This window comes from Mauremys reevesii, linkage group 13, assembly GCF_016161935.1.
Source record: "Mauremys reevesii isolate NIE-2019 linkage group 13, ASM1616193v1, whole genome shotgun sequence".
Taxonomy (NCBI): domain Eukaryota; kingdom Metazoa; phylum Chordata; order Testudines; family Geoemydidae; genus Mauremys; species Mauremys reevesii.
Genome location: NC_052635.1, coordinates 47,110,484 through 47,231,630, shown reverse-complemented (window position 1 = coordinate 47,231,630; position 121,147 = coordinate 47,110,484). Strand labels below are relative to the sequence as shown.

The 121,147-nt window shown below is 52.9% G+C and overlaps 5 protein-coding genes across 17 annotated transcripts; 1 reads left to right on the top strand and 4 right to left on the bottom strand.

Moving 5' to 3' along the window:
* Positions 1 to 6,271: 6,271 nt before the first annotated feature.
* TPX2 (TPX2 microtubule nucleation factor) lies at positions 6,272 to 34,423 on the bottom strand. 6 transcript variants are annotated; one of them, XM_039498536.1, is made up of 18 exons: positions 34,296 to 34,423; positions 25,625 to 25,794; positions 25,198 to 25,320; positions 23,574 to 23,709; positions 22,808 to 22,942; positions 22,149 to 22,202; positions 21,857 to 21,979; positions 20,183 to 20,316; positions 14,065 to 14,222; positions 12,994 to 13,165; positions 12,669 to 12,807; positions 11,847 to 12,063; positions 11,502 to 11,600; positions 10,459 to 10,635; positions 9,429 to 9,575; positions 8,782 to 8,893; positions 7,470 to 7,657; positions 6,272 to 6,685 (listed from the first exon to the last, which is right to left on the bottom strand). In XM_039498536.1, the coding sequence occupies exons 2-18, from the start codon at positions 25,725 to 25,727 to the stop codon at positions 6,575 to 6,577; spliced, it is 2,328 nt and encodes a 775-aa protein (XP_039354470.1). In that variant the 5' UTR covers positions 25,728 to 25,794; positions 34,296 to 34,423; the 3' UTR covers positions 6,272 to 6,574. The 6 variants fall into 6 exon arrangements, with proteins under 6 accessions (XP_039354470.1, XP_039354472.1, XP_039354469.1 ...); XM_039498538.1 differs by having other exon boundaries at positions 7,470 to 7,636; positions 34,201 to 34,355; XM_039498535.1 differs by having other exon boundaries at positions 34,201 to 34,354.
* A 3,653-nt stretch (positions 34,424 to 38,076) lies between these two features.
* Positions 38,077 to 69,417, top strand: BCL2L1 (BCL2 like 1). Of its 5 annotated transcripts, XM_039498543.1 has the most exons (5): positions 38,077 to 38,113; positions 38,930 to 39,196; positions 40,197 to 40,265; positions 41,939 to 42,615; positions 66,567 to 69,417. In XM_039498543.1, exons 4-5 carry the CDS (start codon positions 42,064 to 42,066, stop codon positions 66,702 to 66,704), a joined length of 690 nt encoding a protein of 229 aa, XP_039354477.1. In that variant the 5' UTR covers positions 38,077 to 38,113; positions 38,930 to 39,196; positions 40,197 to 40,265; positions 41,939 to 42,063; the 3' UTR covers positions 66,705 to 69,417. The 5 variants fall into 5 exon arrangements, with proteins under 5 accessions (XP_039354477.1, XP_039354479.1, XP_039354478.1 ...); XM_039498545.1 differs by lacking the exon at positions 38,930 to 39,196 and having other exon boundaries at positions 38,095 to 38,113; XM_039498544.1 differs by lacking the exon at positions 38,077 to 38,113 and having other exon boundaries at positions 38,540 to 39,196.
* A 1,039-nt stretch (positions 69,418 to 70,456) lies between these two features.
* On the bottom strand, positions 70,457 to 80,517 carry LOC120380636. Of its 3 annotated transcripts, none has more exons than XM_039498548.1 (5): positions 80,325 to 80,517; positions 78,239 to 78,335; positions 74,535 to 74,696; positions 71,892 to 72,023; positions 70,457 to 70,939 (listed from the first exon to the last, which is right to left on the bottom strand). In XM_039498548.1, the coding sequence occupies exons 2-5, from the start codon at positions 78,333 to 78,335 to the stop codon at positions 70,803 to 70,805; spliced, it is 528 nt and encodes a 175-aa protein (XP_039354482.1). In that variant the 5' UTR covers positions 80,325 to 80,517; the 3' UTR covers positions 70,457 to 70,802. The 3 variants fall into 3 exon arrangements, with proteins under 3 accessions (XP_039354482.1, XP_039354483.1, XP_039354485.1); XM_039498549.1 differs by lacking the exon at positions 80,325 to 80,517 and adding an exon at positions 80,168 to 80,318; XM_039498551.1 differs by lacking the exon at positions 80,325 to 80,517 and adding an exon at positions 79,530 to 79,710.
* Positions 80,518 to 81,440: 923 nt separating this feature from the next.
* LOC120380634 (bactericidal permeability-increasing protein-like) lies at positions 81,441 to 96,198 on the bottom strand. Its single transcript, XM_039498542.1, has 16 exons — positions 96,047 to 96,198; positions 95,648 to 95,784; positions 94,810 to 94,924; positions 92,184 to 92,312; positions 90,827 to 90,982; positions 89,773 to 89,836; positions 88,927 to 88,987; positions 88,463 to 88,554; positions 87,603 to 87,779; positions 86,892 to 86,951; positions 86,296 to 86,463; positions 85,992 to 86,059; positions 85,574 to 85,616; positions 84,200 to 84,263; positions 84,006 to 84,082; positions 81,441 to 81,665 (listed from the first exon to the last, which is right to left on the bottom strand). The coding sequence occupies exons 2-16, from the start codon at positions 95,748 to 95,750 to the stop codon at positions 81,624 to 81,626; spliced, it is 1,419 nt and encodes a 472-aa protein (XP_039354476.1). The 5' UTR covers positions 95,751 to 95,784; positions 96,047 to 96,198; the 3' UTR covers positions 81,441 to 81,623.
* Positions 96,199 to 112,916: 16,718 nt separating this feature from the next.
* On the bottom strand, positions 112,917 to 114,801 carry ID1 (inhibitor of DNA binding 1, HLH protein). 2 transcript variants are annotated; one of them, XM_039497374.1, is made up of 2 exons: positions 114,051 to 114,801; positions 112,917 to 113,417 (listed from the first exon to the last, which is right to left on the bottom strand). In XM_039497374.1, the coding sequence occupies exons 1-2, from the start codon at positions 114,447 to 114,449 to the stop codon at positions 113,373 to 113,375; spliced, it is 444 nt and encodes a 147-aa protein (XP_039353308.1). In that variant the 5' UTR covers positions 114,450 to 114,801; the 3' UTR covers positions 112,917 to 113,372. The 2 variants fall into 2 exon arrangements, with proteins under 2 accessions (XP_039353308.1, XP_039353309.1); XM_039497375.1 differs by having other exon boundaries at positions 112,917 to 113,414; positions 114,051 to 114,799.
* Positions 114,802 to 121,147: the final 6,346 nt, after the last annotated feature.

The window sequence follows — 121,147 nt, the reverse complement described above, 5'->3', positions numbered from 1 at the left end:
TTCCCTGCTTAGCCATCTAGTCCCAGTGTGATCTAGGGCCAGTCAGTTAGGGGGAACTGAGGCCCAGGCTACGTACCATGGCGCCCTACCTCCTGGGGAGCGGCGTACAAATAGCACCCAGGGCTGAATGAAGCATCATAACAGCTCCAGCAGCCTGGGCCGCTTCAGCCCCTCAGCCTCCAGCAGGCAAGCGGTTAAAGCCTGCTGAGGAAGACACTCATTTGCACAGTCACTCCTGATCCTGGCATGAAGCTCAACTGCCAGAATGGGCCTGGAAACATCCCCAGCCCTGGGAGGTGGTGACGCCAAGCAGGGTCTTTAAAAGGAACTGGTTAGGAGAGGGGTTGCCCTGGCTTGCCCTCTTCCCTGATCAGCTGCACTGGAAAAATGGAGGCAGTGGAACTTAAAGAATGACCTTTTCGGTTACAACACAACTAGCCCATGCCCCAGTGCTTAATATGGGAGAGGCAGGGTTTGCAGCCAGCCCTCCGCACAGCGCCAAGAGCCTCTCTCCCCAATGCTATAGGGGGCTCAACCCAGCAAAGAGCTTCATGGCTTCCGCTGCCAGGAGACAGGGCTCGCGTTCAGTGCCCGGCTCCCTGCGCCCTCGCATTCCCAAAGCCCACAATGCGGAGCCCAAGTGACGATGCTGCGGCCTTCTAAGTAGGCAGCAGGTCCCCATATTCTTGTGCTGGGAGTCAGTTTTAACTAACAGATGAGCCAGGATTCAGGTCAGACTGTACTGAACGACAAGAGCATTGTTTATGGAGGGCAGTTTACATTCTTCCTGCTCCACTTGTGCGCCATCCTTTCCCTTTAGGTTAGGGATCCAGTAGATCTGGGGGCCTCTGCTCTGCCTCAATGTTAGGATTTTGAGGCGGGGAAGGGAGCGGGAATTGCAGCAGAGTGCAAAGTCTCAGGAGGATTGTGCAAGGAAAGCCTGCCTGGGTTTGGCTAAGTATCCAACAGGCTGCTGCAGTTGCCCTGCTTCTAGCCAGAGAGCAGAGGTAGTTTGTTGGGCCACTGGGCAAGGGAAGTCAGCCCTGCTCAATTCAGAAAGCTGGGATGGAAGGGAGCCAGGGTTGGGGTCGCTGGTAGCAGATTCTGCACAGCTTCGTCTGATAAGTGAGGCGTACTCAGCTCAGGAGGACTCTTCCCTTCAAATGGGACCAGGCGAGTGATTGCAGGATCAAGCCCGAAGGCTGTAGCCCAGACCTGCCCCAGTTTAGTTAAACCAGGTCAGTTAGGCCTTGGCCAAGTCTGGGCTGGGACACGTATTTCAGACCAAATGTGACTCAAGTGACTTTGCTGAAGTCAAACCATTTTGATGGGTTTTATTCTAAACTAATGGCATTTATCCAGACTGGCACCAAAATAGGTAAGTCAGCTTCAGTTCACACCATGTTAGTTTGATGCCCTGTGCATCTACGAATCTTAAGGCAAGTCAAGAAATATGCCACAATCCCTCACTTTGTTCTCTCAATCCTAATTCCCCGTTCCTGTTGCTGTCCTTAGGCTTCTGCTCCCAGCCAGCATGGGACATGGCCCCATAACAACTGGGTTTTCAGTAAGGCCCATCATGAGAGCTGCTGGGAACAGAACATCTTTGACAGCAATTTATCATCTCTGTAACCTGTCAGTGAATAAAATATCAGGTTTTAAAAGGAACCGCCCAGCGCAGGCAGACACCAAGAGCACATTTCGGTATCCAGGTGACAGGCAGGGCTGGTCCATATCTGAGAGATGCAGTTACAATCACACCAAACATACACACTGCACTTGACCACTAAAGCCACTTAAATCCATGGTGGTCCTTGACTGCCTCAAGGCAACAGTCCAGCGATAGTACTTGGAACAGCTCTGGCAGGAAGAAAGCAAAAGACGTATTTTCCAAAAATGGCTGGCCAACTCGCATGAGCACACGGCATCATAGGAACCGAAGACTATGAACTGTTCTGTACCAGCATGTTCCTGTATTGGCCACTATTGTGATGCACTGATTCCTTTCAGTGGAAGGGGAGGTGGAAGTAATCTTATGTCCTCAGTCATGCTGTTAGTTCCCAGCTGGACTCAGCTTCCTAACCTGATTGCTGGTTCTCTGGCCCCTCCCTTGGTAACTCACTTGCAGCCCAGCAGCACATGTAGAAGGGGGTGGAAAGTTTGGGCTAACAGCAGAAGATGGGAATGAGAAAACATTTGCTGGTGGGGAGGGAGAGACAGACTCATCAACTGAGGTAGTGGTCACTCGATCGGTGAGGTCATTTTAAAAATGAATCTGGAGAATTGCCTGCAAGTACAATCCTGCAATGGTAAGGAAGGAGGCAATGACTCAGCTTTGACATCAATGGTGGGTGGATAAGGAGACTCGGTGAACGTCTCTGCCAAAGTGATTGGAACAACAATAATAGTGGTTCCAAGTTGATGCATCATTAGGCTTAAAAGCTAACACGACACAGTAGTTTGTGCAGTTAGTTCACATCTTCATTATTGTTTCAGCATCACTGGCTGCATTTCCAAGCAGGCAGAGTGCACCGGGTTCTCCTAGAATGGTTAAGGACTATGGCACACATCCTTAAAGGTATTTATGCTCCTAACTTATTCTGAAATAAGTGGAAATTAGCTATCTCGATTTGAGGATCTGGACCTAAATCCTTTATTGCAGAAGCAAGGGTATTGCAGAAGAGAACAGAAGTTATAGGAGACAGTCAGCTCTGTTCCTGTGTAGCAGCTTGGTTTAAAGCTCCTGAATGGACAGCTCTTGCCACTTGTAGAAGGTTACTCAAGGTGGTAACTCAATTATACATGAGGCAGAAGCTAAGCTTTCATCAATGGATTCCATTGCACACATGGACTACAGAGTTAAGTTTGTATGAGACTAGGAATGATAGCGATGCTGTCAATTGACCAGAAGACCAGTTAACTCATAGCTCAGAGTACACACCCTAGGCAAGCAGAGAGGCACTACGTTATTGACTTTGGGCAAGCAAGCAGGAAAACTTGTCCAGGGGACTGGATGGTTATAGGGGACATCTAAGCCAACTATAGCCTCTTACCAATATGCAGCTAGAAATTCTCTCCTTTCCTTAGGGCAGCAGCCAAGATACCTAGAAGCCACCTCTCAAGACTCATGCCAGCCACGTATTGCTGCATCTTTTCCCAGTTGTCTGCTCTGCCCCTGCACCAAAGCCCCACTGGAAGAGTGAGGCACTTTGCTTTTCACGGCCTAGCACACCCCACTCCAAGGCTATTCCATTCAACTCTTCCTCTCCATTTTGAGCTTGTCTATTTAACAGCCAGTGCCAGAGTTGTGAGATTGTCTAACGAGGCTCCGGGAAAACAAACATCATGAGAGCCAGGAGTACAGGCAACAAGCAATGCAGTTGTAATGTTCATCTTTCAGTACCAGTCAAAGATGTGCAGGCAGGCAGGATTAGCGTTACAGGATGGAGCCTTTGAACTGTGCTAGAAAGTACCAATGGGTAGCATGGGTCTGTAGATGGTTTCCATGGATAAGAAGTGAAAGGGGCTATCTTTAGGATGGCCCAGGCTTTTGGCACAGTTAGAGGAACACCCCCTCCCTGCTTAGACTTCTTTATATAATGTAGTTACTGGAGTGGGAGGAGAGGGAGTAAGGCAAAGTTGGGGGCGGGGTGTTTTTACTCTCCCTACCCCAGCGCTCATTAGCGAGTGCAGCAATACCTACAAAGGGGAATGCTTGCTGGATTCTGTTCTAGACACACATTCCTCAGGCACTTGGGCCAGTTGTCACTCAGAGGCCAAGTTTAAGAACGAAAAGCCACACCCCAAAATGACTTTTTAATTACAGTGCTCCAGGTTGCTCTTGAGAGCAGGAAACGGACAAGAAAATGCCAAGTGTTTTTCCACTTAGGAACTTGAGCCAGCATCCACATTGGCTCTGGTTGGAAAACAGAGTGTCCTGGGATACTTGGCAAGGCATCAAGCACGCCAGTTCCCTAGCTACACAAGCGTCACAGCTCTAAGCACCACACACTTTAACCTTTATGCTCTTTTCATAGGCTTGAGAAACTCCACACAGCCAGACCTTGTCTGTTCCCCAGGAAACTTTATACCTGGTCTAAATTGAGTGTCGCAGCAGGCTGCGAGGCAGATGGTGTCAATTCAGAATGAGAACAGCGTCCCTACCTGAATCCTAGCCGCTGCACTGAAGCTTAAGATAGCCTGCCTGACTTGGCTGAGAAAAACCCAGCTATGTAGTCAACAGCTTCTTAACTGCTTCTATCAGCACTAAGGATTTCCCCAGCCAAGCTATGAACATATTGTGACATACCATTAAGGGAATGGGGAAAGAAGGAAAAAATCCAGATATTGTAGAAATGATCACCCAGAGTTGCGCAATGCTACTAGGCCCTACCCAGTGTTGATCTGAAGTTATTAGGAAGATGGAAGTATGAGGAAATGTATTCTAAATGCTCTGAACATTCAATAGCCAAGATTTAAACTGACTGCCAGCAGGAGAGGTACCAAGACTTCTCCCACAGAGTAACTCATGTCTGACTTCAGCCCAAGTTAGTGCCACAGCATTAGCTAGTCAATATGCACAGCATTAGGAAAGGCTGGAGGGAAGCAAACAGACACGAACCAGCCCAATTATCTGCCAGCAGACAGTCTAGCTCTTTTAGCAACAGGAAGGAGAGGTTCCTACCAAGTTTTAAAACTAAGTAGTTCCCAGCTCCTCAGTCACAATATGGACTTGGTCTGTCACTGAAGTAAAAGTAATAGCAAGGTTAAGAGGCTGCAAACCAGAAGGAAGATACCTACCTTTTAATTCTACATCTCTGAAGATGCTGTCGTGCAGGCTTCACTCTGGCCTTTACTGCCGAGCGTGACACTGCCACGACTCTGGTATTCCAGCCCTCTATTTATTCTCCCCTTGCACAGGGAGATGTCTGTTGGGGATTTGTCCAGAGCATCTTTTGCTCCTTTGAAGATCACCCAAAACCTGCTGAAATTCTAAAGGAGTTAGGCTCCTCTGAAAAGGTCCCGTTATTGTGTTAGTGATTTTACACGTAGACAGAGGACAAAACCTTCCCCATACACATTGTTGGCTGCTTATTGCTACACGCTGAAGCTGTGCTCTTTTGACATCCCTTGAGCTTCTTGCTTTCCAGGAGTGAGAATTCCGTATAGCTGGTATCTCCAGAGAAGGGAGAGTTACTTACCTTGGGATTTGGCTCTGAAGTCATCCTGCAGGGATCCCCTTCCTTTAGCCACCTCCTGAGATTAGCCTCTCAGAAAAAGATCAATTTTCAGTCTCTTGTGCCTTTTCGTTTTTAATGCATTTATTTTCTGTTGATGGAACTGGCTTCTCTGAGAACTTTGCCTTCCACTAAGTGGAAGGAACTGTCTAGTATGTTTGGAGGGCAGCATTTATGCTTTGCTGGAGTAGGGAGACAGTATGGGGCCTGGCTCATGTTTTGTCCCACTACCACGGCCCTACTGGGTGAGCTGCCCCGCCCCTACCAAGAGCTAACTCCCACTCCCAGAGCTAGGAGACTTCAGTCAGTCTCCTGCTAGAGAGCTAAGACCCAGGACGGAGAATTCTGCACTGATGGAATCATTGGAAATGGTTGTTTCCTTCTTGCCACTACCTCAAGATAAGGTTAGAGAGTTTGCTCTTGCTGCAAAAGTTTGCATGGCTCAGCCCCACAACATTACAGCCTTATCACAGCCAACAGCCCACCTAGGAGACTCAGCCCACAGAAATAAATGCATCTCCTACAAGTGGAGAGGGCCAGGGCCCAGTGACCTGAAGCCCTTACATCCTTGAGAAGGCAGCTGAAGCAGAAGTCAAATTGGGGGGGGAAGAGAGGTGGCCATAATCATACACAGCGCTCTGAAATACTCCCAAGCCCACTCGCAGGGCTACAGCAGGCAGTCTCTCATAGTAGATTGTGTGGATAAGTGGGAATATCATATGGTTATTACTTTGCTAACTGTTTTACTGATCAGTGTTGACTATTAAGAGAGTCTTGTCCGTCGGCATCTGACTGAGCACCCACTGAAACGAATGGGGCAGTTCATACCTCAGCTATGGTTTCAGAATCTGCAGACCAAGGTATTACTGAATGACACTGTTCAGATTGAGGGTCACAGCTGGAGATTTGTTTTAAAAAACAATCTTAGATTCTGGAAAACAAGGCGGCAGCTTGAAGAGGTGGCCAACACCTGATTGGTGTGCACCAACTGAATCCAAGACACATCCGAACCCTTCCACAAAAAGGGAATTGAGCCCGGCAGAACACCTTTTACTTTATTAAAGTATGCAAAGTAGTTAATTCGTGTACACTATTAAAACCTGGCTCAGTCTTTAAGATGAACATTTCTACATGTTGGGTGAAGCCACATGACTGGTGATCTCCATCCAGGCACAGCACATTTCAGCCACTTGCCTCTGTGAAAGTGTTAAAGCTATTCAGTATCAAATAAAATAATGGAGGCAGGCATCCATTTAAGAGGAGTCCCAAGTTAGATGCAAGTGTTTTCTCTACACCCAAGAGGCTGGGAAAGAAGGGCTCCTACACATTGGTGCAGATCAACACCGAAATCGGTCGGAAAAGTTCGGAGACTTTGGCACGGTCAGAGGCTGGTCACTTGGCTTCACCTCCAGACTGCGGTACTTGCGAACTGGGTTTGCTTTGTGTACCTACAAAAACAAAAAGGACAGCTAAGGGTCAGTTACCCTCATCCCAATTTACCATAGTACAGATCAGCAGCCACCAGGAGGATGCAGTCAGGGAGCTGTGTTTAGGCACTGAAGAGTAATGACTGTTTCCAGTGGCCCGGGTACTACACCCTAAGCAGGAGTTCTCAACCAGAGGTCCGGGGCCCCCTGAGGGGCCTCCAAGCCGGGCCAGCATTAGACTCAGTGGGGCCCAGGGCAGAAAGCTGAAGCCCCACTGCATGGGGCTGAAGCCTGGGTCCCTGAACCCTGCCACCTGGGGCTGAGGCTGAAGCCTGAACAATGTAGCTTTGTGGGGGGCCCTGTGGCCCCAGGCAGTTGCCCTGTTTGCTACGCCATAACACCAGCCCTGGCTTTTATATGCAGTGGCACAGGTGGGCTGTGGAGTTTTTATAGAATGTTGGGGGGGCCTCAAAGAAAAAGATTGAGACCCCCTGCCTTAAGCAACCTGATGTGCATTTGTAGGAGCCTGCTTTGGTGTTTTTACTGTTCAGTTCAAGCTGTGTACATGTACCCTGAGGCCCTGAAGTACTGATGTGCCAGGTTAAGAAAGCAATCTGGCACAAGTATCAATAATACCCCCAGAGGGACTGGTTTTTAGACCAGTTTAGGAGACAGGGGCCTTGGCAGATCACTACAGCACTAGACTCAGGACTGCATTTGGCTGCCGCACGTCCAAGACAGACAAGTTAATAAGCCCAGTCAGTCTGTGTTCCAGCCCCTGACCAGGAACAGCCTGCTCGTTTACCAGTTCCTGTCTCAGCCTGGAGAGTTCTTCTTTCTCCCGCTCAGCCTCCTGCTGTCTTGCCTCTTCTTGAAGCTTCTCTTTTTCAGTTTCCAACTCAGCTAGTCGCTTTTCGAACTCTTGACGCTCTTTTGCTCTCTTTTCTGTCGCCAGCTCAAAGCTTTCAGCAACTACGGAACCAGAAAGGTTCTCTAAGTTTAGAAAGAGGGAACAACATTGGCACAACAGTCACGCAGAGCATAGCTATGTTAGGGTTAGACAGAAGTCTCCTCCTCTAGAGGTCCATGCTTCAAGTGTATTAGTGGAGGCTGTTAGGATTTTGGGAGAAGGAAGAGCTTTATGCATCTGGGCTGCTTTGATACAGTGTCAGTTCTCCAATAATGGGCCAATAAATGTAGGCACTGGTCAGTCTAGGGCAGAGGTTCCCAAACTTTTCTTATTGTGTACCTCCTTCTAGAGCTACCAGCTGCCCATGTACCCGTACCTTTCTCATCACTGATACTGTATGTGTTCTGCTTAACACACCTGTCTTTAGCCACCTGTCCATATTTCACTGTTACGTGCACATACAGTTATATTGCAATGTATACAACTGAAGCGCACTTTATGGTGATTGGAGGTGACGGCTCTGTGTGTCAGCGTCTGTTTTCATTGGCACATCTTGAAGTAAATTAACTACTGTATTTTATATAACAAATTCCCATAGAGATTTAAAACTTTGGCTGAGTTGCCTAATAAGAAAATGCAGTAAATAAATAAAATCCAGCCTTACACAATTTCTCCCGCGTACCCCCCAGAGAGGTCTCGCATACCCCCTGGGGTATGCACACACCAGTTTGGGAACCCCTGGTCTGGGGCACTTCTTGGAAGAGTTCTTTACAGACAGGCTTTTAAGGAGAAGGTTGTTGTAAGATAGAGAACAGACAAAAGCTCCCAGTTCCCACAAACCAAGCTCTGCCCCTCTTCATAAAGGGGAAGGGAGGGAAAGACTGGCAGCTGCTACAGAAGTGTCAGCTGTCTCTGCAGGGAGCTCCTTGCATGTGCTGTACCTTATCCCAAGCTAGTAACCATTATCTGCCAACTGCAAAGCTGTTAAAGCAGCTGCCATGTTAGAACAGAAGATGGAGCAGTGAAGAGGAGCCCCCCCTTGGCACTCAGGCTGTTAGAGAATTTGTTGATTAAGTATTGCACAAGCACCACTAGCTATGTGGATACTAAAAAGGTATCAGCAGATTTTCCCAGTGCAGTTCAACAGCACTTATCCGTCAGCCCTGGACTGCCAGCAAGCCAGTGCAGTGAGTGCATGTAACTCCACCTGATATTGGCTTGCTATCCTTCTTTGGCACAAAAGGCTCCTGGTGCACAATGGTGTTTGGATTAGCTTTGAAACATGCTGCCTCTTTCTGCCGTTTCAGGTCTTCTTTGATCTGCAGGGGAAGAAGGGTCCTGTCAGGAGCGGAGTAACTGAAATGCACCCCACTCTCTGCTTCAGAGAACAAAAGTTTAGACTTCAGAAAATTCCATAAGTGAAAATGGAGAGAATTTAAACCCAAAAGAAACGTAGCCAAGCAGCACTTGTCTGCTTGGTATTTGTGCAGTGAGCTGCCTGGAGAGCAGCTTCAAAAGCCAATGGTCAGTTTTATTGCAGCACTTGGAATTCCAACATCAGACTACAGGAGAGCTCCAGCTGTGCACAGCTGCCCTGGGAAATAGCAGGTAACAGCTGTTCAGGGGTGCTTTTCACAATACCAAAGGTCTGATGAGACTTGAACCCAAGGCAGGATAATCCGCTGCGTGAACCATTGCCAATATACCGCTGTGACGAATGAACTGGTTTTAGATGCCATCAAGTCCCATTTCTGCTTAATTGATACTTGATATAGAAGCCAGACTCTTCAGGCCCAGCTTTGAAGAGTTGCTGTGGTCCAAAGTGCCACAGAATTGCTGTCCCATTAGTCCTACCTGTTGCTGCCAATTCTGCAACTTGGTAGCTCCCCGTTCATCTGTCTGCAGATGGAAGGGCTCTGGTTGAGTTGTGTTCTTCACTTTTTTTTGTGGCAAGTTGATGTGGTCAAACTGAGGCAGGGGTAGTGCTTTGAACTTTGGTACCTACAAGAAATAAATTCAAACCTAAATAATGGTAAGAGATGTGCTGCTTGGATTAAGATCACCCTTACTTTTCAGGTGGCAAATTTGAAACTGATTAAGGGAAACACTATACTCCCCCATCCTCTGGCGCTTACTGGTACAAGAGATGCCAAGGGCAGGGTTTTCAAAGGAAACTAAGGGAGTTAAGTGTCCAACTCCTATTGAATTTCCAATGGGATTTGGGCTCCTAAGTCCCTTAGATACTTTTGAAAACCCTAAGGAATTTAGCTGACTCAAGAGGAATGAACATTTACATGGGTAAGATTATCCAGCAATGCATTAGTGATTAAAAAGATAACCAATGGTTTAAGAAGGGAAAAGGTCTTTCTGCTTCAGGAAATAAGTCAGACTAATGGGGGTTAGGAAGAAGCTTGCTTTGCAGCCTGCCTTTCCGTAACTGCCTTTTGAAGGATTTCTTGCACCTTCCTCAGAAGCATCTGTTACTGGCCCCTAGACCACACAGCCCAATGCATCGATCCAGAATGGGAGTTCCCACGCTTCCTCTGAATATTGGGCCAACAAGAACAGAGGAAAAGAAAAACAGGAATTCCATTATTTTCCTCCAGGGATTTAAGGACAGTGAGCTGGACAGTTGGAATATCTTCCCAGGTGAAGATATTCCCTAGAGATCCATTTACTCTTATCGGGGGAACTGAACCCCCTCCCCCAATGATTTTGTAGCACTCTTGAGATCTCGCAAAATAGGTTTGCAGAAAGCTGTACATCTGGTCAGTCTACATGAGCAGTTCTGCTTGAACATGAAACCCCACAAGCATTTCTGCCAGTAGCAAAGATGGGATTTTTTTTTTGGAAACAGTAATCCAAGACATTGCCCAGCACGCACCTCCTCTTTCTGCAGCTCTTCTATTTTTTTCTCCTTTTGCATCCACCTCTCTCTGTCACGAGAGTCAAAAGAGAAGGGGCACACTTCCACATGTCTCTGCTCGAGGGCTTTAGGTTTGAAGGGCACTCCATAGTGTGGCATGGGGTTAGCTTTGATCACTGGGTCCACCTCCTCTCCCTAAAGAAACATCAGCATTAAGGAGACAGGCTGAGAAACACAAGAGACACACTGATCCCCTGACCAGTGTTGTTCTTCGATGACAGGTTTAGGACTTTTGGTGATGGGAGATTCCTAGTGTTGCTAAAAATGAAGGGCTTAAGACTGGCACATTGTCCTCTCCTACTAAGAGGCACAGTGCAGTGTAACAGACTGCCACAGGAATAACAACGCAGGTATCAGTCTTGAGGCTTCTTGGGGAATAAACTGAACAATGCAAAATCTTGCTTGTTCTACTACTCACAAAGGTTGGATTGTAGTTTCTCCACCCACCCTCAAGGGCCCTGGGTCTCCCCAGATGGACCATGGTGTTTGAGCCAGAAAGGCCTTCATCCTGCTTATGAAGAAGCTCCCCTTGCACCTAGAATAACTATAGTGAATAATACAAATCCTGAACATCCACTTCCCTCCCCAGCAGATTAGCATCAGGGCCAGAGCCCTCACTCCTCAAGGAGGCTATAAGCCACGTAGTTTTCCCCGGGAAGACAAAGTTAGTGACAGCAGCAAAGGGCATACTTTCAGTACCGCAGGAGCCCAAACAATGTCGCTTAAAATAAAAGGTCTACTCAGATAAATGTATTTTCTTAAGAGGATTTGATTTCTCTGAAGGACAGATAAAAGTGATTCCCTTTGGGAGGTAATGGCCGTTGGAAAGAGGGCTAACTGGAGGTCTCTCCACTGAGTCATTTTTCCCAAGTTTGAAGGCAAGAAGTGCTTAACCAGAAGACCCATTACTGCTTGTGAAGTCGCTGCTGGTTGGCTATGGGAAGGGTAGGGTCCCAGCTGCCACATGCTACGGAGACCAGAAACCATCCCAAATTAGTCACCTTTTCTTCCTCTCTATCAGTCATTCGGATTCTGTTCTTCAGTGCAAAAGCTGGGGATTTAGGAACTGTAACAGGAAGGGGCTTCTTTTCTGGAACACCCTGTCAGGAGGAGATAGTAAAGTGAGAATTTAGCCCTGACTAGGCAATACTTTACAGGAGCACCCTGGCATAAATTAACCCCTCTAGCTCTTCCCTGATGTGAAGTGATATTCAGAGCTCTTTGGTAGACACAAACTGCAGTACAGTATCATAAAGAAATAGGGAAGCATGCTCTGAAATGGAAGCTTACTGCTGCTTCAGATGTTCTCGTTTCTTGAGCAGAGCTTGTGTTGCAAGAGTTCTTACCACAACATCCTCCAAGATTTTAGCTGGACATGGCCTGGAATGGAATTCATAATGCTCCTCCTCCTGCTGCTTCTTGCTCTCTCGCTCCTGAATCCTTTTTTCAATTTCCAAGTCAAATCCAATAGGCTGTGTGGGCTCTTTCACAGGGGGTTTCTTGGGCAGGATTGGCCCACCCTCTATGATCCTTGGATTAAGCTCCTGAGCTTTGAATTTGTATCTGTATGAAGAATGAGGGGACAATCATCTACACACAGAACAAGGCAGAGAACAGTCATAAGTAGTTTTTCCCTTGTCACAACAGCAGAAATCAGCAACAGTGACCAGTTGAGCCGTGCATACTTCACCTTAAGCATAGCTCCACTTCCTTACTAGGAGTCAGCAAGGATCAACTAAGCCACTCACCACATTTTGAACATGGAGTTCCCTAGGCGCAACCTTACCCATTGGATTACGTGACTACGTGTTTTTATTTTAGAACTCAACTAGAAAAAAACAACGAGTCTGGTTGTAGGAGAGTTTATACTGCACGTGGTGATTGTACTTGCTTATTAGGGGAGTGTTACTAACTACAACTCTTAGCCAAGAGTTAGAGTCCTTTCCTTTTATGAACTGGATCATTTTCCAAATCTACATTAAATTATCAATCCTATATCCTTTTGCTTTAAATCTAGATCCATTAAGCCCATTTACACTATTGTTTATAGCTTTATACAAGACTGTTCCTCAGAAGCAGTAGTTTAGCACCTGGAGACTTATGAGTTGGTTGAAGGTTGCTCTGTGGACGCTAGGATATTTCAGTGTCCAAACAATGCTTCTACTTACTGTCGGAGCTTCTCTATTTCCTCGGCCTCCAACTCAGCTGCACTCTTGCAAGTTACAGGTCTGAAGCGCTGTTTTGTTTGAAGCAGGGGAGTTTTGGGCTGCGTAAGCCTGGCCTTCAGTGGCTTTACTGGAATGGGACCTACAAATCCAAATCACAAAAACTAGTAATTAATAGCCTGAGCTGAAACAGAATTTTAATTAGAGCAGATGGCCAGGCTCAGAGACACTCACACAAACTAGGCAGAACTTTAACAAGTTACTGCTTCCTGCTCCCCTTTTACCTTGGTGCACAAATTACCAGTTAGCCCACTTAGCTAAGGCTTACTTTCATCGGTCCTCCTGCTCCTCAAATGGTAACGAGAGGGAGTACGTTTCTGGAAGTTTTCAATCTGCTGAGCAAGGGGGACATACTCTGATGTAGTTTCTTCAAACTTCCTTTTGTTGCCACAGGAGAGATTGAAAGGCTTGGGGACGGTGGGCCCCTTCACCACTCGTGCCTGGAAAGAGAAGTTGCTGGTCATTATAGCAATCTAAACAAGGAACCCCATCAAAGCGTCATTCCTACATCTCCCCGCTAGTAAGGGAAAGTGTCAATGCTTAGCATGTGACAGAACAGGAGGGAGGCACTGTACAATCGTTCATTTAATCCTCTATGCCAACTGATTAAAGCATTCTAATCTCCTCCTTGTGTTCTAGTCCGCCACCTCAGATACTATAGTCATATCTTCAGCTTATATTAAATGGACCCCCGAAGTTCTCTTCTCCCAAAACTACTTTAACAGCAAGAAGAGAATCCATGCAGAGATGAGAGCACAGCTCCCACTGATTTGAACAGATGTGCATGCTCAGCACTGCTGAGGGAGACCCTACTACACTGATACTCAGATGTAGCTAAATAAGCAGACTCCAGCTTGGAAATAGAATCCTTGGTATGTTACTGGGGCTGAGGACTTGTAATAGCCTTGCTGATAAGGAATCACCTGTAAGGAAAGAATACTTAGCTCCCATCTCAGAGATCTGAAGCGCAGGAGTACTGGGGAAGGCATACTCCTCTATTTTCAGAGGATCCTCTTTTTGGAGCCTCATGTGAACTCAACTTGTTGGAGTAGTAGAGGGGATTCCAGATTCCACTTACACCACTTGTCATCTGACTGGACATATGACAAGCTCTGGGATGGGCCAGACTGGAAACTCTGCAGAGATACTGACAGCCAGCATGGCGATGCTCAGTAAGACCACAGCACCTCTATTAGTCGGTCACATCCCACATGACCTCTTACATTCACACCCAGTTAATTACTACCAGAAAATCCCACATTAGCAAACAGTAGAACAGGAAGAGCCACCAATAGATTTAGAACGATCAGGTAGCACCCTTGCTGCCCTATCCTCTCACCGGAGATGCAGGGTGCTTTCTCAGGGCTGCTATGAAATCCAGCTTCTTGTATTCATTCCCAGGTTGGCTTTCTGTGTGTTGTTTAATCCTCTCATCTGTGCAGAAATGGAAGTCAACTGGCTTTGTTACCTGGACAGTTGTTTTCTTCACAGGTTGTCCTAAAAAGGAGAAAACCCCATAAGGCTGATACCGAAGAGGAACAGTTTATGCTTATCCAAAACCTGTGTTCTCTATGCAGCTATGTGCATTACATCAGGCCTGCAAACTCATCCTCAGCCCTTTATATTTCACAAGATAATTAAGCTTTGTGGCCCAATATACTTTGGACATGCCATTTGATATGGTTCCAGAAATATGCTGTTAAGAATGTGGAAAATCTGTTTTTTGTGGATATGTCTACCTCTGTCTATTCAATTATAGTCATGCTGTCTGCTACATGATGCAGAGATCTGACTCAGACTGAAATAGAGTTACATGTGCAAGAAATCAGATGATGGTTGTAGCCAGCCCATCCCCAACACTTAATACTAAAGAACTTGGAAATGGTTAAAAGCCTCAGTCCTGAAACTATGGGGAAGAAGAGAGTCTGGAGACTAAGGCCTACACTGAAATTAATGCAGATTAAGGTAGGGTGTGAATTTAAAGCAGAGTAGCTATTCCTCACTAACTCCCTGTGTGAGTACTCTTATCCTGGATCAACCCAATCCACTTCCAAAGTGGATTACACTAATACAGAACAAAACCCTTATTCCAGAAATCAGAGTATCCACACAGGGAGTCATAGTTAAGGCTGCGAATCATTCACGGAGGTCGCAGTGTCCATGACTTTCTGTGACCTCTGATGTTTGCTGCACTGGTGAGGCTGAACCCAGGACCACCCCAGCAGCTGGGGATGCCCCGGGGAAAGCTGCCCTGGCCACTGCTCTGGCAGCCCCAGGCAGCTGGTCCTGAAGCGGCAGGGGCGGGGGGCAGCACCTGGCCATCTCCCTACTGGAGCAGCAGCAGGGCCATGGGCCTGCCTGGACTGTTGGTGGGTGGCGCCATGCGCTGCCCCCTCCTCCAATAGCAGCAGTTTCAACCAGTTTGTCTGGTACTAAAGTTAGGCTCACTGGCCTATAATTGCCAGGACTGCACCTAGAGCCTTTTTAAAAAATGGGTGTCACATTAGCTATCCTCCAGTCATCTCGTACATAAGCAGATTTAAATGATAGGTTACATACCACAATTAGTAGTGCTGCAATGTCATATCTGAGCTCCTTCAGAACCTACAGAACCTACCATCTGGTCCTGGTGATTTATTACTGTTTAATTCACCAATTTGTTCCAAAACCTCCTCTAATGACATCTCAATCTGGGACAGTTCCTCAGACTTGTCACCTAAAAAGAATGGCTCAGGTTTGGGAATCTCCCTCACATCCTCAGCTCTGAAGATTGATGCAAATAATTAATTTAGTTTCTCCACAATGGACTTATCTTCCTTGAGTGCTCCTTTAGCATCTCGATTGTCCAGTGGCCCCACTAGTTGTTTAAAAGGCTTCCTGCTTCTGATGTACTTAACCTTTTTGCTATTACTTTTTGAGTCTTTGGCTAGCTGTTCTCCAAATTCTTTTTTGGCCTAATTATATTTTTATATTTCATCTGCCAGAATTTATGCTCCTTTCTAGTTTTCTCAATAGGGTTTAACTTCCACTTTTTAATGGATACCTTTTTGCCTCTGTTTCTTTTACTTTGTTTAGCCACAGTAGCACTTTTTTGGTCCTCTATGTTTTTAGTTTGTGTAGAGCCCCCGCACAGGGACTTACAGTGCAGTACTCTGGTGCATGCGGCTACTCACACCGCTGAATTGTGGTACAGTGCAGACAAGCCAAGAGTCCTCCGAAAGCAGGGATACCAGGGTTAAGTCAGGACCATCTAACAGTTTGTCTACAGACAGACACTCAGGAAAATTAATCCAAATTAATTAAAGGTGTGAATTTTAAAAACGGGTTTGTGAAATTGCATTGGATGGAGTATCCCCTCTCTACTGTGCGGAGCACCCACCGGTCCAAAGTGATACAGGGCCATGCATGGTAGAAAGGGGATAGTCGGGACAAAAAGATAAGGTGGGGTGGATCCAGTTCTTGCTCTGGTGAGCTGTCCTCAACCGCCCCTTCAAAAGGCTTGTCTCTGGCCAGAAGGAGGCTTGGGTTGGCCAGAGCCCTGGTTTGAGGATGGGTGCGGCCTTTTCCTGCTGCTCCTATTCCTTCTCCAGGAACCATCCTGACAATTCTGTTGGTAGAACCTCGGAGGAGGTTGTGGCCTGAAGTGCTTCTGCTGAGTGGAGGGAGCGTGTAGGCCCAAAGATTTGAGGGTGGTTCTAGAAATCTTTCAGGCTATGTAGCCTTTTATCTGTCTTCTTGGCAAACAGTCACACCCTCAAAGGAGAGGTCCTGTATGGTCTGCTGGACCTCGTACGGGATCCAGGAGCCCCTTCTCATGGCCACCCCTGTAGCCATGACTCATGGCAGCATCAGCACCGTCCAGCACAGCCTGGAGGGAAGCTTGTGAGATTAGCTTGCCCTCTTCAACCAAGGCCGAAAACTCGGCACAGGAGTCAAGGGGGAGCAGCTCCATAACTTTTGCCATTGCCACACAGGTATTAGAAGAATACCAGCTAACAATGCCCTGTTGGTTGGAAATATGGAGTTGCAATCCACCCATATAATAGACCTCTCTCTCGAAAAGGTAGAATTTTTTTAGTCTCCCTGTTTTTGGGAGAGGGCCCTTGGAAGCCTTGCCCCTTGCACTGATTGGCAGCGTCCACAACAAGGGAATCAGGTTGTGAGTGGGAATATAGGTGTTATTAGTCCTTAGAGGGCACAAAGTATCGCCATTTGCCACCCACGGCCAAGTGCAACAACGAGGCTGGGGTCTGCCACAGAGTCTTGGTGCTGTCTGCAATGTTTTTTTTTTGTTTTTTTTTATGAGCGGCAGGGCAATATGGGAAGGTCCAGAGGGTGCGAGGATATCCACCATGGGATTAGAATACTCTACTATCTCCTCTGCCTTGATGGCCAGACCCTGGGCCACCTGACGCAATACCCTATTGTCTTCAAGTGCTGGTGCTATGGCAGTGCCCGCCAGGGCTTCGTCTGGCGTCGACGAGGAGGAGGCTCCCTGCTATCAGCGCCCAAGGGGTCCCAGGTAGGTGCCGACCTGGACAGCGTCATGCCCCTCAGCGCTTGGACTGTGGATGACTGTATTAGTGCCGCTGTCAGTGCAGGAGCCAAAGTCTAAGCCAGTGTCGATAGCGTTGACGCAGGTGGTGGCTGGTCGATTGACCGGATGTGGAATAAAGGTAGCCGAAACTACTGACATCACCGAGTGGGACCCCTGGTTCCTTCCCTGGCTCTGGTGGAAGGCCCAGGGAGTCCAGACGGGCCACTGTGATAAGTTCTACCACTGCGGTGGCAATCGTGCCAGATAAACCCATCTGTCCCACCGCAACCGGGACCTCCTGCTCTTGTCAGAGCAGTAGGAATCTGACTCCGAGGTCTCAGAAAAGGAAGACCATGGAGAAGATGTACTTTGGGGAACCAATTGTTGGGAGCTCAGGGACCGACTGGGCTCTCTCCCCGGAGGAGCAAGTGCCAGAGGGTGCCGTGGAGAAGGAGAACGCTGGAACATCATCGCTGGCTTCCCTCTTGATTGCACCTGGGGCCAGGGTGGTGCTGATGGTGCTCTCTGGCTTCTTTTTCTTCTGAGGCACTGGCAACTGAGATTGGTGTCTGCCTGCCAGCTGGCTGCAAAAAGAGCCATGCCAGTGCTGAGCATCTCAGGAAGAGTCCTTTCTTGGCACCGGTTCCTGGGATGATGGTGCTGGGGTGCTCTTCATCTACGATTACATGCTGGGTGAGAGGTCCTCTGACCCCAGGTCCAAATGGGATCAGAGAGCTGCCTCCATAAGGAGAATTTTGAGCCGCCGTTCCCTTTCTTTAATAGTTCTGGGATGGAACTCGTGGCAAATCTTACAACGGTCCTTTTGGTGACCTCCCCCTAGGCACCTTAAACTAAAGGCATGAGGGTCACTCTTTGGCATGCACTTAAATGCAGACCTCACAGGTTTTAAACCCTGGGGACTGCAGCATACCATGGCTCCAGGGAGTCGGGGGGGTGGTAAAAACCCCAACTAACTAAAGATGAACTATGGCACTTGACAGGGAGTGCTGTGTACCAGTGATGGTGAGGCCAGGCTGGAGCTATCAATATCACCGAAGCTTGTTTCCCTCTGTATCTTGAGGAGCACTTTGTGTATGAGCGGTATAGGCGGAAAAGCATATAGGAAATAGCCTCCCCCTCGGAAAGTCTGGCACGCGAGGCATACCGCTCTCTGTTCTCTGACATTGATGTGGAGAGCAAGTTCTGCCTGAGACCAGAGGCCTTGAGTCACCTGATTGGAATTGACATGAATAAGCACTCGAAGAAGAAAGCAGGGATACCAGGGTTAAGTCAGGACTATCTAACAGTTTTTCTACAGATAGACACCTTAACTCTGAACAAGAGCATTCACACAGGATTTTAATGCCATTTAAAGGCATAAATTTAAAATGGGTTAGTTAATTTGGATTAATTTTCTTAAGTATCCCTATGTAGATGTAAGCAGAGTCAGGATGAGCTCTACCCTGATATCTGGTGGTGAACTGTGGTGAGTTGTGGAAAAGAACTTCAGGGGCTGATCTTGTTTGCATAGGCACACCCACCCCGCCTCGCATGAGCCCACAGCTGCCCAAATGGTCATTTTGGCTGCAGTGGGACCCCCAGTTTCTCTGTTATTGGGGCAGGAAGAATAAAGTGTTGTTACCCTGATTATGTGAATCAAGGACAGAGGAACTGTTTTATGACAGAGAGGCTCGACATCAACTAAGTAGCACTCGCTAGACAAGGGACATGTGTTCCAAAACCCAGTGAATTGAGAGAGGCTGGGGACAGGTATTTGTACCTGATGGTGTTTCAGGTCCTCAAAAGCAGCCCATATCAAGTGTACCTCCTCCTCCTCGCGGTGAAGGCTGCAGCAGAACCCCACAGAGAGGCAGGGCAGTTGGCCTCGGACCACATAAGGTGCCCCTTAACACCCCCACGTGCCCCCCTCCCCCCATTTCCACCCAGGCTGGGAAGTAAAACTCTGCAGATAAACTTTTGAACTCTGGGGCTGCACTGACCAGGGACAGAGACTTTTGGGTGATTTTTTGGGTTGCTGGACTCAAGACCCTGAGGCGAAAAGGACACTGCCAAACTTACTTGGGGGTGGGTCTTTTGCTCATGGTTTGTGTTATGAATTCTGTTTGTGGTGTTTCCCCAACATAATGCCGCATTCTTTCCCTCCTTTATTAAAAGGATTTTGCTACACTCAGACTTGGTGCTTGCGAGAGGGGAAGTACTGCCTCTTAGAGGCACCCGGGGGGTGGTATGTAATTGTCCCAGGTCACTGGGTGGGGGCTTGAGCCGGTTTTGCATTGTGTTATTGAAATGGAACCCCTAGATACTGAACCCAGCCCTTGTTGCTGCCAACTAAGAAGGGCAGAAGGGTTACACACACAAGCCCCAAGTCTTCAGGGAAGTGATAAGCATAAGTAAGAAGATATGTATGTAGACCTTTTGTTATTTTTACCCTTCTGTTTCGGAGAAGCTGTCTACATTCACTGCATTTTCATACTGAGGACATGCCCAAAGGGAAGCATCTGGCAGGTGCTAAACCCTGTTGGGACCTGCTGCCTGCCAAGGAACCAGTCTAAAACTGGGGTGAATCATGGGATTCTACTCTGAGAAGTGGAAGTGTTGCTCTGTCCCTGGAACCATGACATGCATCAACCCAAACCCTCCAGACTAGAATTCATACAAGACGCAAGATAATCTGTGGATGGGTTAGTGAAATCAGGATATATCAGATGCCCATGTCAGGATCAGGGCATTTTATCTAGAGTGAGAAGCAAACAGCTAAGGGGGCTCAGACTGCATTCCATGTTCTTAGAAATGGCCATATGTTGACATTTCTCTCCAGAAGGCACTATCCATAGTCACACCCACACAGGGCACTAGGAGGGCATGGGATGCTAAGCCTCCGTGTTTAGCTAGAGCCTACCTGAGCCAGCAATAGCAGCTATCAGGGACTCTTCATTCTTTTTGCGCAGATCCATTGTCTCCTGCTGCAATTGCTTCATCTTTTCCAGCTCCTGCTCCTCTGTGCTCTTTAGCTTGCCAGAAAGATACTTCCTCCTGAAAGAGTTAAGTATGTCAGAAAGGTAGAGAGAGAGGAGTTGTGATGCATGGCCAGAAAGGGTTAAACATCCTGCAAAATAAATAACCCTCAAAAAACATGTGGAGGGATAATGTTTGTGTATTCACATATGTATGAGTAGGGTGAATGATATAACAAACAGTCCCTGTCTATGCTATATTCTGATACTTCAGAGATCAAAAGAACATCCTAGCATTTAAATGAATTGTAAACAGAGACATCTCTGTATTCATCTCTCTTTGAAGTGTACTCTGAATTTTGGAGGAACAAGCAAATGGCCTAATGTTAATTTGTATAGCTAAGTACTAGTGATGGACCTCCTTCAAAGTCATCCTAATTACCTTTTGTTCCCCAAGGAAATACCAAACTTGTCAAAAAAGGACGTTAAATTGTATAAAAGATCCTTGGGTCCTGATTCTATCATCTCAGATCTGCTTGGGCTTCATCGGGGAAGTCTGAGTCGCAAAACAGGTCCCAATTATGCTGGTACGCCCTGAATATGATATTTGGATATCGGACTATAACCTATGAACTATTTCTAAAAGAGCTCTTTGCAGCTACAAAGCTCACCATCTCTGCTATGAATCTGAATCTTAAGAATTGAACTCATGTCCGTATGTATATTGATTTTTTAACTATACTCTCCCTTTTGTTTTTTAATAAATTTTAGTTTAGTTAATAAGAACTAGCTGAAGCGTGTTTTGGGTAAGATCTGGAATATTCAATAACCAGGGAGGTAATGTGTCCAATCCTTTGGGACTGGTAGAACCTTTTCTTTTATATGATGAAATAAGATTTTCAGAAATCATCATATTTGACTTAGATGCCTGGATGAAGGCCTGAGGCTGGATCCCTTAAGGGAACTGCGTTGTTTGGATGTCTGAGTAACCAGTAAGGGAATAAAGAAGCTGTTTTATGCTGTATTGGAAAATCTAATTATTGGAATATCCACCAGCTTTTGGGGGATTGTCTGCTCCATTCTTTGCAGTTCACCCTAATTGAATGACTACAGCTGGCCCCCACTAGGACCCTAGTCACAGGAGTGAACAACTTCCACAAGTTTACAGGTTTACCTGCTCCTCTTCAACAGCCTGAGGAGATACTACCCCCATGCCAAACCTCTATGATCTCAACAAGAATAACTTCCCATTTCTATCTGATATTGCATTCCCACCTCATAGACACATCAAGTGAAAATCTGCAGAGCAGAGTTGTGACTTCAGTGCAGAAGTCTAACTCAAGTTCCAGAGACACTGTTCAACAGTTGGCTAACTACAGTCTTTGATTTTGTATCTCGAGGAGTACACATACAGCTAGTTGGGCACCTAAAGGCTACCTCCTCATTTGTACTTGAGGATTACTGCATGCATGCTCAGAACACTTGCGGGCACACTGTCTCTCCCACCCACCATATAATAGTAAGACTTGAGACCACAAGCTTTCCTTAAACGGTCATATTTTAAAATTACAGCTACTAGCACAAAAGAGATTGTTCCCATTCACAGGAAAGCTACATACTTCAGCATTGTTGGCGTGGTAGGCATAGTCAGCTTGCCCTTGGGTCTGGCTGGGGAGAGTTCAGTGCTCTGGGAGCGATCTGTGTTCATCGATACTTCAGTCATTCTCTCTCTACTGCTAGAGCTACAGTGACAAAATAGATAAAGATCAACACAAAACTGAGCAAGCCATTCCCTGGATGCCAGTGTTTTCAGTGCAACACTGGTTCTAGCTCTCACTAACATGCCCTGGACATCCCAAACACCTAGTGAATTCACCAGTCATCTGAAGATAACCCAAGGAAGAGCCTTACCTGGCCATATAGCATGGCACTGGTGGTCTAGTTTTCCCTGGTACTCTGTTAAAGCTGCAAAAGGGAAGACTAATTACTGAAGTTTCAGAATGTAGCTTCTCCTTCCAGAATGGGCTTTGATGTATGTACTGTCCTCTGGTAGGTGGAGAGAGTAACTGCTGAGTCATACATCCCATCCTGTGACAACTGCACTAGTGTATTGTTTTCTTGATCCAAAGTTTCCTAGCATATAGTAGAGTCATATTTAAATTGAATTTGAGAAATATTATCTTCTCATAGTCTAGAATTGTTCGACTCCATCCTCACTAGTAGCATGAATCAAGCTTAAAGACAGTTCACAGAAGCAGTGGGCCCAGAGTGTTAGGGATTAAGAAACTCACAAAGCTGTATCACTCGCTATCTCTCCCCCTCCCACCCAGAATTCATCCTTAAATTTGAGGTGGGGGGGAGAAGAGAGGGGAAATAAAACACAAACAAATCAATGGATTCATTTGTTACGGAATTACTATCATGAACCAGGCCACCATCACCTCTACCTAAGCCTACAAGTCCACCTCATCTAGGCTGAAGCCTTATGAGAAGAATGGTCTCCAAGTAATTTGAGAGATAAAAAGCAGCACTCCCACCACCCAGCCCCAAGCAGGACTCTGGTGATGTACATTTTCTGTTTCTTGGTGGGTGGAACATCTTCCTTTTTGATGGAGGTGACAGTGCATCTCTCTGCTTTGACTTTGGCCTGACGTTTGCGTTGCTGGGCATTCTTCTGTTGTGCTGACAGTCTTCTGGATACCCTCCTGCAGGAAAGAACAATGTCAAGTCTCCCATGTGGTCTTTGGGAAAGACAGTCAGTTCCACATAGTGTATTTCAATATCTGCTGGAAAGAGTCACTGAAATCCAGACACGCTTCAGAGGAGACTAACAGCAGCTAATCGTTACATTGCTTATTGAAAACCTAAATCATTTCTGTTATTTGTACTATGGTAACAAAGCCCCCTTGTGCATCTAGGTTGCAAGTCTGAACTCAGCCTCACTCAGTAGAAACTTCTGAGTATCACCAACAGCAAAGGGACTCTTAGAGCCTCAGTCCAGTTCCAGATACCTACACATCCTGGAAATCACCAGCACAACTGGCTATCTCATCCAACAGGTATGAAACTGAACTACCTTCTTATCCCTACAGATAGGGCCCGGGTTAGGAAATAGTCACATTGACAGAACAGCACAGACAAGCTCACACGGTGCTGTATGTGGTGGGTTAAGCCAATATCAGTCTCCAGTTCTATCTATATGGAACCATTCATGAAGAGTTGAGACTGCTATGCAATCATTGCTCACCTAGCCCAGGACACAGCTTGGGCATGCTGCTGATGAGGATCACCACTAGGCCTCACATAGAACTTGGTTAAGCTGACAAGCATTCTTACCTTCGAGAAGCTCCTGAAGGAGCAGGAGGTGAAGCATCATTTGAGGGGACTCTCCAGGCTGCTAGAGAACCAACAACATTCTGTGGTCTCAACATTGCCTGCGCCATTTCTCTCTCCTCCATCTCATGGTTTGCACCTAATTGGGTGAAACAGGGAAGTTCGTCTCTGCTTTTGAACAGGTTAAGGCTATGGCTACACTAGACAGTGGCACAGCTGCACCTGCACCACTATAAGCTCTCTAATGTAGCTGCTGTAAGCTGACGGGAGAGCTCTCCTGTCGACTTAATTAATCCACCCCCAACGACCAGCAGGAGCTATATTAGCAGGAGGAGCTCTCCTGCTCACACAGTGCTGCTCACACCAGCGCTTAGGTCAGTGTAATTTACATCACTCAGAGGTGGCTTATTCACACCCAAGTGACAAAAGTTATATCGACATAAGTGGTAATGTAGATATAGCCTAAAGAGGGTAGTAGAAAATAGCATATAAAAGCTTGCTAAATGGTAGTAGACTAAGAAGGTCCTGTACAGAACAGGCTGAAAGGCTGCCTCTTCCCCCACCCACACACATTTTTATAGACTGAGCCTCAGGAGATGTTAGTATGCAACTATGGAGATGGTTTAGAAAGCCAAGGGCTTATGTTTCTAGATCTTGTAGCAGACCATAGGGAAATGTAGAGACACCTCCCGTGCCCTAGGAAAAAATAGGACGCAGGGATTCTAATGAAAAAAATCAGACCTGTGAGTTTGCTCTCTGAAATATGTAAGTTTTTAGTTCTCTTTTCTGCAACTTAAGACAAAAATGCTTTATCTAGTTTAACTTTTGCCAACTGTAAGTCTAGTTATGATAAGAACTTATTGTTTCATATCCTTCCCTCTACATTTTAATAAGTCTTGTTTTACAAAGAATTCTGCTGTTGAGTGGGATTTTCACATAGTTCTCTCTCTGAGAAAAGCATACCAGGATAAAGAGTTCTGAAATCAGGATACTCCATGCTTGTCTTGGTCAAAAGAGCATGGTGGTCCCAATAAAATGTGCTGCAAGTGGCTCAGGCAGGTAACTCTTAAAGAGGAAATGTAGAGATCTTGGAACTGGATACAGAGATGGAGGTGGGTCTACTGGTGGCATTTCCTGATCAGCAGGGGAGTAACATTAATCTTAGAAAGTGTGTTTATAAGGTGACAGATGGGTATGGTGTCTTGGGCAGATGTAAGATTCTTTAAGTTCACCAGGTTTAGAGTTGACACCATCTCTAGTATTAGAGCCCAAGTGACGACTGTGTAAACAAAAGGAAAAAGTTAAACACTGAACCCCAGAAGCAAAAGAGTTTGAGAGACCTCTCTAAACTGGACAGTAGAGAGGCATGACCAAATACAAAGTCTGGTCAGAAGACAAACTTAAGAAGGCAGGAAAAAATGTCATATGTCTCCAGAGTGCATTTCTAAACTTTGCTTGTGAACTAGCAAGTCTGCAAGGGTACTAAGATATGTCTGTCATATCTTTCCAAGACGACCGTAACAAGCTCACAGAACCATGCTGGACTAAGCCATTATGCCACTTAGCACCAATGCCTCTCAACTTCTAGTGGATGGAGGTTAATTTTTTCAGAATTGTGCCAACTTACTGGATTTCACCATTGGTGAAACAATAGCTTGAGGAAGATTAGCCTTTGAAGAGGCAGGCTTGTGCTGCAAAACAGTTGCCACATTCTCTGCAGGAAGGACATTCTCTGAACTGGCTTTCAGATCTGTGAAAGAGTAAACACTGTCAACACATTCTATAGTAAGCATTTGTAACAATACCACATGGTATACAAGTAATTATGATGTTAGTTAAGCCTGTCATCAACTCACTAGTTCTGACCAGGGATAGCATTTTACTGTACTTGGGTTTTAGACATGTCATTTACTGCATAATTCAACATAACCTACTTGCTATAGAAGTCAAGCTTAACATAAGACAGTTTCCCAGAGCAGGGACATTTTCCTTTCCCAAAGCCTCACTTCAGCAGAAAGGAGACACCATAGTCTCCCAAACGCTAAGATACTTACCAAACCATGAATCTACACTCTGCATGTCATCATCGTTCAGAGTCCTGAAGTTGATGTAGGTAGTTTCTGCATCATAGGAATAGGAAGACTGTGGATGAGACATTTTCAGCGCAGTCTTGTCCCCAGAAGTCTGTCACATGTACAACCACAAATCAGTTTCAGATTAATCACTGGGGAAAAAAAGTTTTAAATTTAGGTTATTTACTCTAAATCACAATAGGACTTGTTACTGCTCCACAAAATGGTGGAAATGTTAGACCCTGAAAGTCACCAGTATCAAGCATCTCTAGAGATGGAGGACAGAATGCATCAGACAAGACTCCTACTTGGGCTCAGAAGCACTAGGTATTATTGCAACTGCACAGAGCATCTGTATCTACTTTTCAAATGATAACAGTAGTTTATCTAAAGTTTCTTACTCTCTTATTAGAAAGCTTTAGATTCACATGAAAGAATCATGCCACACCCCTGAATATCGGAATTGCCCCTGAACATTGCTGAATGGTTAACACTGTGCGGACAAGCCCAGCCACTGTGCCATCCACAGAAGATGCTGAGTATTCTACCAGTGTTGACCCTAGCTCCTGCAGAGGGTGCTCCATTTGTTGGATCAATGCTAGTAGGTGTCTAAAGCTTAGTTTTTAAGATGCCACACCGAGTCCTCCAACTGGAAGAGAGGAGCAGCTCTGTCCTCTTTCATCTGCATAGCCTCCTTAAAGATGAAAATAGGTCTCTGCCACTCTATTCCCTCTCCCAGTTAGTTCGGGAGGAATGGACAGTTTCACCAATGTCCTCTGTGGAATTGTGAAACACTATAGTCTTGTTAATTTAAATCTACTGCTGCTGCTGGGCAAAACCAAGAGCAAGCAGCTTTAGAACTGTAGTTGTTTAGAGAGTCAAATAAAAAACATGGCATCAGGTCACACTGAAAGTTTTGCAGCCATAATGGTTAGAAGCTTATTTCAAATGGAAAGTTTAAGTTCTGCAAAAAGTGATAGCTTTGCTGTGCACCCGCCTACCCCACCAACCAGACTTGGTAGGGAGATGTTCCCATTCATTGCTGGCAAACACATTTTTCAAGTTGTGGTCCTTAGTCTAATAAACAGAAACCTTCTACACGTTAGTGTGGTCTTCAGAAGCAACTTGGAGTTTTGCTACCATCTTGTTACATTAAACACCTCCATAAAAAAGGATTCTCAGCAACATTAGTCATTCAGTACAACCACGCCTTTGTACAATGAATGTTTAATTGCAGTACTACAGAAACAGACGTTTTCCATACAAGAATGCTGCAATGTCTCTTTATTTAAGCATACATACAGGATGGCAATGTAAACCCATGGAGAATGCCACATCACTGCCTGCTCGGTTTGCAGAGCTAGTATTGCCTGGAGTGTGTCTGCTTGGCACTCCATAACCTTTAAGAGCTGCTCTGTGGCTTCATTCTGGCTTGCTGCGTTCTCCTTTTGGTCCCTCTTCTCGCTGTCCTGCCACTCCTTCAAATTTCTCTTCCTTGGCTGTTGAGTGCATCATAATATCACACAGAAAGTCCCCCTTAGTTCTTCTTGGCCACTTTCTAATTCTGTGCAGCTGTTCAGCCACCGATAAAGTGGGAGTCTGGGCTCCCAAGGTCATAGAATGTCAGGGTTGGAAGGGACCTCAGGAGGTCATCTAGTCCAACCCCCTGCTCAAAGCAGGGCCAATCCCCAGACAGATTTTTGCCCCAAATCCCTAAATGGCCCCTCAAGGATTGAACTGACAATCCTGGGTTTAGCCGGCCAATGCTCAAACCACCGAGCTATCTGTCCCCCTCTGGTCATCTCTCTGAAGTTTAAATGCAACATTTTACAGAAGCAGTATTGTTTGTAACACACAGAATAGGGATTTAAAACACAGCTAGTACTCACACACCGGTCACTAACTGGCTAACCCCAAGCAAGTCCACATGAGCCACAAGACCACCCCCAAATGGTGAGTAGCCACAGGGGCAGGGTAAATCAGTCTTCCTGGACCCTGCTGTACACTGGGTACATGGCTCGTGGGGAGAGCTAGCACTGTTGGGGGGGCCTGATAATCATTCCTATTCCCACACTTTCCACAGTGGTGCAGGAAAGTTATCATTAATGGGGCAAGAAACAAAAGCAGGTCTGCCAAAGAACCTGTGGCAGCAGATTGCCTAGTATCGCCACGAAAGTTTCCTGGAGATCTCAGGCAGATTCCTGTGAAGTGAGGGAGTCAACCAACAGCCTGTTCCGCCGCTCAGACTAAGCATGTCGTAGGAGACAAACCTGCTTTCTGCAACCCTTCTGCCCCCAACAACTCACTTCAGTGATTCCCAAAATCAAATCCACTTATCAGGAGCCTCCTTTCCTGTTTGCACTTCGCCAACATCCAACAGCTGAGATTGGCTAGCCTCCTCCGGGGTAGAAAAGAGCTCCTGGCTGCATGCATCTCTGCCTCTGAGTCCCCATCCCCCTTCAAGATTTCCTCCTCCTGGCTCGGTCCACTCTTGACTGGCATGTGAGCCACCAAAGTATCCACAGTGGTCTTCGCAGTGGAGGTAGGGTCACCACCAAGTATCGTGCCCAGTTCTTTGCAGAACTGGCAGCTCATGGGCCCAGCACTGGAGCGGCAGTTTGCTTCCCATGCCTTGTGGTAGGCATTCTGCACCTCCTTCCCTTTGACCCTGCACAATGTGTCCTGGTCATGGCCCCTTTCTGTTATGTATTGTGAAATCTGTCTGTAGGTATCATAATCCTTACGGCTGGAGCGCAGCTGGGACTGGACAAGCCTCTCCCCAAATGCTGCTTAGGTCCACCAGCTCAGCATTGCTCCAAGCAGGGGATCGCCTGGTGCGTGGAGCAGGCACGGCCACTTGGAAAGATGTGCTGAGACCACTGCATGCATCACCAAGAAAACAGGAAGGGGACTTTCAAAATTCCAAAGGAATTTACAGGGTGGGCATGACAGTTGGTTACCTGAGGGCAGGGCAGTAGAGTTCAAAGAGATGACCAGAGAGGCAAGAACAGGCATGGTGGGACAACTCCCGGAGGCCAATTGCAGTGCTGTAATCGACCATGGTGTCTACACTGGCACCACAGCGCTGTAGCCCTGGTGCAGAAAGCTGTACGCCTCTTGTTCGGGGAGTTTCTGTGCACTAAATGGCTTGGTAGTGTGTACACCTTGCATGTTACAGCGCAGAAAGTTGCTTTACTGCGCAGAAACTTGCTAGCGTAGATAGAGTTTTGACTCTCAGATACAAGAGCAATCCATGAATTAAGTTACAATTCCTTACATTGCAACCATTTAACATTTTGCACACAAGATCAGAGCTCACATAGTAAGGAGTAATGCAAATGGAGACAATATGTATGCTGCAAGAGAGATATTGGGGTGGGGGGTGGACGGAAGCCTTATGCAGCCGTTTGCTGTATATGAACACAACCGCTTCGGAGGCGGGCGATATTCTTTATCACCAGAAGCTGAACAGAATAGTTCACTGCTTAAACAAGCCAGGCATGTTTCAGTCCAGAGCAGTTTATATATGCCTAAAAAAGGTTGGCTCCCTTCAGCAGGAAGGTTTGTCTGGGTATAAATCAGAGCACTATTAGCAGGTGCCATTGTAATTTACAACTCATGGACCCTCCTTTCCAAAATTTGCTGCATACTTGAGAAACCACCAGTCCCCCTAACATAGAAGTGCTGTAGCTAGGGAGAAAGTTGTCATTAGAGAAGAGTCATCTACATGATTGTGGAAATGTCAGGGCAAGAGCTTAAAAAACTGATAAGAGGCAAGCAGAAAAGAAAGCCATGGCCAAAACCAACTGTAACTGAGCTCAAGACATGACTGGAATCGGATGCCTTCCTGTCCCTCTTAATCAGGATTGGGTTTCTGTCAACACTACTAACTTTTTTTTTAAATCAAGTGCGTCATCTGCATTCTTCCCCCTCCCCCTCCAAACAAGCCAATCTGCCAAGTTGGAGCACCAGGCATCAAATTTCACAAATATTTGTATCCACTGCAAGATTCCAGTGCCAGACTGCTGTAAAGTTAACAGCTCACTGAGAAGCCAAGTTACTTCTGTTCTTACTGTGAGATATCTAGAGAATGTTGCCTGATAATGGGAAGGCAGTTATTGAGTTAGAAGTACGCTTATGTTCTGCACATTTACCGTATGTGGCTAAGAGAAGTCAGACAAGCATTAATAAAGTGGGAATGTTTTCCCAGTTGTACACAGTGCACCTCATATTTCTTAGAAAGCCAGCAGGGAGCTGGTAATCAGACTCCAATGAGACTGAGATACGCCATTTCCTTATCTATTTGCTCAGATTGACATGTATAGGTCTTTCCCATTCCCCACACTCTGCATCCATTCTCCAACCAAGTCAGATTTATAGCAGAATAGTAGTTTACTAGAATGGCATCTCAGAGTTGTGCACATCAGTTTGAGCTCTGGACTCTGCCATTTGAATCTAGGTAGATTATGGAGTTTAAGATGACTTGACAACTCCTTAGAAATGTTCATTCTAGTATTTATAACCAAGATGAGTTTAATCAGTTTGTGGTTTATGTATACTGTGCACCCCTCAAAGACAAGGTGCTGATATGCATTTTGAAATCCCAGGTACACTGATTAACCAAAACATCTGACCAGAGGCTAGGAGTAAAGGCTGGCATCCCACCTCAATTCTTCCTGTAGGACATTGTTAAATAGTAGAATAGGACAATCTCTCCTTCCATATGATCTGCCCTGGGAAAGTGCCTGCAGACACCATTTTTATCAAAGGACAGTTTTTCTATGGTGGCAGGCATGGGGCACATCTACTTTGCCAAGTTCTCACTCTGGCTCTGCTCAGCTAGTTGACCAACATATGCTGCATTTGTGAAGGATGAACATGGTTAGTTACAGAACTGCACTTCATAGAGTACATAAAGGACAAGAGTTTAAGTGGTCAGTTTCTGTTCAGACTAAGGGCTTTTCTATGCACGGAGTTACTCCTGAATAATTATGTGTTGACACTCTTATTCCAGAATAAGGGTGCTTTGGAGTAAGATAAACTGGAACGAGGCACTCTTACTCTGGAATAAGAGGCCACAATTATTCAGGAGTAACTCTTGGGCTTTAAAATTTACAACCAAACCTAATCCAAAATCGTTTTCAAGCATAGACAAGCCCTAAAAATCAACCAGAGATCGACCCAACTTTCCAAAGAACTAATGAATTCCATAACACGAGCATGTAAGTACAAAATTAGAAAGGCCAAGGCACAAAACAAGATCAAATAAGAAAATATTCTACAAATACATTAGAAGCAAAAGGAAGACCAAGGACAGAGTAGGCCCATTACTCAGTGAGGAGGGGGGAGAAAGAACAACAGAAAATGTGGAAATAGCAGAGGTGCTTAATGACTTCTTTGTTTTGGTTTTCACCAAGAAGCTTGATGGTGATTGGACGTCTAACATAGTGAATGCCAGTGAAAATGAGGTAGGATCAGAGGCTAAAAATAGGGAAAAAACAAGTTAAAAGTTACTTAGACAAGTTAGATGTCTTCAAGTCACCTAGAATACTCAAGGACCTGACTGAGGAGATACCTGAGCCATTAGCAATTATCTTTGAAAAGTCATGGAAGATGGGAGACATTCCAGAAGACTGGAAAAGGGCAAATATAGTGCCCATTTATAAAAAGGGAAATAAGGACAACCCAGGGAATTATAGACCAGTCAGCTTAACTTCTATACCCGGAAAGATAATGGAGCAAATAATTAAGCAAGCAATAAAACTCATGGATTTCCTGAGGAAACTACAATGCATTGGTGACCTTCCAGAAAACACCATCCTAGCCACCATGGATGTAGAGGCTCTCTACACAAACATCCCACACACAGATGGAATACAAGCTGTCAGGAACAGTATCCCTGATGATGCCACAGCACAACTGGTTGCTGAGCCCTGTGCCTTTTTCCTCACACACAACTATTTCAAATTTGATGACAATATACATCTCCAGATCAGTGGCACCGCTATGGGCACCCGCATGGCCCCACAATATGCCAATTTTATGGCCGACCTAGAACAACGCTTCCTCAGCTCCCATCCACTCACACCCCTTCTCTACCTACACTACATTGAGGACATCTTTATCATCTGGACCCATGGGAAGGAGACTCTGGAAAAATTCCACCACGATTTCAACAGCTTCCACCCCACCATCAACCTCAGCCTGGACCAATCTACACGGGAGGTCCACTTCCTAGACACCACGATGCAAATAAGTGATGGTCACATTAACACCACCCTATACCGAAAACCTACCGACCGCTATGCCTACCTTCATGCCTCCAGCTTCCATCCCGGGCACACCACAAGATCCATTGTCTACAGCCAAGCACTGAGGTACAACCGCATCTGCTCTAACCCCTCAGACAGAGACCAACACCTACAAAATCTCCACCAAGCATTCTCAAAACTACAGTACCCGCACGAGGAAAAAAGGAAACAGATCAACTGAGCCAGACGTGTACCCAGAAGCCTTCTACTGCAAGACAAACCCAAGAAAGAAACCAACAGGACTCCACTGGCCATCACATACAGTTGTAGGGATATTAAAAAAGGTTTATATTAAACATGGTTTATATGAGAAATAATTTATTGATTTATTAATTAATACTTTATAACTTAAGGTTTATGTTAGAAGTAAATTTGTGATTCCCAACATTTAGCCTCTAACCTGCAAGCCACCAGCTGTGTCTGCGTAAAGCCTGCTCAAAGAGATACTTGGTATAAAACTTGTTAAGATTAAAGAAATACTTTGTATAAAACTTGTTAAACATTAATTATCTCTAAGTAAGCCAAAACAATAGCTGTTATAGTGTATAGATAGAGACCCCCACCCTCTGTAAATGTTCATCTCACTTTATCTTTGCTTGTTAAAAGACAGGGAGTCTCACATAAATTGGTAACACCCCAAAAAGTAAAGAGACAGTGAAATAGATGTGATTAAGATAGAGAATGTATGTGAATGAATGGTTAGGGAGTCACCAGCCTGAAGAATTCAGTGTCGGCTGAAGAAGGTGTCAAGTGGGATCAACCAGATGACCCGCCCCCCCCCAGGAGGGCAAACTGGAATCCACCCACCACACCTCAAAGGAAGGAAAAACAAAACATCTAATAACATGGAGCCAGCCACCTGCTGATTGATTTAGCAACAGCAAAATGAAGCAACTCTCATGAACTGACATAGGAATAAATTCCTATAAAACTGGACTCTAAAGACTGAGGACTTTGAGTCTATGGTTCTGCTGCCAGCCTCCAGGAGCATCAGATGCATCTGACACAGACTCGGCTCCATCCTCATGACCAAGATACCTGGCCAGTAACTTGGCATGAGCAACATCTAGGCTGGTAACTATAACATCTATACAGAACCTGAATGAATGATTGTGTGAATAAATATGTCTGTGTGTGTGTGTATAAGGAATAAGTAGTGATAGAAATAAGTAGGAAAACAACGTTGTTTGCTTTTGTCTTTTACTGTCTTTAGTTTTGTTATGGTATTTACAATAAATGTGGCACCTTTGCCTTATCCCTCTTAATAAGATCCTGCTGGTTTTTATTATATTGGTATAACACAGTCCCCAGCTAAAACCCCTCCAACGCATCATCAGGGATCTACAACCCATCCTGGACAATGATCCCTCACTTTCACAGGCCTTGGGTGGCAGGCCAGTCCTTGCCCACAGACAACCTGCCAACCTGAAGCATATTCTAACCAGTAACTGCACACCACACCATAGTAACTCTAGCTCAGGAACCAGTCACCAGCGACACCATCACAGGACCTAACCAGATCAGCCACACCATCACCGGTTCATTCACCTGCACGTCCACCAATGTAATATACCATCTTATGCCAGCAATGCCCCTCTGCTATGTACAAGAATATGGTCTGGGATATACACGGTAATACGCTTAAAACTGCCTTCTCCAAACAAGGATATCCCACCAAATAAGTAGATAGCCTCATAAAATAGGCTACCATGACTCCCTGAAAGAACCTGCTTCAATACAGCAAAAACTTCCCCAAACCCTTGCTCTGGCCTTCAAAGCACCCCACCCCCAAACCTCATCAGAAGCCAGCACCCCACCGACCAGGCCACACCAGAGCCTGCCAGAACAGATGCAAAAGCTGCAGCCACATCTCCGTTCCTATGGCTATTAACCTCCCCTCCCCCAACACACGTCCCCCATTTTGAGTTGGTCAAAACTTCAGCAAACGTGGCAGCTGAGTCGGGTCAGAGGGACGGGCCTGGAGCAACCCGCCCCTCCGAGCAACAGGCCCCGAGCTCCGAGCCGGGCACGAAGCTCGGCGGCTGCTCGCCCCAGGCACCAGCGGGGGGAGGGGCCCGCTCCCGGGAACGGGGGACTCCCACCCCTCCGGCTACAGCCGGGCCCCATGACAGACACCGCCGGGGACCCACTAACGCCCCCCCGCCGGGACGGGCGGGAGAGACCCCAGCCCGCGGGGGGCCAAGGGGCCCCGTTGCTCAGCAGCCAGCCAGGCCCAACCCCACTTACCGCCAACCCCAGCCTCCTTCTGCGCGACAGTCTCCGCTGCACCGCTTCGCTCCGCCGTTAACAATTTTGAACAACGGTCCCTAGTCCAAACTCACCAATCACCGCGGGCTGTCGTCCCCATCGAACGTGCCGATTGGACAAGCCGCGGGACGGAGCCGAGTGCCCGGATGAAAACAAAGCCCGCCCTGCTCTCCCATGAAACCAACTGCCGTCACGGAGACTTCTGGGACATGTAGTCTCTAGCCTGAGGGCGGCTTGCACGGCAGGTGAGCGTTGAAACCACAACTCCCAGAAGGCCCCAGGAGCCGGAGTGCGTAGCCAATCCGAGAAGGAACTTTCAACGTTAGAGATGTAGTGGCCAATCAGCTTTCAGTAAGTAAGGCGCGGTTTGACTACGTTCCAGGGCGGGGGCAATTGGTGTCCTTGGTGGCTGGACTAGTCCATTGTGAATCTGATATAACTATGGAGGTAGGGCACGTAGACTACAGGTGACACTGGCACTTGGCTTATCCCCATACCAAACCCTTCCCCCAACTCAGTGGGGTGCCACGTCTCCCATCCCCTCCAGCCCCATTGCCTCGACTCAGTGGGTCGAGCCATGTGATCTTCCCCAGCCTAGAGCTAGGGGGTTGTGCCCTTTTCCCTCATCACCTTCCATGCCAAGGAGTCTCCCTAGTCGGGCACCTCCCAGGATCAGGCCCAACACACCTAGCCAGCTTTACACCAACACGCTTCTCAGCAGGTTTATTTGCATTGTGCAGATGTCTAAATAACCCCCATTTTGATTTCTGGTTTGTTCACAAATAGTTTGGGGTTGGCCGAAACTGCATTTATCAGCAAATGGTTTATTTGCTGAAATATTTCCCCTATCGCTAGCAGTAAAATATGGTATTGCATGCTCCCTGATGACCCTGGTCCCGCACCGCTCCCGTAAATGGCCAGCATGTCCCTGGGGGAGGGACAAGGGACTCTGCGCATTGCCCCAGCCTGCAGGCATGCTCCCACAGCTCCCATTGGCTTCAATTCCTGGCCAATCGGAGCTGCGGAGTTGGTGCTCGGGCTGCGGGCAGTGCGCAGAGACCCCTGCCCCTCCTCCAGGGGCTGCAGGGATGTGCTGGCCACTTCCGTGGGCAACGCGGGGCCAGGGCAGGCAGAGCCTGCTTTAGCCCTGCTGCACCGCTGGACTTTTAGCACCTAAAATCTCCCAGTTTGGCTTCAGTAGCCTCCAGAAGATAAATCCCGATTCCAGGAGACTCCTGGCGAAACCAGGAGGTTGGCAACCCTAAGCGTGAGATCAAAACAGCTTGAGCAACCCAGACTTCTTTATTCCATTACCTTAGTTTGCATGCAACCAGACTATTTGACTTTAAAACCTCACCCTGCCGAGAATACGTTACCCTTTAGTCGACTGCTCTTTGCACTGGCCAGGTACAGATAGTCAGTGTGATTCAGGTTTCCTCAGTTCAGGGGGTGTGGGTCAGATGGTCAAAAAGAACAACATCCTAGACCAAGACACGCACACATACCCTCCTGAGGTTCTACACATTTAATCTCATCTGCCTGCCGTGTTTTGAAGCAGGTCAACCAATCAGGTTAGGCCAAATTTAGTGTTATCGCTTTGGCTGTATAATTCATGCTTATTTTCTTGTAGCCAATTATTGTTTTAGTTTATAAGTTATGCTCAATGAGATAGCTTACTTCTATATAGCCCACTGTCTCAACTGTGGTTTTCTTTAGTTTTCTAGGTAACTTACCTCTAAATGGGTTATTGGCTTGATTGTGGATGAGGTTATCTTGATGACCTGTGCCTAAAGGCCTAGCCCATCAAACCCACATAGGAATCTGTTTTTTGGCTGCAGCATCTCTTAACCACAAGTTCCAAAGGTGGTTTCAATAAGCCGTACCCAGGGGCATGACCTATTATACCATATAGGAGTCAACATAAAATGTTGTCTGGCTGTAGGCCAGTTGCAGCTTAATTTTGCAAAGCTTGCTTTTTAAAGATAATTTTGCGAAGCTCATTTTATAAAGCTTCCGGAAGTTTTAGGCCTAACACTGGCAATACTGTTGTTCATCTTAAGCTTGACAACACTCTTGCCCAAATTAATCACAACTGCCTATCATTACAGGGGCCAATATGAACATATGTAAGGAACTCACCCAGGAATAAGCACCACTGCAAACCACCCCATCTTTTGCAGCAAACTCCAGGCAGGGGTGCTGGAACTATTTGTACAGTGGGAGTGCTGAGAGCCATTGATCCAAACTATAAGCCCTGTATATGATGGAAACCACTTGGAGCCAGAGAGTGTGGCAGCACCCTAGTTCCAGCACCTGTGACTCCAGGGTGCCAGGCCCTCTCTTGGTCAATACACTGGGGATTAAACTGGAGAGCTCCAGAGCTAAAAACATCAGCTGTTACAGCTTGAGCTACTGTAGCTGGGGACTGTAACAACTCATATCCGCTGCAGACAGGCACAAAGGGGAACCTGAAACACACACACTCACCAAGGGGTTACACCATGCACACTTTGACCTGCTTCTGCCAACAGATGCAGAGTAGCATGTACAAAATTTAAAAACCCCTGCAAGACATGAGAAGTAATTCTTCTACTCTATTCCATGCTGATAAGGTCTCAGCTGGAGTAACATGTTGAGTTTTGGGTACCACATTTCAGGAAAGATGTGGACAAATTGGAGAAAGCCCAGAGGAGACTAGATTAAATGATTAAAGGTCTAGAAAACATGACCTATGAAGAAAGAATGAAAAAATTGATTTGTTTAATCTGAAGAAAAGAAGATGGATGAGGGACATAAGTTTTCAAGTATGTAAAGGGTTGTTACAAAGAGGAGAGTGAAAAATTGTTCTCCTTAACCTCTGAGACAAGAAGCAATAGTTTTAAATCGCAGCAAGCATGGCTTAGGATGGACATTAGGACAAATTGCCTACAGGGAGGTTGTGGACTCTCCAGCAGTGGAGGTTTTTAAGAACAAGTTAGATGCCTTAGGGATGGTCTAGTTATTACTCAGTCCTGATGTGAGCCCAGGGGAGAGACTAAATGACCTTGTGAGGTCCCTTCCAGGCCTACCCTTGTGATTCTATGAAAATACTCCATTGCACCCCCACTTCTTTCTGCCTGGGGAGGGAAAGAGCTGGGACAAACCATACATGTGGGATGACCAGATGTCCCTGTTTTATTGGGACAGTCCCGATAGTTGGGGCTTTGTCTTACATAGGCACCTACTACCCCCATCCGCTGTCCTGATTGTCACACTTGCTGCCTGGTCAGCCTGCATAGGTGACTGATGCAGCCCTCTGGCTTTTCAGCTGGGAGCCGCTGGCATTGCCGCACGGTGCCATCTACGCCCAGGCATGGGCATGGATGCCCCATAGGGCTCCTGGCAGGGCTGGCCCACGCAGGATACCCAGCCCCACAGGACAGAGGCGACGCTGTGGGCTGCTATAGGCGTGGCCCAGCCCGACAGCTGCATCGTGACATCACTGAGCGGACCGGGCGGCGCGGTCCCTTTAAATCTCCACTTCTCCAGGGCGGTCACGCGGGGTCGCCAAAGTCTGCGCTCTGACACGGCCGCCCGTTCTGTTGCGCATGCTCACTACTCCTGCGTGCGCGCGCAGCCGCACGCTCAGCGAAACACATCTCGCGCATGGGTATTAACGCCCAGGCCTGGCCGGATGTTCCCGTCCCAAGCGTGAGACCCATTCGCGCATGCGTACTCCCCTCTCAGCCCCGCCCAGCCCTGACAAGGAGGCCGTTGGGGGAGGAGGCCGCTGAAGCGGCTCAGGCCCCGCGGGTCCCCAGCGATCTCTGCCCCGGCGTCTTCCTCCGCGGGGAGCAGGGGGTTGGGGTCTTTGCCGGCCTCCGAGGTGAGAGCGGAGTGGGGCAGGCAAGGCGTGAGTGACAACCGGAAGCTGCCAATGGGAGGATGCCTGTTGGTCCCGCCCCTGACCCCCCCAGGGGGCGGGGCCATGGGGAGGGGCAGAGGTGGGGGAGGGGAAAGGAGGAGGGGAGGATCTCCATCTCCACAGTGTGTCTCCTCTTCTCCTGCTGTCTGTTCCCCTCCCTTGGCCGGCTCCCAGTGCTGGGGCTGTCCGCAGTAGGGCCTTTGGCTAGGGCGGATCTCAGGTCCTGGGTTACAGCCATTCTCTCATTCACCCCTAAGCCTCCGCTGTGCGTGTCCTTCCCCCCCATCGCACGCGGACAAGGGAACTGGAAGGCGGAACTCCCAAAGCCAAGGGAGTCAGTGCCTGGAAGGCAGGAGTCCTGGGCTTAGCCCATTAGCCCATCCTGCTACTCTTGGCTCAGAAATCACACTGGCTGTTCAGCAAAGAAGCCAATTCCTCTGTGGGCAACCAGCTAAGAGGGAGTTTCTGGTAGCATAGAGCCATCAGCAGCAACTAATTGGTACCTCTCCCACAGCCAGGAAAAAAGAGGGTCCCACAGGAGAGGGTTGCCAGTGTCCCAACAGCCTGCCCTGGATGGGCTTGTAGGATACTATGAATAAGCTATGATCACTGTGACAAACTTCCAGCTCTCAGCATCAGTGGGTTACATCTGTAGGGTTTTCTTCACAATAAAGGGTGCTGGAACTTTAGCCTCCCGCCTCCAAAAAGTAACAAAGGTTAAGGTAAAAAATGATGCTGATTCACATGCAAGACCTATCAGGAGTCGGTGGCATAGTACTGAGTGAGCTTCATTAATCCCAACAGATCCTACAACAATTAATCATGCCCACTCTACTTTTCAACATATACGTGAGACCCACTGGAAAGTTTATGAAATGCCATGGGTTCTAATTCTGCACCCTCTGCTGATGGCATGCATCCCTCCAAACAGCAAAGAAGTATGAACTCTTGGGTTCTCCTAGATATATGGATTGCAACACTGGCAAGAAAGACCACCTTTTGCCACCTTGCCAGAAGATTGCAGCTGTTTCTTTTGGATGAGTACTTAAAAACTAATTTCAGTTAACTACTGTAAGTCCACCTGGGTCTGAAGATGAATGCTACATAGAAATTCTAACTTGTGCAGCATGCAGCAGACTTTCTTTAAAGAAAGAAACTGCTAAGGACTCATCACATGGGGACTTAAAAGAGTCCAGGGGCTCCCAGTTCATTCTAGAATATAAGAACAACCATAATGGGAAAGACCAATAGTCCATCTAGCCCAATAGCCTATCTTCTCACAATGCCCACTGCCAGATCTTCAGAAGAAAATTAACAGCAGGGCAATTAACACGCAATCCAATTCCTGTCATCCAGTCCCAGCTTCTAGCAGTCAGAGGTTTAGGGACACCCTGACCACCTTGGCTAATAGCCATTGGTGGCCTTATCCTCCAGGAATTTATCTAAATTATTTGTTTTAACCCAACTAATAATTCAGATAGGTGAATAACAATTTTTGCTTTTAAGGAACAGTACAGACTAGATCTTGATTATCTTGGAGATCACCTTCACATCTGTGACCCTGTGAAACAGATGTGCTCCAAGCCAAGTGAATGCTCTGGCTGACATGAAATTTGCAAGACAAAGCCTTCTCAACACACAGTTCTCAACTGGAGCTCCTCAGGAGAGGATATAAGAACTAGCCCAAGCCTGTTTGCTTTCAGAGGGAGATTTTAAAAGCTTCTAGCGCTGATGAAGACAGGAGAATGAATTTAAAAACAAAACAACAATAAAAACCTAGGACCTCTGTGTAAGGTGTCTGAGCAAAATATATTTGGCATGTAGCTGTTGTGTTGAGGGGCTTACTACAAATGCCTGAGAGAGAGGGCAGCAGCGGGAGGGGACTCTTGCTATGTATAGAGTTCCAAAGATCTGGGGGCTGGAAAGGGGGTGGGGCAAGGGAAGTGTTAGAAGACTGGTGGGGGAGGGACATGAGGGATGGGGAGCAGGGCAGCTCAATGCATCTTGTTGTGGGAGGGTCAGGGAGCAGCCTACTGCGTGCTGAGTCAGTGGCTGTCTTTCTCCTCTGCAGCTGGTCTGACAGGGGCGGTGAACTGAGATTTCCCAGGCCAGAGCTTTCTCCCAGCAGCTACTCTAGAGGGTAAGTAGAAACATGCATGTGTGTTCTCTCTCCAACCCATATTCTGATAGGGAGCCTATGTATCCTGTCTATTGTTACAAATCCTTGTGGTTTAGGTGAGGCCACCCTATGCTGCTTCCCCTTGTAGGACCTAGGGCAGGGTGGAAATGGGGAAGAGAGAAGCTGCTCCTAGTAAAATCATAGAACTGAATACAGTAAAATGCTTTTAATAAAGAGTATTGAGATGAAGGTAACTTCAGTCAATGACTGAACTACCTGGTGATTTCTCTGTGGAACAATAAGGTTTCTTAATACAACTGGTTACAGAAAGCTCTGAATATTTAGAATAACAGAAAACCCTGGCCCCCTTTCCCTGGTAGATGACGACTGTATTTGTGATGGTAAGACATTGAAAAAGAATGTATCTGGGGCACATTTCTGTAGGGTTATTTCTGTCCTTATATTACTCTAGGGTTCTCTGGTAATGTTACAGGGGTTCCCTCAAAATTCAATGGTGCTAAGTGTCGCCCACTTTTATATGTGATTGTGTGCATTCCTTTTACCTGGAAAACTCCCTCTGCAATGATTAACTACATCAGAAGTAATACAGCATAGATTTAATGTGCTTCCAGTCTTTGCTTGCTTTTCATGGGCACTCTGAAACTATTATGTGACTTCCTCTCCCAACTTTTGCTAACAAAGTAGGGTTGAGGGTGTGAACCTATAACTGGGATTCCAGTAAAACACATAAGGGGTCCGTTATAGGATCTCCTAAGGATGTAGTGGCACCCAAATCCAGCAAAGAGGAACTGTGCAGCTTCAATGCACCTGGAAGCTGGTGAAACTCAACCCAGGGCTAATCCTCTCTGGAATGGAAAAAGGAAAATGATGCTGTAAAGCCTAAAACAACTCCCCTGTGCAGGCTGGCAGCTGCTATTGTTCTAGGCTGAGCCTCTCTAATTGTTGGAAAATGTTACTTGACAGGAGTGAGAGAGGGCTGCATTGTTCCTTTAGTGCACAAGCAAATATTTCAAGGGACCTCACCCAGTAGTACGGGTCCCTTTAAAAAAAAAAAACAGGAAGAGCTTTGATCTTCTCTGGGAGGCGGGGAGGAAGGGGGCGTGAGGGACGGAGGGAGGGCTCTTTGCGTTACTGCTGCAGAGCAGAGCTGCATGCACCACTCAATCAAGGTAATGGAGGAACAGGCAGAGGGTGAGCTCTCGGGGCTCCAAAGCCTCTTTCTTTGCTTTCAAATTTCCAGCCTGCAGTGTCGCATGATCACTTCTGCAAGAGCTGCTTTTTCTTCTGCGGCTAGATTTGAGACTAGCGGCAGTGGCTGGCTGGGCACTGAGCCCTTGTTGACCTTATGCAGAGGTGTAGAAACCCCTCAACCTTCTGCGCAGCTACATGACAAAAGAGCTTTCAGGCTTTCTCTCATTCATGTAGAGGTGGCTGAACTGATTGCATTTCATGTGCATGTGACTTGTGGCTGTTTCAGAAGCAAGTCCAAGGGTTTTCAGCCTAGTTCTCATAGAAATTGATGGTTTTCCAGCAGTTTTCTGAGGTTCTGCCTAACGTACAGCTGCAAAAACACTTGAGGGTTTCAGTTTAGGAAGAAGCTACTGATGTTAATGCCTCAACAGTGAGTATAATGTTGTATTAACAGTTTATTTGCCTCTCTTTTCCCTCTAAAGATTGTCTGCTCAGGGTTCAGATGTTTGCCTTGACTCCAGAGGAGAGCAGAGTCTGGACCTGGTAAGCACGTTGGTCAGCTTGTGTTCTGGACCATGGACTCCATGAGAATCCCCCTAATGTGAAAATGTCGAACACTAACAGGGAATTAGTGATTGACTTTCTCTCCTACAAGCTATCGCAGAGGGGATACAGCTGGAGTCGGTTCGAGGGGGAGGATGAGATCAGGACTGATTCTGCAGAAGAGGCTGAGATGGCAAGTGTCCCTAATGGGAGTCCATCCTGGCATCCAGGTGCCAGCCACATAGTGAACGGGGCTGCTGGGCATAGTAACAGCCTTGAAGCCCATGAAAGGGTTCCAGCAACTGGAGTGAGGCAGGCGCTGAGAGAGGCAGGAGATGAGTTTGAATTGAGGTATCGGAGGGCTTTCAGTGACCTCACTTCCCAACTCCACATCACCCCTGGCACGGCATACCAGAGCTTTGAGCAGGTAGTGAATGAACTCTTCCGGGACGGAGTGAACTGGGGGCGCATTGTGGCTTTTTTCTCCTTTGGAGGAGCCCTGTGTGTGGAGAGTGTCGACAAGGAGATGCAGGTGTTGGTTGGACGCATCGTCTCATGGATGACCACTTACCTGACTGACCACCTAGATCCCTGGATCCAAGAGAATGGCGGTTGGGTAAGAACATGTCTCACTTCCAAGGGGACCGCGCTCCCCACTCAACTATAGTACAAGTCTGATCAAAATGTAACTGGCTGAACGCCTTGTGCATGCTAGTAATTGTCCTAGATGTCCATAGTGAAACAAATGCAACTGGAATGGGCCTTTCCCTGCGCATTCTTAGCGGTTTGCCACAAGGGGTCACTCCATTGTGGCAGAGCCCACCAACCAGGCTTGTCTGAATCCCTCTTTCTTCTCAGCCTCCTTGGATGTTGGAGGAACCCTTTTGGCAGCCCCCATAATCCAGGCTGGCTCTTGAGATGGAAGCCCTTGTTCCTTAGCATGTCGGACAGTGGTCGGGAACCCAGCTCAGGACTGAACCTTCCTTCCACCTTTGTTAATGCAATGACCCTAAAATGCCGGGGGTGGGCTTTGCGACCAAGTGGGATGGATGATATGCTAGCTCTCCACCTCTGGAGATAAGAATTCACCTTCTGATTTGCTCAGAAATAAAGTAGCCCTTCTTCCCCTGGGTATCTGTCCTCCATGTAGTCTGAGAATTAAGGTGCATGGCTAAAACTGTGTAAAGAGAGCCAACCAAAACTCCTCCTGCTGTATACCTGGCTCCCATCACATTTGTTTCCACCTGCTCTCCTGAGCACCAAACTTGCGTAGCCTTTTAATGAGTTTGTGTTAACATGAGTAGGTGTTTTCCCACTGAAGTCCACAGTCTATTCTGCTCATCACCAGATGGCTTGCACTGTGGAACTTGTTAGGTTCAGGGGATTTTGCCAGTGGGAGATGGTTGGCCTAGTTTATGCCTTGTTTTAACTCCTGCATTCTGGTGGCTCATGTACTAGTGCTGGCTGGACAGGGGGGCAGTTCCAGCTACTAAAATAATGAGGAGTCCGGTGGCATCTTAAAGACTAACAGATTTATTTGAGCATAAGCTTTTGTGGGTAAAAAAAACACTTCTTCAGCTGCTGGCATTTAAGCACTGAAGTATTGTTTCCCTTGCCCATTGATGAGCTGTGGTTTTGAAAACTGTGTTCACCTTCGCAGCCACAATCAGTATCCCACCCTGAAAGCTAGAGGAGACTTGAGGAGGTGCTGGGGAGTATGGAGACAAGATTCTTTCAGCCCCGCCTTGCTCTGCACCTGCTCCTGGCACAGGTGAATTTGATCTGCCTCTTGGAGCTCAGGGAAGGCCAGCATTGGATCCAGGATAAAGTAAAGGAGTGGAGGCAGAAGGGAGGATGTGGAGCCCAGGAATGCTTGGAATGCAGTTGTCCTGGGGCACTGCCTGGGGTGTGGCTACCCAAACAGATTGAATTTGGTTTCATGTTAATAACCAGGATTCTGATTGACCATCTCAGCAGGCTGTCTCTGGCCTTGTAGATCACCCTAGCAGTAGCTGAATGCTGGGTTTCATCCCTCTCCTCTCCAGCTTTGTCTTTTAAAAACAGAGATTAGTCCTGGAATTGGGTGATCAACCGGAGGTTTCAGTCTCTGTGGCTGTTGCTGCTGGTGATGATTGGGTGGTGTCCTGGAGACCTAGGTGATAATGCAATCTGATTTTGTAAATGAACTCCCTGGGAGATTTAGATTAAATCACTGATAGAAAGTCACTGGTCTCTGCTTGTTGGGAATGCAATCCCCTCCCCCACCCCAACCGAGTATCACAGCGTGCTTCCTTTTTGTCTGAGCACAAATTCATTGTTTGAAACAAATATTTGCTCAGCAGATTGCATGAGGGGCAGGATTCCTCTGTCTGACACACCCACTGGCTCCTGCTCTTAAGATGGCTATTAGCCATTTTTTTTTGCTAGACAGAGAAGCAGCTTTGCTCTGTGCTGGTATCCCTGATTGTGATTCTAGCTGCCTTGGCTGGCTTGTATTGTTAGTTCGGCCGGCTTGCAACAATGTGACACAGCCATTGGTGCTGGGAGGCCATGCAAATACCCATGATGCCCAAAGAGAAGGTCTGGGCTGTTTCTGTAGGTTCATCTACACTGACAGCTGTAGAAAAGATGTGGGGGCATCTACTGTGCGGGTCCATTACAGGGGCTTCGAACCAGACACCAGACTGGAGCTTTGATAGCTTTAGTAGTGGTGCTTCTGGCCTTGTTAGCACTAGGCCTCCCACCCCCCCCAGATTTCCCAATCTTGTTCCCCTTGTTCAGCTTTGCTGCTGCTAACAATGGTGCTAATATTAATAGTGCATCACAACCCAATAGGGTGGAGGGTTATGGATATCTTCTGTTTCATCTTCCCCCTGCTTCTAGGTGCAGAGAGAAACCATTGGCCTCTTCCTAGCTAGTTCTGCCATGAGCCTTTACCCAGTGAGTGCTCCTCCTGGCCCAATGATAGAGTAATCTCTCTGTCACTGTCCTCTTTGCACAGGATTACTGCTCACCTACAGTGTGTATGGTACATGCTGAGCAGCTATTGCCTGGCCCATTCACAAAAAATTGCCATAGCCAAGTCTGAAACAGAGGAATGCAAGTTCTGGCTGGCCTGCTCCTGATATGTATCAAAATAGTTTGTTTTCTAGAGTATGGCAGCATTTCACTGCCTGCCAATCCCTGAGAGAGTAGGTCCAGACAGTCTTTTTGCTTTCCTGAGGCTGGTGAAAATGAGAGCTGCTGTGGTGCTTGGGATGGAGGGCCAGGATGCCATTATCAGAGAGAAATCCTTGCTTTTTTAGAGTGGGTGTGAAAAATGCTTTTCTGAGAGGTCTGCAAAGGCTGGGAGTGATTCATGATGAATGACTCATTTACATTTCTAATAGAGATCTGGTCAGAAAGTAAAGGCTGGAATTGAAGGTTCTGGCAACATCTGTGCAATTCCATGAATAAGTGGGAACTGGAGAATATATGGCTGTTTGCTGATGCTGACTGTCCTGTCTCTTGAATGGGGCATTGAGCTTTGTCCCATTGGACTAATGCAAACAGTTCCCTAAAGTACTGATTTCCTGGATGCTTAACATGTAAACACCAAGGAGGCAAAGAAATTGAGGATGGCTCAGGGGAGTATAATGAGAAGTAATGGGCGAAGATTGAACAAAGGAAAGGTTGGAGTTCCAATTTCTCACTGGAAAGAACTATTAGTTGTATGTAATAGTGGAATAGTTTCTCAAGAAAAATAATGCCAATAGAATTATCTGAAGTCTGAAAAACTGGACGTCACTGGAAGGGGGATTCATAGATTCTAGGGCTGGAAGGGACCTCGAGAGGTCATCAAGTCCAGTGCCCTGCCTTCATGGCAGGACCAAATACTGTCTAGACCCTCCCTGATAGACATTTATCTAACCTGCTGTTAAATATCTCCAGAGATGGAGATCCCACAACCTCCCTAGACAGTTTATTCCAGTGTTTAACCACCCTGACAGTTAGGGACTTTTTCCTAATGTCCAACCTAAACCTCCCTTGCTGCAGTTTAAGCCCATTGCTTCTTGTTCTATCCTAAGAGGCTAAGATGAACAAGTTTTCTTCCTCCTCCTTATGACACCCTTTTAGATACCTGAAATCTGCTATCATGTCCCCTAGAATGGACTAGATGAAGCCTCTTCCCCCTTCTTCTGACCTGCCCAACCCAAGGGAGTGCCCCAAGGGTCAGTCCTGGGGCTGGTTTTGTTCAGTATCTTCATTAATGATCTGGAGGAGTGGATTGCACCCTCAGCAAGTTTGCAGATGACACTAAACTGATACGCTGGAGGGTAGGGAGAGGATACAGATGGACCTAGACAAATTAGAGGATTGGGCCAAAAGAAATCTGATGAGGTTCAACAAGGAGAAGTGCAGAGTCTTGCACTTAGGACGGAAGAATCCCATGCACTGCTACAGACTAGGGACTGAGTGGGTAGGCAGCAGTTCTGCAGAAAAGGAACTTGGGGTTACAGTGGACGAGAAGCTGGATATGAGTCAACAGTGTGCCCTTGTTGCCAAGAAGGCTAACGGCATTTTGGGCTGTATAAGTAGGGACATTGCCAGCAGATCGAGGAACATGATCATTCCCCTCTATTTGGCATTGGTGAGGCCTCATCTGGAGTACTGTGTCCAGTTTTGGGCCCCACACTACAAGACGGATGTGGAAAAATTGGAAAGAGTCCAGCGGAGGGCAACATAAATGATTAGGGGACTGGAGCACATGACTTATGAGGAGAGGCTGAGGGAACTGTAATTATTTAGTCTGCAGAAGAGAAGAATGAGGGGGGATTTGATAGCTGTTTTCAGCTATCTGGAAGGGGGTTCTAAAGAGGATGGATCTAGTCTGTTGTTAGTGGTAGCAGATGACAGAACAAGGAGTAATGGGCTCAAGTTGCAGTGGGGGAGGTTTAGGTTGGATATTAGGAAAAACTTTTTCACTAGGAGGGTGGTGAAGCACTGGAATGGGTTACCTACGGAAGTGGTGGAATCTCCTTCCTTAGAGGTTTTTAAGGTCAGGCTTGACAAAGCCCTGGCCAGGATGATTTAGTTGGGGATTGGTCCTGCTTTGAGCAGGGGATTGAACTAGATAACCTCCTGAGGTCCCTTCCAACCCTGACATTCTATGAACCCAGATTTTGCCAGTTGCTGAATGGTAGCCAGGTTGGACGGAGTCCTGCTGAGTTGCATTGCGGCAGGATGGAGTCTTGTGGCACTTGGTGGAGAAAACCCTCTAGAAAATGTGATTATGGAGAGTCCATTTTCTAATGTCTTTTTTTTTTTTTCTGAATGATGGGAAATGACACAGACTTTGTCATGACAGGCAAGTTGTGCTCTGCATACACCTTCTGCTTTCAGAGAGAAAACGTGAGACTTTGCATCTCACCCTTTAGGCAGACTTTTTGCTCCTCTTCATGTCTACTCCTATGATTTCTGTTCCACTGTGGGGATTGGGAATAACCATGTCGAGGCATTCATCTCGCCCTCTTAGAGATGGCTGGGGTGGACTCAGTGGTAGAGTTTGTGACTGCGCTGTGTGCAGATGCTAAATCCATGCTTGGGTTGGATGAGCAAACCAGATGTGCTCTCAAAGCCCTCCTATCCTGGTATGCTAATCTCTGTTCCTAGTATGTAGGACTCCCATTGCCATCTAAGGGAGTTTGTGTCTTTAATTATGTCCATTTAGACCTTTTGGTTCGGGCAGCGAGAGGTTGACTGGCTGATTAGACAGCTTGGATAACCAAGATTTGGTGTGTAGTTAACACTGAGATTAAGCATTGATTCAAATAGGTATATTGCATGTTTAAAAGAGCTTTATAGAATCCACTACATTTTTCAAGGAAATGCAACTATCTCTGGGTGGAATGTAGTCATTTAACACACAGCAACACTGTACAACAGCTCAAAGACATGGAATGAAGACTCGCTGTTTGTGATGAGCACGGTATAAATACCAAGACAGAAGAATACAGTGTTCTTATTAAGTCACGAGGGAAATCCATGTGGGCCAAATACAGTTATGCAAACTGGACTGTGGCTAGCATACCAGAATTAATACTCCGACTCTTATATAAAAGTGACATGGGATCTTTAATGGCCATAAGTTGTCAGTATGACATCTTAGACAAAGGATGGTATCTCCAGATGCACAGTCAGCTTTGACAGTGAAGTGCTCTCCAATTGTAAGGCTCCTGCATTATCAGGCAACTGGCTTTTCCTATTTTCTTTCCTCCTCCTGTCTTCTAAACAAATATCCCACCCGTTCATCTACTGTGTGTGCTATCTAGGGCTGGGGAAAGATGTCTCTCTAGGCATCACCTGCCTGGGTTAAATAAATATTTTTCTGAACACCAGATGGTTCTCTTCTCTCCCAGCTGAAGCCCTGAAGATTCTGTCTTCTCTTCCATCAGATTCTGTCTCATGGTTACACTTGTGTGGAGCAGGGAGGGTATATCCAGCACTCCCTGCAATCATGCTGATCCGTTTCCCCAGAAGATTGACTCAGTACGAGGTGGAGAGGCAGGGTGGCTAGTTGCAGATAGGGGCAGTCTGAACAATGGGATTGTTTGAGATCTCTGCTCAGTGTGCAGGCCTTTGGCATCTTCTCAAACTGATTCGGAGCTGGGAGGCTTTTCTGTACAGCTCTTCAGGAAATGCCATTGGAATGACTTCCATTGCTGCTTCCTGTCCCAGCCCAGCAGCAGAATTCCTGCCTGCCAAAAAGTGAAAGATGGAAAGAAATCTTTGCAGACTTTCACTCTTCACCCCACTTCCTCAATTTCTGCCTCTCTTCTCTCCCTATCTTTTTCCTATGTGGTGTCTCTCTCTCTGTTGTGCAATTTGATTACATTTTTTGAAGGTCTGTCATCAAAGCAGGAATCTGCATGTCAGAACTCCTGATCTCTCACCCCCTTGTTCTGTCACTGATAACACAGTCCACCCTGCAAGGTAGGGAAGTGCGAATTCATGTTTGTAAAGTTCTCTGAGATCCTGGGATTCAAAAAACAAAGTACTTTAAAAATACCCCAAGATGCATTTCCAAACTACTTTTCACTGTTACCGATTCTCAGATGCTCTCGTTAACTTTAGTTCCCCTGATCTGCTGGTGGTGTTTGAGATTGGAGTTCAGGCCCCGACTGTGAGCTGCCCTGGGTCTTTGCATGTCCGTGCTATTGAGATGCCTTGCCCGACCCAGCCAGAGGGGTTGGGAATGGTGAGCCCTCACTCACCCCGTGGAAATTGCTGCTTTTTATACATGTGCCTGACATGTATGGCCACACCTTGTTTTTGGGTCTCTGATTGGATGTCAGAAACTACATAAGCCTCCCTTTGTATAATTTGAATGGAAACACACACAGCAGGCCCTCGGCGGGAGTGTGCTGGAGGCTCAGCGGTGATGTGATGTTTCAGGGCCTTGGCAGCTCTTCTTTCCTCCCCTCCTCCTGCCCCGCCCTCCCCCCCCCCCCCCATTTTGTTGAGCGAAAGTAGGAATGCTGTGGGAATAGAGTCCCTTTCTGAAAGAACCAGAAGCACTTCTCTGGGACAAATAACTATTTCCCTTTCAACTACTAAGCCTAACCCGTCCTGGGAGAAACTGGATTGGTGGGGTTGGGGTGGGGACGCTCATCTGAGAACCTTAACGATATCTGATAACAAAAGTGGGAGCCATCCCTGATTGATGCTGGTTGTTTCTGAGACCACAGCAGAATTGCTAGGCAGAGATGTCGCCCCCCCCTTGTGATGATCTGTATACTGATGGCAGTAGGAGCTGTAACTGCTATTGGCATCCTCCAGGGCATGCCTCAGTGGCCTTCTCTCTGCTGAGTGGTGCTCTGCATTCCTCTCCTGCTGCCCCTCCTGGCAGGGATGCTGCTCCTGGAAAACCCAGCTCATGCTCCAAAACGTCTGTTAGCCTATAAGGTGCCACAGGACTCTTTGCTGCTTTTACAGATCCACACTAACATGGCTCCCCCTCTGATAATTGTTCCGAAGTGGCTAAAGGGTACCATTGGTAACAGGGAAGGAAGCATTTTGGTCCCTCACAGACAGTGCCCTGGTTGGGATGGGACCTGGGATTGTCTGTTTAGCTTTCCTCTCCAAGGCCAGATTTCTTATCTCTGAACATTCCCAGAACTCCCCGGTCCTATCTGTGTTGTGCTGTGCCAGTGACAATGACAGTCTATTGGCACGAGACCTTCTCAAGCTTACTTACTGATTGCCCCTTGGTGTGCACTTAAAGGGGAGCCCCTGTCGCTGGCCTGCGAGAGCTCTCTCCACTTCACAGCATCAGGCCTATGGTCTGTTTCTAAAGAAGGAAGCGTGGCCTCGTCTGAACGCACAGGGCAGCTTCGGTTGTGTCCTCTGGGGCAGTGTTCGTTGTTGCAGCGTTCAGGTGGGGGGATAAGGTTACAGTTTGCCACACAAGCAAAACAGCCCAAGCTGACTGGAGGGCAGAACCGTTAACAGATGGCTCCAGCTGGGGGTTACTGGGGAGCAGGTGTGGGTTTCGTGACAGGAAAATTTGAAGAGAGACACGTTGATTTTGAATTCAGGAGGCCTGTAAGGTTGTGTGCCTTCTGCCACAACTCGCATGCTGGCGAGCTGGGTGACCTAGTTATGGTGCAGAAAACTGCTTGCTTTGTTTCTTATTTTTAGGCATTTCACTTATTTTTATCCTTGCGCTTATTTTAGATAGAGAGCGACTAGAGGAGTTCACCAGTGCTGGGAAGGGCAACCTCCAGGCGGAAACGCCCAGCACAGCTCCTCCATGCAGCCAGCATCTTTACATCCGCACGTGTTTTCTCCCAGGCACATGCTCACGTGTCCTGATCCACTGCTGTCTCTTAGGATCCCATTAGTGGGGACCCAGAAGCCCTCGGTGCTGGTGCCTGCCTCTAGGGGAGGAAGGGAGGAGTGGATGGAATTCAAAGGCCTCTTCGGAGTTTTAACCAGAGAAGTTTCTGCTGCCTCTGGGATTATTTGAATGCGGTGGTGGTGGTGGTTGTTTTCCCCCTCCCCCCCTTTTAAGGGAGCGGAGAGTTGAATGAATGTGGAGTTAATCTACTCTTCTGATTTCAGTGGGATTTATACCCTGTGCACTAACTTGCAGCCTCTTCGGGCTGCTCTGTAACAGGGAGTTCCGAGGGAGGCCAGCTTGCAGCCAGAGCTTCTGAAGCAGGATTCTGCCCTGTTGTAAACTGTGCATGAAGGGCTGGCTATGTATAGCGTACCGTGAGGTGCCGCCCGTGACGAAAGCAGCAGGTGCAGGCTGGGTTGACTTGTTGGTTGGAAATAGAATCGTATGCTTGGGCTGAAAAGAGGGGAACGGACAGAACTGTCTGTTTGACAGCACAGGTGTCTGAGCACCTGGAGGCCCTTTACAGAGTGAGGAGAAAGGGGGGAGAAGAATAAAAGATCTCTCCTATCACCCCCCCCCCCCCCGCTGTTGTTGATACCAGTGCAGTCCTTCACCTGAAGCCAAGAGCTCCGCACTAAACAGAGCAAAGGTGAGGGAAGCACAGGACTCTCAACACCCAGCCACAGGTGGGAGCGGGCTGCCAGGTTCACCGTTGTGTGCACTGGAGCTAGAGTAAGGGCTTGTTTGACTGCTGCACCCTGGGACTGGTCAGTGCAGAGAGGAGGGGAACAGCAGGACAGCTTCCACTCAGATGGTTCCTTCCCCTTCTGGACCATTTCACTGGTGTTTTGGACGTGATCTTGGTCCGACTCAGAAGTCCATGGGAGTTTTGCCATTGGCTTCAGTGGGAGCAGGTTAATGGCATTCCGCTGCGGGAAAGCTGTGGTGCCGCTGTTGTCTCAGGCAGTGACTAGCTGTGCTGGCTAGGAAATGGAGGCTGTATACAGATGGTCATGAGTAGCCCTCAAGTGAAGCCCCAGCTTCGTGTGTTGAGGGCATCCGATTTGAACTCCTATAAACCTGTGGCCATAAGCGCTTGGTTATGCTTATTCCATCCTGAAATCATGTGGCTCACCAATATCTTATTGGATGAAACAATTATTTGCTTCCAGTGTGTGACTAAGGCCCAGAGTAGAGCGCTCCAAAGGAGCTTTCTCCTGCTGCAGTAGTTTGCCTTGCATATGTTAGGGAAGTACGACCTATTTGGCTCCCTCTCCTGTTGGTCAGGAGGTTTCTTGCTAAGTGACTTCATGGGCTGAATCACTTGAGATTTCACATGGATTAAGAGGAACTAAATGAGTGCATCTCCCTCCCCCTCTCCAGCTCCATCCCAGGGGGGTGTTTGGAGGAGGAGCTCTGCTGAAAGGATCCCTGGGACTTACCCAAGAGAGAAGGGCTGAGACAGTCTATTTAAAATCAGAGTGGGTCTGTGTGTGGAAGGAGGAGTGGGTCCTGATTTCTTGTCTATTTCCAAACCTGACCATTTCCCCAAGGCATGTTTTTTGTCGGGGAGCATGTTCTTGCATCCAGCCTCTCAGTCTAGGGGGAAATGCCTAAGAAATGACAAGATTGCACTCTGGTCACAGGCTTGAGAGCGCTGTAGGGCACACCCCAGCTCTGGCTCCAGAGAATGAGGAATGTGGACATGGTGTCAGGGTCCAGTGAAGCCCAAAGGTGGTGGTGTCTTTGCAAAAGCTGCCTCCTTGCAGAAACTGTTGCCTCATACCCAGTTCTACAAGGATACAGGAACTTTCTTAATGCTTGGGGGCGAAGAGTGTGACTGGGTGAAAATGCAACTCAGTTCCTCTCCCTGGGCACCACGTACTGAAGGCATGGTCTCCCCCAAAAGGAGATGCTTGTGTTACATAGCAGCCTCCCTAGGCACACAACCATTGCACTGTCTTCTAGGCTTCAGATAGTTCTGACGCGAGACAAGGAGTCTTCCCGCTGCCCCTAACATGTGCCTCTCTCACCACAGGCCAGCAGACTGGTCTGCCCTGTTGGGGCTCAGACACCATCTGTCCAGTGGGGAGAAGCCGCATAGAGACTATTTTCCAAAAGGTATTAAATGGGTTAGTCCAAGGAAATGCAATCCCATTCCCAGCAGGTGCTAATCTCCTGAGTGGATCCGGCTCGACCTACATGTTCCTCACTGTGCTCTTGTATTATGGCTTCATGGCTCCCAGCTCTCCCGCTTCTGTGTGTTCCTGATACTGGTTCTGGTCTGTGGCTCAGCCCAGATCATTCTGAGGGAATAACTTTCACTGATGAAAGTTGGATGCAAGTGGATTAGTCATTCGTGCCAGCTCTTGTTTTGCTGCACATTAATGTTTCATCTGATGGCTGATTGCCTCGCAATAGAGTGAACACTTCTGTCCTCTCCAGTCTCTTCTGAAATGCCCAGAACAGGCTGCAGCTCTCTGGATAACCCCTCTGACACATTGGGAAATGCTGAAATTGCTGGTGAGCACTTGTCATCTCTGAGTGGTGCAAGTGCATTGTAGTTTCCGTGAAGCTGGTGATGAAACCAGTTTGACAAGCGTCCCTGGCAGCAGGGCTAGGAATGGAATGTGCTAGTGACTGTTTGTCTCTGCTTCGCAGAGTACTGGCTTTGGCTGTAGTGTGCACTGAACTCTGGAGGCTTATTGTACTTCCCACTCCAGTACCCAGTCTGGCTGGAGCCCTTCCGCAAACTGGGACGGCCTGTGTGCCTTACCTAGTGCTGGTGTCCTGCTTTGGGGGGGGGGAATGGCAGAGGTTTCATCTCTACACAGCCCAGGGTCACAACATCCTGGAGTTTGACAGTGATTGCTGAGAACTCAGGGTTCACATCACCCAGAATTCCCTGCTATTTTAATTGAAATTAACCAGCTGCTTCCATGTAGGTCAGTCATTTGCATAACAGTTAAAACTGAGTCCCTGAAGCATTTGCACCTGCAGAGTCTGCTTGTATCTCCCCCCACTCGCCATGGAAGCTGGCAGTGAGTTACTGACAAAGCACTTGAAAGAACACTAGGGGCGGGCGTGTGAGGGGCAGCTCTGGAGAGGGGTTGAAGCCTGTTCTCTGATGTCAAATCTGACGTGGGATGTGGCGGGGCGGTGGGGGGAGAGGTGGTCTATTGTCTGAAATATTTGGATTGCAAGGATGGTGCTGGGCGCCAATGGCAGTTATAACCACTTGGACATTGCTGCTACCTGACACTCAGGTCCCGGCTTTGAGGGATGTCTGAGCAGCCATACAAATATGCAAGGGGCTTGTGGGTTTGCAGCCTGTCGTCCGGTTCCGTGGTGGAGAGAGACGGAGCTGGGGACCTCTGGGCTCTCTTGGGCTGTAGTAGTCACGTGGGGACCCGCTGAGCTGTGTTTACAGGATTCTAGCAGCAGCCTTTGGGAATACTCCTGTTTTCAGTTTTTCTGATAGTGCTTTTCTCCATTGAGCTTCATCTGCAGGTTTGTACATGCCAATCGCACGTGGTGAGTTGAGTAAAGGGCAGCTGTTGTTCCTGGGCTTTGCTGGAACCGTGGTGTTTCCTATTCCACACCTCGTCTTGCTCATCTCTGTATGAAACTATTCCCAAATGCACATTAATCCAAATTCTAATGGCAGTTGCTAGCTGGTGACTGGGGTGCATCATAGGTATTTTAGCAGTAACACAGCTGCTGTTATAGTTACAGGTATACTAGAAACACAGAGAGCCTCATTTGAGGGGAACAGTGTCCTGTGGCTAAACACCAGCAGTTGGGAGGCAAGAGCCTGGGATTGTGTTCTCAACTCTGCCACAGACTGGCATATGACTCTGGGCTGGTCACTTAAACTGCTTCGTGCCTCAGTTTCCCCATCTGGGATAATAGTGCTCCACATCATAGCATGGTTTTGAGAGCTAACTAATATTTAGACAGTGCTTTGAGACTCTTGAATGAACAGCCTGGTGTATTTGCTGAACTGTTTGGGGTGTTTTTCTCTAATGGTACACGGCTCTTTCCCAAGCAGATCTTGTTGGGGTGGCAGATAGAGCCGTGTGCGTGGTGGTCACTCCGCTGTGTGTTTACTCACTGGGTTGGGTTATAAATAAGCTCCTGTTTTACAGGCTCGGGCTGTAAATAAGCAGGTGTGGCAGTGCCATTGCTAGGTGGAAGGTGTGGCCCTCGGGCTGATCTGTTGCCTGTTTCCTCCACATGGAATGTTCTGTGTGAAAGGCCATTGAATTTTTTTCTGAACCCTGCCCAGGCTGGCTTGCAAAGGACCAAGCTCCCTCCCTGTCATCTGCTCGCACTTCCTCTGCTATAGGAGGGACTCCTCTGCTGTCAAAGAACCAAGTGACCCATTCACATGCTGGTGCACTTCAGCCATGCCACACCAAGGAATCTTTCTTGGTACCCAAACCCCTTCTTTTCCCTATTAACTGCCCTGCTCTCCTCTGTACCCCAGCCATGGCTCAGACAATATGCTGCTGCCCAGAGACTAGACAGGGATTATCCTCCTACATCTGCTTCCCTCACCTGTCCTCATGGATCACTGCTACTCGCTGAATCCTGCTTGTACCTTGAAAAAGGAACTTGGTCTGCTTCACTTGCCTCGAACTTGGCCCTGTTCCCGATTTCACTATAGAGAGTGCAACTGATTTCCTTCCCACCTGTCTAGTGTTAGCATTTCAGATAGTTACCTAGACACAAGAGAATGAAACTAACCCAGCTAACAGGGTTGGTACTGCCGATACATTTAAAGCTCTAGTTCCCATCAGTCTCCAGATAGGGATGTGAATGCCAGTGTCCTGGCCAAATTTCAAATCTGATAGATTATGGTTATCTACTGAGATACCTCCTTCACACCCAGTTGACATTGTTGGCACTGTTTAAACATCTGCTGCATCTCACCCCAGAGGTGGCTGCATTTTAGGGTGGGTGAAGTAATTGGTAACACAGATATGCAAAGTGTTGTGGGATCTTCAGGATGCCAAGCTCAGTGTAGGTGTGGAGGGGAATGAGGATCCAGGTCGGGTGGCCGATGGAGCCGATGAAGCGGAGTACGGGCTGTGAATCTGATTCTGTGCATGTACAATGTCTTCTGACCAGCAGGGAGGGTGAGGGTGGCAAAAACAAATAGAGAGATGCTGGACTGCACTGCTGAACCAGTGGGTGGTTCCTGGGTGACTTGGAGGGGAGGTGATACCTATTGGCATAAGTGCTTCTGTTATATTTCACTACCACCTACTGCCCCATCCTTGTTAGTGTATCTGTGTGGGGGGAGGAGGGGATGTGTGAAGTGCAGAGAGAGCCTATTGTAAAACAATCTACCCTTGGGAGGATGGGGTAAGCCAATACCGATCGTCTGTGATCCTCTTTGTAACGTGCTGTTGCTATCGGAGAGTCATCGTTTGAGCAACTCAGGAATTCTAAACATTTCCTCTCAGATAAAGGTGACTGGGGGAGGCTAGAAATATCTGGACATGTCTGGACTAGTCTGAGATCCAGAACAGGGGGCTGAAGAGGTTGAAACTGACACTTGGGGGGCTAGATCTCAGGTATAAGGGAAGCAAGGCCTTGAGTTAGTGCACGAACTGGAAGGTAACCAGGAGACCTGCACTTCGCTATCTCCAGTGTGTCCACCAAATCCTGAGCTAAAGCAGCCTTGTCCCTTCGTCCTGCCTGCCCCCGCTCTGGGCTTACTGAGTCTGGGAACCCAGCGTGGGGTGGGGGCCGAGCCCCATGCAGTGTGGTGGGAATGGAGAGCATTAGTGACTGCCACAGAATTCACGGGCTTCTCCAGGCATGTCGACATGGAAAGGGACGGGGGCCACTCTGCTGTGCGCCCTCAGTGCCCTGCCAGCTGCATGTTCTGGAGGAAGAGGAGGGGTGCTCCATGCTCTTCCACTGTTCTCCCTCCCTGCCTGTAGTGCCTGATAGCCCCATGTATTCACCAGATGCCATTTATCTCTTGCTCAGCAAACACTTTCTTTTCTTAGAAATAAGCGCTTCAAAACAAGTCAAGTTCCAAGAAGAATTCTAATGATTTCCACAAGCTCTGAGACAGATGTTATCAAAACTAGAAACAAAATGCCAGGCCAGCCTGCTTGCCCTATCGGTGCTCTGCCAAGCCAGCCTGCTTCATCTCTCGTGCCCTAGCGAAGGCCCTTCGTTCTGCTGGGTGACCGCTCCCTATAGCAGTTCTGTTTGCTTGGTGTCTATGCAGCTGCACTGTGCCTTGTGGGGGAAGGGCCTTTGGTTTTATTACCAAGTGGAAAGACTTAGTTCTTAGTTTCTTTGTGACAGTTTTTGGTGCTGTGATGAGACTGTGTCTAAATCTCTTAGTGCTGCAAATCTATGCAAATATGGCAGCTTGTCAGTTACCAAGGCTGCTACCACTCTGCCTGACAACACCCCCCCCCCCTTCCTGGAAGCCTTATTAGAGCAGGGCAAGGGGGTGCATGGGGACTGTGTAGGGGGAACAAGGATTTCCCCCCTTATTTAGCATTGGCTCAATAAAAGAATCTCCACAAGTCTTGATTCTCTTCCCCCCTCCCAACATAGCAATATTGGTCACCTTAGAAACAAAGGTCGGCAGGACGGAGGGAAAGGGCTCTAGTGCACCTGACCAGGGCCAGAGATAGGGCCTTTGTCTCCCCCCCCCCCCCCTTGTCTTGTGAGGCAGCCCCAGCTGCGAACGGGCAGATCAGGGAGCTGTTGGGCTGTGAGTCTACAGAATGACTGCGGGGACCCTTCTGAATAAACACTGTGTTACCAGGGCCATTGGTGGGGAGGGGGCTGAGGCGATATATGCACTCAGCATGGAGGTTGGGGAGTGGCAGGGTCATGCATATCCACACAGCATGGCTGTTTGCAGTGGGAGGAGCTTATGCATTCCTGCCCAGCATCCTGCTGGGAATCATTAACTAGCCCTTCCTTGGGAGCAAAGTGCTTCCCCCGACCCTGTACCCGAAGTGTTCTGGACGCAACTGCCAACACACTGAGGGCTCGGTTTCTCTGGTATCACAACCGCATGCTCACCTTCCCACTCCCACCTGTAAATAGGGAGGACGTTGGAAATATGCAAGAATCCTGATCTCTCTCTCTCTGGGCAGGATTCTTACATCAGTGGCCTGTCCCCTCCCCACAGCAGTGGTGCAGGGGATACAATATAACAGGCCTGCGGTGCCCAAAGGAGCTGGTAGCCCTAAAGTGAAACCTATCGGCTTTCTGTGTTCCTCTCAATGGATGGGAATTATAGACACACACATCTGGTACCTCTTCCCCAACAGAACAGTGAAGAATAAGGCTGGCATGGTGGGGCACATGGTATAAGTTAGCAGGAGTCTGTGCTGCCCTAGGGTCCTCTAATATTTCATTGCATTAGAGCGTGTTTTGCAATCAGTAGGTCATGGCCCCTAGGGGGACAAGAAAGGCGAACAGGAGACTCCACTCCCAAGGTGTTGAAAACTTTATAACAATCTCAGGTTAAAAAAAATATCTTTTTCCTCTGCGCACACCCTGAGCCCTCAAGGTCAACTGTTCCCTGTCAGCCTTTATAGGGGCTTTTTGCTGCTTTTAGTGATAACAATGAGTCCTGTGGCACCTTATAGACTAACAGACGTCTTGGAGCATGAGCTTTTGTGGGTGAATACCCACTTCGTCGGATGTATTCACCCACGAAAGCTCATGCTCCAATACGTCTGTTAGTCTATAACAGGGGTAGGCAACCTATGGCATGTGTGCCGAAGGCGGCACGCGAGCTGATTTTTCAGTGGCACTCACACTGCCCGGGTCCTGGCCGCTGGTCCGGGGGGCTCTGCATTTTAATTTAATTTTAAATGAAGCTTCTTAAACCTAAAACAATAGTTTAGTTCTATATTATAGACTTATAGAAAGAGACCTTCTAAAAATGTTAACATGTATGACCAGCACGCAAAACCTTAAATTAGAGTGAATAAATGAAGATTCGGCACAGCACTTCTGAAAGGTTGCCGACCCGTGGTCTATAAGGTGCCACAGGACTCTTTGCTGCTTTTACAGATCCAGACTAACACGGCTCCCCCTCTGATCCTTGTTATCACTGTTACATTCACTGTAAAAATCAGAGTAAAAACATATAAGGGGGTTGTGAAAAGTTTGACTCGGGAAAAGGGGTCGCCACCCTGATCCAGCTGCGAAACAGCAGTAGTGTGTATCTGAGGCTGCAGCCAGAGACCCTCTGACACCTGGATCTGGGCCCTGTCCAGCTGGCTGTAGCATGAACTACTTGTTAGGTGCTTTGAAGCACAATATAAACAGGAATGAATTTGTCCTCACTAACACGCCTGGGAGGTAAAATGATCCCCATTTTACAGGGGGAAATTGAGGCAGAGAGGGTAAGCAATTTGCTTCAGGCCACAGCAAGCATTGGTGTCGCTTGGGATTTTACATGACCCCCATCTGTTCCAAACAGGCCATTGAAAAACTTGCTTTTGAAATTGCACATTTATCAATCTCTGCAGCAGCCTTGTGTGGCAGCCCACAAAAGGAAGGGTCTGTGACAAATGAGACAGGCTTCAGGCCAGATTCAGTCCTGGGGCAAGCAGGTGCAAAGCCCTGGGGCCTCTGAAAATCCCCAAATCCCTGCTTACTCCAGGGTGGAATTTGGTCATCGGTTAAAACTTTAGCATGTGTACACAGCAAGGTGTGGAGGGATGGGTGCTCTGCAAGGAGCTGTGATGGAGGGGCAGGATTTGAGGATGTTTCACATCTTCTAAGTAATGGGAGGAAGTGAGCTGCATTCTCTATGACTTATGGGGAGGAGCCAGTTTAAAAGCAGTTGGCTGAGCTACTTGTCAATCACAGCAGTAGCTTAGGAACTGAAATCCACGTAGCTGACCATGGCAACAGTCACAGCTTGTCTCTTGATGTCTTGTCTGGATGGTAATGGGGACATTACCAGGTGTTCCATGCAGTTCCTTGGCACAGCTGCGGGAGTCAGGAGAACCCTCGAGGGGCTCAGGCAGCGGGAGGGGATTTAGCAGAGAGCTGCCGCCTGTCTGATTTCTGTGCATCGCACAATAAGGCGTGACACAGACACAGGGTCACTCCAAGCTTATCTGCGCTGTTCCAGACTGGATGACTTACTGCAGCCTTCTTTATTCAGGAGAAAACCTGCTGGGAAAACGGCAGTCTGAATATAATACATACCCTGCTCCTGTGGGGGAAGAAAGGGGCCCTCAGCCCGGGTCAGGTTTGTCCAGGACACAGAGCTTCTCATGGAGTGCTCTGGGAGCAAAGCGGTGTCTGGGGCCCGGTGGGGCGGGGAAATGCTCGGCTGGCAAGCTCTCATTACCGTTTGTTGTTGTATCGATTCCCATTCGCTGGCCCTCTTTGGTCTCCAGTCCTGTGCAGTGCGATTTGTGCCTAGCAGGGGAGCAGGCCTGTTTACTTACCCAGTGAGCTAGGAGAACAAAGCTAGCCTCAGATTTGCCCTCCTCTCTGGAATGCTGTTGGGAAATGTTTGCAAGGCCGGTTCCTGCTTTAATCTGACCGACAGGCATGCTTGATAAACCTCAGGGCTGCCAGGGGTAAAGTTCTTCTGTAGTCTGGCTGCGTGCTGAACTTGGACCCCTGGTTCCATGAGAGCCAGGATTGCTGTGGATTAGAGCTCTGATGGACAGCTGTGCCGTTTACCTGGGGCAGGTACATACCTTCTGCAGCAGGGGTTTCTTGTCTCCCCATCCCTCCCCAGGGTCAGACTTGTGCTTAATAGTAAGGTATCTAAACAAAAGCCTTGTGAATGCCCATTGCTCCTGTTGACTCCAGTGGGAATTCTGCACTTGGCACGGGGTACCCAAATTTGGCCCACATTGTGTTGCTGTATCTGGAAGAACCTCTTGCAGCTGCAGCGCAGCCCTATCCCTGTGGGTGGGGTCGGTGCTCTGTTCATGGAACTCTTTGGGGTGGGGCTTATTTTGGAGATTTGGAGTGTCTCAGTAGGTGGGAAGGAGTTGGGGTCCTGGGTGGGTCAGCAGGGCTGCAGATGTTTCCATGTGCTTTGGACCCAGATGATCAGCAAACTCCTCAGCCCTGGAAAGGCATCTTCTCGAGGTCCTGACCAGCCCTTCGGCTCTCTGACCCTTCCAAGGAACCAGCTCGGGAGGGTGTGGCCTACCTTGGTCATTCTCGGATCTCAGGCCAGGCTCTGCTGGTTCAGGGTTCTGCTGGGTGGTTGGGCGTGCAGTCAGGGCCTGCTCTCTAGCCAGACTGAGCGTCTCACCGAGGAGATGCCATGGCTGTCTTCGAGCTGCCTTCCTGCAGTGACTATTGGAAATGTCACTTCAGGCCGAGACCCCTGCTCTGTGCATTGCTCTCAACTCCATGCAGCCCCAGGGCTAGCCTATGTCTTCGGGGGGCGCTAAGATGGGTGGGATGTGTCCCCAGCTCAGGGAATGAGCCTCCCGGGCCTGCTGGGCAGACCTGTGCTAGTGCGAGACCCCCTAGCCCTCCAGAACCACTGCACACAGTGCTTTGAAGTTGTGGTGGTGCTTGGGTGGTGCTCAGGCTGGGTAGTCTAGCGGGGGAGGGCTTCAGAGCCTGCAAAGACTGTGACTGGCTTGCCAGCTACAGAACCAGTTTCTCCTCCCTTGGTTTTCACACCTCAACTGCTAGAACAGGGCCTCATCCTCCCTGATTGATCTAACCTCGTTATCTCTAGCCTGCTTCTTGCTTGCTTATATTTACCTGCCCCTGGAAATTTCCACTCTTGCATCCGACGAAGTGGGTATTCACCCACGAAAGCTCATGCTGCAAAACGTCTGTTAGTCTATAAGGTGCCACAGGATTCTTTGCTGCTTCTACAGAACCAGACTAACACAGCTCCCCTCTGATACTTGCAAAGGAGAGGGCGGGGTAGGAGCTCTTGTTGCCAGGGCTATGGGAAGAGGGTGGATCCTGCCACTAGAAGTGCAGGAGTAATGCCGTTGGGTGGGTGTGGTTACGGTGACAGTGCTTGTCCCGTAGAGGGTGAGGATCCCCCCAAATCCAAGCCACTAAGTCCTTTTGCCGTCTCTCCTGACTACTTTCACAGCTGCTCCCCACACTGTCCCTCTGATTCTGTCCTGTCCCTTCTCTCTGCCATGGGAGGGGAAGTTGGGCTCCAGTGGCCTCCTGTGCTGGCTCGCTTTAAATCTACGTGTATTTCTACATTCAGATGGGGGGTGGGAACCTGCCATCTGTTGGCAGGAGGTGCAGGGCTGGGAGGAGGCAGAGCCCTGAGTGGCTGCATTCCTGGTAGATGCCTCAGATTGCCCTGTGCCCTGAAACTCCAAGGATCTTGTTGTCCCAGAACACCCAGCTTCCCAGAACTGACTGACTCCCAGCTTCCCAGAACTGGAGCTTGCTAATGCTGAATGCAGGGCACTGTTGTGAGGGAGCTCGCTGCCGCTGGGCGCTAGCTGTGGGTGGGAGGAGAGGAGTGGGCCCAGAGCAGACAAGAACAGACGTGTGGTGTTTGTTCTTAGACTAACCATAGAAAATTGGGCTCCGGTCATGGAACGGTTTGCCCAGTCCAGCCTCCCCAGCAAACAAAGCTCAGCTGTCTCCCTGCTGCCCCTGCCCCTCTTCCTGAGCTCAGCACGCTGTGTGCTTGCGGTGCGCCTCCTGTCCTGCACTCGTGGTGTTCTCCCCTCCCTGACACACGCTTCTCTCATGACTGGTCCTGTGCTTTACACACAGTTCCGGGTGGGGCGCGCAGGGCTTCTGTGTCCAGTCAGTGCCCCTGCCTGAAGCAGGCTGACGTACGTGGGGCCTGCTGCGGGAACACCGATGCCAGGCTCCCGCCTCTTCTCTCCCACACCCTCGGCTGCGGAGAAACTCCTGATGCCTGTTGGGTACTGACAGTGACGGGGCTGTACCGGGCCCTGCTAAAAGGCAGTCTCCGGCAGGTCCCCAAGATATTGTTGGTGGGTGGGAGGGTGTAGTGGGTAGTTCACTGATCTCGGCAGGCACGGTGCGCCTGGTGGAAGGGGTAAATGCCTGCAGGCCTGGCAGCTGGGCGGAGTAGCTGCAATTGATGCTTGTTCTGTGGAGGAAACTGAAGTGCCTCGTGCCCCACTAGTGGGGACTAATCTGTGGAGGAGCCATTGAGGCCTGGGGGAGCTGACCCATCCTGCCCCTTGGAAGGGCCAGGGCTCTCTGCCATTAGGCAGCCTCCATGTGCCCACGCTGCAGTTTGGGGACCTGATCTGATGGCTGTTTAGGGCTCCGCCCTTGATCTCTCACGGAGAGTTCTGCCCCACACTTCCCAGGGAGGGGAGCTCACACCAGAAATGAGCCAACAGGAAGATGGCAGCTCAGCTGCTGAGCACTGAATTGGTTACATGTACACTGGAGAGAGAGAGCATTCCCAATGCAGTTACACACAGCTTCCCTTTCAGAACCCGTTCTAGCCACTTTAACCTGAAAAATTAAAACATTAAATATGTTTTATACTGTAAAGATTAAACACGTGTAACAATCCATCCAGCCTTTGGCAGAAATGGCGAGTGTTAATGTAAAATGCACAAGTTCCTAGCGTTGGCAGCCTGAGAGCTGCTGGTGCCAAGATGGGAAAGCAGAGGCTCTGCAGAATATGGGCAAAGTCTGCACCCATAGAATCATAGCACAGGAAGGAACCTCGAGAGATCATGTAGCCCAGTCCCCTGCACTCATGGCAGGACTAAGTATTATCTAGACCATCCCCGACAGGTGTTTGTCCAACCTGCTCTTAAAAATCCCCAATGATGGAGACTCCACAACCTCCCTAGGCAATTTATTCCAGTGCTTAACCACCCTGACAGTTAGGAAGTTTTTCCTAATGTTCAGCCTAAACTTCCCTTGCTGCAATTTAAGCCCATTGCTTCTTGTCCTGTCCTCAGAGGTTAAGAACAATTTTTCTCCCTCTTCCTTGTAACAACCTTTTATGTACTTGAAAACTGTTCTCATGTCCCCTCTGTCTTCTCTTCTTCAGACTAAACAAACCCAAATTTTTCAATCTTCCCTCCTAGGTCATGTTTGCTAGACCTTTCATCATTTTTGTTGCTCTTCTCTGGATTCTCTCCAGTTTGTCCACATCTTTCCTGAAACGTGGCTCCCAGAACTGGGCACAATACTCAGTTGAGACCTAATCAGCGCGGAGTAGAGCGGAAGAATTACTTCTCATGTCTTGCTTACAATACTCCTGCTAATACATCCCAGAACGATGGTTTTTTGCAACAGCATAACACACTTGACTCATATTTAGCTTGTGACCCCAGATCCCTTTCCGCAGTGCTCCTTCCTAGGCAGTCATTTCCCATTTTGTATGTGTGCAACTGATTGTTCCTTCCTAAGTGGAGTTCTCTGCATTTGTCCTTATTGAAATTCATCCTATTTACTTCAGACCATTTCTCCAGTTTGTCCAGATCATTTTGAATTTTAATCCTATCCTCCAAAGCACTTGCAACCCCTCCTAGCTTGGTAACATCCACAAACTTTATCAGTGTACTCTCTATGCCATTATCTAAATCATTGATGAAGATATTGAACCGAACTGGACCAAAACCGATCCCTGCAGGATCTCACTCGTTATGCCCTTTCAGCATGACTGTGAACCACTGATAACTACTCTCTGGGAATGGTTTTCCAACCAGTTATGCACCCACCTTATAGTAGCTCCATCTAGGACGGTTGTATTTCCCTAGTTTGTTTATGAGACGGTCATGCGAGGCAGTATCAGACGCCTTACTAAAATCAAGCTATACCACATCTACTGCTTCTCCCCATCCACAAGGCTTGTTACCCTGCCAAAGAAAGCTATCAGGTTGGTATGACATGATTTGTTCTTGACAAATCCATGCTGACTGTTGTTTATCACCTTATTATCTTCTAGGTGTTTGCAAGTTGATTGCTTAATTATTTGCTCCATTATCTTTCCGGGTACAGAAGTTAAGCTGACTGGACTGTAATTCCCCGGGTTGGCCCTTTTTCCCTTTTTATAGATCGGCACTAGATTTGCCCTTTTCCAGTCTTATGGAAGACGGGAGACATTCCAGGACTTTTCAAAGACAATTGCTAATGGCTCAGATATCTCCTCAGTCAGCTCCTTGAGTATTCTAGGATGCATTTCATTAGGCCCTGGTGATTTGAAGACATCTAACTTGTCTAAATAATTTTTGACTTGTTCTTTCCTATTTTAGACTCTGATCCTACCTCATTTTCTCTGGCATTCACTATGTTAGACGTCCAATCGCCACCAACCTTCTTGGTGAAAACCAAAACAAAGAAGTCATTAAGCACCACTGCCATTTCCACATTTCCTGTAATTGTCTTCCCCCCCTCATTGAGTAACGGGCCTACTCTGTCTTTGGTCTTCCTCTTGCTTCTCATGTATTTGTTTTCAGCACATCTACATTAGGGTTCTCACCAGTGCCAGCAGTAGTTGTAGCAGGTGCTTTCTTCCTTGTTACGTTGTTGGTAGAGGATCTCTGTTCATTAGCGTGTCTCTGAAATCGTTTTCTTTTTAAACACGGGTGGCCCAATTTGTCTAGGCATTAGGGCGTTTCTCAAAGGAAACTTCCACATCCGACTCTGTTCGGTAGCTTTCGTCACTGTGCCCAAGGCTTGCCCTTCTCTTTTTCAGCGTTTGAGTTATTTCTGGTGTCTTGGGAAGTGGATGCACACATGCCCTTCCTCTGGGTTTTGCAAGACCCCCCTGCAGCAGGAACACACTCATTGTTCTCTTTCCCCAGTGCTGAAAATTGGATCCAATTGTCTTGTCCTTGGTGAACGTTCTCAGGATTTGTAATGGCTGCATACCTTGTCCTCCTGGATTTTCCAGCCAAATCTGACAGAGTTCTTGTGAATCTTAATCGGTATTTTAATCCACGCAAGTCTTTCGTTTTCTACATTTTTCTGCAGCCTTGTGGGGCAGTGACCAGGCTTGGTGTGGGGGAACTTCAGGGAAAAGGGGCTGAATAAAAGGAATGTCCTGGGTGTCTTGGCTGCTGCTCAGCTGGCTTCTTGCAGAGCAGGGCAGGAGGCTGTTCTCCTGACTGCTGCCTAGCAAGGCTCAAAGGCATCTGTATCAGTACCTGCTCTCCACCCGAGAGAGGCATGGGGGTGCAGGAGCAGTCACTGGCATGTGGCAAGGCAGCGAACAAGAAACACGACATTGCCCATCCTCGGGGGGATCTCCCAGTCTGTTTCATGCCCTGCTCAGTGTAGGAGGCTGCTTGCGATGGTGCCATGGTGTGTGCGTGGGCCTGGGGGCCCAGTCACTGTGAATGAGGTGTGTGGCGTCATTCAGGAATGACCTTGTGGGTTTCAGGGAACCGGTATAAGCTCTCCTGGCACAAACAGTCTTTTGTTGTTATAAGCTGCATCTGTGCCAGGAGGGTTTGCTGGTACATCAAGGGCAGCAAAGCTTTGCTGGTGCAGACTAGGCCAGGCTGCCTGACTCGAGAACAGGGCTTGTGCCTCCGACCCAGGTGAGTGCCTGGGGGAGCAGCAGTTCAGGAATCCCCTCGTCTCCTGCTCACAAGATGGAGCCTGTGTTTGGTCATTGTCTGGTGTTTAAATGTGAGCTCTGCCCTGCCCCACCACACCCCGGCTTCTGCAGCTCCCTAACCCTTTTCTCTCTCTCTCTCTCCCCCCTGCAGGAGCGGTTTGTGGATCTCTATGGGAATGACGCTGCTGCCAAGAGCAGGAAAGGCCAGGAGCAGTTCAACAGGTGGCTTCTGACTGGGGCGACTCTGGCAGGAGTGCTCCTGCTGGGCTCTCTGCTGAGCCGCAAGTAACCGGACACTGACTCCTCCCCAGCGCCCAGGATGGCCCTGGGCCTGTGGTCACACTATACTCCAGAGCAAGGTGATCATTCCAAGGGGCAGCGCCCCGCCCGCAGCCCGTCTTGCAGGGCAGTGACTCCTGCCCCACAGAACTCTTCTGGCCTGCGTGCCGCCAGCTCCCTTTTATCCTAATCTTCACTTACTGTTGGTTTTAAAAGCCCCTGAGACCAAGGCAGCTGTTCCGCAGGCTGCTCCCCGTAGGCTGCTGAGGCCCCCAGCCCGTGCCCTAGGTCACCAAACAGCAGGGATTGTTGTGGAAAAGTGCTCCCCCAGGTGGCATGGGGAGATGCACGTTGGGGAAGGGGGGATGTTTAGGGTAAGGCTCCAGGGGCAAACCCCACCCCCTCCACACAGCCCCACTGTCGTTGCAGACTTTGTGCATATCTAGCAAGAGCCCCCAGTGCTTGGAGGGGTGTTCCAGGCAATGCCCGGCTCATCTGGCCGTGGGCGTGGCAGGGAGGTGGGGAGAAAGGAGAAGTGTGCCTCTGGCAGACTGAACCGGGAAGAAATGCTGTTAACCATCAGTGCAGCTTCCCCTCCTGGGTGGTCGGTCTGTGAGGTCAGCTGGTGCTGCGATTGCCTGGCTGCTGTGTGTGGCACCTGGAGCTGGTGGGAAGGGGTTAGGTGCAGCCAGGGCCCCGGGTCTGCCCTTAGCAGACCTCAAACCATTTCTTCTAGTTAAGGGATAGAGTTTACAGTAGGTGTCTCCCCAGCCCTGAAGGTCCTAATCCTTCCCCTGTGCTGCAGGAGACTCCTCCCAGAGCCGTGCACTGCTGCATGTGCCCAAATCTGCTCTCCCATTGTGTCTAGCTCCAGAGGCCAAGGCCCCTTCTCTACGCTGGCTGTGCCCAGCCCAGGGCACTCTGCTAGGACGGGTATCAGGCCCAACTCTGTGCTCCCAGGCATGGGCACAGTGGGATCCTCGTGCTGTTCTCTCCCTATGAATGTAGATTTCTGCAGTGACTTACACTGTGCCGCCTCCTTCCCTTTTGCCCTAGGCTGCCACTTTTTCCCTACATGCTGCAAGCACCCGATCCCGCACCCCAGCACTCCAAGCAGGTACCCCGCGTTCCTCGGCTCGGCTGCTCCGAGCATGGGCCTGGGGCTGCAAAGTGCTTTCCCACTCTCTGGGGACCAGGCATGTCTGGGTTTGCTCTTCTGCTTGGAGTCCCCTAGCTAGTGCCAGGTGGGGGACTCACGGACAGAGAAAAACACTGTGTCAGCAGCAGTGCCATGGCAGGTGTTTACATTTGGCTTCTAATTGCTCCCTGCCTCTGCTAGCGTCGCTCTCTGGAGAGCCCGCGGTGGCTGCTGCCCGAGGAGCTTGCAGCAAGGGCAGAAGTAAACACTGCTCTGCCCAGGGCCTGGGAAGAGTTCAGGTGGGGTTGCCCCAGCAGTGGTGGGGTTGCCCCAGCAGTGGTGGGACTGCCTGCCCCGCCCCCCTCCTACGCACACTTTCTGGGGTAGCAGCAGAGTCTGTCTCTTTCCTCATTGCTGTGCGGGAGGGCAGGGTGGGAGGAATAAAGCGAGACTGCGGCGGAGGTGAGTGCTGCCCCGTAGGGAACCAGCAGGATCAGGGAGCTGTAGCATCATTGTCCCTGGGCCAGGGGCAAAGTAGGAGGCTGATCTCTCCGAGGGGATGGAGGAGCTGGACACTGGAACAGAGCCCGGCCAGAAGCAGCCCAGCTGGCAAGGGAGAGAAGGGGCTGGAGATGGAGGAAGGCCCCTGCCCACCTTCCTGATAGTTCCACTTAGCTGAGTTCCAGGTCTGGCCCCACGCTCTAGCAGTGAGCAGGGCAGTGTTCAGAGCCCTGATGGCCCCCTGCTAGCTCCAGGGTGGCGTGGCAGGTACTCCCCTGGAGTGCTCCCCGCTCGCTCAGATACCTGCTGTGCTTTTCAGGATTGCCTGAGTAACAGCAGCATTTGGTTTAATACTGGGCCTGCCGCCGTTCCATCTCCAGTGTGCATTCACCTCCTCGCGGGGCGTGGCATCTCCTGCTCCTAGCACAGGGACATGCCCTCCCCTCCCTCCACATGGGGGGTGTGGGGCTGGGGAGGGGCTGTCCTCTGTGCCGCTTGTAGCCCCGCACCTCCTGTTCTCTCCTGCAAGCTGCTGAGGAGGAGCTGGACCCTGCTAGTGCCTGACGGGTGTTTCATCCCCCTGAAGCATTAACGTGACGCTGGCTTTGAAACATCCCCTGTTTCCTGGGAGTCCAGCGTCAGCGCCCGACAGGCCTAGCAGGTGTCTGCTCCTTGTACATATTTTCTGTGCTCTGCTGTAAATACCTGAGAGTAGTTTTTATTCATTTGTGAATATTCTAATACTATTTTTGTTAACTGTATGTCTGTATTTATGTGTGTTGACAGTGCTCCCCCATCACCCTGCAGGGCATCTGCTATGCACTCTGCATGGGGCGGGCCCCAGGCCCCCACCCCCCCAAAGGAGAACCGGGGCGAGAGAGCAGGTCCCCACAGACACTAAGAACCCACCTTGCACTCTCAGCTCCTGACTCAGCCTCTCACGGTGCTGGCCGGGCAGTGTGGGGTTAGGCCCCCCAGTCCTTTGCGTGCGAAAGTCACTCCCGACACAGCTTGTGGCAGGCATTTTGAAATGCTTTGATTTGCAGGTGGAGGCTCAATCCTATTAATAAACTCTGTTGTTGGAGCTGTGTAGTTCTGTGATTTTTGCTGAGAAGGGCCCTGTCCCTACTGAGAGGCGCACCTGCAAAATGTGGCTACTGCTGCTCCCTCCTCTCTCCCTGTCTTCAATTCACCCACTGGTGCAATGCTAGTGTAGACAGGGCACTGGCTGCTTTTAGCCACTCCAGCCCCGCTGGTGGCAGGTGGAGACGGTGTTGTGTGGAAACACCTGTGTCCTCTCTGCTCTGCCTGCACTGAGAGGAGGAGCCAGCATGCACCAGCAGTGTGTCCGAGTGGAGAATGTGCCTATCCAAGCCCCGCAGGGCCAGGCTGATGTAGGGGTTAGCGGTGCCCACATGGCCCTACCTCCCTCTGTGAAATAGGTGGTTTGCCAGAGCCCAGCACTACGAGCTACAGCTGCCTGGGTTCCAATAGCCGCTCTGGCCCTTCGTTGCCTCAGATGAGTCGCTTATTCCCCCTGGGCACAGAGGGTGCTTGAGGCAGAAGCTCAGTACCCTTCGCCCTGCTCCAGAGCCGCAAGGATTGCTGGCCGGGTGCTCTGAAGATGTGTCCCGTGAAGCGCTAAGTGAATGAACTACACTTGCAGAGATTCACCTGGAGCAGCCTGCAGGGGTGAGACCTGAGCCCAATGCCACTGCACAGGCTGGGTGGATGGAGAAGGAATGGAGCTGCCTGTGCTCCCAGAACTCCATTAAAATGCTCCCATGAGCACACTAGCCCCTGGGGTCCTGCAGTGCCCGGGGCTGGGGTGCCACCCTGGCTGGCTCCTCTCCATAGACAGACACAGGCCTAGATCTCTGCCTCCCAGCAGGTAAGAACTGGAGCAGGGAAGGGAGAAGAACCGGGTGACTGGAGAGGACAGTAGGCCTGGCCAGGTGAGGCTTTAAGGGCGAAGGTTCCTCGCTGTACCCTGGGGGACAGGAGTGGATTGCGCAGGGGGAGGCTCTGAGGGGGAAGTTACCAGGAACCCAGCGGCTGAGAACCAGTGGGTCTCTCCTCCCCTCCCCTTTGTCAGGTACAAGACAGAAGCTGCACGCTGCGGATTTACTGTAGTGTTTTATTCCATGTGAGCAGGGAACGGACAGTGCCAAATGCTCATTCACCAGAGACAGGCCGAGCCACGGGCCGCATCCCCCGGTGGGCCAGGGAGGGGAAGGGCGGAGACGAGCCAGCTCACTGCCCAGGACCAAGCTGCACAGCTGAGCTGGCGCAGGAGAGGGAGAGCTGCGGACAAGGCAGGAGGGGTCAGGTGGGGGGCTCGGGCTGGCAGCCCAGCGAAGGGTGGGGGTAGGGGAGCCGGGCAAGAGTGGCCTTGCTTCAGCTGCTCTCCCCAGAGCGCTGGCCCCTTGCTGCTCGGGAATGGCAGTGGGCAGGCGGGGGGCGTCCCCTCTACTTCTTCCACTCGCTCTTGTCGTAATCCCACTTGGCGGAGAAGCCCTGGATGGGGTTCGTGCGCATGTCCAGCATCCTCTTGACCTGCTGAGCCTTCCACTCGTCCGTCAGGGTGTGCGGCTTCGGGGGGAGCACTGGGGACACGGCGAGGGGAGAGCTCAGAGCACCCGCCTGCCTGGTTCTCCACCCCCGTTATTCCCCATCTCCCCTCCCGCCGGGGCATGGGATCAGCCCTGGACATGGGCGGCTCCTCCCCGGCCAGGCTGGGCCGGGAACGTGGCTGGCTCAGTGGCATTACGTGGGCACCAGGCCTGCCCGGCCCCCCAGCAAGGGGCACAAGCTGGCTGGGCTCAGGCTTGTTCACGCCCGCGTGGTCCCAGGGCAGCGGGCCGGCCGAGGCCTGTCCTAGGATGTGCCGGCTCCGGCGCCCTCTGCTGGGGAAAGGGTGGCTTACGCTGGAGGCTGCTTCCCCAGGAGGGGTTGGGGGGAATATTGCAGCTGTTTTTGTCCCTGGTGCTGTTTTAAAGAAGGGGCTTAGGAAACCTGCGGGCTCTTGCAGCCTGTGTGCACCGGGGGTGAGGCCAGCAGGGCCCAGAGGGGGTTTTCAGGGGATCTGAGGCCCAATGCCCCAGTAGGATCTAGGTGTCAGCTCTGTAGAGGGCCTGGGTGGGCAGGGTTAAGAGCAGACCGAGCCATCTGGGCATGCCCTCGAGTGGAAGTGTACAGCTCCGAGCTCTGCTTCGCCAGCTCCTCTGTGCCCGGTGCCAGAAGCCAGGGCCTCGCTCCCCGGCCACTTCCATGCACTGCTAGTTCTTGCCCCAGGCCAGAGCACATGGCCACCCTGCAGCTCCAGGCCTGGGTGGCAGCAGAGCCAGGTTTCGAATGATGTGTCACAAACCCCAGCTCAGGCTGGGGCAGGAAGTTCTGGGCAGGGGAACATGGGGACACCCCTAGAACAATGATTGGGGGGGAGATTTGAAGGGGGAGCCTCTACAGAGGCAGCAGATTGTCATTACAGCTCCCCAGCTGTGTCCCGTTTGCCTTCCCACGTGTTGTCCTACAAGCCTACGGTCCATCCCCCCTTACCATAGACTCGCTGCCACCACACGTATAATCCAGTGAAGCCAAAGAATACGAAGATGCCTCCTAGCACCGTCTTCCATTCGCTGGATGGCCTGTTCATCTCTGCGAAGGTCTGGTTGAACTTCAGGCGATAGACTAGAGAGACAGGTGCGAGGCTAAGGCAGCCCAGAGAACCCCAGCCCACTCTGACAGCCAGTCCGCTCCCCGACCCCGGGGGCTGCTGGAGAGACCGTTAGCACCGAGATTGCAGCCTAGAGGGTGCCTGTCTGTAAAGGGAGCTACAGACAGTTCTGGCAAAGGCTTTGTGGTAGCTGCTAACCTCAGAGCCCCCCTCTGTCTGCCCCCCTCATCCCATCTGCTGCTTCCACAGGCTATTCCTGTGGCCAAGCCCCCATCCCTTGCACGGCCCATCCCACTTTTCCTCCTGGGAGCTGTCTGGTTTGTCAGGCCTGCTCTGGCAGGACTTGGACAGCAGTTAACAGGCGGGTTAGAGACACGGTCCAAGCTTTTAGACCATGAATCCAGATGGGAAGAGCACTGAAATCGCAGGGACTGGGATACTGTCCCAGGATAACGGCTCCTGTTGCTTGGCAAATGCAGAGATGTCTGCTTTCCAAGGCCGGCCGGCCGTGTTGGTCTAACAGTGGGGCAGCGCCTGCTTCCAACACGGTAAGCATGAAGCCCCATGCACAGCAACCCGTTTTGGGGAGCTCTCTTGTCCTGTCAGCACTGGTGCAGCTCCAACGGTGGAGCCAGGGCTCGGGGTCTCTTCATCTCGCACTGTTCTGAGCAGGGCTAAGCACCATGGTGGTGACACTAGTGCTACTGCGGAGGGCAGCAAAGATGAAACTGGCCCAGTGCTGAAAACGGGACTAGTTTTTCTACTGGAGACGCACCCTGGAGAGTCTATGATGGTGTTAGAGAGAGAGACAAACCCATCTGCACCTGGACCGGGGAAACGGTGGCAGAACCATGCTGGCAAGAGGGGGCTGGAGTGGTTGGGTCGTGGTCTGGGAGCAGAAGATCTGGGCTCTGCCACCTACAGACTATCGGACATTAGGTAAGTCATTTCACCTCACGGCGGCTGCTTTGCAGTGGTGATGATGCTTCCCAGGGCATTTCAGGCACTGATACGCTTGAGAGCACCAAGGCCAGGGTTAAGTTCTCCATGGTGAAGGGAAATGGCCTAGAGGAGGGAAGACCCTGGAAGTTGCTTTGCTCAGCTGTAAACAGGACGAGGACAGAGTCCAGTTCGTGGTTACCGCTGTTACTCAGCCCTTTGTGGCTACGTGCATTGATCTATGTGGTGGATTCTTGACCCCACTTGCAGCCCTTCAGCCACGTGCTGGTTCCTGTGTAGCCGAGGATTCAGGGGCAGCCTGCGTATTTCATGCAGTGGAGCTGGGGTTTAGTGTTTCCATGCTCCTGAGTGTAAGTTTTGTCCCAGCGTAAAAGGCCAGTGTAATAGTTGTTGCCAGCAGGTTGTCATGTGCACAGAGCTTCCCTGGGTTAGCTCAGATGCAGGCTGGTGCAATATTTGCTCACTCCCCAGTGATTAGATGCATTGACCTGGAACAGATTTAACTGTTCGGCTGCTGCCTGCTCAGGACAAAGCACTATCGAGACCGGCTGCCTTTGGCTGGCTCCTCTTGTGATGGAGAATTCTGGGGTGACACAGCATCCTCCCTGGCAGACACTCCAGCTGGGGGAGCAGCGTATTTAAGGCATTACACCAGCTGGTTTACCTGGTATGTCAACTAATGGTGGAGCGGAGAATGCAAGTTACAGGGGGGTTGGCAGCAGAAGGGGAGGGAGCTGCTCCCTGGCTCTGACTTTTCAGAGGCTTTTGGGCCTCAGCAACTTAAACACCTGGGCTAAAATTTCCACTGGCACTGGGGTTTCATCACCGCCTGGAGGCCTGGCACCTGTGGGAGCCAAGATGACTTGAGCCTGACCCTGCCAGATGCGGGGCGTGCTCTGCTCCAGCTGAAGCCAGCAGGGTTGGGGAGGCTGAAGCTTGCAGGATGGGGCTCGGAGCGAGGGATATCGCAGGGGGGTGGGGTGGGGGGATCCAACTCTGCATATGCCAGTGCTGATCTCGGCCAACGCCAGAAGCCCAGGGCTCCAGGTACGGACCACGAGGGAGCCCAGGGCTGTTTCTCAGCAATCGCACGCTCAAAGACAATGGAGGGTGCAGAGTTCTCTTCCTTTAAATGAAGCAGAGCTACAGGAATGCCGGGCTGGGGAGATCTCTAATGCCATGGCCAGCAGAGGGGTGGTGATGGTTTCTCTGTGGGGTTTAGCTGGTTGGAACATCTCTGAATAGCCCAGCACCTCCGTCCCTCAGCCAGAATGGGGCCTGGGGCCTGTAGGATGCCCCTACCTGATCCAGGTCCGTCGCTGGCTTCCAAGGCCCTGGCCCGCCCGGTTCCCTGGGTCCATCAGCAAGGCCCGTCCCTCCACCCGCTGGGTCCCAGACACAGGCCTGCTCAGTCGCCAAGCAGCCTCCAGCCCCCAAGCAGGAGCTGGACGCTGCGCAGAGAGGATGGGGGGGAGGTAACTGACCAGACCCCCCCTCTGGTACCATGACCTCCCCCCTCTCCTGTTCCCACCCCAGCAACGGGGCGTCCGCCCCCTCCTGCTTACGGGCCACTTTCTCCTCGTTGCTTAGCTGCTTCCACGATCCCTTCTCCTTCTCCTTCAGGGCCTTCTGCTCCGCGCCCAGCTCCTTGTGGTAGGGGACGTCGGGGAGCGGGGAGCTGCGCTTGTCGTAGTACTGGGGCACCGACATGTCCTCTTGAGTCGCCACTGCAGAGCGGGAGGGCAGAGACCGGCCTCAGCAAAGCCCCAGCACATCCCTACCGCTGCCCCCCATCCCTCAGTGCCGGAGGAGGGCCGGCCAGCCGGGAGCGTCCAGCTGCACAGGGGCTGCCCAGTGTCACCTCAGGGCTGGACGGGGACCCTGACAAGTCTTATTCTCATGCTCCAGCTGAGCAAGGTCCACGCAGCAACTAGTTAACAGGGGCAGGACCTAAGGGGTTAACAGGGGAAAACAAGCAGCAGTTTGTGGGAAACGGGCACTGGTGCCATCTTGTGGATAAACTGGGAACAGCGCTTTAAAGCTGCTGGAGAGCAGGGGAGGGGGAGGCTACAAAGAGTTTAACTTTCTCTCTCTTTTTTTTTTACGCTGCTGATTTCAGGAGTACCCAAGGATGGGGGGGGGGAGGAGACAATAACAACCCTCAGCAATGGCCGAAGCATTAAATGCCTTTTTTGTTTGTTTTCACCATACAAGTTGGCAGCGATCGGACGACTAACCTAGCAAACGTCAGGGTAAGTAGGGTGGGATCTGAAGCTAAAATACAAGAACAAGCTAAGAATTACTTAGACAGGTTAGGTGTCTCCAAGTCAGCAGGACCTGATGAAATGCTTCCTAGAATACTCAAGGAATTGGCTGAAGAGATCTCTGAGCCATTAGCAGTTATCGCTGAGAACTTGTGGAGGACGGGAGAGCACCCAGAGGACTGGAAAATGGCATAAAAAGAGGAACCAGGACAACACAGGGAATTATAGACCAGTCAGTTTAACTTCAGTGCCAGAAAGATAATGGAGCAATCAATCAATCAATCAATTTGTAAGCACCTAGAAGAAAATAAGGTGACAGTCAATATGTTTTTGTCACGAACAAATCAACCTAATAGCCTTCTGCCAGGTAACAGTCCTTGTGAATAGGAGGCAAGCCGCAGATGTGATATAGTTTGACTTTAGTAAGGCTTTTGATACTGTCTCACATGACCGGCTCATAAACTAACTAGAGAAATTCATCCCAGATGAACCTGCTCTAAGGTGGGTGCACAACTGGTTGGAAAATTGTACTTGGAGAATAGTTAAAAGGGGTTTGCATTCAAGCTGGAAGGACCTATCGAGTGGGGTCCCCCAGGGATCTGTCCTGGGTCAGGTTCTGTTCAATATCTTCATGAATGATTTGGATAATGGCATAGAGAGAATAATTCTAAAGTGTGTGGATGATACCAAACTGGGAGGGGTTGGAAGCAATTTGTAGAACAGGATTAGAATTCACAGTGATCTAGACAAACTGGAGACATGGTCAGAAATAAATAGGATGAAATTCAATAAGGACAAAGCAACAAAGAATCCTGTGGCACCTTATAGACTAACAGACGTTTTGCAGCATGAGCTTTCGTGGGTGAATACCCACTTCGTCGGATGCAATAAGGACAAATACAACGTACGACGCTTGAGGAATAAGCAATTGCACACATACAAAATGGGCAATGACTGCCTAGGAAGGAGCACTGCGGAAAGGGATCTGGGGGGCATGGTGGATCACAAGCGAAATATGAGTTACCAAGGTGATACTGTTGCAAAACCCATTCTGGGATGTGTTAGCACGTGTGTCATAAGCAAGACACAAGAAGTAATTCTTCCGCTCTACTCAGCACTGATAAGGACTCAACTGGAGAATTGTGTCCAATTCTGGGCACCGCACTTCGGGAAAGATGTGGACAAATTGGGGAAAGAACAACAAAAACAATTAAAGGAAAACATGGCAGAAGAAGGAAGATTGAAAAAATTGGGTTTGCTTAGTCCAGAGAGAGAAGATCGAAGGAGCACATAACAGCGAGTTTCAAGTACATAAAAGGTTGTTACAAGGAGGAGGGTGATAAATTGTTCTCCTTAACCACTGAGGACAGGACAAGAAGTAAAGGGCTTGAATTGCAGCAGGAGAGACCTAGGTTAGACATCATGAAAAACTTCCTAACTGCCAGGGTGGTTAAGCACTGGCACAAATTACCCCCAGTGGTTGTGGAATCTCCATCACTGGAGGTTTTTAAGAGCAGGTTGGACAAATACCTGTCAGGGATGATCTAGCTAATATTAGTCCTGCCTCAGTGCAGGGGCTTAGAGTAGATGACCTCTGATTTTCCCTGAGTTTGCGGCTAGTGTTAAAGGACGTGTCGGGCGAGTGCTCACAACTTAATTGAATCTTTAACAAAGACTTCCTTTCTCCCAAGTGTGAGTTACTCACTGAAGTTAAATGTGTGCTTTTCCTTTGCTGCGGTCTGACTAAAAATCCCAACCCTGCAGCGTTGCTCAACTTTCATGCTTGGGGTGGCCTCATTTCTCCACATCGGACCCTAATTTCTAATGTCAAAAGGTGCAGAGAGGAGAAGAGGAGGAGTAAAGCCCACTGCCTTCTCAGGGCCCCTTTATACATCCCAGAGAAGGGCCCAGGCCCAGCTTCCCGTCTTTGCCGGGTACCAGTGGGGGCCTTCCCCAGCACTCCACCCCCGAGTCTGTTCTATTCGCGAGGGCCCACAGGGGCTCAGCGGAGCCAGGACGCTGTGAGAGCCCGGAAGTCAGCAAGTAGCCCCATCCCTACGGGAGAAAGACTCACAAGTAGCTGCAATATCAGCACTTTGGAGCAAGCAAATAGCTGCCGTGGGAGAATTCAGCGAAGAGCTCCAGCCACTGGGCTGAAAGTCTGGCCCCATTGACGTCAGTTGCAAAACCCCCATTGCCTTCAATAGGGCCAGGAATTCAGCCAGGTCTGGGGGGCTGAGCCCTGGGGGAGATCAGCCTCAGACCGGAGCAGGACTGGAGAGAGAATTGCATCATTTTATGAGCAAAATGTTCAGTGATTCAGGCTACCGTTCACCCACGTAGTGCTTGCGCGGAGCTCTAGAAAAGACCGATGCTGGGTAAGTGCTAGGTTAGAGGCACCGAGTTCCATGCTGCAGGGCGGAAGCAGTTTGCAGGCAGGGGTCAGGAAGGAATCCACTCCCTGTTCTCCAGAGTGTAGGGTTGGCCACTCAGGGTAGTATTGGGAATAACTGGGTCTACACTGAACAACACACCTGCGGTGGCCTGGGTCAGCTGACAGGTTTACAGGGCTTGGGCTGCAGGACCCTACAAGTGCAGTGTAGATGTTCGGGCTCCGGCTGTGCAGGCACCGTTGGGTCTGCGAGTCCCCTCCCGCCTGAGCTCTGCAATGTCACAGTCCTGCAGGCCGAGCACCTGAGCCAGCCGCAGGGGTTCAAGGGCAGGGTAGGCCTGAGGCCAGGCGTTTTTGCCTCCGACGGGCCAGCAGCCCCGGCTGGAGGCAGGCTGCAGAGCAGGGCGGCCTGTGGTGTGGAGCTCCGCTGTTCCCCAGACGCATGCAATGCTGCTTACGCAGCCCTCCGGAGCCACAGCTCCTGTACCAGTCTCCCTCCGCTGCCTGACCTGGAAACCAGAGCCAGTGGGGGCCTCCAAGAGAACGGCAGGAGGGGAGCCAGTAACCTCCAGGGCTGGCTTGCAGGGGCATTGGGCGAGGGGAGGGCTCTTACCATGTCCGCTATGGCCATGTGCTGCTCTGATGCTGGCAGCGCCCAGGACTCCTCTCCTGGCCAGGGTGCCCACGCGCAGGGCCGGCAGCGAGAGCATCTGGGGGATCAAAGCATTGGCACTGCTGTCACGTGAGGGGCTGTGCTGTGCCGTCCAAGGGGGGAGAGCGCAACCCAGCTGCACCCCAAGGACCCGCACCGGCTGCCCCCTCACCCAGGAGAATCCCAGTCTTGCTTGAATCCTCGATCTCCTCACCATCATCCTGCCGGCGCAGCCTTTAGCAGCAAGGGGAGTGTCCCTAGCAAGCCAGATGTAGGGAAGGTGCCATCTGATTGGCAGCCGGGTGGGAGCCTGGCTGACCAGTGTCCCCCGGCACCACGTCCCCTCCCCAATGGCAGCTTCAGGCTCACGGTGAAAGGCTTTGGGCTGCAGAGCCCAGCTGGCCTCAAATCTCTTGGTGCCCCTTGGTGGCAGGGCCGGGAGGGATCGTCCCTGGTGCTGCCCGGCCCTCCCCAGCACAGAATGCTCCAGAGCGAACGGGGCAGGAGCCTGTCTCAGGTAACTGCTCTGGAAAGAGGCAGGACTGTATCCCGAACCCACTTCCAGGGGGCAAGGGCACGAGCAGCAGCCCTGGGAGTTAGCACAGGACTGCGCTGGGCACCTGGGTTCTGTTCCTGGCTCTGCCGCTGACTCCTTGGGTGACGTTGTGCCAGGCACGCCCCCCCCCCCCCGCTCTGTGCCTCAGTTTCCCCAACTGCAAGGCCTGAATGGGGTGTTGGGAGCGTTGGCATTTGGGAAGGGCCCGTAGAGGCTTGGCTGAAGGCTGCCAGAGCATCCCTGCTCCTGGTCCCTGCAGTGCCAGCGCAGCTTGTCCCAGACCCAGCCAGCGAGTGCATTTCCAGGCTGGGTGGAAGGGCCGGGTGTGCAGAGCACTCGTTGCCTTCATTGCAAGCTGCTCCAGCCCGTGCCTGACAATCACATTTTCCTGTGATTCCAGGCTGCTCTGCCTCCAGCTTTCTTCCCCACTAGCGCCAGCCTCTGCTCCAGCTCCCAGGGCCCAGGAGCGCAGCCCGTGTCCTCGCGCCCCGGGGAGGGGGGCGGGCAGGAGAGCAGGCTTGCCTGCTGCAGGCTCAGCTGCTGTGAGGGGTGCCACCTGGCCAGGTTTTCCCAGGCTCGTCCCTGTGCCAGGCAGTCTGCCAGCCGGCTCTGCACCCTGCCAGCTGGCCGGTTGTATGGGCACAGGACGATCCCGGATGTCCTGGGTTTTTTGTACTTCAGAGGTGGCAGCCCTACCTGCCATGGCAGCTCACCCCCACGATGCCAGGCCCGTGGCCCCCATGCTGCAGGATTGGGCACTCGGCGCTCTGTGCCCAGCCACGGGGAGGGCTCCGTGCCCTTCAGCTCGGGGCGTCGCAGCTGACTCTGCTGCCACGCGCTAAATAAGGCGACTGGGACTTGGCAGGGCCCCGTCCTGGCTGACCTCTAGCAGCAGGACACAGCTAACCCACACGGGCAAAGGTACAGGGACGGGTCCGCAGGGACGGGACAAAAGCCCCCAGCCCTTGGCCAGCATCGGGGACAGTGGGGCCCGGGGCTGCTCCCACCCTGGGGGTCACCCAAGTGCACAAGATGCTGATGTCAGAGCCGAAGGACTCCCCCCGCCCCGAAATGCCTGGAGTGTAGGGGGAGCCTGGGAAGCCCCTTCAGTCCTGTGGAGTAACAGATACGGCCCCTCTCCTGCCTTAGGGGCCAGCCCCTGTCTCCCCCCCCAGAATCAGCCCCGGGGGCGCATGGGGGGGCCAGGTAGGTTTGCAGGCGCTTTCCACCCGAGGCAGCGGGGGTGCAAGCTGCCCGTTGCCCTCTGCAGAGGGCTCAGCCGTGGGGCCAGGAGCCGGCCTGCTCGCCAAAGTGCAGCCGCTCAATGTCCCTACCCCAAACCCCTCCGTTCGCGGCTCAGCCCAGGGCCCGAAAGGCTGTGGATCCTGCAGCCCCCGGCCTGACGCGAGAGGGCAGTGCCAGGTCGCTGGGCCTCCGGCTGCCTCGGTTGGCCCCGCTGGCACCGGAGCAGGCAGGGTCGTGCGTACTTACTGCAGGACAAAGCAGGGCGGGCTGCAGCCAGCTGGGAAATGGAGGCAACAGGCGTCCCCGAAGTGCAGCTTGTGCTGGGTTCTGGGCACGGGGCCAGCGCACACACGCCGGCCAGGCCAGCAGAGACTCTTATTCTAGAACAACTCAGCTGCACAGACGTGGGATTGTGGGAGAACGTACCACCCTACAGGCCCCCCCCCGCCTCCTGCCAGCGCGTGGCCTCCGAGGGGGCACCCAGAAATCCCGCTGCTCAAGCCCCCACGCTCCCCCTCCCAGCTGATCCCTCAGGCCTGACTGCTTCAGCGGCAGGACTGCGTGGGCTGGAATGGATCCCTCCAGCAGGCTGGCAGGGGGCCAGTTCCCAGGCAGACGCCCCCCGAGCCGGAGGCGCCGTAAGAGTCCCTGACGCAGCCAGGCTCAGGCAGGGGCGGGGGAGAGGGGGGCTGCAGCTGCTGGCTCCTGAGCCTGACGCAGGCAGAGATGGTGCCGGGGCCGTTGCAGGCTGGTGACCTGTGACCCCGTGTGAGGCTTGGGCCCCAGCGCTGAGCACAGCTGCAGGCCAATGCTCCCTTTGGGGTCCCATCTTCCCGCAGCCCTGCCGTCGCCCCAGGGTGCGAGAGAGGGGGCCTGGGCCCTGCCTGATGGTGCTATGCTGGGGGGAGCCGTGCCACGCTCCCTGCTAGCCGTACCCATTGTACCCTTGACTCCAGGGGCCCCCGGACGCACGCCCCAGAAATCCTGCTGCTGAGGTACAGCAGGGGGCCTCGTGTTCCTCCCCCCGCCCCAGCCCCCGGCTCAGTGGCTGAGCTCCCGTCCCGCGCAGGCCCTGATGCGGGCGGGGCTGGGGAGAAGGGGGACGGACAGAGAGGCACGACACTAGGCCCTGGCGGCCGTAGCCAGCCCAGCGGGAGTTAGAGCAGCCCGGGGGCTGCCCCTGTAGGGGCCAACCCTAGAACAGGGAGGTGCAAAGGGGGCTTAAAGCGGTCTCTCCCCCTCCCCTCCAGACAGCAAGGGGCTCAGAGATGCGGGGGTAGGGCTAGGGGGACGGGCAGAGCTGGAGCGAAGCGGGGACTGCAGGAGGGGGAGGGGCAGAGAGGAGGCTTTAACATGACATGATTGAGTGCATAAAACATTCAGTTTTACTTAAAGTAACACAAAATCCCCCCTCTGGTCCTGGTCTCCAGGCCGGCTCCAGGGTAGGCAGCAGCAGGATGCAGGGGGCGAGGGGAGCCAGGGGCTGTGTGCGTTCTCCTGTGGGGCAGCAGCTCTCTCCGAGGGGGGCTACCCAGCCATGGCAGCTCAAGCCTTGTACTGCACATCTGTGGCTACCAACACAAATCCCTGTGGAGACAAAACAGCAGGATGCGAGTCCGGCCGTGTTTAATGACAACAGCTGGGGGGGGGCTGTTTCATGGCTGGCGTAGGAGTGTGGCCAGATGGGGCGCAGAGTCCCACAGCAGGAGTCGCTGATGGGGTAGGTGTGAACGAGCTCCCTGCAGGACCCAAGTCCAGGGGCACCATTTAGGGGGGGGCAGAGGGGCTCTACCACCCCCCCTGCAAGGTCTGTCCCTGAGGTCTGCTCTCAGCACACATTCCAGCCCCAGCTGGCTCCTAACGGCCATGTGAGGAGTTCGGTGCTGCTCCCAGCTTCTGCCTTTGCAGCAGGGAGCTTGTTTATAGACAGAGGCAGATTGATTAAGATAACAAAAGACTTGTCATTACTTTAAATTAAGGCTCATTAGATGATCCTGAAAGCATTGCCAGGCACTCAGGATAAAACATAGGAAACAAAAGGTAGGAATAAATGGTGAGAATGGAGAGGGACACCCACATCTTGAACACTGCGTGCAGATGTGGTCGCCCCATCTCAAAAAAGATATCTTGGATTTGGAAAAGGTTCAGAGAAGAGCAACAGAAACAGTTAGGGGTATGGAACAGCTTCCGTCTGAGGAGAGATTAATAAACCTGGGACTTTTCAGCTTGGAAAAGAGACGACTAAGGGGGGATATGATAGAGCTCTATAAAATCATGACTGGTGTGGAGAAATTGAATAAGGAAGTGTTATTTACTCCTCATAACACAAGACCTAGGGGTCACCAAATGACATTACTAGGCTGCAGATTTAAAACAAACAAAAGTATTTCTTCACCGTCAACTGGTGGAATTCTTTGCCAGAGGATGTTGTGAAGGCCAAGACTATAACAGGTTCAAAAAAGTACTAGATAAGTTAATGGAGGATCGCTCCATCAATGGCTATTAGCCAGGCTGGGCAGGGATGGTGTCCCTAGCCTCTGTTTGCCAGAAGCTGGGAATGAGCGACAGGGGATGGATCACTTGATGATTCCCTGTTCTGTTCATTCCCTCTGGGGCACCTGGCACTGGCCACTGATGGAAGAGAAGATACTGGGCTAGATGGACCTTTGGTCTGACCCAGTCTGGCCATTCTGATGTTATTATATAGACCCCAGCTGTATCTTCCCTGTGCTGTAACTGACTAGACCCCACACCCCTCCCGGAGCTGAGGTAGAACCCAGGAGTCCTGACAGGGTCCCTCGCCCTGCAGAATTAGTAACAGAGTAAGAATATACATTAAAATTTTAAACCTAACCAGTGCCCCTTAAGTGACTCGCCACAAGATGTCAGAACATGTTGGCATTAGAGGTGAGTGGGGCTAATATTTATTTATTTTTATTTCTTTTATATAGGTGTGACGAAGTGGGGGGGTTTCTTGGGGGTTTTCTGTGTTTCCCAGGGGGTTGCATGCAGCGGGAGTGGGACTCAGTGTCCCCGGGTGTTACTGGTTTAACGAAGGGAGGGGAGAGGGAGTTTGTTGGTACACAGGACTGGAGAGGGAACTCGGGACCCCGTCCGATGGCCTGGAGGAGGGACACCTCAGCGACTGGTGCCCTGGTGACCCGGAGACCCAGCTCAGGAGTCGCAGCCGGTTCTGGCCAGTGGGAGGACAATGGGCTGCGAAGAGAGGCGGTTCCAGCCAGAGGGGCCAGAGGAGAGCTGAGAGGAGATGAGACCCAGGCCTTCCTGTTTATGACCCTGTTTACCTGGAGAGAAGACAATGGACAGAGGGGGGGCTTGGGGCCGGGGGTATCAGATGCCCAGCTAGGAAGCAGGGGGCGTGCTGGGCTGGAGAGGGGAAGCAGGCAGGGCCCACCTGTGATGTGCGGGGCTGAGGGAGGCCAGGCCTGAGGCCGGGGAGTTTCCTGGGCTGAGAGTCGCTCCAGTCTAGAGAACAGGGGGCATCATCCCCTTCGGGGGTGGAGGCCTGGGGGGGTCCAGAGCGCATGGACTCCCTGAGGGGGGCCACGGCAGAGGCAGACGTGCTGAGGCTCAGAGAGGTGCGGCTCCAGGAGGCGGAGGGGCCTGACCCCAAGAGAGAGTGGCCCCCGAGAAGGGCTGTCGTACTGAAGGGGCACCCCCCACGGACCGCACGGGGCCATGAGTGGGCACGACCTGTGAATCCGTGACAACAGGAATCAGAAACAGGGCTCCGTCAGATAATTGCTAAGTTGTCTGCCAAAAAATACGAGAGTTTTCAGGCAACACCTGGAATTACAGTCAAAGATGCCCCCACCCAGTCTGAAAAGGTACCCTGGCCACAGGCTTGGGGGTTCCCAGTGCAGGCACTGGGTAGGACGTGGAGCCAAGGCCATGGCTGAGCCCTACCTGGTTGATTTTGACACGGGGATTCACCAGGCTGAGGTTATAGATGCTGGGTAGGGGGAATCCTTTCTTCAGCTTCTCTGGGGAGACAAAAGGAGCCCTGGTTAGGGGGAGGCCCCAGAGCCCCAGGGCAGCTGGGAGGGGCACTGCTACCCCGAAAGCAGGGACACGGGGTGGGGAAATGCGGCAGAACTCACTGTTCGCCATTGGCAAGGCAACCATCCGCAGCGCAAGCTTCAGCAGGGTCTCCAGAGTCTTCACCTGCAGAACACAAGCCGGCTGGTGAGAGCTGACACGGCGCGGGGCAGAGCCTGGCTCCCTGCTGCTGGTGGGGCCGTGCACGGCGCGGGGCAGAGCCTGGCTCCATGGGGCCGGCGGGGCCGTGCACGGCGCGGGGCAGAGCCTGGCTCCCCGGGGCCGGCGGGGCCGTGGCTGGCGCGGGGCAGAGCCTGGCTGCACAGGGCTAATGGGGCCGTGCACAGCGCAGGGCAGAGCCTGGCTCCCTGCTGCTGGTGGGGCCGTGGCTGGCGCGGGGCAGAGCCTGGCTCCCCGGGGCCGTCAGGGCCGTGCACGGCGCAGAGCAGAGCCTGGCTCCATGGGGCCGGCGGGGCCATGCACGGCGCGGGGCAGAGCCTGGCTCCCTGCTGCTGGGGGGGCCGTGCAGGGCGCGGGGCCGAGCCTGGCTCCCGGGGCTGGCGCAGGGCAGAGCCTGGCTCCCTGCTGCTGGTGGGGCCGTGCACGGCACAGGGCAGAGCCTGGCTGCACAGGGCTAATGGGGCCGTGCACGGCACAGGGCAGAGCCTGGCTCCCTGCTGCTGGTGGGGCCGTGCACGGCACAGGGCAGAGCCTGGCTGCACAGGGCTAGTGGGGCCGTGCATGGCACAGGGCAGAGCCTGGCTCCATGGGGCCGGCGGGGCCGTGGCTGGCGCGGGGCAGAGCCTGGCTCCCTGCTGCTGGTGGGGCCGTGCACGGCGCGGGGCAGAGCCTGGCTCCATGGGGCCGGCGGGGCCGTGCAGGGCGCGGGGCAGAGCCTGGCTCCCGGCGGGCAGAGCCTGGCTCCATGGCCGGGCGGGGCCTGCACGGCGCGGGCAGAGCCTGGCTCCATGCTGCTGGTGGGGCCGTGCATGGCGCGGGCAGAGCCTGGCTCCCGGGCCAGCGGGGGCAGAGCCTGGCTCCATGGGGCCGGCGGGGCTGTGGCTGGCGTGGGGCAGAGCCTGGCTCCATGGGGCCGGCGGGGCCGTGGCTGGCGCGGGGCAGAGCCTGGCTCCCCGGGGCCGGCGGGGCCGTGCACGGCGCGGGGCAGAGCCTGGCTCCCCGGGGCCGGCGGGGCCGTGGCTGGCGCGGGGCAGAGCCTGGCTCCATGGGGCCGGCTGGGCCGTGCACGGCGCGGGGCAGAGCCTGGCTCCATGGGGCCGGCGGGGCCGTGGCTGGCGCGGGGTGATCCTCAGGCCAATCTCCCCTTGTGGTTCAGTGGCAGCTTTGCCTGAGGAAGGGCTGCGCACAATGTGCCCCTGGAAACCCCCTCGTCCTACCCTTCCGCCCGCCCAGCCCCTGCTGCTGGCCCGGCTCACCTGGACTGAGCCGACGTGGGACCGCACCACGGACAGGCTGAAGCTGTTGGAGACACAGAGACAAAGGTCAGGGCTGAGCGGGGTCGCAGCTCAGCCCGGCTGGGCCGAGGGGGCGGCTGAGCTCAGGAGACGCAGCGCGGCCGGGAGGGCTCTGAGTTCGGTTTCTCGCCGGGTGGCTATCGGTCCTGGGAGGAGCGGGGGGGAATTGGGGCTCCCAGCTGGGATGGGACCCCCAGGGCTGAGACATAAGCCCCTGGAGTTAGGGGTGTCAGGCTGGGATGTAAATCCCAGAGAGGGGGCAGGGCTGGGCTATAAACTCCCGGGGATAGAACCTCTCGTGGGCGTGGGCCCCTGGCTGGGCCATAACCCCAGGGGTTGGGGAACGGGAGGGGAGGCTCCAGACAAGCCCCAGACTCACTCAGTCAGAGCCACGGAGCCCCCGACCTTGGCTGAGTCGAGATGCAGCTGCCCCGCCAGGCTGGCATCCTGCCAACAAAGCGAGACGTTACTTGGATTCTTGTTATCAGCAAGAGCTGCTAAAACATGGCCCTGGAGGCTCCACAATATTCCCCCCGCCCCCCACAGCCCCGAATCCCAGCTCCAGAGCACAGGGCCCCACCCCTCCCCCAACACTCCAGGTCCCTCAAGCCGGAGAGCTGGGGCCACCAGCCCTGCACCAGTACGCCTGGGCCCCTGGGAGAGAGGCTCTGCCCAGCACTTACCAGGTCCAGCAGGAAGGCTGAGGCCAGGGTGCCGTTTGGCAGGACGACGAAGGCCTCGGCTGTGCCGAACAGGGCCAGGGCCAGGCTGTCCGGGCGGCAGGTCAGCAGCGGCTGCTTGCGGGCAGACAGGTGCAGCTCCATGGCCATGTCGGGGTAGAGCTGCCTCAGCTGAGACAGCGAGAGCAAGAGAGCGGCCCGTGAGATGGACAGAAACAGCCAGTGCCCAGCCCCGAGCCAGAGAGACGTCCGCCTTCCGGGGCATGGGATACCAGGCAGCGCAACCTCGCCCCGCCCCCAGACGTACACAGGGGGACACGACCCTGAGCCCTAACCCGCACCCCCGGGACTGCATGGCCCCGACCCTCGTCCATGGGCACGTGACCCCCTTCCCCTCTCCCTTCGTGTGCGGGGCTCTGAACTCCCAGAGGGCTGAGGAGCCGTCAGGATAAGCACAGCCCGTCCCTTATGAGTGAGCCAGCCTGGGAGCCCAGCCCTCCACAGGGCCGGGGTTTAACCCACATTCAGCCAGTGGGGATGCGTTTGTCCCTGTGCCAGGCACAGTGGTGAGGGCACACGGGCTGCCCCAGCTGCCTCACCTCTGGGAAGAAGAGCCCCACGCTCCCGGTGTTCAGCCGGACGGGGGAGCGCTTCGGGATCTGCAACACAAACACACGAGACACCGGGTTGCTGGGGGAGCATGTGCCAGTGCCTGAGCAACTGCCACCTGGGACAGGCGGGGGAGGCTGCCAATGGGCGGGGCGGCCTTCTGCCTGGAGCTGCTCTGCCCTCGGGCTGCCACCTCTGAGATGCAAAAACCCAGGACATCTGGGATGATCCTGAGCCCAGAAACCTGCCAGCTGGCAGCCTGCACTGAGCACCCGTACAGCTCTCCCAGGTCAGCGACCTCAAACGAGGGACGATCCTGGGAAAAGCTGGATGGGTGGCAACGCTGGGCACAGCTGGGGCATGCTGGCTTTGATGCTGCACCCGCTCCCTAGATAAACAGTCTCCCCTCCAGCCAGCACTGAAATCACGTGGGAAAATCTCCTGCAGCGACTGGATGCAGCTCTCAGGAAAGGTCGGGTCTCCTGGGGGAGCTGGACAGGGCCCATGGGCTCCTGAGTATCACCCTATTCTGGGGCTGAAAGAGCAGGGGGAGCGTTCACCACCCAGTCATGGAGGAAGGGGGAGATGTACTGGGAGCTGCTTAGCCCAATCAGGGGGAGGAGGGGCCTCCCCGCTGCTCCCGCCCAGAGATCGGAGAGGCCCCTCCTCGTCCCACATCGCTGGCTGCCCCGGCGCCGTACCATGTCATCCCTGAAGTTTTTCCGCAAGGCCCCCGCCGTGAAGTAGACGAACGCAGCCGAGTTGGCCGAGAACTCGGAGAGGCCGAGGAGCAGCATGTGGTCACCCTCGTCGGGCAGCAGGAAGGGGGCAGGGGAGAAGGGGCTCTCCCTGTGCTCGGCCACGCCGTAGAACTCACCCTGGAGGGACGGAGATAGGACATGTTACGCGCCACTCCCCGGGGATGGGGCGACTGCTGGGTCAGGCCTGGGTGGGCCGCGCAGGAGACAATCACAGCAACTGCTGGGCAGTAACGTGGATTTGGGACTCAGCCACATGTCCAGGGCGGTCTGCAGATCTGCTTTAGCCCAAGGCTCAATGCAAGGGGACGGGGGCACTCTCTGGCCTGGCTAGATGGGAGGGGAGAGCAGATGATCTAAGGTCCCTCTGGCCTGAGGTGTCACAGGGGGGCTGAGAAAAGCAGGAAGCTGCAGGCTCCATCATGCCAAAGACAGGCCATCAGCCCTAATGGGGAGTGACCGAACCCAACTGGGCTCAGGGGTAGGTGTGGGTCCAGGGAGGGGCAAGTCACACTGGCAGCTCTGCTCCCCACACGCCTAGAGAGAGGTGCAGTGCCCAGCCAGCGGGACTGCACTCTGCGTAGGCAGCACATGAAGAGCCAGAGATTTAGATTTTCCCACTTTGCCCCTGAAGAGCAGATTTTCCCTTTACAAACGTCGTGGCTGCTCTCAGCCCAGGCAGTCGCTTTCCTGCTTGACAGGTGTCCTGCTCCCAGCAGATCTGGGCCAGAAGACGTCCACAATGTTCTGGGAAGTCTGCCTCCTCCCCGATGGGTGCCTGGTGCCCAGCCCGGCTGCTTTACCTTCAGGTCCATGTCTCCATGCTCCCTGGCAATCACCGGCTTGTTCACCAAGGAGTAGTCAATTGCAGCAAAGGGGTCGATCTGGGCTGAGACTGCAGAGAAGCCAGAGACAGAGGAACACTGTAGCACAATCCAAAGTGGTGAGTCCTCATATCCCCTCCCAGGTCAATAACGCCCAGACAGCTCGTCTGAGTCAACCCCGATGGCCCCTGGAAAAAGCTGGGGGATCAGCCTGTCTTTTTTCATTTCTTCTTAATCACCAGCTGAGTTGAATTCGCATCCTGGATTCAGTCTAAGGTTTCGGCCCAGATTCAGCCTGAGCTGCCAGTTCCTGTCCTGCTGCCTCATACCCTGAATCCCCACCTAAGAATTCTCTGATATTTGCCCCAATTCTCAGGCTTTCGGACGACTCATCCCATCTGCCCCCCATGTTGCCACAGGTCTCCATGGCTCCCAGTTCCTACCTTGCATGGTCTTCAGGACTCGCTCCAGATCACTGATCCCTTTCCCGAGCTCAGGACAGAGCTGGATGGAAAAAGAGAATGTTACAGATTCAGAAACCCTTTCCCAGAGGAAAGAACAGGCCAGGGGGCTCTCATGGGGCCATGGAGGAGCTGTTTTGACAGAAAAGCAGGATCAGCCATAAGGTGAATGGGGAGGGTGTGTGGATACGTTATAATCACCTCCTGTTTAATTTCCTTCCTTCCTTTCCTTGTCACTTCCTCAGGTTTAGAACGCTCCTCTGGACAGAATGGCCCTGGGTTTCTCAGCTGGGTTTCAAATAGAAACACTGATACAATCCCCACCCAAGAGCTGCTCTCCACTGCCTCAGGACAAAGGGGTGTCCAGCATGACACACAGGGGCAGGGATGGTAGTGGGACGATATTTCGCCCCATGTGCCAGGTACGTTAAGCAGGAGGCCTGAAGTGACCTGCACTGGTGCAATAAGGCTAAGTGTAACATGCTGGCCAACATCTCCCTCTAGTGGCCTGATCCAATAGTGGAAACCAGCCTATCGTGCTGCCAGCAAGGGGAGTTACTCCTTCAGCTCAAGCGAGAAAGGTCTGTGCCGCTGTGCTGAAGGTGTAGGAGCAAGCCCTGCTGATAACCTGTGCTTGGAGGGCTCACTCCACAAGGACCTTGCACTCAGCAGCTCCCCTAGCAGCAATGAGCGAATGAGTTTAGTGCTTGGCGGGAGAGGCCGGGAAGGAAGACACTTGTTCAGCATTTGCTGATCTCATCCTCCTGCTACCTCCCAAGTCCTGGCAGACAGGGCCGGGGAGCTGCTCTCAGCAGGGTGAACACTCACCTGCCTATTGACTTCATACCGCAGGGGTGCCTGGAGAGCCCCCGTGAACAGATTGTAAAGCCAGCTGTGGGGAGAGAGAAGGAGAAGAGTCAGTGCTTAGTGCAGAGCTATGGGCGGGGGCTCCCGAAGCACTCAGCACCGGCCCAGCTCTGTAACGCTCCCAGGGCTGTGTAGGGCAGCACTTAGAGCATTGGCAAATCCCACTCTGAACAGTCAACCTCTTCAAAGCCTTGGGACGAAGCTCCACTGCCCTCCATTCACTATCAAAGGCAAGCGCTTGCAGTGGCATCTTCCTGAGTCTGCAGACAGCCTGAAACCACAGCTCTAGGGGATGTGACCTGCCCCCATTCATCTCCAGGGGATACTGACATTTACGCCTATGGCGCTGGCTCACCACGACCCCGATTTTCACTGATCTAGGTGTGTCACTGTCTGCCTGGTTTGCACCATTTCAGACTGGGTAACTGCATGTGGCAGCAGCCAAGCAAACAGGCAGGCTGCACACCGGCCCTGCAGAGACCTGCAGCGCTTTTCCCAAGGGCTGAGGCTGCAGACAAGAGTGACTGGGCCCGTTTCTGTCTCAGTTAGTGCACAAGGGCCGTATTGTAACCTCCCTCTTTGTGCAACTCTGCTATAGGCCAATGGGAGATCTGTGGGGACGGAGGGACTTGCCCCATATGTCATCAGCCTGGCCACAGACCATAAGTAAAAATGTAGGTTGGCCCCGCACTGCAGCGTGACTCTGACACCCCGACCTAGAGGACTAAAACCATGGACATGACCTGGTCCCAACTCCCCCTCCGAAAAGACTGCTCGGAACCTGCCCCCATCTCCCAGCCAGCCCTGCAGTCCAAGCCTCAGCATGGTGCTTTCCACACCGGGGCAGACAGTGAGCAGGCCCGGGCTCTGTGGGATACAGAGGGTGTGATGAGCAGAGCACAGCCCCCCCCCCCCGAGCGTGCCCCCCTGTAAGGGGGCTGGCAGTATACGCAGCCTAGCTGAGCCCAGCTCGGGGATAAGCGATGTAGCAGGGCCTCAGGAAGCCAGAACTCACCTGGCTCCATCATGGAACTTCACATCCAGCCTCCCGATGCTGGAGCGGCAGTTGTTGCTCCACACCTGGGGACGGCCACTGTCATCCCTGCTCACCCCCAGCTCGGTGGAGAGGGACAGGTCACTCACGCTCAGGTCAAAGGAGCCGCTGTCGGGTCTGGGAAGGGAGGAAAGCACAGGGCAGTTTAGCACCTGGCGGCTAGCGGAGCTCGGGCTGCCCTAGCTACGGGCCCAGAGGCAGAGGTGAAAGCCCCAGGGAGGGAGACGGCACTGGAGAGCAGAGTCAGAGCTGGACCTGCAGAGGGACAGAGCTTCCCCCACTGCCCTGCGCTGCAGGGACTTCCTGCAGGGGTTGGGGGAGCAGTGCCCCCATGACCCCTCCAGGCCTTGGCCTCTCTGCTCAGCTGCCCACAAGGCTGCCAGCTGTGCCGTGGTTTCTGTGAGGGCAGTTGCCCCCCTGGAGCTGCACTCAGCACCCCTTGCCCAGAATGTGCCACTACCCCAGCACGGAGTCGTCACCTCCTTTCCCTGCCTTCTGTCCCATCGCCCCAGAGCCGTGCCCCCCAATCTGCCCCTCCCTCCCTCCTCCCTGTACCTGTGCGGCCATGGAGGGGAGCCAGGGCATGGCAGGGGAGGTTCCCTCTTTCTCCTTTCCCTCCCTTCCAGCTGTGCTCCTGCACCAAGGTTCAGCTTGCAGGAACACCCCTCAGGCTGGGTCACCGATGGCCCCGGGGAGCAATATGTCCGCAAAGGAGAAGGCATTTGGTGCTCCCTTCCCTTGGTCCCTTTAGCAAAGGGACTCGCATCTTTTTAGACCTATGACCGAGTGAGGAAATGAGGGCCCTGCAGGGCGTGGGGCCCCCAACCAATGCCGGGCCTGTGGGGGGGCTAAGGAGCTGGTAACTGTTGCAGGAGCTCTGCCCTCCGGGCAGGGGATCAGAGCTCTCAGCACAAGCAGGAAGGGGGCTCAACATTACCCTCTTGGGGTTGCACCGCAGGGCGGCACTGGAGACAGCAGCCACAAAGCAGGGCCCCGTCCGACTGCTCCCCGGAGCAAAACTGGCTCCTGGCCAGACCCTGAGTCAGCATCTCTAGTACCAGCGCCAGCCCCCCTGCCCTTCCCGCTGGGCAAGTCACATCTGCAGGTGCACGCCCCAGAGCCCCCGCCCAGTGGAGGTGACCCTGACCCAGCTCTGGTTATGGTGGAGAGTAGCACATGGCATCTGGGCTGGCTCTGGCCCTGGGTGGGAGTTTGGGGAGCTGAGGCGAGTGTGGGGGTGGGGTCCCCGTTGTCCCTGGGGCTATGGAGGGCTCCCAATGGCCTCACATCACAGCACCAGCAGCAGAGTAGCCCTTACATGAACAGGACTTTCACTCGCCAGACACCGTGGAGCTGGATGCGGGCACCGCTGACCACGAGCCTCACGCCTGTCCCCTCGGAGAAGCTTACGACAGACTCATTCAGCTGCAGCTCTTGAATCTGGATCCTGCGAAGCAGCAGAAAGACACCCATCAGCCCGACTGCCCTAAGGCCAAACGCTCCCCCAAATGCCCCAGGAACAGCTTATCACAGGGACCTCGGGAACTTCCAGGAACCTCCGTGCCACGTTCCACAGTGTGTGTGGCTGGGGGATGGACTCCTGGGGCTGCTCTCTGCACAGCCTCTCTGGCTGCTGGGTTCTAGAGAAACTGACAACACCTGCGAGTGTGCGTGTGTGTTGGGGGGGGCTCTGTGTGTGTCTGCGTGTGTGTGTGTGTGCATACACACATCTACATACAATGTGTGTGTGCGCATGCAGGTAGGTGTGCATATGCGGGGGGTAGGGGGGTGTTTGGCCATAATTTTCAGGAGAACTCAGCACGTTGGGTGCTGAATCCTGGAAAATCAGGCCCTGAGCTTATCTAAATGTCCCCCCATTCTCCTCCATTGCGAACATTCGGAGAGCAGCACTGGTTTTAGCACCGTGGGGAAAGGGACATTTATTGCAGCTGCTGCATCCTGGGAGAGTGGGAGAGAGAGAGAAAGCAGGTCAGATCTATGGGTGTGTGTGTGTGTTAGAGCGAGTCAGGGCAGAGCTCTCTGGGTGGGGTGTGAGACAAGGAAGCGGGTTCAGTTGGTATCACCTATGCAGGGGTGATGAGCGTGTGGCTAAGAGGAGGTGAGAGACACTCACAGAGGGAACGCGGGGGATCGGCGAGGGAATGGGAGGCGTTGAGAGGATTTGTTAGCGGAGGAAGTTCAAGAAAAACACTCAGGCGCCTAATTTCTAATGCACCTAAAACAACTCGGTGCATCGAGCTCCTGCCCTGGCCACCCGGGTGCAGTTTGGAGTCAGAGCAGTTGAGTGCCAGTGGGCACTACCCAGAGGGCAGAACATGTGACTGACCTTGGAGGCAAAGGTTACAGGTTCTGTGAAGCAGCTCACGGCTCAGAGCCCCAGCACCGTCCTGCGGCCAGAGTCACTGAGCTGGAGGTAAGACTGTTACAGAGATGGCCGGCAGGGACAGTCTAGCAGCTAAAACACCCATCACCGCAGCATCTGGGCACCTCACCATCTAACTGTGAGCGGGGGAATGGTCCCACTACTGTGGGGAACTTTCCTGGTTTATACACTATCCTGGTGAAATGGGCTAGCGAAAGGGTCTGAGTCCTCGCTCCCACTCCCTTTACACATGGGCCTGCCTGACCTCTAGGGCTCCCCTTCCTCTCTGCCGCATGGCAGAGTCCTTGTAACTCCGACACGGCTGGGGCCAGGATTCCTGGGGGGCTGGGCCCCCAGTCTTATCGCGGTCACGTAGGACGGGGCTAGGGTGTCCCCACTCCGGGGCGCTGTCTCTGCACCAAACACTTCCCTGCCCCACTGCTCACCGCACTGAGTTCAAGCAAATACAATTTTTTAAACAGCAACCAATTTAAAAAAATGGGTCTCCGTGGGCCTGGGGCACCACACCCGGCCGTCTCAGGGGTGCAGGGACCTTCCCAGTTTGCTCCTCACAGGGCCCACACCCCTGCCCAGGCCCTGGCTGCGCTGCCATGACACCGGGGCTCGCACCCTGCTCTGGCGGTGCCCACACACCTGCAGGCGCTAGGGGGCAGGGCCCATCCCCCCAGCCTCACCCCTGTCAGGGTCACGAGCCCCTCCCAGACCGGCCTGCAAGGTCTCATGCCTGGGGCCTCCCTGCACTGGACTCCCCAGCCGCTCACTCCCCCCAGCCCCAGCCCCATTCACACCCTGCCTCCAGCTCAGATCCCGGGGCTGCTCCTCTGGCCCTGCTCCCAGCCCAGCCAGGCTCCTGCTCTCCCCTTAGCTCTGCCCCTCTGGCTCGGCAGCTCCACCTCACATGGGACCCTGGCCTCCTGACTCCCTCATTGGCCTGCCTGCCCTGTCAATCAGCCTGACCTGGAGCAATGGCCTCTGCCCATCAGCCCTGGCGACTGTCAGTCTCAGGATCCTGATTTCCCATCGGCCCTCCCCCTTTCTTTTGGTAGTGGGAGAGGACCAACCCAAAAACCCGCCCAGAGTTTCAGTGAGGGCCCACGGTCCCCTTACATAATGCACGTGGCCCGAGGGCACACAGGGAGCCCGGGGTGGAGCAGGGATTGAACCCAGCTGGTGCCTGCACCACTGGGCCACCCGACCTCAGTACGGTGGTGCCAGGCAGCCCCGACCCCGCAGCTGAGAACGGCAGTCCCGTGGCATGGAAGGGAGGGAACACCCCCTCCGACGAGATCCCGCCTGTCTCCTGCGGGGTGGGGGCCCCAGGGGAGTGGCAGGCCATGGGGGCAGGGCATTCTCTCATTCCAACCAGCTCACGTCGCCCATGCCCAGCCCCGAGCGACTCTCATCAAGGGACCAGGAGTCCCCGTGACGAGCCCGAGGTGTCTGGTGCAGAGGGCCTGGGACCCCACTGACTGTGTGTGTGTGGGGGGGCAATGAGTGTGTTCCTGGCCCCAGCACCAGGGAGAAGGAGCCGCGCTCTTACCTGGACACGGAATAGCCCACGTCCCCGATGAGAGGGACGTTGTATGAGCCATTCAGATCCGGGATGTACTCCTTCTTCAGCAGTGACTTCACCGCCTCCAGGCCGAACTGCTGACCTTGAATCAGAGAGCAGGCTGGGGTCACGGCAGGGCCCATGGAGAGCCCCCGGGGCCGTGGCAGGGCACTGCGGGGAGCCGCCGGGGGCCGTGGCAGGGCACTGCGGGGAGCCGCCGGGGGGCCATGGCAGGGCACTGCGGGGAGCCGCTGGGGGGCCGTGGCAGGGCACTGCGGGGAACAGCCGGGGGCCGTGGCAGGGCACTGCGGGGAGCAGCCGGGGGCCGTGGCAGGGCACTGCAGAGAGCAGCCGGGGGCCGTGGCAGGGCACTGCAGGGAGCCGCCGGGGGCCGTGGCAGGGCACTGCAGGGAGCCGCCGGGGGCCGTGGCAGGGCACTGCGGGGAGCTGCCGGGGCCGTGGCAGGGCACTGCGGGGAGCAGCCGGGGGCCATGGCAGGGCACTGCAGGGAGCCGCCGGGGGCCATGGGAACAGGAAGGCAGTGACAGTCTCACATCCTCCCGCCACGCTGCCCCAGGCATGCAGGGGAAGGAGCGCTCTGGGAACGTTCCCCAGGCTGGCTGAGCCAGGTCGTCCCCCTCTGTTATACAGCACATGCTGCAGTGAGTGGTGAGGCTGCTCCCAGAGCGTGGATCCCAGGGGCCAGGGGCCAGCCCGTGTCCGGCTCAGAGGGAGAGCAGGGCCCTGGGGATGTCTCCAGGCTGAGAGCACAGGCCACAGTTCCAGTGAAAAACAAGCAGGGTAATAACTATGCAGAGCCACAGACCGTACTCCAGGCCCTTCTGCGTTATTCTGCCTTTCAGGCCGGCATTGGTTCCCTCCGCCCGACAGCCGGTGCCCAGCAGAACTAAGACAAATGTCCAAAACATCCTCTAGGACCGGCGCTGGGATCCTCTTCACCACCTGCAGCAGGGAGACAAAGGCATCTGGCTAGCAGCACGTGACGGCCCAGCCCAGCACTCCCAGCACCCATCCCACAGCCTCCCATGGGAAAGCTCCAGGCCTGGCGCTTGCAGCACAGGGCTGGGGCCCCAGCTCAGCTCTACTGCATGACTTCGGGCCAGTCCTTTGCCGCAAGAGCCACGTCCATGGGAAACCACTTTCCTCTCTCCCCACGGAGCTGCTTGGCGAGTCTGGGAGCTGGGACTCCAGCCCTAGCCAGTACCTCAGCGCCTGAGGAGACCCGTCACTCCAAGTGCGCACCCGGGGTAAGCCCAAGACACGACCCCACATTTGTATGGCTGGCTGGCTGGAGAGGAGCCGCGGTGAGGTAACGGGGCTGGCCCGCGCTGATGACTCGGCAGGAAAGCTTTGTCTCTTGTGCTTCCCACTGCTACGGATACTTGCAACAGAGCCGTTTTTCACCCCGCCTGTGACGCGAAAACGCTGTTCCTGCGGCCTGCCAGCGAAAGCCCGTCCTTTCCCCACACAGTGACGCAAAGGGGAAACCAAGAGAAAGGCCCGGCTGGTCGATTTGCCCCTGATTGCAAAGGGGCTTTTTTCTCACACAAGCTGCTGGGGAAGCGGCTGCTCTTTGCATGATCACAGAATCCACCCAGGCCGGGCGGGGAGTCGCGCAGGTGTTGGGAGTTCGCTGCTCACTGTTTGCTAGTTATTAATCACTCTCCTGCCTAAAACCAAGCTGACGTCATGTGCCCAGGATGAGTGCTCACGCTCCAGGCGTGAACAGCCCCATGACACAATCCCTGGGAACGGCCAGGCTGGATCAGACCCAGGACCAGCTGGCACAGTCACTCTAGCGGGGCAGAGGCAGGTGGCCGATGGGGGGGTACTCTGCCCCTCCCTATTCGAATGTATTATCTGTGTTACCATAGCACCTAGGCGCCCAGGCCTGGACCGGGACCCCCGTGTGCCAGGTGCTGTACAAACCAGTGATGCCCACATGCATGTTACGGGCAGGCCCCTGGTGGGGGAGCCTGGCACAGGAGCTGGCCCCATGGCAGTGCGAGGCGAAGCAGCCCTTGCTGCCCCACTGCCCACTCAGCTTTGGCCCTGCAGCCCCTCCCAGACGGGGGCCACCACCCAAACCTGAGCAGTGCTGAGCTCTCCACGCACCAGCTTGTCATGCCACTCACTCAGTTTGGGCCCTCCTGTCCCCTTGGCGTGACGGAGCTGGCGGTGGGTCCACCAGGGCTGCTTCTCCTCAACCCTGCTGGGGGCCTGACTCCTGCATCAGGGCTCCCTGCCAGGGGCCTGCCCAGCTTCACCCCACCTACAGCAGCCCCGTCCACTCTGCTCCACCCGCAGGTCTCACTCAGCCACCGCCTCCAGACCGGCTTCAAGTATGGGGAGCTGCACTGAGTGCCCACGCGTGGGAGTGGGCAGGAGGGGAGCCCTGGGGGGGAGGGGGCGATGCCGCGGGGTTCAGACCACGTGAAACCTTTCTGGGGCACCCAGGACAAACACAGAACAAAGCAACGGTCCCCGCTCCAAAGAACCTATAGTTTTGGTGGGGCTCATCCTAGTCTCTAACAGAGATCAGCTGAAGCCCTGAAGCAGGAGGTTTAATAGCCCTGCCACCATTCTGTGCTAATCCTGGATATTCTTGTTATCCATGAAACGTCCAATCCCTTTGTGATTCTTGCTAAATTCTTGGCCTCAATGGCTCCCTGTGGCAGTGAGTTCCACAGTCTCCTCTCACACTGTGTGACAGGCATTTCCCTCTATCGGTTCTGAATTTCCTACCTTTTAATGTCATAGGCTGTCCCCTTGCTCATGTGTTACAGGAGAGGGAGAACAGTTGCCTCCGCTCCCCCTTCTCTATGTCATTTGTTATTTTATAGACATTTAAAGGAGACAGGGATCAATTCTTCGGCATGTCCACCGAGGGCAGGAGACGAAGGAATCAGTGTAGGCTGCAGTTTAGGTTCGATAGTAGGAAAAACTTCGAACTAAGGAGAGGGACACGCTGGACCAGATTATCCAGAGAGGTCGTGGAAGCCCCAGGAAGGTTTTTTTGGAACAGGTTAGACAAACACCTCTCAGAGGTGGTCTAGGTGCACCTAATCCTGCCTCAGCATGAGGCAGAGCCGAGCTGACCTCTGGAGGTTCCTCCAGCCCGACATTTCCATCATTCTACAACCCTTCCCCTTGTATCGTGTGCTCTCTAAGGCAGCGACCCCAGTTGGTTCAATGTCTCTTCAGAGGAGAGTCTCCAGACCCTTCTCTAGACCCCTCCAGTTCTGCACTCTCCTGTGCGCCATGGGTGGCCAGGGCTGTGCCACTGTGTGGAAAAGACATTAGAATATTCTCCATATTAGTCCCTGTCCCGTTCCTTAGGAACCCTGACACCTCAGCCGTGCTTGTAAACACACTTGTGCTTTGAGCACAGTCTCCATCACGCTGTCCCCCGGGTCCGTCTCCCAGCACTTCAAAGGATCATAAGAACGGCTAGACTGGGTCAGACCAAGGGTCCATCCAGCCCAGTATCCTGTCTGCCGACAGTGGCCAATGCCAGGTGCCCCAGAGGGAATGACCAGAACAGGGAATCAGCAAGTGATCCATCCCCTGTCACCCCTTCCCAGCTCCTGGCAGAGGCTAGAGACACCATCCCTGCCCAGCCTGGCTCATAGCCACTGACATGGCCCTAAGGGTACATCTACACAGCAGCTAAACCACCGCGGCTGGTCCAGGTCAGCTGACTCAGGCTCAGGCTTCAGGGCTGTAAACCTGCTGTGTAGACGTTCAGGCCTGGGCTGGTGCCTGGGCTTTGGGACCCCATGACAGGGGAGGGTCCCAGAGCTCAGTTTTTAGTCCTGGCGCCCAAGTCCCGTGAGCCCAAGTCAGCTGACCTGGGCCAGGCAGGGCCAAGCTGTGTGTCTGTATAGATGTGGCCTAGGTGAGCAGCTTGGGACCAGCTGTGGGTTCAATGGAGTCACATCAGCTGCTCAGCCAACACTTGTGCCTGATAAATGTATCGACACAAATCTGGAGCCAGGGACAAGCGACTCATAGACAGAGCAAAGGGCTAAACTCAAAGTCAGTTAATTCACACCAAACAATTCCAGCCCCGTGAACCCTGGGCCAAACGATGTGCAAGCCAAAGGAAAGGGAGGGGACTGGGGAAAATCCTGTGGGGGGGGGGCTTCCCTTCTGCTAACTGTGTCACACACAGAGCAATTCCTCTTCCCAGCTTGCATCAAGCAAACTAGATCCCTACCAAGTGAGCGAGAGGGGATGGGAAAAGTCACTGGACATAGAGGGATCAGGAGTCATCACCTCTCAGAGCAACGTAATGCCCACTAATAACTGTGCAGCTGGCCCATGGGATGCAATGGGCTTTGGTCGGATCCTCAAAGGTATTTAGGCTGCTGAGTTCCATGGAAATCAGTGTGAGTTAGGTGCTGAGCACCTCTGAGGACCTGGGCCATGGTGCCTGCGTATGTGGGAAGAGGAGCACCAGAAATACTTCAGCTAGCGAGCACTACAGCAGGTGATACCAGGACTAGGTACCTACTGGTGTGGTCCCCCACTCTGGCAGGGGACATCCTGCTTGGGGGGCACCTCGAGTAGGATTTTAAATGTTTGAAGGAATGCAAACCCCAGAGGCTGATGTCCGGGCCCCACTGATGTCAGTGCGAGTTTTGCCATCGACTCGGCTCTTGGTTTGACGTCAATGGGAGCTGTTCCCCAAGATTTGACCCCTAGATTGCGAGTGCCCACTTCCCTCTTGGCAGAAAGCAGCACCGGTCATGCCAAGATTCCTGCAGCCCGCAGCCTTTTCAAACCTTGGCAAAGCTCACCTCCTGCCCCATGCAAGGCGTGGCTAAGCCACTGCACACGTCTGATCATATGGACACCAGCATGCGCCTGGTCCTGCCTCGCTAGGAAGAGACCCGCTAGAGTGGAGTCATTGACTCTAGCCAGGACTGGAAAAAACCTAAACTGGAAAATCACGTCCCCTCTAGAATTACTGCCCCATAAGGAACCCTCTGAAGCAGCAGCCCGGTCTTAATAATAATTGTAGCTCGTAATCACAACGCTTTGTAGTGCTTCCAGAGAGGGCGTCTTTCCCATGAGGAGTAGAAAGCGCCCCTGCCTGCCAGCAATGTCAGAGGGCTTTGCCTCATGCCATGCCCTACCAGCCTGAAAACACATGGGACTTTTCCACACCTTGTTTGCAGGCAGGAAGCAAATCAGGATACAACTGCCAGACGCCCCGTGTTTCCTTGCAGAAAGGACGGAGGGGAGCACAGGCTCTCTGGGACTATCCATCCATATTGCCCCAGAACATCCCCCGGTACGTGTCTATCTCCAGATCTCACCCTCCCCGGCCCCTGCTGATAATCACGTTGGTCTCCGAGCCCAGAGAGGGCTGCCAGTCACCAGACATGGGCCGTTGGCCCCAGAAGGAAATTCGTTCTTTCTGCGTCTATCCTTGGCTCTACCAGACTCGCTGGTGACTTGAGCAAGTCACGTGGCCTCACTGGGCCTCATTACCCCAGCTGTAAAGCAGGGTCAGCTTCACCTATGCACCTGCTGGCCTCTTGCTGGCTAATGCTGCCGCTTGAAATGTGCCAACTAGTATTATAGCAGCGAACACGTCCCTGCTGCCCGGCTCCAGTCCCTGCTGCAGCCCCTGGGAGCCACAGGGCTGCTTACCCACGCTTCCTCTCTGTGCCGAGATTCCCCCTGCTCTGGGTCGCCCACACAGCGCGTCTTGACCCAATAATTCTGCACAGCTATGGACAGACAATAACCAATAAGATGATCCCCTAGTCTAGCCTTTGGGTCCTGACTGCACTGCACAGCTAGATGAGTGAATTGTCTATGACCCAGCAATATGAACCCTAAAAGCATGAGTCAGCTGGGCTCCCCAGATCCTGGCTCAAACCTCTACCGAGCCCTCGCTGCAGAAGGAATGATGTTGATACCTGTTCAGTTCACTTCTTGGCTCCGAAGTCCTTGCAGCGTCCAAACGGGTTGATTCCAGGGGGTCTAAGTCCCAGCACCAGGACAGCTCCTGTTCTTATAGCCCGTGTTGACATTCAAGGTTGCCCAAATTCTTGACGGTCTGGTTGAACCAGAAAGGCGCCAGGGCTCCTTGCTCCTAATCTCAACAACACTGTCAGTCCCGCGCCTGTCGCTGAGTCACTGCCAGCCAAGCCGGATGAGGAGTGAGCAGAGCTGCCGCTCCCCTGGCATTGCGGGCATGGCCTCGCTCGCTGGTGGGTCACACCTAGTGGGCCATGCGTCTCCAACACGCAAAGAAGTGGCCAGTCCCCACATTAGGCAAATCCCAGGATGGATCAGCCTGTTAGAATCTGCTCTCCAGTGACCTCCGCTAGCTTGACAGACGCTGGCCAGAGCGCGCTCCAGGGGTGGGGAGAACACAAGCACCTCTGCATGGCATCCCTGCGGCTCCCCATCCGGAACTCCGTTCCCACAGACATCGCTTCCCTTCGGGCTCTTCCCAGATGCACTACAGCCAAGGAGCACTGGCTCCGTCCCTCCACGGCTCCTTTCTGTGCTCGCCGTGTGCTCCTGCTTTGCCTTCCCTTGGGAACTCAGGGCTTGGCCGACTGATTCTGCTGGAGCCCTGCTGTACTGGGTAGATTAGCAATGTCAGAAGAGACGCAGAGCAGTTTCGGCAGCCCGCAGCTGGGGGGGGAGGTGCTGAGCCAAGGGTGTGGGGATCGGGATACAGTGCGGCTGTCCCCAAACAGGGGTCTGCCTTGCAATGGCGCCTGGGATGAGCCCAGTACAGACACACTCAAACCTTTAGCTCAGGCTGAGACCTGGATTAAACACAGCCAGGGCCTTCTACCCGACCGGATGGTGTCAGGCCTCACTCAGCCGCGCTTGGCCAGACTAGTTGCCGTGAAACCCCCCAAACCAGTTTGTTGGGATCTTAGTCTCACATCCCTCCCCAGTCCAAGTGACCGCTGGGCTCGGCTGCTGTCACCAGCCCATGGACCTTGGCCAGCAGAAACAAAGGAGCTGCAGAGGCTGAGAACTCGTGCAAAATTCCAGCAGATTTTTCTTTATTTCAAATACGACACGGCCACCTATGTGCAGCCCAAAGGAGCAACAGAGGCCTAAGGAGGGGTCATCCGATGGGAGGGCTCACAGCCATCACGCGAGGAGCTGGAGGGGGACTGAGTGGGCACCGGTGACCCCTTGCCTGGTGTAGCGTGACCTTAGCCAAGATGCCATGGACATGCAGCGGCGCTGGTTCTAGACGCCCCAGCTGCACAGTCCCCTCGCTGAGCCTTCAAACACTGCCTCCATCGGGGCTGCACCTCGCGCACAAGCTGGGCAGGGAGACGCGAATCCTGAGGCCTGACTGTCCCCTTTGAAGCAAACAAAGAGTGAGCCTGCACCAGGGCAGGGGACCGTGCACACTCCTGTCTTCCAGAGCTGCACTGTGACAGCAGTTAGTGGGGGGAGGGGGCTTTAGAGAGGCCGGATGAAAAATAAATGCATCCAAATGCCCGAGTCACAGCTCCTGGAGCCCCACTAGCAGCAGCTTGCTCCCGCCTAGAGCAGTGAGCGCTGGCTCACAGACAACGGGGAGGCAGTGCAGTGGCTGCAGCGGAAGCAGGAGGCCGGACTGTACCAGTGTGGAAGCTGCGTGCAGGGTCCGGCTGCAGCCCAGAGCCCTGGGTCAAGTGGGGTGAATCGGGAGAGCTGAGGAGACACTCCCCTGACTCAGAGCAGTGCAGGGGTGCAAACGCCTCTGCGCTGTAGCCTGTCGCAGAGAGCTGCACACGCAGCAGAGCAGGCTCCATTCAATCTCCAACCTCAGCAAAGCCCGTAAGGAGCAGGGCTCACGCCTGGAAATGACTCCAGATCCCAAAGCACACAGGTTCCACTGGTGTCAGTACGGCAGCAAGCCGAAACCCACTGTCCTGCTGCCAGGGGACCCAGCCTCCCCCCCTGCTCACTGCAGCAAGCCGAAACCCAGTGTCCTGCTGCCAGGGGACCCAGCCTCCCCCCCTGCTCACTGCAGCAAGCCCGAGCCCCAGGGCCCCTGGGGAAAGGGGACAGGGCCAAATTGCCCGAGGCAGCGTTGACTTGTTCCTTGTCTATGCAGCTGGGAGGGGCGGTGTGTGAGTTCAGCACACACTGCCATGGTGGAGCCAGTACCCGTTTCCAATGGTGCCAGCGAGCCGGGCCCATGCTCAGAAGGGCCCCAGCCTGCTCCGCGTGCACTGCGCCCCGAGACCCTGCCAGCCTGGCCGAGGGCTCCTCTCCGCCCCCTGGTCCCACCTGCCGGCTCCTATCTGCCCCCTGGCCACACCCCAGTGCACCTCCAGCTCCGGGCAGTCTCTGCGTCCCACCACCTGCTGCCTGGGATGGTGCAGGAGCCTGGCCAGTCTCAGCCAGTTTGTGGGGGGGGGGGGCAACGTGGGGGGCTTGACTTGGTCCCTCCCAGCAGGTGAGTCCTGAGGGCTCCTGGCTGGGACAGGCCCTGGCCTGGCTGATTGCGTCACTCCCGAGGGACCGGAGCGATTCCCCGCCCCGGCACCAGCCCTGGGGGCGCTGCCGGCTCAGCCTGGCAAACACAGTCGCCTCCCAGAAGGGGCTGTGAGTGTGGCCGGAGGTAGGGGGTGGGGGAGTGGGTTTCTGGGGGACCTGGTGGGGTGCTGGGCTGTGAGGGGGGTGGGGAAGATGTGTGTGTTGGGGCACTAGGGAGTGGGGCTGTGGGCAGGGGGGCGCTGGGCAGAGATGGTGTTGTGCAGGGCGCTGGGCATTTGTGGAGGGCGTCTGGGGGGCGCTGGGCATAGCGGGTCCGTGTGTGTGTTTGTGTTGGGCAGGGGAGGCTGTGTGGCGCGGCATGGGCCTGCCCCCAGGGGAAGGGTCACGCTGGCCCCACAGGGCTGGGCTTTCTCCTTTGCTTTGGTTAATCTAACATACAAGCCATTCAGCTGAATGCTTGGAAAAATGTAAGTAAGGGGCGTGGCCCGTGGGGAGGGTTTGCCTTGGCCACACCTCTTTTTAGGAAGGCCACGCCCACTTTTTCTTACCGCGCCCGGAGCAGGGACTGAGCCCCACAAATCACCTTCCCCGTCTGTCTGCAGCAGGTGGAGGCCGGGCTGTGACCCCCCCCGGCGAGGGTGAGGCGTAGCTGGTGTTGTTAGTGTGGATTGCGCCTTGTGCCCCAGCCGGGGGAACAGGCCTCGAGTGTCCCAGCAAGGAGGCACGTGGCCCCCGGCTCCAGGAATGTCTGGCGAATGTGAGCACTGATCACATCTCTTACTCTGATGCCAACCAGCGAGGTCACGGCCAGGTCAGGCCCTGGGCAGCACCTGTCGTCGACTCGGCAGCCCCCTTCCCTCCCCGTTGGCCCATCCGTCCGTCCGTCCGCAGGGACTTTGCGCAGGCAGGAGTGATGCTGAGCTAGCCAGGGCCTTTTATCCACCTCATCAGGGACCCTGACATCAGAGCCGGGGAAAGACGAGCTCTTTGCACCTGGCAGAGCAACAAAAGGGCTTAAGGAGCCACAGCGGCAGCGATTGTGTTGGGTTTCAAAGGGGACGGTCGCACTAACCCGTTCCCTTTCATCAGCCTGCAGGAAAGAAACCAAACCCGTCAGGCCCAGCTCCCGGATCATCCCAGGAGCCCTGAGGAAAACGGTCTCTGAGCAGCCCGTCTCGCTCGCCCTGAGCCCTCTCTCTGCTCAGCCCTTGTTGGGAGCCAGGGGGACAGCTCTGCTATTTCAGCCCCCAGCACCTCTCTTGCCCCATCGCAAAAACAGGCTGGCCTCAAACGCCTCACCCCACTCGCCTTGTGCCAGAGGAGGAAGACACCCCCCCCGTACTACACTGGGATCACAGTCCCACCCTGGGCTCTCTGGCCATCATAGGAACATAAGAACGGCCAGACTGGGTCACACAAAAGGTCCATCCAGCCCAGTATCCTGTCTGCCGACAGTGGCCAATGCCAGGTGCCCCAGAGGGAGTGAACCGAACAGGTAATGATCAAGTGATCTCTCTCCTGCCATCCATCTCCACCCTCTGACAAACAGGCTAGGGACACCATTCCTTACCCATCCTGGCTAATAGCCATTAATGGACTTAACCTCCATGAATTTATCCAGTTCTCTTTTAAACCCTGTGATAGTCCTAGCCTTCTCAACCTCCTCTGGCAAGTAGTTCCACAGGTTGACTGTGTGTTGTGTGAAGAACTTCCCTTTATTTGTTTTAAACCTGCTGCCTATTAATTTCATTTGGTGGCCCCAAGTTCTTAGATTATGGGAACAAGTAAATAACTTTTCCTTATTCACTTTCTCTACACCAGTCATTATTTTATAGACCTCTATCATATCCCCCCTTAGTCTCCTCTTTTCCAAGCTGAAAAGTCCTAGCCTCTTTAATCTCTCCTCAGATGGGACCCTCTCCAAACCCCTGATCATTTTAGTTGCCCTTTTCTGAACCTTTTCTAATGCTAGTATATCTTTTTTGAGATGAGGAGACCACATCTGTACGCAGTATTCAAGATGTGGGCGTACCATGGATTTATATAAGGGCAATAAGATATTCATCCCCACCCATCATGGTATTTCTGGTCACGTCCTGGCAGCCTGGGATTCAGAATAAGCAGGTGGGTTGGGTCTGATGGGCAATTTTGATGCCCAGTGTGAGTTTTACCCTCCAGCTTTTCTATGACCGCAGGGTGCAAACTGTGACTCCTTGGAACAGCTCAAGAGCATGACAGCATCTCTATGGGAAACTGAGTCGCCTCTGCTGCATTTGCTGTGTCTTTTGCTCTTTTCAGCATGGCTAATGCTGGAGGTGAATACTCCTCGCCTCCCCCTGAAGGTAGCGCAGGAGCAGGCAGCAAAACAAGGGCGCTGCTGTTCAGAGGCCAGATGAGTAAAATAAAGTGACCTGAAGGAAAGGGCTGGAATTGTGTCTTCTCCCAATTCTCCGCAGCCCCATGGCCTGTGTGCAATGCTGGGCATGCACAGAGCCCTTGGCACCAGCAAGGCTCAAAGCTCTTTGCAAAGGGGGGTGGGGGTCAATATTACAGTCCACAGTTGTCATATGGGGAAACTGAGGCACGAAGAGGGGCAGTGACTTGCCCAGGCCCACACACCAGGCCAATGGCCAAGACAGGCATGGAAGCCAGCTCTCCTGATGTCCCTCTCCATGTTCAATCCTCTGGACCCAGCACTCCTGGAGGAGAGGCCTTTTCCTTAGAAATCAACTGAGCTCCCTGGAGGAGGAGAAAAGCCAGCGCACCCACTGCATGGGTGTCAGGGTGTGGGACTGCATCCAGCCTGAGCACCTCATTGATGGTCTTCGGCACGTCATAAATAGAGGATCCACCAGAGGGCACCATTGCACAGGATTCGGCATCCCAGACTCAGCCCTGACCCATGGGGCTGGTACCTTTGCTGCTCTGCTCTGGCTGCCCCCTAGCAGCCCCAGGCCTGACCAAAGCCCGGGTTGCAATGGGGCCCAGGCAGGGCCTTGGTGTCTTCCCACTCCCTTGCTCACAGCCACACAGGGACGGACACTCACCCAGCAGCCAGAACCCCAGGGAATCAGGGACTCTGGCTTTACAGGGCATTGCTAAAATGGTCCCGTTTGTGACAAACCTGGGACCTTTCTGCCACTTTTCACTCCTGGCGAGTGCCTTCCCCTGTTGCTTGGCTGCTTGTGAGTGATTCCAGACCCAGCCTCTCCCCTTAGGCCCCACTCTAGACAAGGGTTTGCAAACACTGCCCTGGGGGTGCTCGCAACCTTCCCCAGCAGGATTCGCTGCCATATTCCTCCGTGCGGGCTCTGGAGACCTCCCAGCAAGGCAGGGGCTGGCCTCCAGCCTCGGGTGGCACTATGGCGGGTGGAGAGATGCACACAGCTGTTCCAGCTACAAGCACAGGGATCTGGGCCAACGTGTTCTCTTCGCCTCACCTTCCTCCTGGGCTGCAGACCCTGCAATTGCTGCCTTTGGCAGGATGACCCTGGTTGTCTCTCGAGCTCATTTATCCTCATTGCTTCCGTTGTTTCCCCTGGTATCTTGTCCCATGTGTTTGTTACTCTGTGCAAGGAAGAGCCCAGCTCAGATTCCCTCGGCTCGAGGGTGGGCGATGGATCTGCTGCAGCTGCTTTCTCAAGTGCCTTGAGAATCCCAGAGGCTCTAGAGTTGTCAGGCCTGGCTTCTCCTTGGGCTTCTCCTATGGGAGGGTGACCAGTAGATCGTGCGCTGCATTCCAGAGAGATGCTAATTGTGCTCCCGCGCAATAGCGGCATCACCTGTCGCATTCCCTATCCCTGAGATGAAAGCTGCCGCCCTGGTCACTTGTGATCATTAGGTAGAAACAGGAGTTAACCCAGATGAAATTCAACTGATCAGGGTTTTGTCTGTCCACACTGCCAGCTGACACCCTTCTCCACTTCACATCCCAAACTCTGTTAAACAGCTGCCAGGTTCCACCCGAGAGGTGGCTGCATTTCAGTGGCAAATTAAATTAACCCTATACAAAATTTGCCAAGAACTTTGGGGATCCCTTGGGACAAAAAGGGGGATATAAATTGAAGTGTTACTTAGGGTTATTAGTACTTCCAACGATAAGTCATTTCCAGTGGCCTGTCCCATTCAGCACATAGTCCCTTGCTGGGTTTCTTGATCCCTGACTAATTAGCTCACATTTCTCTTCATTGCCTGCTTGGCACCCGCAGGCCCAAGTGTGAAAACCAGAGCTGCCTGCATAGAACAGCTAAGGGCTCAAAACTGAACCCCACCCCCCAATCCTCCCTCACCTACTCCTCCCCAACTACCAAGGCATCCCCTGACAGCTGCCCTGCCTCTGAGTCCGTGGGCTTGCCTGGAGCCGGGAAATTGGCACAGGGGTGAGCACACTGATGGAGTGACACTGCATCAGTACAAAACAGGGCTGGGCCTAGTGCCACTTACCCTGGCAACTTCCCCCTCACACGCCTGCACCACACCTACACTGGCAGTTGCGCTGGGGTCGCTCCATTGGTGCAAACTGTATCTCCAGCATAGACAGGGCCTTAGCACACTTGAGACATGGGTGTGTTTGCCTTTTTTTTTCATGTAATTGACCCCTCAACCCCCCCTGCAGCCTTCTTAATCAGGAGAGACTAACACCATCCCAGTGGCAAATCCAGCCCCGGAATTCCTGGTACGCCAGCTGGGCCATCGAGCTGCAAGGACGGGAGCTGAGAACTGCGCAGAGAAAGGGGGCCAGGAGGATCTCGGGGTCCTTACGAGCTGCCCCATCGTCTCTCTTACACCCCCTGAAGGAGCGAAGGCTGTTCAGTCCAGCAGTGCCTATGAGAGGCTGCAGCTGGCCAGCAAAGTGGCAACCTGCAGGGGATTCCAGGCAAAGGACTCACTGCTCACTACAGCCAAGGTCCTGAGCCTGCCCAGCGCATGAGGGGTTAACCAGGGCAGGCTCCCCCAGGGAAGTGCTGCAGCTAACACTACGTCCCACCTCACGGCCAGCTGGATGGTCTGTGAGGGGCTCAGTGGGGAGGTTTTCTGGGGTGGGTGGCTCTGATGGGCCAGGTTAGCAGCCTGGGGCTCAGAGTCAGCCCAGGCCTCACTCACAGTTGCTAGCATGGCCACCCTCCAGCCGCAGGATCCATGCAGCACGGCTGCTCCGGGGCAGCAGTCTGCACAGTGCGCCAACCCCCCCAGAACAGCACCCCCTGGAATGCCAGGTAAGGCCCCACATCCCACGGGGGCGTAGCACCCTGCTATTCTGCCCTAACGTGTGCAGGAGCTGGGCAGAGCTTCAGGGGCCCCTTGCATTGTGCTTTCCCTCCTGACCAGCCACCCCGGGCACGGTACTGCAAATCCAGCACAACCCCGGCTCACGCCATGGCGCTGAATAGCCAGGCAACGGTGCCCATCTGCCAGGCTAGCTCAGTGCCCAGGGGGCCGCCTGCAGGTCACGCCGTTCCTGGAAGCTTGCAAGAGACACCCACGCTACTGGGATGTTCTCCCTTCTGTTTGGCTGAGGACAGGAGCCGGGAGAGGGGCGAGGGAGTCCACCTAGCTCTCCAACCCCAGAGTGGAGAAGGGGCTCCCAGGGCAAACTCCTCCCAGGAATGAATGGGACGGGTGGGGTGTGCTAGGAGGGGCTGGAGCATGCCCGCCTTCACAGACACCAGGGAAAAGGGCAAATGACTTGCAGTCCTGGAACACAATCACAGGAGCCACCCTGGATCTGAGAACAGCGACTCGCCTGCACGCTGACACCTGGGCACAGGGATCGCTCCATGCACTTGCGCCCAGGGAATAGGGTGTCCCGCATCCAACGGAGTCAAAGGCTCTCTCCTGTACCCGTACGCGCCGAGTACAGTATCCTGCACATGGAGGAGATGGGCCGTGGCTCTCTCCTGTACCCGTACGCGCCGAGTACAGTATCCTGCACATGGAGGAGATGGGCCGTGGCTCTCTCCTGTACCCGTACGCGCCGAGTACAGTATCCTGCACATGGAGGAGATGGACCGTGGCTCTCTCCTGTACCCGTACGTGCCGAGAACAGTATCCTGCACATGGAGGAGATGGGTCATGGCTCTCTCCTGTACCCGTATGCGCCGAGTACAGTATCCTGCACATGGAGGAGATGGGTCATGGCTCTCTCCTGCACTGAGGCCCTGGGGGTCGGGTTCCCCCTAGACCCAGCTGTCCATTGGGCCTCCTTGGTTGCGCCCCCTTAGTTCGGAATGTCACTGGATTCCGAGAAAAGTCTGTTCCATGCTAATTCTCAGTGAGTAAATCAACCCTGCTGCGGCATCTGGCGCCCCGGAAGGCTTGGGTGGGGTGAGTCAGGCCCGCCGCATAGCAGAGGCCAGCTCCAGTCCCGGCTGCGGTGCCCTTTGCCTGTCTATTGCCCTTTGAGGCATCCCTGCAGCTGGGGCTGGAATTACACAACCCCCTCTGATGCAATTTCCTCCTTCTGAGCGCTTCTATTTACAACCCTGCTTATGAGGTTTTGCAACAACGTGCGGCGGAAATGCAGGCAGGCCTGGTGTTTCCAAAGCGAGCAGCACCCTGCACCCCTCATTCCCTCACCCCTGCGAAGTCACTGCAGCATTGGCCCTTCACAAGCTCCTCCTGCTTCAGCAAGAGGCCAGGCAACTCCCTCTTCAGCTCCGCGGTCACAGCAAAGGCAAGGAGCCTGCCTCCAATCGGGGCTGAACCGCTGACTCAAGGGATGACCTCGAACAAGTCACTTTTAACCGCCTTGTGCTTCAGTCAACTCAGCTGGAAAATTGGGTAAGGCCTCGACCTTCCTGCAGGCCAGATGCTGCTTCTGAGCTGGGACGATTCGGATTAAAAGAAAACTCACTGCCCTTTTCCCGGCCCCTGGGAGCCAGGGGAGGGGGCTACTGCGCTTCTGTCCCTGGCCCTTGGCTGCACCGTCTCATTCAGCCACCCACCTTCCTCCCGGGAAGCGAGCTATTCTTAGAGCCTTTCAAAGGGGCCGCAGGGCTAAGAACAGAGGGCTGCAGCCTGCGAAGGAAACAACTTGTGTTACACTAGTGCTTCGAGCTGAGCTCAGGGCCTCCTGGTGTCATGACAGTCCCTGCCCTGAAGAGCGGACCGTGGAAACAGGCAGCCAGAGGATGGGCGAAAGGACGACGCTTCGCAATCAGCAACGGGGGAACTTGGGCACAGAGGGATTCAGTGACTTGCCCAAAATCACACAGGGAGTTTGCACAAGAGCCAGACCCCCCCCATGCCAATGCCACCACACGAGTAGCCTGCACCCTTCTAATCATACACCCACACTTGCCTAGTGCCTCCCCTCCGAGGATCTCAAAGTACTTCACAAAGAGCAAGACATTCTGTCTTGTAACACCAGTGGGTGGCTGGTCAGATCATTGTTCCCACTTTCTGGCTAGAGAAACTGAGGCAGTGATGTGACTTCCCCAGTCACACCAGAAATCAGTGGCAGAACTCGCAACAGAACCCAGGTGTCCTGCCTCACAGCACTGTGCCCTCACCGCTCGATCTACCAGTTCACAATCAGCTGCCCGCACCTCCTTGGTTCTCCTGGCTAGTTACTCTACCCTGTGCCTGAGGACCCTCCTTCTGTTGTCCTGTACACGCCCGTGTGGCAGTGCTCATGGGCCTACAGGCAGAGCATGGGTCCAGGAAGAGAAATCACTGTAGAAAAAAAGCATGAAGTCAGATTGTCTCCTGCTGGAACCCCCAGTTCAATGGGTCATGGAAGCATTTCTAACTAACATGCTAAAGCAGGTAAGAACCAGCCCAGGCTAAGGGGAGCTGCTCTGTATGTTCTCAGTTGGATGTGGCTGGAAAGTGGTTAATCTATTTACTTTCCAAGCAGCAGTTGAAAAGAGGGAGTTTTGTGTGTAACGTCTCTCTCTCTGTCTCCCTCCGTGGGTCTCTTGTGCAATGTTTCTATGTTCCCAGGGCTGAGATGCAGCTGTGGGGGTGGGACGTTAGCTCCACAAGGCAGCCGTGTGTGCTAGGGAGGGGGGCTGAGTGTTTGTCTAATAGATCTGTGCCAAAGGCAGGCCGCCTGCCTGGGAAGGGCCTGCAGCCTCAGACAGAGAGGCGCCTGTGTACACCTGGGGAAGTTCAGGTTAAATAACTGCACATTCCTTAGCACACAGCTGATTGAAACATTAACAAACGGGCAGGCTGAGCCAGGCTCCAGATGGGCTGGGAGGGAGCCAAAAGGGAAAGAACAGAGCAACTCAGGAGAGGGAACAGCCGGCTCCTCCACTGGTGGCTGTGGGGGGGTCCTGTTAAACAGCAGAAACCTCAAAGCACAACTGTTCCCCCCCCCCCCGAATCCAGCCAGCTCCCCTGGCACAGGAACTGGCTCCCTCCCAGCACCTGCAGTGGGCAGAGGGGTTGGCACCTCAGCTTTACTTTTAATTGGGGGGAAATAGATATAGTTTAATGGTTAAAAATTCTAAGAGCAAATTGAAGCAGGGGGGTGGAAGTTTAGAAGACCGTGTGATGGAGGGGAGGGGGAGGCTTAGCCTCTGCACAATACAATGGAGGTGCAGCTGTTAGGGGGATTTAATTTGTGTCTCAGTCCTGGTGCATCCCACACTCCATTTAAACCCAGTTGATACCAGAAGGGGGGCAAGTTATCAGTTAACACAGACAAGATTGGATATAGGAGAGTACAAAGCTTCAGCTAGGCTGCTATTGAGGAAGGAGTCAATAGATGGACTGAGGGGGTCTTCCTCCCTCCCTCCCCAAAATGGGCTGTAACCAGGCTTAGATTTCATTGGTAAATGTCACTGCACACAGGATATTTCCATTAATAATCAGAGTTTATAGATGGCAAAGTAATAAAATGTGTGAACTCCTGTTCAGTTTAAGGCTATTTACTTTGTCAATGGTGATGTGTTTTTAAAGTGATAAAGCATTAGCTTTTTGAATCTCAACAGCTGTCATTCTAGTTAACACCTCCACTGTCTCTCCCTCCCCCCCCCTTCCCAAAATTGGTGGAAATTTAAGCTCAGGTTAGAATAGACATTTTTATACCTCTGAAAATATCAAGTTGAGTTCTGTCCACCTGGACCAGTCACCCAAACTGGCTGACCCATCACTTTCTGCCAGGGAGCCAGGACATACTCCAGCAGCAATGAGCCAGGAGGTTGGTACTGGCCCAATAGGTCCTTACAGGAGAGGATCAGCCCAGCCCTGGGGAGTAACACTCTAGTCAACCCAAACCCTCCCCAGCACACCTATTACACTGCCCCTGAGAGGGGTCAGTCCTGGGCAGCTGCAGAGGATTTACCTCATCTGAAAGTCTTCACTCCACCACAGTGCACTTCCATGACTAGATGAACCCAGGCTGTAGTTGCTCAGGGTTTCGGATTTGACTGTGAACCGGGGCTAACACTAATGCAGGCAGGCGTGGCCTTTATGAAGTGATTCAGTAAACGAACCGGTTTGCACCCACTGCCCTACAATTTACTAGTGCTGGTCACAGAGCCAGGTCCAGCAAAGCACCATTTAAAGCCCTGTTTAGAAGAGCCCCATTGACTGGCAGGGGCAGAGGGGAGCCAGGGCACAGGAACTACAAAAGGAGACAGTTCTTCATAAACAATCAGCATTTGTTTAATAACAAAAACTCCAACTATTGTAGAACAATATTCTTGGTAGCATCATTGTAATATACAATACAGGGAATATTCTCAGCAATCTGAGAAGGATACAGGTTTCATTTTTTTATATATATAAAGTTAAGAGTCTCCCATAGAGAAAAGTCTCAAGAGTCTTTGATGTCGCAGCAGCAGCAGCTGAAGAGCCAGGGCTGTTAGCCCTGGTTCCTGTTCCTCCTTCCAGGATCCCAGAAGGCTCCACACACAGGCGAACAGGAAGGCTCAGCACAAATTCCCCAGCCTCTTCTCCTTCCAGAGGCTCGCCACAGCTCTCCCTTCAGATGACCCCTGTGGAGCTGGTGGGGGGGACACCAGCCAGACCTCCCCCTTACGGGGAACAGAGCTGCTGCTCCTCAGCCCTAGGAGTGCCCCATGCTCCCAGGCAGGCGCTCAGTGGCAGAGGATCCTGTCGCTGGCACTAACACAGGCAGCCTGCTGGAACAGAGAGGAGGCAAAGGGTAAATCACAAGTCCTGCTCAGTCTCCCGGTCACAGGGCAGCACCTGTCCCTTGTGGCAGGCTTCCCTCCTCCCCATCTCATGCCTTCAGGAGAAAGGCCACTGCCCATCACCACAATGCCGCATAGGGACCTAGCCTGACCCAGCTGGGGTCACTCCACTCCTCCTGCAACCAGGCCAGGCCTTTCATAGTCACGGCCTTAGAGATATAGGCAGAGACTCTTCCCAAGCCTTCTCCCCACCCCTATTAGCCTTGCCTGGGGCAGGAGGCTCCAGGGGCTGGCTGCACTGGGCCTCCCCAGGTCTGGGAGCCAGATCCTGGGAACCCATAGCAGCAAAGGCAAGTACAGCCGCTCCGTCCCCAGGCACTGCTATGAGGAAGCCCACAGCAGGCTAGTCAGGCCACTCCAAGGGGCGAGAATCACATTTCCAGACGCAGAGGAGCAGGGCACCTCAAGGGGCGGGAGGCGGCCCTGGAGCCCAGCAAGCCCAGGTCAGATGGCAGCAGAGGGGAGCAGTCAGGGAAGCGGGCAGAGGGGCTCAGAGCACGAGGACGGGGAGCAGCAGCCGCCGGCGGGAAGGGGAGAGGGGTCCCGGTGCAGCCGTCTCACCTCGGCGGCGCCGCCGGGCTCCCCGTCGGGGCCGCCCCCCAGGGGCTGGCCGCGGGCCGGCGGGTGCTGCAGCTCCAGCTGCAGGTCCCAGATGTAGTCGATGACGTGCTGCAGGATCTCCACCTTGGAGACGCGGCGGTGGCGGGGCAGGGTGGGCACCAGCGCCTGCAGCCGCGAGTAGCAGCCCTTCATGTCGTAGAGCAGCGAGGCGGCGGCGGCCGCCTGCTCCGCCTGCTCCAGCAGGGGCAGCCCCCGCGGGGAGCCGCCGCCGGCCCGCGACAGCGACACGCTCTGCTCCGAGAGGCAGCGCACGGCCTCGCCCGCGCCCCCGCCCAGCCGCACCCGCTTCAGGGCGCAGCTGGGCCCGGGGGAGGCGGAGGCGGCGCTGGCGACCTTCATGCTGTACTGAGAGCGGGACGATGATCCGTCGGCGGCAGGACCCTGCGAGGAGCACTGACCTGCTCTGGGCCGCGCCGGCTACTTATAGAGTGCGGGGCCCTGGGGGGCGGGGCCAGCTCCCTGCCCAAGCAGCCAATCCGAGAGGCCCTCCTTGAGGGGGCGTGGTTTCCAGCCCGCCCTCCGCCCTTCTCCCTGCCGCGCGTTCGGAGAGGGTTTTAAAGGGACAGTGACGCGCAGAAACAAATGGGTTTGGGGGCGGGAGGGTTTCACGTGCGTGGGGAGGGGGGCGGCGCGCAGGTGGAGGCCGCTTGGGGGCATTTGGCTGAGAAAGGGGGAGGATTAAAGGAATGTGACAAGCACTTGGAATAGCTTTTTAATGACCGTTCCGACACCGCCCCCCAACTTGTTGGCAAAGCCCCCCCCCCCCGCAGACAAATCCAGCTGCCCCCCAGGATCTACCCCGGCGGGGCAAAGAGACAGAAACACGCCCCCCCCCCACCCCGCATGCAACAGGCAGAAGCCACTGCAAAGGGGCGGGGGGGGGGGGGGACATTGCACAGTTCTCCAGCGTACGAACAGCCTGAGTCAGCCCCAGCCCCGGCCCCGGCCAGCCCAGGCCGCTGCTCCCCCGGCGGCACCGGGCTGGGGGCTGGGTGCGGGCTGCGACGCGGAGGGGCCGATCGTTAACGAGGGTGCGCGTATTAAGCTCGGACGTCCCCAGGGTTTGCACGAGGCGCCAGCAGCCGGCACAGGGGCGCTGCTCGGCTCGCGGGTTCGCTGCTCCCCAGCGCCCCGGGGTTTGTGCAGCGCCCCCCCCCCCGCCCGGGTTTGTTGGCCCCATGGCGGGGGCGCTTCGCAGCCCGCTCGTCGCACATTGTCTCTGCGTCCCCGCTGCTCCCCCCGCCGCCAGCCCGGGCTCCGCAGCCCCCGCCCCCCGCCGCAGCCGGGCTCTGTGTCTGAACAAGCGGCTCAGACCGTTAGACGCCAGGGCTGTGACGTCACCCATTCATAAAACCCTGAGTGCTGTCAGCCTGGCGCCTCGCGGGCGGTGCCCATGGCGACCGCAAACAGGGAGCCGCCGCCGCCCCCAATCACCTGCAGCCTGGGCAGAGCCTGAGAACCGGCCCCGGCCCGGCGGTCATTTATCACCTCGCGGGCCGGGAAGGGAGATTACCGCCCCCCCCCCCGCACCTGCACCGCCCCGTGCACCCCCATACACCGGCTTCAGGGGCGGGGGCTCCTGCCGTCCCCTCCCCAGGCTTCAACTAGCTAATCGCGCTGGGCCTGGCACCCCCCCCCTCCGGCTTGGATTGGGGGGGCGGGGTTGGCTGGGGGGTTGTTTTCTAATACACGGAAATAAAGATTTCTTTAAATGCAAAAAATGTAGGAAGCAGTCAGGAGCGGGCCTGGTGTCAGGCACCACGTCGCCTGCGGTTGGTTCCTTGCACTTCTGTCACTGGTGTTCACAGCACTTTCCAGCCCCCATCTGTTCAGTCTGATGACACTCTAGGACGCAGAGCTCATTAGTCCCGCTTGACCGATGGGGAAGCTGAGGCACAGGACTATTAAGGGACTTATTCAGAATGGGCAGGGCCAGGAACATGACTCACATCTCCTGACTCCCAGGCCAGTGCACTATTCAAAGCCCACCATCCTTTTTATCCTGTTATGTGTTAGAGCTGATTTTATTTGCAGCTAATCAACAGTCTAGCTTCTATAGGTTTTTATACTATGTTCATCTGCAAGGGTGCATTAATCTGTGTTGTCATGTGCTTGTTCTGTCCTGTGCCCAGGGTCAGAAGTGTGTGCAGTGGGGTGTCATGTTTTGGATTTCTTTTAATGTCTACACATATATCTGACATGGGCCCAGGGTAGGTGCACATATGGATGTACGTTTATGGTAGAGAAGGCAGGTCAAAAACGTGCCTTGTACTTGAGGTAGAAGGGGGTGAGATTTGGGATGGTCTCATAGACTTTAAGGTCTGAGTTTCTGAAGGCCTCAAATCTTGAGATAAAGATTTCCAAGTTACAGAGAATCCCCCATTTACTCCCTTCCCAACCCCAATATGGCGATCAACTAGACCTGGGGTATGTAGTTGAGACCTACCCGCGAGACAACTGGGAAAGGTCCTTAGTTCCTGGGGAGTTCGTCCCGCTGCGTTGGGCCAGCCCCCAGGGAATCTCTGTCTCCTGCACAGAAGAGTTTTACCTTTAGTGTAATGAGTCCCACTGTGCCAGAGGAGAAAAACTAGCAAGCACCATCTATATCTTGAACCTTTCGGCTCTTTTAGTGACACTGGACCCAGGTCACTGAGTGCCTTGACATAAGGGGTTCTATTCCTGCACATTGGGAAGAGCAAATATGCCAAATAAAAGCCATTGACGTCAGATTTTCAAGGGCCCTCAGCCCTGTCTCTATCATTCCCCCCCCCCCCCCACACACACACTTTTTCATGCATACATCTGGGCTTGCACAAAATCTGGACTGTGCATAAATTGCACGTACGTCCTTATATCAGCTGGTCAGACACCGGGTCCCTGTTCCATTGGCCTGTAAAAACTGCAAGAGCAAAACTGACAAGAGTGGCCAGGGTGGCGGTGTTGCAAGATTGGGTGCTGAGGATTCACCCTGCAAAAAAGAGGCATTTTGGATTCCCAATTGTTTAGACTGATAAAAGCTGTTTCTCGCTGCACATGCCTTCCTGGGGTTGTCTTTACCAGACACACGCAGCATTGCCAAGGCTGTTCCTCCTACACAAGGCTCTTTCGTGGGTCAAATTTTGATGCTACAAAATTTATCTTTTACATTTTTATGGCCTGACACGGAATGTGACTCAGGAGACGTTGCTCCTGTTTATTTTTTGTAGGAGGGGGATTTTCACATTATTTATTTATTTTGCAGTTGTAGATGACTCAGTGTTTTCATCTCCCTCGACCCCCCAGCGACCTCTGTGCTAACTTTTTGCAAGATGCGTCAGGATGAGGAGACAGGAGCCTGCTACTGGAGGCAGAGCTAACTTTAGGCACAAGCAGTGCAAACCACTTCATGGGGCCCTGGCTGTGTGGGGGCCCTGGCTGTGTGGAACCCCTGGCCACTTGCTGGTGGTTAGACTGGAAAGGAGTGGCCTGCTTCCCAGCTGGCTTGACCTCTTCCTTGGACAGCAGAGCCAGAGAAGGCTCATGACTCACCCCCCCGCTGCAGTAGTTTGGGGCACTGGAGGGGGTCCCTATCAGGATTACTGCAGCACCTGCTCTGGTTAAGGATCTGCCAACATTTCCGTGGTTGCGCCTCATTTTCAGAGGTTTGTAACTTGGCTGGACTTTGCCTGGATTGAGACTTGGCATCAATGGAAGGAGCCTTGGACCCAATTAGGGTGCCAACCCTGGAGTTAAAGATTATGTCATGTGATGAAATCTCCAGGAATATGGCCAACCAAAATTGGCAACCCAAGACCCAATACAACAATGCTAGGAAAGCTCAGCTCTGATCCTTTCTGTCCATGTCAGTGTGGAAAGCCCCTCACCCCGCAGCGATCCCGACGGAGGAGCTGGAACCATCTGTTGGAAAGTCTGCTCCTTTTCCATAGGGGTGCAGATGGAAACAGTCACAAGAATAGAATTCACAAGAAAGGAAACCGCCCCACCTAAAGACCGGTGAGGCTGTAGCTGAAATGCATGCAGAGCGGTGGCTGCTCCTTCGGGTTTTATCAGCCGCACCGTCGGTTCCTGTCCGCCTGTCCCGGAGAAGCTCTTAGCCAGCCAGCGGAGTCCCAGAATGGCAGACAGCGAAGAAGCCATGGTCCAGCCCACTCTGCCAGGGTGGGACTCTTCACAACTGTGGGCCCGATTCGCCCCACCTGGCACCGGGTCTAGGGGCCAGGAACTGTGTGGAACAGGCAGCGTTTCACCATAACGACTCCACACGCCTCAGGGCAGGGGGAAGCAGGTCCCATACGTAGAGCTGTGAGTGAGGGGCTACCAATCAGTACCCGGGGAAGGGGGTGCAACTGTGGATAGAGCTCAGCGCTAGGGGGCTGTTCCTGACGTTATCCCTCAGTTCTGTCTGGCTTGGCCTCGCCTGCAGACAAATCGTGCCAATGGAATCAGATTAGAAACCCACCTGGGTAAATCAGGGCACCTGCTGGGTATAGACAAGGGCTGCGTGTCGCCCCATCGCCCCAAGCAATTCCTTACTCTTTGCACTCCATGGGTGCTGCACTATGCAGGCAAAGACCAACAGCAAAGACGACGGCCCCTCTTGCGCTGCGCGTCCAGCCCCGCTGAAACACGTCATCCCACTTCCCCCCCAAGCGCCCCGCTGGCGCCCAGTGCACGGTACGGCCAGTGCAGCGTCGCTCTGAGAGCCAGGGCGGGCGCGGGAAGTACAGGCGCAGGTGACGCAGCAGCAAGCAAGGAGCCTGCTCAGCCCCCCGTCTATGTAGAACAAATCTAGTCGGTGTCTGTCTCAGTGTCTCCCGACAGGACAGTGACATCGGCCACTCACAGATGTTGCCCACGTGTGTGGACGCTGACATGCTGGCACAGCTGCCCCCCACCTGCCACCAATACAATACAACCATCACCGGGGTGAGAGGGGGCGTCTGCATCCTGCCTCTAACCTTACCCTGTGGCAGTTAGATCGCTGCTGGCGGAGCAGGGAGCCGGTGTGGCAACTGACGAAGGGTCCCGTTCTGCAGCTCCAGCAAACATCAGGCTGGTTTATGAGGACATCCATCATCCCACGAGAACAGGGCAATCATGCAGCCTCTTGCATTCCCCCCTACACACACGGCCAGTCTGAGCAGCACGAACAGAGCAGGGCATCCAGGGCGCAGAAGTTGAGGGTAGCAGAGCCAAATCTGGCCATTTCTCATCATTCCTGTTCTCGGCTACATGGACTATGGGAGCCCCTTGCAAGTTCGCTTGAACCATGCAAGACAATATACCAGGCTTGAAAGGTGCATGGAAGGCTGCGGCAGAGTGGAGCAGGCAGCATGGCCTGGTGGTCAGAGCAGCGGGCTGGGAGCCAGGATGGCTGCGTGCTCGTTCTGCTGCCGCCACTGACTGGCTGCGTGACCTCGGGCAAGTCAGTTCATCTCTCTGCATCTCACTTTCCCCCTCTGCCCAAAGGGGACAGTGATCGCTACCGCAGAGTGAGGGGGAGGGGCGATATTGCAGGTGCTTTGGGTGCACTGGGAGGAAGGTGCTATAGGCAAGAAAAAACATGAATAATTGTTTATATTGCAGCAGCCCCGTGTGCACGGCGCTGGACAAACACAGATCAAAAGACGGGCCCTGCCCCAAGAGCTCCCCCTGGAAGCATTCGTTACTATCACAGGATCTCAGCCATGGTGGCCTCCCGCCTGCCTATGCGCCTGTCCTGCGCACACGCTGTACAGACCCCCGTGAGCAGTGACAATGGCACAGGGAAGGCTCCCATCCATGGCGCAGAACACAGACAACACAGAAGTAGCTGAACCTATACAAGAGCCAAGGAGAGCCCCTGTACACGATCCCGCTCCTGCAGGAGCGAAAGCACAGGAGCCCCTTCTGCAGGAACCGGCAACGGGGATGGATCACTTGGTGATTCCTTGTTCTGTTCATTCCCTCTGGGGCACCTGGCTTTGGTCACTGATGGCAGACAGGACACTGGGCTGGATGGACCCTTGGTCTGACCCAGTCTGGCCATTCTTGTGAGACAAGGTGATGTCAAGGGGATGGTCAATGAATGCATGGGCATGGCGAGGGCTTCCTGCCAGCTGGGCCAACACTCCTGGGTGCTGCAAGAATTCCAAAGCCTCTGACACATCAGTGGAGACGGTGATTGCCTTGAAGCGGAAGCATGGCCAGGCACATGGGCTGCGCCTCCAGGAAGCTGTCAGGCCTGGCCTACGCTAACTGCACTGGTGCCACATCTCACCGTTAGTTAATCCGGCGCAACACTGCATGCGGCCCAGCCCCAGGAGAGGGGTGCAGTGGGTACAGTCCAGGAGTGGGCATCAGAACTCTGAGGGTTGCTGCAGACTTGCTGCATGACTGTGGGCAGGGCATTTAACCTTGCCATGCCTCACTTTCCCCAACTGCAAAATGGGTCTATTGATAGATTTACCCACTATACATGAGGTGCACGAGGCTTAAGTCATGCGCTAATCAGTAACGTGTGTACCGGGCAGTCAGCGTCTCCCTGCCCTGGGAAGGGGCTCCAGAAACGGAGAGTCCGATCAATATTCTCGGCTCCCCAGCCCAGACCAAGATTCCATTTCCCAGGCAGCTTGAACCCACCGAGCTCATACAACCCATCCCCAGCTCCTGCAGAAAGCTCCAGGCTCTTTCACGAGTCTCCGTCTTTCACGCTTTTCAAAAGTGGCTTAGATAAGGGTCTGCACCCCATCCTGCCCCAAAGACCCGCAATGAAAACTGGGGGGCAGTAAAGAAAAAAACCACTCCAAACTGCAGCCTCCCTCCCCCATTGCACACACACACGAGTGTGAATATAATATTTCGGCCTCGCCCCCCTCCCCCTCCCGCTCCAATTCCCCCTTGAATGTGTGGCCTGTAAAGCAGATGAAGCAGAGCCCAGCTGTGCAGCGGCATTGTTGGCTGCAGCAGGAAGTATTGATAGCCTCTGCAGCTGAACAAAGCCTGGAGAGGTTAGAATAGGGAGCCCCAGACAGAGCGGCTCCAGCCCAGCTCTCTCC

What these genes read in the sequence shown, in the direction of transcription:
- TPX2 (XM_039498536.1), bottom strand. Translation starts at nt 25,727, where the DNA reads ATGTCTCATCCACAGTCTTCCTATTCCTATGATGCAGAAACTACCTAC. An exon ending in CCTTCAGGAGCTTCTCGAAG is followed by an intron (nt 22,943 to 23,573) that starts GTAAGAATGCTT and finishes TCTTTCCTGCAG; the next exon opens with GAGGGTATCCAGAAGACTGT. An exon ending in GAGCAGGAGGACCGATGAAA is followed by an intron (nt 12,808 to 12,993) that starts GTAAGCCTTAGC and finishes TTGGATTTGTAG; the next exon opens with GTCCCATTCCAGTAAAGCCA.
- BCL2L1 (XM_039498543.1), top strand. Translation starts at nt 42,064, where the DNA reads ATGTCGAACACTAACAGGGAATTAGTGATTGACTTTCTCTCCTACAAG. An exon ending in TCCAAGAGAATGGCGGTTGG is followed by an intron (nt 42,616 to 66,566) that starts GTAAGAACATGT and finishes TCCCCCCTGCAG; the next exon opens with GAGCGGTTTGTGGATCTCTA.
- LOC120380636 (XM_039498548.1), bottom strand. Translation starts at nt 78,335, where the DNA reads ATGCTCTCGCTGCCGGCCCTGCGCGTGGGCACCCTGGCCAGGAGAGGA. An exon ending in ACATGGCCATAGCGGACATG is followed by an intron (nt 74,697 to 78,238) that starts GTAAGAGCCCTC and finishes CCCGCTCTGCAG; the next exon opens with TGGCGACTCAAGAGGACATG. An exon ending in GTGGTGGCAGCGAGTCTATG is followed by an intron (nt 70,940 to 71,891) that starts GTAAGGGGGGAT and finishes CCGTGTCCCCAG; the next exon opens with TGCTCCCCCCGAAGCCGCAC.
- LOC120380634 (XM_039498542.1), bottom strand. Translation starts at nt 95,750, where the DNA reads ATGTTTTGGACATTTGTCTTAGTTCTGCTGGGCACCGGCTGTCGGGCG. An exon ending in CGAGTGAAAGTCCTGTTCAT is followed by an intron (nt 90,983 to 92,183) that starts GTAAGGGCTACT and finishes CTCCCTTCCCAG; the next exon opens with ACCCGACAGCGGCTCCTTTG. An exon ending in ATGGAGACATGGACCTGAAG is followed by an intron (nt 87,780 to 88,462) that starts GTAAAGCAGCCG and finishes CCGTCCCTCCAG; the next exon opens with GGTGAGTTCTACGGCGTGGC.
- ID1 (XM_039497374.1), bottom strand. Translation starts at nt 114,449, where the DNA reads ATGAAGGTCGCCAGCGCCGCCTCCGCCTCCCCCGGGCCCAGCTGCGCC. An exon ending in AGCCCGGCGGCGCCGCCGAG is followed by an intron (nt 113,418 to 114,050) that starts GTGAGACGGCTG and finishes TCTCTGTTCCAG; the next exon opens with CAGGCTGCCTGTGTTAGTGC.